The following is a 121,896-nucleotide window of genomic DNA, read 5'->3' on the forward strand; positions in this document are numbered from 1 at the left end:
TGGGAGTATCGGAATAAATTTGTTTTCTTAGATTATTTACAGTTTGTTTAAATTTATTTATTTATTATTTTTTTATCGTTAAAACTTTTTTTTTTAATGTCTGCTAAAAGCAAAAAACTTACAAAAATCAAATTTTGGATTTTGTATACTTTCCTGTTAAAGCTGTAGCGATTTTTTATTAGCGTTAGCCGGTAAAGTATTTCGTTTAAAAAAATGCATTTCCAGAGAAATTAAGTGTTTTAGTACATCTCAACTTATCAAATATTCACAATGAAATAAGCAGGAGGCATTTTTTTTTTATAATTTTTATGAAACATGTAAAATGTATTGAACGATTTATTCTAAAGGCTTACGAAAGGAACGTAATTTGTATTAAGTACTAGTTGACCCGACAATGCTTAATATACATTTAATCTATATATATATATACTCGTATATAAAAACACAAATGAAAGTCTGATAAAAGATTAAAAAACTGAACATTACGAACTTCACTAAATTTAACCTTTCCCTTTCCTTTTTCTCTCCTTCACATTTTTCCGTTTCCGTTTTTCACAAACTAATATATATTCTGAATACGAGCCAAACCGGACCATTAATACAATTTTTTCGAAATATCTTGACCCCAGCGCCACCTAGCGGGTCCTAACTAATTCAGAAACTTTGCGGGCGTGCGCCTACCGTTCACCAAAGTTTCATCGCAGCGGGATGGATGGTATAGGAACACGTATGAGACAAACAAACTTTCATTTTTATATGGATATATATCTATACACGATTGTTGATTTCATCGAAGAAATATTCTTTTTAAAGGTAATTCTATACATATATACAGTACAGGCAGCATCTGTTTTAAAATGGGCTATTTGGACTTTTTCTATACGATCGTTAATTTTTGCTTTAACGCCTAAGGAATAACAACCGAAGTATGCGCCGATTGAAAAAGGTGTCCTTAAAGTTGTTTCCGTAGATAACTCGATAACTGTTTATTTTAGAGAAAAGATCGCGAGAGAAAGAGTTTTTGTTATTAAATTTTACATAGGATTTCATCGTTTGCAAATCGAAAAATTCGTTATTATTGATGGAAAAATAGCAATAACTGTCAAAAAAATGAAAAAAAACGAGATTTTTTCGGGAATTTTTTTCTAGTAACTATACCGCATTCAGACTTTGCCTCGAGAACCTTTTGATATGATAAAACAACTCGCCAAATTTTGACATTTTTTTTGCGATCCAGATTTAAGGTAATATATAATAAATGAACAGAGTGTTTCTAAAACGGTGGGCTAGCTATACTTTTACGGATTCTGCTGGTAAAAAACTAAACAAAAAATATACTTAGGAAGAATGACTCCTTCGTTCACCCCTTGTCCGCTATTATTTTTTTATATAAAAATAATTATTTTTATTAATAATAAATAGTTTTATAAATAAAAATTTATATCTCGAGTTCGGAAAGAAGAATCGCATTTAATATTTAGTAAGCGTCTTTGTACTTACCCGTCGGGTCGGTCTAGCGGTGAACGCGTCTTCCTAAATCAGCCGATTTAGAAGTCGAGAGTTCTAGCGTTCAAGTCCTAGTAAACGCAGTACTTTTACACGGATTTGATTACTAGATCGTGGATACCGGTGTTCTTTGGCGGTCGGGTTTCAATTAATCGCACATCTCAGGAACGGTCGAACTGAGAATGTACAAGACTACACTTCATTTACACTCGTACATATCATCCTCATTCATCCTCTAAAGTATTATCTAAACGGTAGTTACCGGAGGCTAAATAGGAAAAAGAAAGAAAGCGTCTTGGTATAGCAAAAAATCAGCTCCTTAAATAACTTCGCAAATTACAAAATGGCGGCCGTGTTTATTGTTCAATCGTTATATCTCCATAAATATTAGTTTTATCAAACTTTATGTTATTCGCTAAATATTAAACGTTTTATTTTGAACAAAATGATAATCTATTCTTTAAAATCGGTTAAAAAATAGCCGAGTTCGGCTGAAAATTTATGTTGTAATTTTTTATCTGTTTTCATGTCCTTCTCTTTACGTTCGATTCAATAATAGACGTAATAATCGAGACGCAAAATTAAAACGTCAATTTTCTCCCGTAATTCGACTATTTATTAACAGATTTTAAAAAATAAAATGTCATTTAGTTCAAAATAAATGGCTTAACAAAAATAATAATAAAAAATCAAAATAAAATTAATATTTATGAAGATATAACGGATGGCCGCGATTTTTAATTTTGCGAAAGTATTAAGTTGTGATTTTTTGCTAATTTTAAAACTTTATTACCAAATATTAATGCGATCGCCTATCCGAATTTGTGATATTAATTTTTATATAAAAATAACATAAGGAGAAATTGCCATTTTTCCTAAGGATATTAGGATATTTTTTGTTAAGTATTATAAGTAGAGTCTGAAAAAGTGTAGCCAGCCCACTATTTTAGAAACATTCTGTATTTAAAATAATTGCCTTTTATAATAAAAACGTGTAAATATATATATAATTATTATTTAGAAATAAAGTTCATATACAAAAATCGCTAATGATAACACGCAAATGATAAAATAACAAGCTGGAAATAATAAACGAAAATTAATCTCATTCGACTAAATTTTTTAAATATATTACTAGAATAATTACGCGTAATTGCTGAAATTCACATGTTACATGTTACGTAAATACATTTTTAATTATATAACATTGTGTATTGTATTTTATATAACGTAAATAAATAACGAGTATTACAGGGATTCCCTGTCTCGTATAGGCAAACTTGTTTATTTGTTCGGCCCGCTGTACTCTAATCGTATCTTCATACGATTATCCCTATCGGTCTGAAACGTAAATAGCATTCTCCACTCGGTAATCGAGAAGTACTTATTTACTCCTGCGATCGCTCAAACGTCGAACAAATTTTTAACCTTAGTAAAAAATCCTTCGACTGTTTTCTCGATCTTGCGGTATTATTTTATTTGTTCTTATTTTCTTAAGCTCTTTTTGAAACCGATCCGACTGCGTTACGTAATTTTGGTCTTCCTAATATCGGTTCGTTTTAATCTCTTCTTCGGTGGAAAATCTTGAAGAGAAAATTTTCCGATTTTCTCAGTATATCTAAACCCGATGATCGATCGTCCGTTTTTAATTACCGCTAAACATTACAAATCTTCTTCGATAGACTGCTATATATCGAAGTATTTGATCCGGTAAGGTCTTCTATCCTCTTTTAAAAAATTTTAAAAGCTTATCCGAGATAAGAAGAAAAAGTAAAACAAAAACAACATATAGAATAGATAACGTATCGTAAGAAAAATAAATCTCTATACCGGTAAATTTAAGATGTTAAGACTGCGGAGTAAAACTTAATTAAAGTTTAAATATTCTTAGAAGTAACTTTGCGTATTATTTACTTTATATTGTATAAGTGTAGTTTTTATTACTCCGTAAATATCTAATAAATAATATTTCTGTTTTTCCGAATAAAAATGTTATTTTGTAGCCGTATACGGTTAATCATTTAAAAGATTCTGTAGACTTTTTTGTGTAGTTTGCGGTTTTACGCAGGTTGACGATCGGTTCGTTCACTCCGGCAAAAACTAACCCGGGTTTGCCTTCGGGACATATTTATTTCGGATACGCGATATAGTTTTAAATATTAGTCGCTTAATTATGTAACGTTCAGAGTGCACTTCTGAAAAAAATAAAAATTGAAGATGTCGGACCGCACCTATTTCTACTGATAAAGATGAAATGTTTTATTTTCTATTCGTCTATTATCTTAATTTATAGACTATAAATTACTAAATTTGCGATTTATTTAATTCAATGATAGATAGGTTAGAATTCGAGTTATGTGATGATCGTTATAACTGTATCTGAAAAAAAATTATTCCCGTTCAAGGAGCGTATCGAATAGAAGTGGCAATTATTATAAATTATCTTAAGTTTTTCTACGTACTTAAAATCTTAAGTATAATATGATACGTAAAAAAAAAACCGGTAGTGGGTTGTAAAACACTCCCGGCTCTATTTTTTCTTTAATTTTGCGTCATAATTATTAGGTTTATAATTATAAGAAAATTATTATTACTTAATTTGATACTAATTTACAATAGTAGAATTAACGATAAATATAAACAATATTTCATCGAATCGAAAGTAAAGCGGTGGAGGATATGAAAACAGACACGTAATTACAACTTCAATTTTCTGCCGTAACTCGGCTATTTGTTAATAGATTTTCAAAAATAAAATGTCATTTTGTTCAAAATAAAAGACTTAATATTTTATTAAAAACATAAATTTTGATAAAACTAATATTTATGAGATCGAAAAACAAACACGGTTTATAATTTGCCAAGTTATTTAAGTCGTGATTTTTTGCTAAATTTAAAACTTTATTACAAAGACGCTTACCAAATATTAATGCGATTCGTCTATCCGAACTCGACATATAAATTATTATATAAAAATAACAAAATGGCGGACAGTGGAAGAACGAAGGAGAAATCGCTATTTTTCCTAAGGATATTTTTCGTTTAGTTTTACAAGTAGAATCCGAAAAAGTATAGCCAGCCCACCATTTTAGAAACATTATGTATATCGGTTACGTGAAACGAAATATTTTTTTTAAAAATGGACCCGCTAGGTGGCGCTGGGATTGACATATTTCGGAAAACTTATTCTTTGGTCTGTTTTTGCTCGTATTCAGAGTATATATTAGTTACATAAAAAAAAATATTTTTGCAAAAAATAGGTGGCTCTGGGGTGGAGATATTTCGAAAAATTGTATTTGATCCGATTTGGCTAAGTTTCAGAACGTATATTAGTTACGTGAAAAGAATTATTTTTGCGAAAAGGAACGGTTAAATTTTGTGATTTTTTGTATCGTTCAGTTATTTAATGTTTTATCGATTTCCCATTTGCGTTCATTTAATCTATAGATATATATACTCGGATCTAGAAATAGCGGAGCATTGCCTGGTCAGCTAGTATAATATATTTATTACTTTGAAACGATTACCGTCGCCGTAGGGTGTGCGGTCTTAAGCACATAACGTTTTTTTTTTAGTGTACATTTTTTTATGAACTTAACATTAATAAAACCGACTTGAAAAATGTATTAAAAAAAAATTTTTCAACGGGCGAATACAAGAAGTGAACTGTGTCGGTAGGCCGTAAATTTAGGACATCAAAATTAATTCAATAATAGAAGGAAATGTAGAACGTAAAACTGCAGAGGAAGACAAAAATTTTAATACGTACAAAACAGATGACTGAGAATTTAGATGTAATAAATATGTTGGAAGTTAAAAGATTAATATAAAACTGAAAAAATGTCAACAACGAGTTAGAAAAAAATTATTGACTTTTATATCGCATATGATGGAAGGAATTAATCCATTAATACGTCATAAGTTTTATTTGTATTTTTTATACAAATATATTTTGTTTGTTTACTTGTTTGCGTCTTTTTATATGTTTTTAGTTTACGACTAAAATTATCATTTTTAATTGTTTAACATTTAAAAAGATAAATACATGTCATTAAAAAAAAATCATTTAATAAACGTTTAGGTAATGTCAAAATTTGAACTTTGTTGGAAAATCACAAACAAACAAAAAAAAATAATCGATATTAGGAAGTATTTATTGACGTAATTTGTTCCCGTATAAGATAAATTACATATTATTAAATACCTTCTTTTTTTTTGTTTTTAAATAAATATACACCAGCGTTCGCCTATTTAAATACCGAATTTACGGCTATTAAAAACAACCGCATTATCATTCGGCTATTCCAAATGTTTTGGGGAAGACGAAAAAGTACCGGAAAAAAAAGGTTTTTAGCAGTTAAAGCCCTATAATAATTATTTACATATGAATTAATATTAAATTTAATACATGAAAATATTAAATATTAAAAAAAAGCTATAAAATAATTCACAATACAGAAGGAGTTAATGAAAATTATTTTGAATAAAGCGGTTGTTATTTAAAGTTCATTGACAAAGAAGTATTGTTTTTGTAAAAGAAGAATCTTTTAATTGTATTTTAAGTAAAGTGATATGTATATATATATATATATATATATATATATATATATATTTTTTTTTTTTTTATTCCGGTACTTTATTAAAAATGACAGCTGAGGCATAATAAGGAAGACCCTTTCTCATAAACTGAAGTATTATCTGTTTAGTTAGGAAAATAGTTTCGTTGTCTGGTTCGATAAAGGCAGATGTTTTTTTTTTAAACAAACGTCCATGTTATTTTTTTTATAAATAACAGCGCAAATGTGTATGAAAACGTTTATTATTTATATATATTAGTAATTATATGTACAATATTATGTATACATCAATTATATTGATTTTATATCCGATAAAAATTGGATTTTACGATTTAGTTACTTATACGTGATGTAATATAATTATTATTTTTTAATTACGTAAGACTTGTTATTTATTTATTTATTTATCAATGGAAATTTTCTGTTCCTCTCAAGTTCTATATTTGTTTTCTATACAATCTACTACCGTTTTTGTTAATTGTTAATTAAGTTACAGCTATATTAATGAGATAAATCACTTCCGTAAATTATTTACTTACAAAAAATCACGTAGACAAAATTCATTTATTTTAATTTTAAACAGATTTCTTTTTTTATCTTGAGTAATCTTGAACGCGGAGATAATTTTGAATCGAAAAAATTATGTATGATATACAATAATTGAACATTTTATTTTTTTAGAACGTTTTCATATATATGAATTTTATACAAAATTGAAGTCGACCTATTGAAGTTTATCTCTCTATTGAAGTTTATCTCTCTATTGAAGTTTATCTCTCTATTTTATCGATTTTCCGGTCACGTAAATTACTCGTGAACGGTTAAACCCTATTTCAATAAAATTAGCAGACCTGCAGTTGACGTATAGCTAAATCGGATACTCTCGGCATACGTGATTTAGGGAAAGAATGAGATTTTTTTAGAGCGTGAGCTAATTTTCTGGCAGCTATTTATTATGAACCCACCGGGTTGGTCTAGCGGTTAACGCGTCTTCCCAAATAAGCTGATTTGGAAAGTCGAGAGTTACAGCGTTCAAGTCCTACTAAAGCCAGTTATTTTTACACGGATTTGAATACTAGATCGTGGATACGGGTGTTATTTGGCGGTTGGGTTTCAATTAACCAAACATCTCAGGAACGGTGGATCTGAGACTGTACAAGACTACACTTCATTTATACTCATACATATTATCCTCTGAAGTAGTACCTTACGGTGGTTCCGGAGGCTAAACAGAAAAAGAAAGGTTACTTATTATAAAGAAAAATCATTTTTTATTTACCGTATCCTTGAGTATTATATTGATTATTATCCGACCTTTATTATCGGTTACCTTTGCTCGGCCTTCTGGGACACTTCGCTCAAGTTCCTCAAGAACGGGGCGTTTTTGTTTATATCCATAACCGTAAGCATTTCATCGCAGGGAGAAGGGTAGATGACCGCGTCTCAAACCCTAAATCGGTCTGCCTGAAACCGCATGGGTCTTCCCGAGCGAAAGCTGCAGCCCGATATCCGGCAGATGCGTGACGATCCTACGTATCACCTCATTAGCGATCGATACTGCGAGAAAGCAACTGTTTGATTCCCATTTAATTCTGCCGACTAAATTCATTATTACGTCTTCGTTTATATTTTGTTTTCTATTATTTTGTATCTTGTCTATTTCAATAGAGAAAAGTTTTTTTTTTCTAGAAAGGTTTTAATTTAGAGACCATGTTTTTTGTACTGTGAAATTTTATAAAAATACTTATCGCTACACAGAAAATTAGCCACAAATATGAAATTACTTTTCCTTTTATCTTAAATCGACGCGATTAATTGTTCGTTTAAGTCCAAAAAAATAACAGAAAAGAGATAACGTTCTCATGGGCAATCCGTTTGCTTACCGACCATATATTTAGCGAATCCGATTTTAGTTTCTTATTCGGATCGGTCGATAGTATTATGTATACAAATGCAAAAATATTTGGAAGCCGAGCCAGACGTTGTTCAGAATGACCGCTGTTCTTATCCTGGATAATGATACCTTAAAGTTCGAGGAATTTCGGTCAAGATGGGTGCCGACTAAATGGAGGGAGCTTTAAAGAACTCCTTTGAACTGAGGTTTTTGTTTTGTCCGTGGATCCTCTGAGAGTAGAACGCCGGTTTCTCTCTTACATCTGATTCCTTCTGTTTAGTGTATCGCGTAGATACTAATAAGTAAGATATTAATACCGTACTGAACTGGACATCGTAAGAGTTATTACAGCTTTACAGTTTACTCGAGTAGAGAGGTGAATCCGGACTATAAGTTTTTACAGGTACGGCTGAAAAGCTCTACCTGAAATCGTTATCGTTTAAAGCCAAATTTCCTTCTAATCTTTTTAATTTAAATCTAGGCTACGTCATATGGGGACTTCCCTGACCGAACGAACAAATGTAAAATGTCATGTCCAGCTACAGGTTCACAAGCTCCAATCTTTATACAGTTACTGAGAAATTGTTTAGTACAAGACATATCTTTTGGATAAACAAATCGGTCACCCAAAAAATTAAACTTAAATTACCAACTGACTCGTGCGTGCGCGTGTGGGTGCTCGCGCGCGTTTTGCAAAGTAACTAAAAATCGACTCAAATGAACTTAGGTTTTTACAATTTTAATTTACATAGCCAGATAGTGAACCTATGCACAGTAACACAAGCAGATTAGCTACTTTTTCTTTTAATATAAATATTATTAAAATTAGAAAAAAACTAATGCGGACACCATATGACTTCCTTGTACGCCTATTAAATTACAGTACACATTTTTTTTAAAATGAAAAGTACATAATATTTTATTTCATAATAACTTCTGATATTTTTTTTCATTTTTGTGGTTTTTATTGTTATTATTGATATTATTTATTATAATATTTTTGTTACAATCAGAGGTTAATAATAATTACTAATAAATCGATATTTAAGTTAAAAAAAAGTTAAAAAAAGAATATACGTATGAAGTCAGATTCGAACCGATTCGCCTTCCCCTTGTAAGATCCAAATATTTCATTAATTAAAACTTTATTTGGCTGTAACTCTGGAACCGATGAAAATAAGTACCGTCTGTGATGTATCGTTAAAAAGCTCTCGATGACGATTTATTACTGCGGTTAAGAAAAAACCCACCATCCAAATGTTTTGGATTTGAGCTTTTTTTGGCTTTTATTGGAATCAAAAGAGAAGGCGAACAACTAGATGTTACAACAATCCTAAATCCAAAATTTCAACATCCTACTGCTAATCGTTTTTTAGTTATGCGAGAACCATACACACATACGTACGTACTTGCAGACGTCACGCCGAAACTAGTCAAAATGGATTCAGGGATGATCAAAATTGATATTTCCGATGAAATATGAAAACCGAAGTTTTTCGCGATCACAATACATCCTTTACTTCGTACAACGAAGTAAAAATTAAGACAATTATCGACCGTTATTTTAGTTTTTGCGATTATCCAGAACGATAAACTTTATTATGTTACAAAAATACATTTTTGGTCAAACGGTGTCATTTAAAAGATTGAAGCACAAATATTTAAAAAAAGTAATCACTTGATAGCTTCTTTTATGTGTGCATTGTATAATCGCTACATACGTAATGCAACTCATGAGTTATGCAACTCAGAATGTTGTTTTCGTCTTTTTATCTAAAAAGAAAAAATAATGAACACGTTTATGTAACATATGTAAACGTGATATTAGATATATATATATTTTTTTCTTTTTTTTATAATTACAGCGAGTCCCAGTTTCTAATAATGCGGTTTATAAAAGCATTTTTTATTCTCATATGCATTAATTCTGTAAATAAAAATTTTCTTTTTTTCTTTCGTGCGATACCTTATTTGGTGTGTTCCATCGGTTTTTATTTTTATCTAGAGGGAAGCACACCAATAAAAAGTATTTTCTATAGGAGTAATTAATCATATTTTTTTTATTTTTTATTTTTTGAGAATTGATGTAAATAAGGTCGATTAAAAAGTTTTATTCGTATTTTTCTGTTATCGATAATAAGATTTCTGTGTTTTCATTTACAGTATGTTGTTCAAACATTGAGAATTTTTTCTGTTTAAAATCGTATCGCACTACCCGTCCTGTTTGTATTTAGTTTTTTTAATAAAGTTTTACTTCTCAAATACGTGTTTTTAATGTACAAGACGTTATTTACATCAATCTTCTCAGAATTAAATTCTCTAAAAATTAACTAGAAATTTTTATTTGTTAATCGGTAAATTAAAAAGTTATTTTACTCCAAACCTAAAAAAGTGTTCCGACAAAATCTTTTTATGTTTTACTCCGTTTTTTCTTAAAACCTAATCGAGATAGACGTCTGGGACCAAGTTTATTAAATTTCATAAATTAAAATCCATAACGGAGCACCAAATTTACCCCTCGATTTGTATTCCAAGAATTTTAGTACGCAGTGGCGGCTCGCGTATAGGCGCTGTGGAACCGCACAACCCCTTATTACCGCTTGATATTATCGATAACATTTAATACAGCGAGTCCTTTTTTTCTTTATACTTGTACAATATATAATCCTTAAGCTTAATGTCGATAGCTATGCCCCGGTTTATGAAAAAGGCAAAAATCTTTGTACGGAACTGTGCGCTTCACAGTTCCAGCGGCGTGGGGTTCGGCTGTTGCGCGCATGCGCACGTAGGAAGCTGCACGTGAGTCTGCGAGGGAGAGAGAGAGAGAGAGAGCACTGTCGTTCCTGTAGGGCCGACCCTGGCGTGCTGGTGAAAATAGTTTTTTTTTTTTTACTCCGCGTACGTACGGAACGTTCCTTGTTCGTTTCTTTTCTAGTCGGTAGAAGGAATATGAAAGCGGTTTAGTTATTTTTTTCAGTAGCGATCAGAAGGTGGCGGAAAGCAAGGGCTCTTTGATCGCCAGATCTGTCTAAAATCATGCCGGAAGGTTGAAAGAGAAGGTTAATAAAAACCAACTATATATTTATTTCTGTGTAAGTAGAAATTAAAATTAAGCACCGTTGAACTATGGTGTTTTTAAGCGGATATTTTATTAAGTTATTATGTAATAATACTAAAAAATATTATCTGCATTGCATATTATTTATTCGGTTAAACCGAATACGGGTTTTAAGTACGATGTACCTAAAATCCGTGTATCGTATTCTTGAATATGATAAAGTGTAAAATTATATTATTATCCTGCTTCCAGCTATTCTATTTGACGATTCTTTTATTTTACAGAAAACTTTAACCGTGGCCTTGAAAAGGGCCAGAAAGAAATCTTCTGGAGCAGCATACTTCTTCTAGGTTTAATTTCACACAGGCAGCAGAAAAAAGGGTTAAATGTTTAGCGAACCGAAACTCGTATTTTCTTATTTTCATTTTCCGAGAGATTGCCTAATCAATTTCCGGCTCCCTAATTGTCTAGGCTCCCCGAAGGGCTAGCCTAAGCCGGTGGCTAGCCCTTCGGGGAGGGAAAGCCCCCAAGTATATTTTAATTGTTAAAGTCGACTGGGCCGGCTTCGGCGTTCCGGCAGTAATCTTTTCGTGAAGTAAATGAATTACATATTGAAGGACAAATTTAAACCGCAATTTCTGTAAATTTTTTTATCGATTCTATGCATTAGCAGCGAATGTAATCAAATTAATTAAAACTTACTTTATATACATGTTACTAGCGACACCGTGTGGATGTTGAATAATGTCGCTGGATAATAAAAATAAACTAAAATACAATACAGTAAAATCAAATAAAAATATATTACGATACATTAAAGTATAAAAAAATAAAAAGTTTATTATCTCACGGTTAATTACGTAGTTTGTAAACTAAGTTATTTGTCTGGCAATTCTCAGCTTGATTGAATATATTTCTCGGTGAACTAACTCTTGAGCACGCCACTTATAATTGTCCGTGACCAAAACAACTATTTTCGAACGGTAATCCAGCAGTGTTTAGGGATTGTCCTTGTGAATTTTTGAGGGTCATTGCTTATGATATTCTTAAAGGGAATTGAAAACGTTTAAATTGAAACGGAAGACCGGTTGAAATTACTGGAATCCTTGATATGAAAACATCTCCTATATTTTTTTCCGGTAAGAAATGTTTCTTCTACGATATTTCTTGATAAAGTTTTGATATGTAGTCGTGTGCCGCTGCAATGTTTCGGTGGCTTCATATTTCAATGGACCGATGTTGTTGCGCCGAGCGGTTGCGCATGAGTCCATTCGCTGCACACGGCTTCCGCTAGAAGCAGTCCGTTTTCAATTAATTTACAGATTATTTAATTTAATTTCTAAGCGTAATTATTTTTATTTTTTTATTTTTTGCCATGAATATAATAATCAAATTAATTAAAACTTATTCCACTTATATACATCTCGTAGCCCTGAATATTGACCCTTTAAAATTTCGATTTTAGAATTCAAGTAATGCGACCGCTAGACGATGACAATCATTTAATACATGTATATACACACGTGCATATATATATATATATATATATATATATATATATAAATCGATGTTGCCAAATGATAAAAAAGGGGCATTTTTTGATCTAGTTGTAACTTTCAAATTTTTGTTTTAAAACGATTCTAAAGGTGTGGATATGGGCCCTGTTAAATTTCGTATAATTAGTATTGCGGCCGCAAAACGGTTACAGACAGAATTGGTATAATTTTTACATACTTTTACGAAGTAAAGAACTATTTGAAATTTTTACTTCGTTGTACGAAGTAAAGGATGTATTGTGATCGCGAAAAATTTCGGTTTTCATATTTCATCGGAAATATCCACTTTGACCATCGCTGAATCCATTTTGAATAATTTCGGTGCGGCTTGCATAACGTATGTATCTCGCATAACTCAAAAACGATTAGTCGTAGGATGTTGAAATTTTGGATTTAGGACTGTTGCAACATCTAATTGTGCACCTCTCCTTTTGATTGCAATCGACTGAAACAAAGTGTCCAAAAAAGCCCAAATTCCAAAAAATGGGTTTTGAACTTATTGTTAACTGCAGTAATAAGCTTTCATTAAGAGATTTTCAACGATACATCATAAGCGGTACTTATTTTCATCGGTTCCAGAGTTATAGCCAAATAAAATTTTAAGTAATGAAATATTTTGATCTTACAAGGAGAAGGCACATAGGTTCAAATTATACGTCCTCTTCTTTTATTAACTTTTTATTTTTTAATTTAAATATATTGATTTATTAATTATTAACCTCTCATTGTAAAAAAAATTACGATAAATAATAATTCAATAATAACATCAAAAAAAGTGAAAAAATAACAGAAGTTATTAATGAAATAAATTTTAGGTACTTTTCATTTAAAAAAAAAAGTCTATATGAAATTTAATCGGCGTACAAGGATGTCGTATGGTGTCCTCATAAATTTATATATATAATAGCCATTATTGAATAAAAAATCGTCCTACATCAGGCTTACTAGGAAACGTCATGGGTGAAATGGTTTTGTTTTGCTTTTTTCCTGAGCTAAATACACGTTTCCATATCAGCATGCCGAATCCAATGAAATGCGGGTGTTATTTAGCCCTTTATACAACACAATTCTGTTCACACGGAGACTGGCTCTGTAGAGAAAATAATTACTCTTAAAGAAAGCAACGTTGTTTCTTATATCTCATGTACTTAGACAGATAGTCTAACAGTAAGTAGCAGTGGTGAAAATTGAATGTAGTTTATTAACTTATCCCTAATATTTTAAACAATACTCGTTATACATACTGCTTCAACTCGGTAGCGATTTAACAATTATAATATCCAACAGGTTCCATACTCGTTTTTGTCGGATATGTGAAGTAGTAACGAATTCAAAACTGCTCTAATATATTTTTTTTAATTTATCTAAAATTGCAGTTCTTTTAAAGAAGATAACCCTTAGCCTACCGTCCTCATGCTTTAATATATTTATTAATCAATTTAGAACAATTGATTGATATTTCTATGTAAAATTTGATACCCTTTAGTGTTATTTTCAACAAAAAAAAAATTTAATGTTTCTCTAAGCGTGATACCATTTCTTGAATTGCTTTTATGTGTAAATTACATATCTATAAATACAATTTTTCGATTCAAAAATTATTAAGGGAAAATATAGTTATAATTTATAAAATTTATAATTTTGCATGACCATTCTGATTTCGCTGATGCTTTTATTTTACAAATAGCCTCAGGCACATCCCGAATTAATATCCAATAGTAATCGGCTAGCATATTAATCCTATTTCGCTTTATAGCGGCTTTCCAACGCTGAAATGTCGTCGTGGTAACGTTACCGTGTCCGTCACTTAACGTCTCCGAGGTTGTCCGGGAAAAAATTCAGATGCGAGTGGAGGAAATGCATTTTCAAAGACACATTACATCCCATAGCTCTGTATGAAGTAAGAAGTCGATTAACAATATCGTGGTTATTGTCGGAGTTTTGTTTTCCGAGAAAATTTTTGCAAACTTCTTTAAATGAAGCCCGAGCTGCACTTTCTACATTATTTAACATCGAGTTAAATACATCATCTTTGACCAACTCTCTTATTTGAGGACCAGCAAATATTCCTTCTTTAATTTTTCCTTCATTTACATTCGGAAATTTCTGCCTGATTTACAAAAATCTGGGACTATCCTTCTTCATTGCTTTTACAAAATTTTTCATTAGTCCTTGCTCGATATGAAGCAGAAGAGGGGGTTAAAATATTTTTTTGGGTTCAACTAAGATCTCGTGAATAATATTTTTCCCGTTTGGAGTTAAGTTATCTCGTTTCTTTCACTCTTCGGTAACATAATGTTTATCCCTAGCTCGACTGTTCCATTCGCAAAGAAAGCACATGTACTTAGTATAGTTAACCGCATGCCTAACAAAATAGCTATAGCTTTCAAATCACCACGTATGTTCCCGCTATGTTTTTTATAATTTATTTTTTCCGGAACGTGTTTCGTCACATTGTATGTCTCTTTCAAATTAATTCCATAAGCGATTGGTATCGAAGGATATTTGTTACCGTTGTGCGGTAGACTTTTAATCTGTACTTGGACGAATGTATGAAAAGGCGCCGGTCCTCAGGTTTATGAACTTGTTCTAAGTGCAACATAAGCCCGTAAGTATTTGTGCATAAACAAAATTATTTTCATCAATAAAGTACTGAGAAAGCTATTTTTGTTGGCTTCGAAAGGCCGAAATTTTTGTATTTTTTTGGAGTAAATTCTAACCTTGCAGTCTTGATCCTAACAGTTCAGCTTGAGTTTTTGATAAATTTAAATCCCTAACCGAGTCATTTAATTCATCTTGTGATATAAGACGTGACTTATCGGAAGATAATTCAAAATCAAAATCACTGTTGTCTTCATCAGTACTACCTGATTCTTCACCGCCGCTTTCGAAACATACGTTGACAGGTGGCTCAGGAACCGGAATAATTTCACTGAGGTACAGGTCTGATTACAGATTGTAATGAAGATATTTTACAGTATGTTTAGATTTTTTAGAAATTCCACACACACTTGTTAAACAAAAGTAGCGATCGGTTAGATGATCCTTTGGTTCATGCCAAACCATAGGTACATCAAATGGCAATGCCTTCCGTGTACCTTTCACCCATCCTCTTAAATATACAGAACAATTAGTGCATACTGTGTGAGGAGTCGACATCTTATCTGATCACCAATTTTATGCTAAAACCACAAATGATATGCTTTTTTAATTAAAGGTGTCATGTTTTTCTATTTGATTTTACGGTAAACTCACCACATACACAACAAAAGGCATCCACATCATTTACAAAATTTCGAGGCATTATAAAACTGCACTGTTAACATACTTAAGACAGCGATAAGACTGAACAAAATTAATTCATTCCTAAATCAAGCGCTTAATACAAACAACACAGCTGTGTTTTACAGCTACATGTTTTGACCTGCACAGACACGATTAATCTTGTCCATGAAGACTCGCTCTTCAGTATTAGATTTGATGTCATAATATGTAACTATGATATGATTTAATTCTTTGTCTAGTATTGTTTATTTATAGCTTACGAATTACGTTAACAAAGTTAAACGACAAAAAATGAGCTAACAAAATACAATATAGGAGTTTAAAATGCTAACTATACATTGAAAAATGAAAAACTCCTTTAAAATTTAAACATTTTTCAAAAATGGTGGGTGATAGAAAGATTTTGAATTCATATTCGTTTTCATCATCAAAAAACAGATTAAAATCATGTATCGCATGTTAGGAAACAAAAATTATGTTTATCGGTTTTATCGGGCAGCAGCATTAGAATATTAATGCACCAGTTTTCATGAATTAATCCCATTATTAAGTAACACTGAGAACGGTCAATAGACTGATCTTTAATCGTACAGCATGAAGTTCACTTAGCGGATTTTTTAAATGTATTTTTATTTATAAAAGTCGGTAGCGACTGGAGTGTAAGTATAAATGTACCGGTAAATATGTAGTGTTGAAAAGACTAGGCCGACCATTCCTGACACCTGTGGTTAATTGTATCCCAACCGCCAAAGAACATCGGTAACTACAACCTAGTATTCAAATCCTTTCTTTCTTTTTTGTTTAGCCTCCGGAACCGCCGTAAGGCATTACTTTAGAGAATGACATGTACGAATGTAAATGAAGTTTACTCTTGTACAATCTCAGATCGACCGTTCCTGAGATGTGTGATTAATTAAAACCCGACCGCCAAAAAACACCGGTATCCACGATCTAGTATTCAAGTCCGTATAAAAGTAACCGCCTTGTAAGGCCCTAGCACCGAAAGGACTTCAGTCGACGGACTGAAGAGAAACTACGCCGGGAGTACGAGGCTCGTATGCGCCTAGTTTTCCACGATGAACTCCAGTAAATTATTTCTCAGCGGTCTAAAGGATCGAAACGAAGTAACAGCTCCGTCCATTAATAAAATACAAAACTCTATAACCCCCGCTAAATAAATAATGACCCGCCCGATAAACGAAAGACACAGCAGGAAGGGATATTCGTCCAGGCACTGCAATTAGTAGGGAGCTAATAAACTATCCCGCTATCCTTGTGTCCCTTTCCGTTCCGAAAAAGAAAGAAGCTACTATATGGAATGTACGTAACTATTTTACGCTAACGAATTTTCATAATACAGCAGGTATTACGCCAAAAATCAAACCTCACTTTAAAGGTCGATGTGAAATCGTTAAAGTTTCATCTAGAAGATTTATACATACATCTTTAAAGCGTATTCATTCACAATTTATAAAAATAAGATCGGTTCACTTTTTATAACTGCATTTCTTCGGCAAAACAGATGAGTAAGGAAAATTTTTTAATAAATTATTTAAATATGTCATACGTGGTCTGTAAATAAAGTAATGAGATCGGTTCAGAAAAACATTTTATTTACAATCCGATTATAAATGGACTCGTCTTCGAAGTAGTTCGCTTGGAAAGCCACGAAACGCTTCAAACGGTTTTCCCACTCTTCATAGCAGTATTGGAGCTAGAAACCGGATGGATTATCCTTCAGACGGTCGGTTAAATTTTTTAAAATGTTTTCTACTGTTCCAAAATGGTGTCCTTTGAAGTGTTTTTTTAAAGTCGGGAACAGGAAAAAGTCGCAGGGACTCAAGTCAAGTGAATAAGGTGATCGAGGAACTACAAGAATTTTTTTCTTTGTCAAAAACTCATTAATTGAGAGTGCAGTGTGATAAGGTGCAATGTCATGATGCAGCATCCTGTTGTCTTTGATGGCTGGTCTTACGCGAGCAACTCCTTTCCGCAGTCTTTAAAGAATTTCTCGGTAAACATATTGGTTTATAGTCTGTCCTGTAGCCAAAAACTCCTTATGGACAATGCCGTTACTATCGAAGAAACAAATTAGCACGGTTTTGATTTTTGATTTGTTCAGTTTTGCTTTTTTGGGACGCGGTGAGTTTGAAGTGTGCTACTCCATGCTCTGGCGTTTTGTTTCTTGGTCGTACTCAAATACTCGTATCCAAGATTTATGATCAGTAATAACAATTTTTTAGAAATCAGGATCGGTTTCAATTCGTCCTAAAATATCACGGCATACCCTGTTGTTTTTCTGTTCAATAGTGAGGTTTTTTGGGACCGATTTTACACAAACCTTTTTACGTCCAATTTGTTTGTCAAAATTTGATGGACTCTGGTACGGTTCAAATTCAACTGTTCTGCAATCATTCTGACAGTTAATCGCCGATCTTACCGTATCGAGTCTCTGATTTGCTCAACATTGTCGTCACTTTTTGACGTTAACGATCTTCCAGAGTGTGGAAAATGCTTTAAACCACGTAAAAACTTGGGCTCGTGACAGAGCGTCATCTCCATACACCCTTTTTAATTTTGAAAAAGTTTCAGTAGCATTCTCACCGAGTTTAACGCATAATTAGAATCACTCATTTTTGTAACGCACAACAAAAACTTGTTTCATGAAAAGTTCGTTAACGTCTCGCATGACAACAATAGACTAAAAATATTATACCTAATATAAATCAGCTGATCATATGTTTACTGGTAATTTTACAGTGTTGCCGCTTTGGCTGCCAAAAAAAAAAACTAGTCTCATTACTTTATTTATAGACCTCGTATATCAGTCAATTTAATCAAATATTTAATGAAATATGAACTTTTTTTATTGTGTTTTAATTATAACCGAAAGATGTTTTCTTTAAAGTGATAACAACATATTCGCGCTTTATCGTCCATTTACATTAACTCTTTAATTAATAGATAATTAATTAAATTTTCATAACCGAAAGTGTTCGTTAGAAACTTTATCTTAATATCATTTTCAAGTATAATCATAACTTTTATAATAATCTAAAATTTTTATGCCCAGAATAAATAAATATTAAGGTAGGGTAGGTAGGGCCCATCATCCACCTCGCTTAACCCGCCCCCCACATCGTTATGGTTCAACCACGTTTAACTATTTGTATTCTAAGTTATCTATACTGCCCAAAAAAGAGTGTAATGTATTTAGAATTTATGTATCTTTGTTACAATCTGTTCACCGGCTCAACGTCTGAACCGATTTAGATGTATAACGCCGCGTTGGAATCCTTACGTTACCGGGCATGTCATAGGTTTTATATATATATATATATATATATGTTTAAATGAATTTGGGAAAAAATTATACTGTGTACAACATTCAAAATTGTTACACGCACACTCTTTAATTATTCTATATTAGTAATTATCCTTTATTAAAGAGCATTGTTTGTCGTGTTTTTTAATATTTATCTCTTGTTCTTAAATTTTAATAAAATTCTCTTTTTGCCGAGAAGTTACTATTTTCTTCAAAAATGTGCGACTTTTTTACATTTTTTAATCTACAATCTTTCTACAGATTTTTCACTGAAAAATTTTACTTTTTTTCTTTATTTAGTTTCTTTAATATACTCTTTAAATCGATTTAAATAACGATTTTTTAACCAACGGATATTCAACAGGTGTATTTCTACCGATAAATCAAACAGAAACGAACTAAAAATTAAATAACAATTGCTTATTCGCTGACCAAACAATGCTACTTCTAAAGAATTAGTGATATAAATTAAAAATAATAAATAACCCTCTAAAACTGCTGTTTATAAACATTTTTCTTAAAACTTAATTTTCACTTCGATTGTAAAACCATCAGTAGACACTAAGGCAGAAAAAATATTTAAGAAAAAAATAACAGTAATAATAATAAACTTTATGCAAGTAATTATTATTTTTATTTTTATTATTATTATATATTAATACATAAATAAATATATATACACGAGGTCTGTCCAGAAAATAACCGAATATTTTTCATTACGCACCAACGGAGATATTTAGTGATGTGTGGTCGGCAGCACTGTGTTCCGCATAACCTCTTCTGTAACCACATATCCTTGGATTGTTGATATCTCGTTTGGTTTTCGTGTTATTGTTATTTGAGTGCAACGTATTTAAGTGTTAGTAGCGATTTTCTGATGATTGAATTTTTGTTTAGTTTCGTAGCCGTAAACTCGACTTTCGTCTTCCGTTATTATCCTTTACGTGAATGTTTCATCGTCATCGGCTTGTTCAAGTAGTTACCGACAAATGTCCATTCTATATTCTTTCTGTTGTTCGATTACTAAACGAGGAACAAATTTTGCCGCGACTCGATGCACGTTCATTTTTTCAGTCAAAATGTCATGCGATGATCCGATCGAGATGCTAACTTCTTCTGCAAGTTCGCTGCCAGTCAACTGGCGAATCGCAAGCACCGCATCGTTGATTTTCTGTACGCGCGTGTCATCGGTTGAAGTCAAAGGCCTTCCTGGTTGAGGGTCATCTTCAATCGACTGACGACCACTTTTAAATCGTGAAAACCATCCGAAACTTTGCGTACGACCCAGAACATCATCTCTGCAAGGTTGTTTCAAAAGTTGAAACGTTTCTGTGAAAGTTTTCCCCGGTTTCACGCAAAAATTTACGTTGTATCGTCGCTATCGAAAATCGTACATTATAAAAATCGCTACTAACACGGAACAGAATGCTGCCAACCGCAAGTCACTAAATATCTTTGTTGGCGTGTAATTAAAACTTGTTCGGTTATTTTCTGAACAGACAATGTATGTATATTTATTTATTTATTAAAATATATAATACTTTTTTTTAATGCGATAGCCGGAGCACCATCAGAAACGGGCTGCAAGCTGATGTTGATGATATAACACCGGGAACTCTGGCGGAGAAGATGCACACCAGCGAGTATAATCGGTAGAAGATCACGAGGTTTGTAGAATAGATCCTACGAAGGAAGAAAAAGAAACCGGATTGAAGAGGGAAAGCTGAACCAGGACGAAATAAGTAAAAGAAAGCAGGCGTATGAGAAAGTAAATCAAAGGTAACCACCCTGAAGTAAAGCGGTAAGCGGTTCCGGAGAGATTGTCCGTTCAGAGGTAGAAGTTTTAGCGGATGGCAGTTCCACACAACGGGGAACATCATCAGATGGTTCATAAAGCATTTCCCCCCTCTATAATAAAAAATTATGATGTTGACACCACATGACTTCATTGTACACCTATTAAATTACATATACACATTTTTTAAATGAAAATTACATAAAATTCTATTTCATTAATAACTTCTGATATTTTTTCTTTTTTTTTACCCACATATGTACGTACGTACAGATGTCACGCCGAAACTAGGCAAAATGGATATTTTCGTTGAAATCTGAAAACCGAACTCTTTCGAAATTACAATACTTCCTTGTACGGGGACAAGGAAGTAAAAATACTAATAAAAAAAGAAGTTTTTATTTAAATAATTTTGATAGCTTAAATAAATTCAGATTTAAAAACATTTTAACTATTGAAATTTGCACCTAAAATCACAGAACACGATATACGTGTTCGATCCTCTTATATAGAGTGGATAAAATAAAAATTTATTTAAAGAACGAAAAAAATCCCTTTCGGCACGCCGGAAGGCGGAGGTAGATTTCCACCTTAAAGTTAAGAAAAACTTCAAATTTACTCAATTCGACAACGGTTGCATGTGAAAAAAGTTTCATTGTTTAGCGTACGAGAAGCCCCATCTTCTTACAATTCCAGCAATATTTTGGTCATCCCTGGTCGTAAGGGTTGGGCATATCAAAAACTCTTTCAGACAAAGGTTTTAGGTAATGTTTAGGGAACTAACTACCACTTTAAACCGATTCGATACTGTACCTATTAAAGGAGGTATGATATTTTTTTCTTCAAAACCCCATTTTTTCCACCCCCTGGGGCAATGGTTGGTGATATCAAAAAAACTTTAGTTAAATAAGTTTTAGGCCCTTATCCAAAGAATAGTAGGAACTTTAAACGAATTCGATATTTTACGTAATAAGAAGTGATATATAGTGATATTTTTTTTGTTGAAAAAGTCCTCCGTTTCCACTCGCACGGTCCAATTTTGGCCGTTAACTAACTCGACGAGATTTTGGGACGAATGATTTTTAAGGAACAATTTGAAAGTAATTGGTGCAAAATTACGGCAGTTACCTTGTCCACAAGAAAGTGAAATATATTTGTATTGATATACGAGTATATATATAAATTTTTGAGTTTTTGGTTTTAGACCGCACGAGCTTGCTGGCCAGTTCTGATTTCAAAAACGAGAGGTTATACGACCTGGAAATTTGTTCTGCAATAATCGCATGGTTTCGAATATTGTGCTGCAGGTCACACCGTTCAGATGAAACCGTATATTTCCTATGTCCATTTCTTCCAATTCTGACAAAAAATGTTAAAAATTGGGTCTTTTAAACTCTCTTGTTCGGTAAGCCCCAAAATAGTCAAAAGTAATATTAACTTTAATGTAAAACACATTATTAAAGGCTTAACATTTTTTAAAAAAATGAGAAAACTTTGGGACCTTCCTTGACCGATTTAGTCCTGTAATTTACAGTATCGATATTAATTTTAGTGTAATGTGCATTTTTTTAAAAACGAAATTTTAAAAAATCGGGTCACGTGTTTTTACACGTTGAGATTCCGGAATTCTTAAAAATTTTACGCGTGCAAACGATCTTCCGTCGTATGATTTCCTACAAAGAAACTTTTTAATTTAATTTGGAGCTTTCGTATAAAATAAAATTAGAGGAAAATTATAATAAAATTTGTAATCGGATTCCACCTTAACCACTTGTTTGTAAGATCTAAAACTTAATACAATTAAGACCTCATCAACAGAATTATCAAGCAAAATCTAAAACACTTGCCGCCTCGGCGCCAAAATTTAAAGAAAATATAACTTATATAAACGAATATTTTTCCAAGATTTATGATTTATTTTGTAGATACATTAGTTAATCTGTTAAATATTATTGCAGGCAGAATATATAGTAAAAACTAAAATAATTAAGTCTGATCGATTCAAAATTTCAATCAGTAAACAATTCATATTTAGTATTGTTGCTGTACCGAATTTCAATTTCCTACGATTTCCCCTCAAAAAGGTGAAATATTTAAAATGCGGTAAAAGCTCTATTCCCTTTTCCGATTAAGTACACAAAATTTAATGATATCAGTGCCCCCACATGTAGAAATAGTTGATTAATGTTTAAGCAGTCCATAGATATCAATGCAGGCCAACATATGTACATCCTCCATCGAATTTTCCAAGGATTTTTTGAGTGTTTTTCGAATAGAAGGGACCATGAAACGTTGAAATTTTCAAAACAAACCCCCACAAAAAAAGGGGCCGATCATTCTTTTATCATTTACATTTTTCCGAGAAAAAAACTGTCACTGAGATTGTGCCTTTGCTGATTGTAAAAAGAACAATGTCAAATCAGCTAATAGCAGTGTTTCAGTTGATTACTCGTTTATTAAATTAGGCTGATGAAATGTCGTTTATGTACTATGTTATCATTTAACAAATAGGCTAATAAATTTTATGTGAGGTCAATCAATTTAATATAATTAAATTCAAAGAATTATCACCAATGTTCAAAGCACGATATATAATAATGGTACATTGTGATGTTATTTATACATTTTATTTTATTTCATTTAATTAATTAATGTAAAAATAAAATTTATATAACAATAACAATAATAATATGGAAATTATGACTAATAAAAATTTGTTTTTGCCACTGTTGTGTGTGTGTGTGTGTGTGTGTGTGTGTGTGTGTGTGTGTGTGTGTGTGTGTGTTCAAATCTAAACCGTTACGTTAACACAACCAAGAAATAGTTTTAGCATAATTATATTACCACACATACGTAAATCTGCTATTTTGTGTAATAATAAAGATGTGGTCATTCGTGTAAAAATTTTCATCATTTATTGTTTTTATGCGGACTGATTAAGAAAAATAAAACCCTTTTGTAGAATAAAATAAACGTTCTCGTTTAATAGTTACTTTTCTTACAATAGAAATTATTTTACCATTCTCAGAATAATAAATAAAACCTTTAAAATGTAAATATCCGCCTACGATTTTTTACAATGTGAGCAAATAAAAAAGTAAAATAAATAAATCAGATTATATTTTTACCATATAAAAAATATCTTTGAAGGTTATTCAATCGCTTTAAAATCATAGAATGAACAATTTACTGTATTCGATCTTTTAATAGGTAAAATAAGTGGATGTTTACGGGTAAATATTTTCTCTGTAACAAAAAAAAAAAAAGAAATCATTTACAACGCATAAAACGAAAGCAGATCGCACAAAAATACTCGGTAATAAACGTAGGCCTTAAATATATACTTTTTTTTTTACGGGGAGACAGTTAAAAGTATCATATGCTTAAATAACAGTTATGTTTTATAATTCGTAAAACAAAATTATAACCACCAAATGATCATGCAATCAAATGTGCTAATAACACAATTTTTTGAAAAGAAATATGTTTAATGAGCTTTCAGAAAGTAGATGAATGATTAACAAACTAATATAAGGTACACAGAATCAGTTTCAACTTATATAATTTTTTCATATCTCTATGTGAAGTATATAACTTTAAATCACTTGCAGTAATAACGGGAAGGTAAACAACGTTGTTTGAGGTTTGAGGTTATTATTATCTATGAACGAACATGTGACTGAACTGTGATAATATGTGTAGATTTTTATTTTGTTATCAACTGCATATTTGTTTTTCTACCATATTAGATTTGATAAACTGGAAAGGTAATAATATTTCTTCAAATGTTTTCTATTCAGTTTTTTTATAGAATTTAGTGTTTTGTTATAAGACTGGGTATTTGAATACTCTTTTGATATAAGTTACTACATATAATAGAAAATATCATCTGATATATTATACGTACATGAATATTAACAGGAGCACATGTCATGTCTCCATAGAATTAGTAAAAATTCTCTCCCACCCTGAAAAAATCAGATATATTTTTCAATCAAATAATATAAAGCGTGAAACAAATGGATTAATGTCAGTATATATTTTTGAACACTAAGAAATGGAAATATATTGTTTGGAATATACACCAAAGTTTTTTTATGAATATAATTTTTGTTAATTCCTAGGAACATCATTTTTATAAAATTGAAGAAGGCCTAGCAAGTAAAGAAGGGTCCACACAATTTCATTTTTACTGACATTTTTACTTGCTTTCAAAAGAAGTTTTAAAAAAACATTGTTAAAGGCTTAATGGCCGGGTCGGTAAGGAGATCCTGACTTCTTTGAGCTGTTGAGTTTTTATGCGGCATTCAAAGTAGAATGTATTTTTTTAAATTAATTTGACTGTCACAGAATTTTAACTTTGTTAGTGTTCTATAGCCCTCTGCTAGGGATCTTAGCGTACCTGAATGAACTATGACACTCAGTGTTTTAATGCGGTACAAAACTCTTTTACTAGCAGAGGTCATTTTCACACCATTCAGTTTGAGGTTACTCCACCATAAATTAGAGTGCAAAACTAACCCGTCATTGAGTTAGAGGTTTTATATCCCCTTAAAGATCGAATTCATTTTGAAAAGAATGATTCAACTAATGTAAGATTGAAATTTTTGTTAATTTAAGAGGCCAGGGAGGGAACATTATGAGCAGTGACTTAAAGAACATAGGAACGAGGCAGTAATATAATATGATAATATCAAATTTAACTTAAACCCCAGAATGGAAGACTTTTTTAAAAAGAATCATTAGAATATATCGATTTTCAATTTTTGTTAATTATGATGGCTAGGAGAGTAAAGTGTGAGGAGCAAGATTTCGGAGCTATTTAATATCTTAGTATTTTAACTTTTCTGTAAAAGTAGAATGCATTTTAAAAAACGGTAATTTGAGTAACTAAGATCTATGTTGTAAGAGGTCTGAGATACTTGGTGTCATGTTAATTACTGTTCAATTATTGTTGTTGCATGCCTCCCCAAATCCCCAGCTTCTAAAATGTTATTAAAAAAGATCCAGGATGAAGGGACCCAAACCTTTTGTTACCATTGAAATTTATTAGTTTCCCAGAGCAGAAAACATTTTTAGAAAGAACATTTTGTAACGTTCTATATATTGATTTTTATTATTTGAAAGGGATTGCAGGCCTGGACAGGCAAGACTTAGAATTTCTTTGGTACAGTTAAGTTTAATAATGTCCCTGAAGAAAGTGCAACTATTCTTTGTGAAAAAACAATTTGAATATTGCATTTTTCTTAATTTAAGGAAGTCATAGGCTCTAGGGGTTCAGGTTTATACAAAGATATTGTTTAGACAAACATATCGAACTAAAAGAGGGACAATGACTCTACAGAATCTGTTGATCGACCTATATTAAACAACATAATTAAACTGTTACAATGGAGAGGAGACTGTAAAACCTATTTAATTTTGTCACTCGTTAAAAAAAATTTTAATTGGAGTTATTACAGATCAGGTAAGGTCCACCTCAGGAAACTGCAGCAGATAAATATGAATTCATCATGTATGAGTATTATCTCAGTAGTTACTTCTTCTTTTTCTGTTTAACCTCCAGTTACCACCCTAAGATATTACTTCAGAGGATGAGTGAGGATGATACATATGAATATAAGTGAAACGTAGTCAGTTTGACCATTCCTGAGATGCGTAGTTAATTGAAACCCAACCGCCAAAGAACACCGGTATCCACGATCTACTATTCAAATCTGTATATAACTGCCTTTACTAACAATTGAACCTTAGAACTCTCGGCTTCGAAATCATCTGATTTGTAATAACGAGTTCACCACTAGACTGACCCGGTGGGTTATATTTCAGTAGTTTAGATGGAATCATTCTAACCCACCGGGTCGGTTGCATCTTCCAAAATCAGCTGATTTGGAAGTCGAGAGTTCCAGTGTTCAAGTCCTAGTAAAGTCAGTTATTTTTACATGAATTTTAATACTAGATCTTGGATACCGGTGTCCTTTGGCGGTTGGGTTTCGATTAACCACACATCTCAGGAACGGTCGAACTGAGACTGTACAAGACTACACTTCATTTACAGTCACACATATCATCCCCGTTCATCCTCTGAAGTATTATCTGAAAGGTTATTACGAGAGGCTAAAAATAGGAAAAAGAAAGATGGAATCATTCTGTCACTCCCACTTAAGTGCAATTATTGCTGTATGCGTTTAATAATGTACTGAAGCTATCACTTGTCTTGGCACTTTGACATGCCTATGATAAGCGATTAAAAATTTTGCCGATTATGTTTCTTATGCTTAATAAAGATAACGTCATTTGTTACGCTTCACAAAATTATTCACTTCAATGAAAGAATGTATTTAAGTCTATGCTATCCTATTACTCTGCAATACGGTGCAGTTTCATACTTCTTTTTTATGACTGTTTTTTTTATACGGTGTTATTTTCATTAATTTTAATTTATCCTGTATTTTTGTACCGATCAGGTTTTAACGATAACTGATTTTGTCGTAAAACATAATCCGGGAAAACACTTAATTATTTCCGAAAAAAAAAATCAGTAACGTATAACCTTAAAACAAGAAAAACCTGAAACTGCAGTCAGAGACATTGCTTGGATAGCAAGTAGTGCAACCGAAACCCTTTCGGTAACGGTCATTAGCGAAAGAATAATTTTTAATATAATAGACACGTAATTGATGGTAATCATGTTAGCCCTAAAAATATTCGAAAGCGTATGAAAACGATTGAAAAGTTGGACGATTTTATTAAAACCGTTATTTATACTATACCGTTATATTTTACTAACCCAAGAAAAGGTCATTCGTTTTATTTCAATAACGAGCTTCGTAACTTGAACAAAAAAATTGAATGCCGTAAATACCGATTCTGTACCGTCGAATTTTTCTAGAAGTTTGTTTGTTATATAGTTTGTTAATCAATGCGTTTCTTTCATGTCCCGAAGAAAAATTGTTTATTGATCGAACCGGAAAACATTATTTCATGAGGTAAGAATATTTAAGAGACATTATGAGATTTCTTGAAGAGAGTAACCAGTTTATTACCTAGATGAAATTTGGGTTAATGCGGGACTTGTACAGGAAAAGGTATGCGGGGATGAAGAAATAATGAGCGCGAAAGACGTTTTATGAAAGGCTTATTAACTGGGGTGAAAACCCCGGCTGGGAAAATTAAACGATTAATAGTAACGCATGGTGGAAGTGAAATTGGGGTTTTAAACGGTGGTTTACGAGTTTTATTTAAAATTATAAACGTTTGAAACGACTAGCTTAACCAATTTTATGTACCTTTTTAATAATTATTTTAAAACTTTGAAAATCCCTTTGTTGATGGTTACAAACTTGACTAAAGACATTTTGAAAACAAGTTGTTAAAAAAAATTGTTTCTATGAAGTTTTGCTTTCTTTCTTGTTTCAAAAGCCTGTTTTAGTTTTAAATAATTTTCAATTATCAACCGTCTTAGATAAAAATTACCTAAACTCCATAGATAACTAACTATAAATTTCTATCGGATGATGCTCACTTATCTACAGTAAGAATCATAGAATCCATTAAAAAAAAAATCTGATGTGGACACAACATGATTTCCTTGTACGCCTATTAAATTACATAGATAGATTTTTTGCTGCACTTCATGTAAACTTATTTCATTTGAAAGCGAGATATCATCCTCCAATTCTTTCAAGTGGACAGCTACACAATTGTATTGTGGTGGACAAAACATTGCATTACATTTTTTTGTGTTGTTCGTATCTGCATTTTATATTAATTTTGTTACATCGCTCAAGTTGATATGTGGTGTAAGTGAGAACGTGTCAGATCCGTAACCATGCACATATCGGTTCGAATCCGACTTCATATACATATATATTTTTTTAATTTAATTATATTGATTTATTATTAGCTTCTGTAAAAAATTTTGAATTAAAATGTAAAGTACATAAAATTTTATTTCACCAATAACTTCTAATTTTTTTCATATATTTTTATTGTTGAATTATTATTTATCGTACATTTTTTTTACAATCGGAAATTAATATTAATAAATCAATATGTTTAAATCAAAAAAAAAAAAGTTAAAAATAAATATATGTTTATGAAGTCGGATTCGAACTGATGTGCCTTTTAAGACCCAAATATTTCATTAATTAAAATTTTAATTGGCTATAACTGTGGAACCGATGAAAACAAGTACTGCTTACGATATATCGTTGAAAAGTTCTCGATGAGGGCTTATTACTGCAGTTAAGAAAAAGTCCAAAATCAAAATATTTTGGATTTTGGGATTTTCCGAACATTTTTGATCAAGTCAATTGCAATCAAAAGAGAAGGTGCACAAATAGATTTTACGAAAGTCCAAAATCCAAAATTTCAATATTCGATGGCTGATTGTTTTTGAGCTATGCGAGATACATATGTTTGTACGTACAGATGTCATGTATGTACTTATGTTCAGAAGTGAAAATGGATTCAGGGATGGTCAAAATAAATATTTCTGTTGAAATCTGAAAACCAAAATTTTTCGTGATTACAGTACTTACTTTACTTCATACAAGGAAGTAAAAAAACACTAGGTTTTACCTAACAGATTCTATGTTCTTTTTCTTTAGGTTACTACGCATTCCCACATCATACAAAGAAATGCTTATCAAAGATTTGACGATAAGTTTAAGATAACGATTATGCAAAACCTTAAACCCTGAGTTTTGGTGTTTAAGGTCTGCTTCTGAACCCCTGACAGTAGGGTGGGAGACCATTAAGTTTGGTTGAGATGTTAGACTTCATTCCAGTTAGAATGACATAACATTTTAGTGGTGGTGCATGAGTCATTGTTATAGATTTACCAATAATACTGCAGTTTGGCAAAATTCTGCCAGGGTGTTTAACACTGGTACTTTTAAAATATTTATATACATATACGTGTTTTGAAGTACTTTGTAATGATTATTATTATTTGTCATCGGCTCCTAAGCCATTTAATATTTAATAAAAATCGCTAATATATTCACCCAGTAAATTCATTATTAAAAATAATAATTTATCAAATGTGAAAATATATTTATATATTATGCATGGAAGCTTGTCAACAGATTGGCACCTCAGTAATGTGATTTTTGCTTTAAATAATTTAGTCTGTGCGTTGGATAATTAGTAAGCATAAAACTGATTTGGACACAAATACTAAAAATTTGTTTTTCAACTTTGAACTCCTACAAAAATTGGAAAAATTTTATATAACAAGTGTAGGTAGTAATTGTTTACATCATATCTTATGGTTGGAAACAGTGTGTAGACCTAAAATAAGTGACAGAGGAAGTAGTTAAAAATGATTATCACAAATTTATTGAAATATTAGCCAGTTTGGACGAGTGAAGAGATTCCTTACCATCTAGCCAGGGGGCGGCGCTCGTTGGATCCCCACTGTGTTTTTTCTCATGCTTGTGTGAATAATACTGATAAATATCAGTTAAAGATTGTTCAGTTTATAAAAACTGAAAGTGTACTGTAATTTTTTCAGAGTAACTGTTTGGACAGCATAGAACTTGTAACTTTCTGTTGTGTGCAGGTTTCAGAATAGTCTGCCCCTATCCTAAAAATAGTAATTAGAACTGGTTACCCAGCCTCATACAGGTAAAAAAGTATTTTGCACGGTTGTTAGTGATACCTGACAAATACACATGGAGGTGACTGTTTCCTTTTTCTTAGACCTTTTTTGTAAAATTTAATTTCGTATACTGTAAGTGGTTTCTGAATTCATGCAAAATTATAGCTCATTCAATTGAGTAGTTTTTACGTGAAAGAGTAACAGACTCACAGAAACCACTAGATATATATATATATATATATATAAACATATCCTCAATCAAATCTATTACCGGTTCAGAATTAGGCTCATCATAAAACAGTGGTGGAATTTAAAGCATGAATTACATAAAAACAAAACTACTTTACAGTTATATTTTTTATTTGTCAAATTCTCCATTTCAAATAGTTTTCTTACATATCAGCAATTTCAATATGCCGACCCTTCATTGCTGCACACATGCTTTTTGTTATAGTTGTAATCTCTTCTTTAATTTATTACCATTAGAAAAAAATCTGATGTGTGGACCCCACACAATTTCCTTGTACGCCTGTTAAATAACATACATATTTTTTTAAAATGAAAAGTACATAAAATTTTATTTGATTAATAACCTCTGGTATTTTTTTATTTTTTTTTTATTGTTATTGAATATTATATATTGTAAAAAAATATTTACAATCAGAGGTTAATAATTAATAATAAATCAATATATTTAAATTAAAAAAAAAGTAAAATAAAAAGAAGATGAAGTTGGATTTCAACCAATGTGCCTCCCCCTTGTAAGATCCAAATATTTCATTAATTAAAATTTTATTTGGTTATAACTCTGGAACCAATGAAAATAAACATTACTTATTATATATCGTTGAAAAGCTCTCAATGAGGGCTTATTACTGCACCTAAGAAAAAATCAAAAATCCTAATTTTTGGACTTTTGTGCACTAAATGTTACAGGAGTCCTAAATCCAAAATTTTAACATCCTATGACTAATTGTTTTTGAGTTATGCGGGATACATACGTATGTACGTACAGATATCACACTGAAACTAATCAAAATGGAATTAGGGATGGCCAAAATGGATATTTCCTTTGAAATCTGAAAACCAAAATTTTTCGCAATCACAATACTTCCTTTACTTTGTACAAGGAAGAAAAATCACAAGGAGTAAGATCTAGAGATTTCATAGAGGTCAGTGTAGAGAGCCTTCTCAGCCCTGTACACAAGAAAAAAATCACAAGGTGTGAGATCTATAGGTTTCATAGACGTCAGTGTAGAGGGTCTTCTCAATCTGTCCATCTAAAAGACATTTTCATTTGAAGTCTGAGCAATGAACATTAAAGTGTGGGGTTACACAATTTTGTTGGAAATTAATCTGACAGACGTTTTTTAGTTTATCCAGTTGAGGAAAGGAATTATCATTAAACATATCAAGAAGTAATCATTTCCATTAATAGTCTTTTCATCAAAGACAAACAATAATCAATCAGTCAGTCATCAATTACACAATTCCTCAAAGCACACTAAACATTAACTTAAGGTGTGTGCTTTCTCAAAAATTACATGTCAGTTTTCAGATCCCCCATATTAATGAATTTTGTTAGACATCGAATCATTATTTTATAATTAGACCCATATTCATGTGTCGATTAACATGTCCATTAAGATAAAAAGTAGCTTCGTCCATAAAAATTATCTTATTAAAAATGATTCATTATCATTCATTTTGTTTAAAATTTCAACAGCAAACAAACTGTAAACATTATTTTGTATCGGATAGCTTTATTCTTGCAGTAGCTGAATTTTATACAACAGAGCATAAAGTTTTGTTAATAAGTGTAACATTTTAGTTTAGAGCTTTATGAATTGTTGTTTTTGGAATTTGTAATGCAACACTTCATCGAGTGACAGATTTTTTATCGCCTAATTTGTTCATCCAAATGAAATTAAACAGTCTGATATTTTCTTCTTTAAACTTTCACTGATTGAATCAGTGTCATATGGTTGTCATAGCACGGTTCCTTCTCCTATGTATATAAAAATTCATGTTGAACTAAAATTATTGTCTTCAGTTTGGCATGCCACAAAACACACTGTGCTTTTTTTTGAACAGAAAACAAAGTAGTAAACAAAGAAACACACCTTAGCAACAAAACAGAGACTGATGCAGCGGTTAAAATGGCTGTTATACAAGCTTTTCAGGTGGAGACTTTTAGTGCTATCAACATAATAGCCTCAAAAATATCGTTAAAGTCATGAAATGAGCACTCAAATTCCATCATTGTTTTATGATGATATGAATTTTTAATTTATACTAATGAATTACAGTCAGTGATTTCAAAATATCAAGTAACACTTTATATAAATAGTACAAAAATACACTGTTAAAATTAAGTGCTTTGATAAAAAAAAATGATGGCAACAATGTTGCTGAACAATTTGCAGTACAGTTTAAAATTTTAATTCATTCCCCAATAATAAAATTTGAACTGATTATGACTGATTGTTGAACTAGTTATTAACCTGATGACCTTGTAATAACCTTTTTATTTATTTAATTATTTTCTTATCAGAAGAAAAGTAGTAAAAAAAAAGTATTATGAGTTCTTAAACAAGTAAACTGTTATACAAATTTTTTACTAATTCCACTATGCGTATGTACTTGGCTTAAGGTAATATAAAAAATTACTGGATGTTTTTTCATTAAGTTTTAAAATTGAATATATCTCTGTAATAAAGTTTTTAAAATAATTCTTCCTTCATAATAACTATAAAATTTTATATGTATAAAAAAAAATTGCATAAACATTTTCAAAATAGTAGTTGAAAACCTTTAAAAAATACGAAGGATCTCTATTAATGTGGGAGTTTCTTATTTTCAAATAAATTAAAAAAATACTTATATATTCAATTTGATTGGTTGGAACAGTAAAAAGTTAAAAAAAAGTTTGTATAAAACATATTTTTGTGTAGGGGAATGAAATTGAAAAGTTAAAATTTTGTATTATTAAAAATAAATTGTTAGGGTTAAATGGTTTTATACATTTTTTTTATGGAATTATTTTTTATGGGGTTTTCTTTGATAGTATTATTTCTTAAGACACAACAAGCAGACTTAGTAAAATTTTCGTAAAATCCAACCGTACTTGAAATCCCATTTCCATTTATTATTTTAACACCAAATTCCACGATAATAGATTGAATCATTCTTAGATCGATACAAGATCTACAGAGAAATATTAAAACTCAGGGCTTGTTTTTTTAATCAGTAGCAGTACCTTTTCTCTGTTTCATATTATAATAATCTTGAAAGTAAAATAAGTAATTATTAACTGAAGGTGTTATGTAGTTTGTAATCAGACAGAAGAATTAACTTTAGAAAATTCTGTCTCAAAAAATTTCTTTTTAGTATGAGACCACCACACCCAAAACATTCAGTGAGTCCTCATGAGGAGAGGGGTGCCTCAAAAATTTTAAATGGAAAGGGTAGGGTTGTGATAAATCATTCTCAAGGACATTGAAGAGAACTTTTGGGCTATGAAACCCCAACCAAAATGGTGACCATTTTATATTTTTTGAAGGTAGTTTAAAAAAAATGTAGCATTTTTTTTTTTGTTGATATTCTTACCTCAAAATCTATTTTTTGTTGTGAGACTATTAGTTGGGGTGTACTGTAAACCAATTTTTGAAACCAGGTGTGAAAAATAAATAGCAGCCATTTTGATTAGTGTTGTAATAGCTTGAAGGAGTTCATGTGAAAATGTTTTTCATTACCTTTTAAAATGTCATGTCATAATCCTACCCATTTCATTTAAAAACTTTGTGTTGCCCCCCCTCTCTGCAAATGAGTAATTGAGGTGTGGTGATATATTGAAAAATATATTGTTTCAAGGTAGGAGCACTGTTAAATTTAATTTTCAATGCTTTACTGTTGGAAAAGTTATTTATGCATTCCTTTACCACTTACTGCTGAATATATTACCACTATTTTTCCACTTATTGCTGAATTTCACACATATATCTACTTTATCAGAATCTATAAATTATAATTTAGATTAAAAGCATGGTTAGAGAAATCTTATTTTATTAAATTATTTTAATATCGCTGATTGAGATTGTAAACATAGGTTTGAATTTTACTTTCCTGGCTCGTGATATATGCTGCTATGGGAAAGTATGTAGATTGGTCAAAAAAATAATCTTTTTTTTTTTTAAAGTTTTGTAACTTTATTAAAAAAAATTATAACCAAGAAAACAATATATATCTAAATAAATAATTGTAAATATCTGCAAAAATAATTTTTATTTTATGTCCCAAGTTCAAAAAATTTATTTGTGTCAGATGAATGTTTATGTGTATATAGGGTATGTTGCCCTGAATTTGTCTTATAACTGTGGTGACGGATTTTCTTCAAACTTTGTTGACATATACTACCTTCTGAGGGAAAGAATGTATTAAATATTTGTAAAAATTGGAAAAAGGGTTGGAGGTGTTTTGGCTGAAATAAAATTTCAAATCTTTATTGGGGCACTTTAAGCGAAAACTCTTTCTTGTGAAAATTGAAGTTTTTCATCAAGATCACAAAATTTTTATTTAATATTCAACTCCTGTTCCAGGATTTAATGAAAATTTTTTACAACTGTATTTTCAACATCAATAAGCCTTAAAACCAATTCAAAATTTGTTTGCCATCCCACCCCCAATGGTCTGTGATGACAAAAAATATTTTTTCAATTTTTAAAAAAAATTTAAATCCATCTAGCAAGTTACCCATTACAATTAAAATAATAAAAAAATTGTATAGCTCTTACTCTAGAATTTCCTGAAAAAAATTATTCCAACATTTTTACCCCTTCCTAGAAAATTACAATTTTGTATATTTTGAATTATAGTTGAATATTCGTATTTTTAAAATAATTTTAAAAGATTCATTTTTAAATTTATTATTACTACTGCTTAGGGATTATTTTCTTAAAAATTAAATTAATTTTTTTTTATTTCCAATTTTAATTTATTTAAAATCAAGTGAGTAAATATTTTAATCATTAAAAAAAAGATCTCTGATGCATGAGACCCAAAATAGCTTGAAATGGTTGAATTGAAATGCGTAACTCGACCAGCATTGCCAGGAAAGTTATACAATTCATTGCCTGTTTTTTAAGTAAGTTTTTGATATAAATTTCCCATACAAATTCTGATCAAGCAGAGGTCTTTGCAAAAGTACCAAACAAAGAGGAAAAAATAAAACAGTAAATGTAAAAATTGTTATAAATAAATATGTTTTACCACTAGTACACTATGTATTAAAATTTTCATTATAATAATGATTACATCAACTATTTGTTTGTTGTTTTCTCCCACCAGTTTTCCAGCTATTGCCAGGTCTGAGTGTATGTGTGTATAGATTAGGAACTGCAATTACTGCTACTGACTTGCCAGGCCTAACGTATCTGCAGGTATAGAACAGTGTAAGTGTAAATATATTGGTAAACATGTAGTCTTAAACAGATTCAGGTCGACCATGCCTGAGATGTAGTCTACCACAGGCATCTGTAGTCTAGCCTTTAAACACATATAAAAACAACTGCCTTTACAAGGACTCGAACCTTAGAAAAAAATCACTTCAAAAATCAGCTAATTTTGTGATTATGAGTTTAAACACGAGATAATCCGGTAAATTGATTACATTCGCTAACTGTCAGTTTTAATTTAATGTTAGATTAATTAGAATAACTGTTAACAGTTATTGTGTAATTATTTATGAACAGCTTTGGTTTCATAACCTTGTTAAATACATTAAAATATTAGATAACATTTTTTTTTTTATTAATACTATTTTGTGGCAGGTTATTTAATATAAGTCTATGATAATAGTTTTTCTCACGCGTCTGTCACATCTTTCACTTTGTTTTCTTTACTTAAATTACCCTACTTAAACAAAACATGCATTAAACTATTTACTGTTACCGCTTTTATCTACAAATTAAGATAACACTTTTTTTATGTAGAGTTGAACTACATGAGGACATATAGCTCAGTGCTTTTTATCAAAGGGAATTTATCATCCTCATGGAAAAAAAAATTGAAATTACATTAGGTTTTTAATGAAAGGAATCGAGCTTAAAATTTAAGCTCTCTTTTTTATTTGATACACGGTTTGACAATTATATGTCATTTTATCATTATCACACAGGTTTAGATGAAGTGACACGAGAAGGTACAGGGCATTGATTCTCAAATTTTTTCGCCCACCACCCACATTGGGATCAAACATTTTTTAGCAATCCCAAAATTTTTAAACTTACCATCTGTTATTGGAAATGCTGTTTTAAGATGCACTCTTAAAAACAGCAATTGCAGTTATTGTTTTTAAGCATGGCATATCCTACTTCTGAGTTGAAACTTACATTTTAAATTAGAGCAATTAAAATATATTAATTGCATATTTAATCATATTTGGAAGTATTTTTATTACAATTGCTTTCAAAGAGATTACAGTTGTATTGTAGAAAGATATACAAAAAAAAAAAAATTAAAGCCAAATTCTTAAGGTTTTAAATGATTTTAATGCAGCTTACTGAAAAAAAATTTGTTTCCCCCATGTGCTCAATCAAACATGAAGAATAACTTCCAAATTTAAAAAATTTTTCTTCTCACTGGTTTTTAATTTTTTAATTTAATGATCTTTGAAATCAAAAAGTAGAATATTCAAGCTTTAATCTTTTTTTTATTCATCTCTAAACCTCTTGTTTGCAAAATTAAAATAGTTTGAATGCAATGATTTTTTTATCATAAAATATAGGTGTTTCTTTAATTTTTTTACTAATATAGTAGATATTTAATTTTAGCTTGAAATATCAGGAAAACATAATTTTTGCCTTTTTTTAATCAGACCACCTGAACACCTCCAAATGTCTGTGGGCCTTCTATCGCTCTACTGCCCTCCCTGAAGGCTTCCAGCATCCACAAGGAGGTGTTATCGCCCACTTTGAGAATGAATGGTATAGGATTACTGCCACAGCACATAGGTCGCAAATGTTTTACAAAAGTCTATTTAATTTACAAAAGTGATTGATGTTTGAGAAGGAGAGTATTCAAACTTGCCAGTTAATATATAATAGGGAAAGTTTCAATCAGAGGTGCACTGAGAGAGTTTGGGTCAGTTTCCTAATAGGTTTTTCATTTTATATTATATTTTCCCAACAAACCGTATGCATATTAAATTATGTTCATCATTCAACAGGTAGTAAAAGAATATATACATTTTACATTGCCCTTGAACTATCTCCAAGCTAATTACTTAATCATGAATAGGCAGAAATTAAAAAAGTTTGTTTCTTACTTTGTTCAGCTACATTCTTCCATTAAAGAATACTTAAATGAGGTTTTTGCCAACCCCTTTGTTCGTACCCCAGATCAGCTTTACCAGAGATTGTCTATTGAACTCGAACACTGATTACGTACCACACTCATCGGTTAGGATTCTGTCAGGATCCTACCAATGCGAATGCCTCGGTAATTCATAGCCTCAGTAAGTCATTTCCATCGGTAGTTTGTTTACATCTTCACCTTGGTAATTACAGTAAGACGCAGGGTTTCTCCTTCCACAGAATTGATTAACAGTTATGACGGTTACAAAGGAGAGAAAAGGGAACATATCTGAAGATCCCTAAGTGAACATGTGAAAAATAAGTAAATAAATTATCTAAAACTTTCTTAAATTTGTCAAAGTAAGAATTGATTAAATTAGAGAAATGAAAATAATATGTGTAGAAGACTTAATATATGATAATATCTGTGTTTGTAAAAATAAAAATATTAAATGACAACATGGTTCAAACTCAGAAACGTTGTAATTAAAAAAAAAGATGTTAGATACTTTTCTGCAAAGTAGGAAAATATTAAGGTTTCTGTTTTAGCTTTTGATACTTTCTCTTTTTATTTACCTCGCTTATAAAGGTTTATTCCACCATAAAAGTTAACAAGCAGTTGTATGATGTAGACCACCAAAGTGGCCTACAAAACACCACATTCTCATCACAGAGAATATGCAATAAAAGAGTAATGAAATTATGAAGCTTGCTTTTGTCTAAGTTTGCTTATTAAGTTTGAGCAGACCATTAGCAATCTAGGCTAGAGGAAAAGTATAGTAAGTTATGACTGCAGAGACATAACAGCCGTAACTTACTGTTCTTTTCCTCTCTAAATTTTAAATAAATTTTGAGATTTTTTGTTAGTATAATTAAAATTCTCATGTCATAATTATTATCACCAATCATTGTAATAAAATCAAATTAAGTTTATTATATTAAAAATTAAAAATAATTTTTTTTTTTTTTTTTAATTTTTTATGTAATATTTTATCAGTATGTCAATAGCATCAGCATTTTAAAAAAATTAGGGTTCAAATACAGAGATAGAAGAACAATTGCTAACATGTACAGGAACCAAACAGCAACAATAACAATTGAAGAACATAAGAAAGAAGCCCTAATAAGAAAGGGAGTCCGACAAGGATGTTCCCTATCTCCGTTACTTTTTAATCTTTACATGGAACTAGCAGTTAATGATATTAAAGAACAATTTAGATTCGGAGTAACAGTACAAGGTGAAAAGATAAAGATGCTACGATTTGCTGATGATATAGTAATTCTAGCCGAGAGTAAAAAGGATTTAGAAGAAACAATGAATGGCATAGATGAAGTCCTACGCAAGAACTATCGCATGAAAATAAACAAGAACAAAACAAAAGTAATGAAATGTAGTAGAAATAACAAAGATGGACCACTGAATGTGAAAATAGGAGGAGAAAAGATTATGGAGGTAGAAGAATTTTGTTATTTGGGAAGTAAAATTACTAAAGATGGACGAAGCAGGAGCGATATAAAATGCCGAATAGCACAAGCTAAACGAGCCTTCAGTAAGAAATATAATTTGTTTACATCAAAAATGAATTTAAATGTCAGGAAAAGATTTTTGAAAGTGTATGTTTGGAGTGTCGCTTTATATGGAAGTGAAACTTGGACAATCGGAGTATCTGAGAAGAAAAGATTAGAAGCTTTTGAAATGTGGTGCTATAGGAGAATGTTAAAAATCAGATGGGTGGATAAAGTGACAAATGAAGAGGTATTGCGGCAAATAGATGAAGAAAGAAGCATTTGGAAGAATATAGTTAAAAGAAGAGACAGACTTATAGGCCACATACTAAGGCATCCTGGAATAGTCGCTTTAATATTGGAAGGACAGGTAGAAGGGAAAAATTGTGTAGGCAGGCCACGTTTGGAGTATGTAAAACAAATTGTTGGGGATGTAGGATGTAGAGGGTATACTGAAATGAAACGACTAGCACTAGATAGGGAATCTTGGAGAGCTGCATCAAACCAGTCAAATGACTGAAGACAAAAAAAAAAAAAAAAAAAAAAAATGTCAATAGCTATAAAAAAATATTATAACTTTTAAAACTTTAAACTTTTATCAGTTATAATAATAATAATATTTCTTTATTCCATAATACATATACAAAAAAGAATGTTTTTACAAAACATTTATTTATACATTTATTTTTATTAACAATTATTCCTGAATTATTTATGAAATAATAATAAATAATTATTTATTCATTTTGAATTATTTATGATTAATAAAATATTTGTTTGTATGTTGTTTATTTTATAATTTATTTTTTAGATATTAGAAGAATGACGTTTTTTAATGACGACGCTTGTATGTTTCTATGGGATTATTAATAATGACGTGATTTATGTTTTAGTTGTAATTGTGATGATGTAATGAAGATTATTTTTGTGTTTTTTTATGATTTAATTGTTGTAATTGGATTGTTATCTAGAAAGCTGATAATTGCTTCATTTACTTCGTAAATATATATGACTCCCTGAATGTGTATATAATAAGCTGCGTTTCTTTCGAGCATCATTTTATATTGAACGTTCTTTAGAAATACATACACACAGACACATTTAGTTCGATTTGATAAATACAAGGTTGTACTGAATAAAAGATGTCTACTACTAAACTTTACAATAAAAATTTATTAAATGGAGAAAAAAGCAATGAAAATAATTATAATTCAGTTAGTAATGGTGTAAAATCATATGGACCATATCATACACCTTTACATTTAAAAAACGGTACAACTATCTCTGCTGATCTTGCTTCTGTTGCTAATCATGAAAATTTGTAAGTATAATTTATTTACATAAGTGTTATACAATTCTTTTGTAAATATTGTTTTTATTTATACTGTCAGATAAGAATGTCTTATTTTTACTGAACAATTTGTAATTATTTATCACCTAATTTTAAGTTGTTTATATATTTGTTGCATTTTTAGTTTTGTAAAATGTACATGTTAATGCTTTTTGGAATTATCATTACAGATTATTACCATTAATCCATGAAATTTCTTATTTATTTAAATCATGTTTTTAATTCTTTTTTATACAATACAAACTTACCTAAAGTCCACAGTGGTTTTTATGAATTTTCTACAAATAACAGTTTTGAAGAAAAAAATAAATGAAATTTGTTGCTAACCCAAAATTTTTACAAAAGTAATCATTTTGAAATAGAAAATTCATCAAAGCATCATCTTCTTTCTCAAACACTTTTTCTAATATAATTGTATTTCAAATGAATATGCCTGCACGAATGATGGAAATTTAGATTTTTATAATTATTCTTAAATAAACTAATTAAACTGTTTACACTATTTTATAATTAATTACTTTCACATAAATGTGTACTTCCATGTTTTGAAATCTTTTGAAACCTGCATTCATTTGCATGATACATGGACATATGTCCATGAAAATGGGTTTCTATCTTTCGTGTGATTTGTATTGGGATGGAAGTCACAAGAATAACACAAAAGATGGAAATCCAATAATGAATCGTCTATTAAAATAGAATCAGTAAGGACTTCCATCCCGCTCCATGGACATCTACCTTTTGGAAATAATATTTCAAAATAATGTAAAGAAGTTCAAAAGTTAATGTTAACAACCATTTTTCATAAATTATTTTTAACTGTTTCGATCAATACCCTAAAAATGGATATCTATTCAATATGAAAGCTTGCTATGTGAACATCCAACCACCTTTTTTCAAAAAATAAATAAACTAGTGCTTGGACTAATATATTTTGGTACCAGAAAATACAGAAAATAAAATTGAATTCAGTGATTTATTGTGTTCATATGAACAAAAAAAAACTATATTGTGCAAGTGTATGAGTATAAAGATATATTATGCAACATACATACATAATTACTGCACACCTATCTGTTTATTTATTTAAGTATTATAAATAAATTAAGAAGGGAAAATATACTTATTAACTTATATATTCAACTGGATAAAAAAAAATTTGTATGGCATTGTCAAAATTAGTTTTTTTTCATTTAATTTAATCAATGTACTGTATGTTTTATAGTAATGAATAAGTTTTACATTTGCTAAGCCCAACATATCATATTTAGTTAATGTTATTTTAGATTATTTCTACCCTTTAATGTCATAGGATCTAACATGTTTATGAAATTATATTTTATTCCCAATTTGGTTTACATTATAATAATAAGACAGCTTCAGATGGATTGTGTAAAATACTTTTTTTTTTATTAAAAAATTTTCAATGATTAATCCAAATAATGTTGAAAAATGAATGAACGGTTGTGATTTTGTTAACAGTATCCCAAAACAACTTTATATAGTGTTCAATTCAAATTAGATACGAAGATTTTATTACTAAACGTGTTACAGACCGGTCTAGTTTATTGTACGACAGCTGACAATTAGAATTACAAATGTAAAAATAAAATCCTTGTAAATTTTATTCCTAATTATGAAAACCCAATATTTTTTAGTAGTAACATCAAAAAGTGAATAATTCATTTTCTGAAAACTATGTGTTTACTGCACCGTACTCTACCATAAGGAATCTGATTCTAGATAACTTAAGTGAAAATAAATAAATTATAAGTTTTAGTTTAAACTCTATTAAATAATACAATTAAGACACTATTGATGTTAAAATGTTTTAGTATTACAGTTATAAGTAATAAAGCAGCAACAAATTGCATAACTTTCCCAGCTTTTTGAAGTAATTTCCCAATTCAATCAAAAAATTATTTTTAAATTGAAAACTTATAGGTATCAGTGCCTCATATTTATAGATCTCATTATAAAATTTTAAGTTTACATTTTAACAAAGTTCTTAAACATTAGCAATAACTTAAGTTTTTCACCTTCTCTACTTTTCTAAAAATTAGTCATAAATTAAAATTTTAGCACTCGTAAATCATTTTTTTTTTATAATTAAATTACTGTAGAATTTGTGAAAATTAATTCTATTTGAAATTCATGAATATGAAATATTTTAGAGAATATATATATATATATATATATATTTGTGGTCATTTTTGATTTGACTCTAATGCTTCCCTTAATTACATTCTATAATAGTCTGGAAAGTAAAACTGAGACTAAACGTTCTTTCTCATTAAACTTGACTTTTATAATCTCAATGATGATGTACCATTATATTGTCTGTCCAGATTACCCATTTTTAACTGTATTTAAAAAAATAATAATTTACAATACCATATTTGTTTTTATTTTAAAATTATGCTGCCTCACAACCAGTTCTGCAGCTCTCTTTCAATTTGCTATCATCCAGATGGCATTTTTTAATTTTAAACATCTTTTATTGTTTTAGTACGTACTGGGTATAAATTAATTAGGGATACTAATCTGTATCTGTTAATGTGCTGATGTAAAAATGAATAAATTTTAATTTTTAAATAAATTTCTATTAGTAAATACTTTAGAAATATATATATATATATATATATATATATATACACACACCCATATCAACCCAAATACAGAATTAATGTAATATAAGAGTTAAATGTATGTAAATTAATTAACAGAATTAAGGATTAATGTAATGTAGTACAAATTAATTCTGTACTTGGGTTGATCGGATTAATATAATTTGTGTAATGCAGAGGAATATGATTCCCAAAAGGATCGATTTTTAGAAAAATAATTATAAATTGTTACATATGAATGAAGTAATTGTTTAATAAAGTACTGATAAGAATGTTTGTTCTTTTCAATAAATCTTATAAATCTTGTTTTTATCACTTTATTAGTAGAAATTTTTTTGTTAGCTTTGTTTAAGTTAATGAATTCATTAATTTTATCTTATATTTAACTGCATTTATTATTTTGTTTATTATGTTTTCGTTATTTTGTTTTAATGTGGTATTTCTACCATTCATTGTCATGGTAGGAATTTTTTGTGCGGTGAGAGTTAAATGTAGGCAGAGAGATAAAAAAAATATTTTAATACTAGCAATAATAGAAGTTGTTTATGTAAGTTTGTAGAACAATATTTTAATGTAAACTATTTCATATGATTCCAAAGTTCATGGGAAAAATTATCTTATTCTTTTAAAGCTGATAATAAAAAACATTTTGAAGAAATTTGAATTTGCTTTTACTTGAAAACTTTTTCATTACAAAAAGTAAAAATCATCCCTCTTAATAATAAAAATATTTAGTATAGATTTAGGATGATTTATATTCAAAACAATCTCCAGTAACATATTTTTTTTTTTTTTTTGTCTTCAGTCATTTGACTGGTTTGATGCAGCTCTCCAAGATTCCCTATCTAGTGCTAGTCATTTCATTTCAGTATACCCTCTACATCCTACATCCCTAACAATTTGTTTTACATATTCCAAACGTGGCCTGCCTATACAATTTTTCCCTTCTACCTGTCCTTCCAATATTAAAGCGACTATTCCAGGATGTCTTAGTATGTGGCCTATAAGTCTGTCTCTTCTTTTAACTATATTTTTCCAAATGCTTCTTTCTTCATCTATTTGCTGCAATACCTCTTCATTTGTCACTTTATCCACCCATCTGATTTTTAACATTCTCCTATAGCACCGCATTTCAAAAGCTTCTAATCTTTTTTTCTCAGATACTCCGATCGTCCAAGTTTCACTTCCATATAAAGTGACACTCCAAACATACACTTTCAAAAATCTTTTCCTGACATTTAAATTAATTTTTAATGTAAACAAATTATATTTCTTACTGAAGGCTCGTTTAGCTTGTGCTATTCGGCATTTTATATCGCTCCTGCTTCATTCATCTTTAGTAATTCTACTTTCCAAATAACAAAATTCTTCTACCTCCATAATCTTTTCTCCTCCTATTTTCACATTCAGCGGTCCATCTTTGTTATTTCTACTACATTTCATTACTTTTGTTTTGTTCTTGTTTATTTTCATGCGATAGTTCTTGCGTAGGACTTCATCTATGCCGTTCATTGTTTCTTCTAAATCCTTTTTACTCTCGGCTAGAATTACTATATCATCAGCAAATCGTAGCATCTTTATCTTTTCACCTTGTACTGTTACTCCGAATCTAAATTGTTCTTTAACATCATTAACTGCTAGTTCCATGTAAAGATTAAAAAGTAATGGAGATAGGGAACATCCTTGTCGGACTCCCTTTCCTATTACGGCTTCTTTCTTATGTTCTTCAATTGTTACTGTTGCTGTGTAACATATATATACGCTATTTATAATTGATGATGAATCTATGGACTTAAAAAGCTATTGTGGTTTGCTCAAAGGTGATTTTTGTTGATAATTTTATATTTATATGCAAATGTAAGCTTTACATTATAAGCATTTCTTAATATTAAGCTTGCTATTTTGGTGTATTCATGGGTAATTTTTTTATAATAATTGTAAATGAAATGCTTAATATATTGTTATAAAAATATTCCTTTTTTATCATTTTATATAAATACAAGGTCATTGAAAAAGGTTGCAGCATTTAAAAAATTTGTATCACAGAAACTAGTAAAGATAATCAAACGAGTATTTTTTTTTTTTAAATCACCTACTCAAAAACTTTTTTATGTAACTTAGAATGTTTCTATATGACTCCGTTGGTTGCTCTGCAAACATCCAGTCGATAATCGACTTCTGCGAGGTCCACTGGACAACACAGGCGTAACTGTTGGAACAGGAATGATGATCCATTATCTTAAATGTTGTACATCCCTGACTTTTTCACTGTAGAGAATGTTTTTAACGTATCTCCATAGAAAAATGTCTGTAGGTGTCAAATGTGGACTTCTTGGAGGCCAAAGCACAGGACGGCCCTACCAATCCACCGATTAGGGAGTGTAGGGGTGCACTATCTTGTTGAAACATAGCAGCAATGTTACTTTCTTATTCAATTTGGTCAACTTATGGGAAAACGTACAATTGTAACGTGGTTAAATAAAAATCCCCTTCATGAAAAAAGAATGGGCTAATCATACAATCGGATATCAAACTGCACCACACATTTATTTTTGGGGAATCTGACGTACCCAATGATTTCATTGGGTTGCTGAGATCCTCGTATCGTACAATTATGCCAAAAAAAATTTAAGACAATGGGTCACTGCTGCTATTGCCACAGTTAGTGCCTGTAATGATCCAGCAGACCTGGGTGGAAGTCGATTACCGACTGGATGTTAGAACGACTGATGAAGCTCATACTGAAACATTCTAAGGTATGTAAAAAAAACTTTTTGAGTTGGTGAATTTAAAAAAAAATATTAATTATTTCTAGTAGTCAGTGAGATTATTTTTTAATTTGCTGCAACCTTTTTCAATGACTATAAATAACACATTTTTTGTTGCTTAAATGAGTTATTAAATAAATAATAAAAAAAACATGAAGTATTTATTTGGTAATTTAATTTTTTATACAATTGTAATCCTTCAGATTACAATTCTTGTTAAGTTTTTTATTATACAAATGAAAATATTTATACATAGTTAGCTGAGAATAATACAGTCTTAAAAAATGTTGGCTATAAATTAGATTATTGTATGACATCTTGTCTTATCCAATCTCAAAACAATTTTCCTCTGTTAATTAAGTTCTAACAATTAAAATAATTTGGTTACATTGAACCATAGATATAAACTCAAATTCGTACAAATACATTTAAATTATTGCATAAAATTGAATTATTTTATTGTGAAATTCACAGAATAAGATTTTTTGGGCCTATCTTGTGGATAATTAATATTAACCACTGCACTTTTTTTGCTCCGTCTATGTGTGTGTGTGTGTTTTTTTCTCAATGGTTTTGTTATCTTGGTTGATAATTATATTTTATGAGTGGATTTTAAATTTTATTGTATCATTTTATTTATGTTATGCAATACTGATAATGTAATGTTAGTGAGTAACAATTAACTTAAAAAATTTTTTTTATTAGTTTTGTTTTTAATAATCTGATTGAAGGTGATATCTTTAATTAATTTTGCATCATGAAATTATTTTAATTTCCAGAAAATATTTAAGCAAAAGAATGTAATCATTAAATTAATTTATATACATTTTAACATGCTTAATCATTAAAAATACGTATTACAGCTTTAAAAATAATATTAATTTAATATTTTATTTAAACTTAAGGACTCTTCAAGTGTTTTTACTGGTTTTGGAACTTTTCTATTTACTTCTTTTTTCTGCCTCGGTCTCTTAACATCAACATATTTGTTGCATTGTACATCTTCAATTACACTGCTTTATATATTTTATATTTTGTCTTCATTTACTGTTTTTACTTTGAACTCTTCTTCCTGTTATTAAATTAATTAATCCTAAATATGTGGCCTACTAATCTAGTTCTCTATTGTAAGAATTAAAGGCCAAAGGTCTTTTTTCCTTTAGTTTTCTTTAAAATCTTGTGTTTTGAACATTGTCAACCCGCTTGATTTTCTTCTAAAACAAAAAATTTTAAAAGCCTTTATTTTTAGTCTTTCTGACTTTCTTATTGCCCGTATTCCAATTCCATAAAATGTCCATTCCATACCAATAATTTCTTTTCTATTCCTATTGTTTGATGACATTAAATATTTTCTGCATTCAGACTGACCATCTTTCCACAGTGTACTTTTGATGTTTTTCTTATTTGTCCATCTTTATAATTTTACTTGTTAAATAAAAAAAAAAATGTATATTTTCCAATCAGAGTATTTACACCATTATTTTTTATATTTATGTTTCATTTTGTTTGTTACTGTATTTATTTTCAAATTAACTCTCTTACTAAAGAATATGATTTTATTTCACTAACTTATTTTTTTATGTAAAAACAGTATCATTTGTGAGTTATACTGTCTTGATTCTTCCTCTTTGAATTGCCACTCTGTTCAAAAACAATTCTTTAAGATTTAACAATTCTTAAATGCCTCTTCCATTTACTAACTGGAAAGAAAGAGGTATAGTCTATAACTTGTCTTATTCCTTTTCACAGTGGAAGGCTCTTCTTTTTTCATTTTCTTCAATCACAGCCACCTGATTTTTGTAAGAGTTATAAATAACACCTACTTTTCTATATTTCAAATATTATTTAATTCTCTTCAATGTTTATAATAAATAATCCTGCTTATAATTAATAGATTTGAGAGTTTTGGTTAATTGTGATGTACCTCCGTTAAAAAGTACAGGATAGGCAACTTAAAAAGAGGCCCTATCACTTATCAGTCTATAAATAATAGTTTATTGGCAAACACTTAGATAATAATTTACAGAAGCAGTTGAAAATTATGTCCATCCACTTCTGTGCATTTGTCAACACATTTGAATATGTTCCTAGCTAATCTGGTTAGCTGTACCTGTCTATTTCCTGGATGGCATTGGTATGTTTGTCTTCAGTTCCTGCAGAGTGTGTGTAGATTGGTCCTGTGAACAATTTCTTTTAAGTAACCCCACAGAAAGAAGTCTGGACCGGTCAGAACAGGGGATCTTGGTGACCAAAATCCTATAGAAATGTTTCTTCGACAAGAAAAATCCTACAGCATTTCTACAATTGAGCGAGCTATACGGCAAGTGGTGCTCTCCTGTTACAACCAGCGGTCATGTTCATTCTCTTTCAGTAAGGCCATAGCCTTACAAGTTCATCAAGTTCTCTTACAGTTCATAAACTGTTGGATAATTTCTTAGTAGATGGCAGCATCCATAATTTTTTCAAAAAACAAGTTTGTCATCTTGAAACCACACACCATATGACTATTTTTTGTGGGTATAGGGGAAATTCAAAGAAAATGTTTGGATTGTCCGTGCCCCATGTCCAGTAGTTCTGACTATTAACATATCCACCAAGTTGAAACCATGCTTCATCTTGAAAAACACTTTATCTAATATGCCAATGTTACTTCTAATGAGGTTCTTGAACCAATCACAGTCATTATAATAATCAGCATTCTCTTGGAAAACTTGCATTCAATGCAAATAACATTTTCCTGATTGCAGTTTGGGTTAAACCTACTGAAATGTTCTTTTCCCAGCTTAGTCTCTGCAAAGATTTATGAGATCTTATAACTGCCATTTTAATGTCCTGTACAACCTGCATTGTTAAAATGACATATGTCAGTCACGTTTCTGGTCTAAAACCTAACCTGTTTCACAAACATTTTTAACTTAAGAATAAGACTGTTCATGGTACTTCCTTTCAAATTTCTCCCTGAACTTTAACCAACACACAACAAAAGAGTTCGTCTCTAAGTAAGTCTCCATTAAGAATACACGTTCTTCAACAGTTAACTGCTTGATTCAGAGTTGGAATACTCAAATGTGCAGGCAATAAACAGACCTCCCTGCTCCAGCTCCAGTCGTACCAACATCTTCTACATTATTTTACCCACCTCACACCAATATATGCACTTTAACAAAAATATACATCTAATATAAACTACTTAGTGATGGTGCCTCTTTTTAGAAGAACACTCTGTATAACAAAATCGATAGTCTACTTTATAAAAATGATTGATTTCTATTTAAATGATTCAGTAATTTAACAATGTTTTTCTTTTCATCAGAGCATTAAATCTAATGCTTCAATTATGTTAGTAATAGCATAATTTTTAAATAGATAACAATCTAAAATTTGTGCTGTTATATCAAATGTAGCATTAGATCATAGAAATATGGAAAAACACTTCTGCCTGAATTTTTTAAGATTTATAAATTTTTTTTAATAATAAAAATTCCCATTTGAAATTAATCAAATTTATGTTAGTTTTAATGAAACTGTAACATGCCGGATTAGACTAGTGATTAAATTCATCATTGCAAAATTAGCTTATTTTTGAAGTCGAGAGTTCTAAGGTTCAATTCCTTGTAAAGGCAGTGGCTTTTATTTGGATTTGAACACTAGACTGTCTTCTTTGGTGGATGGGCTTTCAATTAACTACACATCTCAGGAGTGATCGACCTGAGTCTATTCCAGATTATATGTTTACAAATACATTTACACTTTCATCGCATCTAAATCAGGCCTGGCAAGCCAGTAGCAGTAGTTGCATTTGCCTACATCCTAACCTACATAGACACCCACCCACCATGTGACGTTACTGATTGCCACACCACCCCCTCCATTTCAAGCCCTGAGGGGCTATGTCGGAGGTCGTCTTTCGACTCTCTAACTGATTAATCTCACAGTCATCAGCCAGGCCATGGTCGGGATGCCACCAATGTAAATGCCTTGGCAGACATTTGCATCAGTAAAATACATATCAAATTTCGCCTTCACATGGACATCTTCACATCCAACCTAACATGATTCCCTCAAACCAACTGACCGAAACTGCGGAAGCGTGAACCTCGTGCCTAGTAAAGATTTGACAACACCGTTTGTAACTGTGAATGCCTCAGAAAATGAACGAGTTTAAAGTTAAATCAGTGCTACACTCATACCAATCAAAATTATGTTTTGTGCAATATAGAAATACAGACCTACACAAATAATTCGACCAATTGAGGTTACCTAACAAGGGGAATGCAACCTCATTCCAGTTCGCAGAAGCCAGAGACAAACTCTGCATCCCCATCCAGTCCCATCATGGTGTCTGGCATGGCATTACCAAGTCACGATCAGAACCGCCACTGGCGGAGGGAAGCCACGCCCCTGGTTGCACAGGCTACCATACCCCAGCAGCATGGCCACCCTCACCAGCAGGAGCCCCAAATCGAATCACAAACAATACCAATATGCATGGCACGATGCCAATCCGCCTACCTCCAACTAATCCAATGCCTAAGCTGAAACCCTAGCCCCCTGGGATCCTACCACGATCGAGTACCTTGATAAAATTCCCTTACAGACCTACACACCACAAGGGTGCAAAGAAAACCAGCCACTGTGGACCATTCCTCGCAGATCATCCAGTTAATATGGAGATCCAGAAAGGAATGCATTCTCTCAAGTTCCTTAACAGCTCGTGAACAATCGACCTCATACCAGGGATAGACGTAGAGGACATGGTCCACTGTATCATCAGCCCTGCATTGACTTGAATCCATCAAATGAGACCTAGCCAAACTCGACTGAAACTGTGTGATGTACCGATTGGGGGAGGCCCATCTATTCGGACCTGAATTAGACACTATAGGAAATATACCATGCATGTAGCACTACCTTTGGGTGATTTGTCCCTGCTGATCTGCCAAGATGCTAGGCCCCGGTCTTCAATCTCCTGCTTTTGTTCTTATGTCAATAGGTTATTTACCTTGGAAATGTAACATTCCTGATGCTCATTAGCCAAGATATGTATTGGTTTGACTCCGGCTATAACACAGATCACCTTGCCTCCTGCAAGACTGTTCTATAACCGTATAACAGCCAGCAAGAGGAGTTGCTGGGCCCGCAGCAAAATGTCTGCGCAATACCTAAAAGCCATGCAGTGAGCCCAGATAGGTGCAGCATACAGCTTCATTGACAATGTGCATTTGCCTACACACACATATACACACGTGCGCACACAGATACACACATTCAGTCCCAGAAGTAGTTGGAAGACTGGTTGGAGAAAATAAAAATGAATTTTGTGTTTGTTTTTCTTATTTATACTTGTATGTGTGTTTATAAATCAATTCTTTCTTTTTTCATTGTACTATTTCTTTCCTCTTCTTTTGTTATCTTTATTTAAGAATTTAAACATGAGTAAATAAGTTTTTTTAACGTTTTATTTGTGTATATAAAGGGGCTCTATTTGTAGAAGTACTTTAAAATAATTAGCCTTATCTCCACTAATTAGAGGGCTCTATTGAGATAACAAATATAATACATTCATATTTAAAAGTATTTATTCAACAGTGTGTATATAAATAAAATATACACTATATTTTTTTTCCTCATTCATTGATTTAATTTTATCTTTTTTTAATTGTGTATTTATTTAATTTTTCATTTTGTTTATAGTATTCTGATGTAATACACCAAAATATCACAGTTATTAAGTCTTATAGTACCAGTTTAGAATGCACCTGACTCCTTTTCTTTCCCTTCAGTACTCAGCATACTTACTACACACCTGAATTTGATTTCTTCCACCTACATCATTGGTTTCCTACCTGTGCTCAGCAGAGTTATGAGGGCTCCACATACTCTTCTCAGGGGCTCTTCAGCCGTTCCAGAAAAATAAAATAAATAAAAATTGAATGAAATTAAAGAATAATAAAAGTAGAAATTATATTCTGATTGGAAATTTGCCAAGTTGAATTTCATACTTTCTCTGACAGACAACATTTTTCATTCTCCTACCACTAGAACCAAAATTATTTAGCACAAGACATGAGAAATTTTGATAAATTTCAAAGTTTTTAAAATATAATTTCTTTGGAAGGTCGTAACAATTGTTTAGATATCTCTTTACATCTCCTTTGCATTTGTAAATGAAACATTCACTTATTTATCTTTTTTGCAGTTACACTTATGAATTATTACAAGGTATTGCAGACTGGTTATTGAAACGCGTCATTATAAGACCTACAATCGGTATTATATGTGGATCAGGAATGGGTAAGTTTTATTATTATATTTAATTAAATGATTTTTTAAAGAAATTGTTTGGTTATGGTCTAAAGCAACATTCATGTGCTCTATATTCATTATTATAACAAGAGATTTAATAGTGCTGATTGATAATCAAGACTGTTCTTTTATTCCTTAAAAATGTCAGATTAGTGTGTATACTATTATAAGTTACTATTTGGATTAACCAAATTCCTTTTAAGTTCTTTCTATTAACAAGGAGGGATCCTTAGTAAAAAACTTTAACAATTAGTATTTATCAAATAGTACTTTCATTGTAAAAATTTTAAATTAATTAAAGTTTTTTGGTTGATGTAACTTTTTTTTTATCAAGCTTCCCTGATCAATAAGCGGATGTTTATATTGTAGCGGATAACCAGATTTCATCGTGATATTATATTCATCTCCTAATTCAGTTAAAACTGATCCTGCCATTCTTGTTTACTGTGCAAACATAATGAGAGAAATATCAAATCATATATTAAATTTATCTTAATTGAGTATTATATTATTATTGAATGGTTTTCTGTATTTGTTAATTTCAGTTTTTTTTATTAATTACAATTTCAAATTTTATATTAAAAAATATAATTCTACTGAATCCAAACTCTGATAATATCTTTTAAGTGTTTATTGAACACATTTATTTATTGATTAACAATGTCATTTTTTAGATATATGCAATAATCTATTGTTTAGTTTAACTATTCGTATCTGTAGTAAAATATGTTTGGTAAATACAACTTATAACTTTTGAAATTGCTTCTTTATTTTTACTTGTAATGGGTTTTTATTACTACCATTAGCTTTCTTCTCATAGTCTATATTTTAGACAATCATGAATATTTTTTAATCTAACATACATGGCTTCATTTATTTCTTCCCACCGATTACACCTACAATGATCTCTAGTGTATCCTTCAACCTGGACCCATATTCAGATTCAATGTGGCCACCTTCATTCCCTAGGAGGTTCAAATGTGTAAATCAAACCGACTACTGCTGCTCATTGTATTTAGTATACTATATCTGTAACAGCTCCCATGCCTTGCCATATCATGTGATGATGGATTAGAATGCACATTAAATGTGCATTCAAGACTGTAATGTGCAAGACTGGATTAGAATGTGCATTTGATTGCTCTAAATTTAATTGCCCTAATATCTATTTCTTTATGATGGACTTATGTCACCTATTAATTCTCTAGTTACATCCATCGGTAGATTTTCAGTATACTTATCTCCAGCACATAAGTACTTGCTCTTTTTCATATTTATTTTCAGACGTGCTAGAGAGTACACTTTTTCTCATTTCCTTACAAAAGAACTGAGATTGTTAGCCAAAATCTTTCGCAAAGAATAAAGTAAAACATTGATCAACATTAGTTATCATTTCTGTATTTCCGCACTGCTTACACTACATCTTAAAACATCATTAAAATAAATTTTAACAGTGTAGGTGACAATCTGCACCCTCATCTCAGGCCTTTAGTCACAAAGAAATTTCTTGGGTAGAATATTTTTTACTTTTATTCTCGTAGTTTCTGTCAATTTCAATTAATTTATTTTATAAAAATAGCACAGATAGGCAGAAATATATTTGAAGAATGTATTTATATATGTTAAATTAAAATTATTTTCTGAATATCATTGAATACTTCTAATGTTGGAACATTTTGTTTTAGGTCCTTTAGCTGATATGTTAACTGATAGTTTAACTTTTCCGTATGAAAAAATACCACATTTTCCTCAGTCGACAGTTCCAGGGCATGCTGGAAGACTTGTATTTGGCAAATTGCAAGGTATTCCTATTATGTGCATGCAAGGTAGATTTCATTATTATGAAGGCTATCCATTATGGAAGGTAAATAAATTAAAAATATATTAAGCTCTTATTGCTTTAGTTTTATATAAAATTCTTAGCATTGCAGAGTAGATAGATGTCTAAAATTTCTGTAATTTTTACCTCACTTTGGTTAGAATAAGTGTGATTTAGTTTTAATACATATTTATATAGTTCAGTGTTTCTCAACCTGTGGGGACCACCTCTCTAAGGGGTGTGATAACACTAAATGGGGGTGCAAGCATATAAAAAAGAAAATATTATTAAAAGGATTTATTAATTTATTCAAAGGAAAGCAAAACAAAATACCTTCTGACATAATTAATAATAAAATCGCATTTACACTGATATAATACCACTTATAAATAGGGTTGTATCAGTACTGCACAATACGTTTAATTATTACCTTATAAATACTAAATTAAAAACAAGTTTAATAATTATTAGCGGCTCCCTTGGGCCTGTCTTGCAGAACAAGACAGGTAAAAGGTTTTAAAGGAAGGTTTAATATTAGAAGTAGACACTCCGAGTTCTCTTTTTCTATTTTTAGATGAGATCTGTATTTGATCTTCAAACCAGCCACCACAGAAAATCCAGTTTCACAAAGGTAGGATGTTGAAAATGGTAGAAGAATACAAAATGCTCTTGTTTTTAATGCAGAAAATTCATCATCCACCCTTGCCCAAAATTCAAAGAGTGATTTATTACTAAATTGTCTTTTGATATTGCCACTTGCCTTGAAGTCTATAAAGATTTCTTCTTCGGCAGTTGAGAGCCCTTCGGGAATATTTTGAAGTGGATCCTTAACCTGCTTATAACTTGCTACCAAGTTGTTGTCAGCAAGAAAATACTTTTTAAAATTCTTTGCCAGCATTGCTAAATGATTTTCAATGGCTAAAAAATCAACTTTCACATGTTGTTCTTCAGCCTTGTAAGTTTTAACACGTTCATCCACATTTGCAAACATTTCTAGGTTTTTTGCTTTAAATTTTTGCTGAACAATTCCAGTTTTCTACAGAAAGCATTAACTTTATCACTTGTATCCAACATATGTCTATTTGCTCCTTGGAGTCAAAGATTCAAGGTATTTAATTTCTCGAGTATGTCAATCAAGTAGCTCAATTCCATCACAAATAAACCATTTCAAAACTTCTCAGCTTTTGATTGGTTTTCCTTTTTTAAAAAAATAGTGATTTCATCTCTTAATTTATAAATATGTTGCAAAAATTTCCCATGTGATAACCATCTTGCCCCACAATAAAATAGTAATGCTGAATATACTGCATCCATGTCTTTACAAAGTGCAGAAAAGATTTAATTTTTGGGGTCTCATTTTTATATAATTTACTACAGTTACAACTGTCATTAGCATAATATTCAGATGAGGGCTCATATCTGTGGAAGCCAGAGCTTCTCTGTGGTTCATGCAATGTGTTCAGATACAATGTGGACATTTTTGTTTCACAAGTGCTTGCATTCTTTGGAATCTTCCAGACATTGAACGAGCACCATTGGTGGTCATTTCAGCGCAGTTTTTCCACTCTATGTTTGCCTCGTTGTTTTTAAATAATAAAATCATTTAAGATAGCAAATAATGCGAGTGCTGTTGCTTTGAGTTCTGTTGGTTTGCAGAAAAGTAGTTCTACTGTTGATCACAAGCATCACAAAATCGAACATAAGCAATGAAATGAGCCTCTTTATTGCTACCTATTGTTTCATCAAGCTGAATTGAAAACTGTTTGTCATGCAACTTCCCGAAAAACTGATGCTGTACATGACCAATTTCATGTACATCACTTCAGCTATATCACCAATTCAACGGGCAACAATATCATTTGATACAGGTATCAACTGCAATTATTTGGCAAAATTATCTCCAAACATAGTTTCTACAATTTCAATTGCAGCTGGCAAAATAAGCTCTTCACCAATGGTGTGAGGATTTTTACATCTGGCTATTTTATATGAAACTTTGTAAAAGGCAAGTAAAGCTTTTTTCATTCACAGACAAAGGTTTTTTATAAAATGATGTTTGCTTTTCTTATGATTTTAATTTTAATTTGAAGAATTCTCAGGGTTTGTTAACATACTCACTATGAAGTGTTTCCAAATGTTATTTATTTAAGTTTATTAGGTTTCATGTCGTCTGCTATCAAAGTTTTTGAGCCAGTGACACATAATGGCCTTTCTTCTTCATTTACTTCAGTACTGGTAAACCCAAAATTTAAGTATTCTTGAGAATATTTTCTTGATTTTATTTTTGGAACCACGCTCATCTGTGCACTTGTTGATGCTTCACTATCGTCTAATGCTCACTTACACCCGCTTAAAAATTTATCAATGATTATGTATAAATCTACTGCCATGAATATTTAATACTGTGAATTGCATTTAACATGCAGCAAATTAGAACATACACATTAATGATAGTTTGATAGCGATAGAAGGATCGACTTGACTGAGACTAGCTGGAATCAACATTTATACATGTTTACACAAACAGTCATGCAGACATTCCACAATTTTTGAGACAAATTGGAACTTCTTGCGAAGCCATGAGAATGTCCATATGGTGGATGAAAGCAATAGAGAGGCATCGATTCTGGTTTTGTTAATACAGCAGTTCGGTGTTGCCAAATATCAATAAATTTACCTATTCTTGGTAATTTGTAATTTCAGGTAATTAAGGTCATAGTTTAGCTTTAGCGTCAGAATACATTATTATTGTATGCATTGTTATTGTATAAGAGGGGGGGGGGCAATGAAAATTTTGATTGAAAATTGGGTCACAAATACTGAAAGGTTGAGAAACGCTAATATAGTTCTACTGTACATTAGAATGCTAACAAAATACCAGATCTGTTTTTAATTAAGTTATTATTATACATAAAATATTTTTAGCTATATCATAAAGTTTTAAGTAATTACTGCAGAAAACTGACAAAGCTTGTTAATACAATAAAATTACTAAAAACTAACCTCATAAAACAAATTAGCTTTCATTTAGTAAAAATAATAAGTATGATAATACTGATATGATTTAAATAAATATCTTTACTGTTTTACCATTAATTTCTTCTTGTTCAACACATAGATAAAGTCTATTTATAATGATACAGCTAACTCAAATCAAACAATAGACTAAACTTTGTGGGCTTGAAAAAATACACAATTTCAAGATTTACAGAAAATATTACTACAGATCCTCCTGAAACAAAACTTCTTTTTCAGTTTCTTATTACACTTCCTTATCATCAGCCCTGAACTAAAGATGAATATAACAATGAGTAAAGTCAACAGACAACTATTTGGTTACCCAGTAGGTTATGTTGAATTTTAATCACATCCCATTTGAGAACGTGCAAGGCATATTAGGAAACAAGAGCATCATAGGAAGCAGCGATCTTTGCAGTTTGTTATTTCACTGATCTGTTGTCAACATGACGAATTGGGCAATGGAGCATCAAATCTTTACTGTACATATTTTTTAATATATGAAAATTGTAATCCAAGTGTGAAGAACATTTTGATCACATTTTTGCATTGGTAGTCATGATTCTATGCCATAAAGGAATACCATATTGAAGTAGATTAAGACGTTTGATTTATTGCAGTAATTAAAATCAGTTTGTTGGCACTAAGAACATGATACATACTTCAGAAACATTAGAATGAATTACACAGGCAATGACAGTGAGTCTAACATACTCTGCATGGCAACAGTCTCTTACATTGAGTATCTCCTTGGAGAACTATTTTCTGTAAATTGTATATTTAACAATAATTGCATCTATATAAAATTTAGGTTATGCCATAATTAAAATAAAATCTTATCTCATTCATTTATAGTTTTGTAACAGAATTCTAGATATTTTATATCATGATCAAACTGTTTTGAAAAATTTATCATGTCTGTTGAAATTCATTTTGATGTTTCAGGACTGTCTGAACAGGTATTTGTGAAACCATGTGTAGTACTAAGATTTTGGTGTAGAGTGTCTGCTTTTGGCATCATTGGGCCCTGCTAGTTTTTTAGGAAAATAATAAAAACTGACATTTTTCTTTAGTCAAAAGTTTATTTACTATCAAAAAATGAAATGTCCAGCAGCTAAAGCAATGCATTATTGGTAAGGCAAGGGAAATAAATATACTGGGTCGTTTCGTGAATGGTGTTTTTTTTTTTTAAACAGATGAATGAATGAATGAATGTGCTCATCCCTTAAGTGACCATTTAACTGATGTAATTTTTAAAAAGTGTAACCTGTATACTAAATTGCAAATAAAATCTTTCTATTGTGATACTAACTTCTTTTTTGTGCGACCTATTGGTCAATAAATAAGTTTGAAACCAATCACATTCTATATGTTACCCAGTGCATGCTTAAAAATAAGCTTCGTTATAAAAATATCGAACGACAAACATTCTCAAGACTTAAAAAAGTGTTATACTGCATTTCTGTAAATAGATTTATAAGTACTTTTTCATACCATTTTATAGAGCTGTCAGAAATGTAGGTCTGCTATTCCATTTGTATGCTAACACAATATACCTATAAAACACCATTTATATACACTAAGGCGCAATAACATTTCCAAGCTATGCAATACATCTTTTTCTTTTTTTTCCTGTCTAGCTTCCGGTAATTACCTTTCAGGTAATACTTTAGAAGATGAATGAGGATGATATGTATGAGTGTAAATGAAGTGAAGTCTTGTACAGTCTCAGCTTGACCGTTCCTGAGATGTGTGGTTAATTGAAGCCCATCCACCAAAGAACATCAGTATCCACGTTCTAGTATCCAATTCTGTGTAAAAATAACTGACTTTACTAGGACTTGAATGCTGGAACCTTTGACTTCCAAACCAGCTGGTTTGGGAAGACGCGTTCACCGCTAGACCAACCCGGTGGGTTTATGCAACACATCTAATAACAACATACCATACTCACATGTAAACACTAATTTAAAGTTTTTACTTGTAACAGATAAAAAAAAATCACTTAGTCTAACAGTATTTTTACCAGCAATAGTTCAAATTCACTTTTTTTTTTGATTCCAAAGTAAGATTCACAAGATTTTAAATACTCCCTACTCTTTCATAATCATATTTAACATAACTAAATTACTGCTTTCTTCTTCCATTACAGTTATTTACACGAAAGAGTTGTACTGTCGTAGAATGCTGAAAATCAGAGTAAAATTCTAATTGAAAATTGTAATATTAAAATTAGAAGAAAATTATTTACAACAGTACATCGATTTAAATTAAGTTTGTAGTTCAAGTATATATTTAAACAGTATATAATGATATTTTTATTTCAGGGAGTGACTGCTCTTAGTTATTTACATATTAATCTAACTAAAAAAGTTAAAAAAATATATTTAAAAAAATTTCTTTGTTTTGTTTTAGTGTTCGATGCCAGTTAGAGTTATGAATTTGGTTGGTGTGACGCATTTAATTGTTACAAATGCAGCCGGTGGTCTAAATCCAGATTTTAAAGCAGGTGATATTATGATTATGAAGGATCATGTTAATCTTATGGGATTCGCTGGAAATAACCCTCTCCAAGGTGTCAATGAGGAAAGGTAATTTATATTTGTATAATTACGTTTTTTACAAAACGTATTAATTTATAAAAAGAACAATTTTTTAGTATAACTCTTTTTTTGATTAACTTATATCTTTGTATGATTTGACTGGCACTTGAATATGTTATTTCCTTCTTTTTGTAACTGTTGCGGACTCATATTAAAAAATTAATTTTGCATTTTGAAGTCACCAATTTGTTGAATATTGTTTTTATTACTAACAATATAACTGTTTATATAGCGTTAGTAAAAAAAAACAAAACTGATACATTTCTTTCTGGTGTAATTTTAGTAGTATTGGTTAGACTAATTTATAAAAAATTGGACATGAAAATATAAATACAGGAATTATTTATAGCCACATTTGTCAGTCACTGAGATGGATTAATAAGTATGACTCAATCCGTCACTTTTTTTTTTTTTTTAATAATATTAATTACAAAAACCCAAAGCAGAATTTAATACCGATATAGTGTTAAATTGATCTAAGCAATCAGACCTATTCTAGTTTGTTGGTTGCAACTGTTGATAAAACAGTCTTTAGAAGTAGATTGTTCATTTTCCTTTTAATTGATTTTTCAATAACTTGTTTTTAGAAAATCAAGTCTGACATATGTTAACGTTCAGCTGAGACTGTTTTGCCAATGTTTATTAAAACACCACTCTTATTTGTTTTTAGGAATCACTCAGTTCAATGTAAGAGCTTGTTCAGGGTTATGTATCATTTCCTCCTCATTATTTATAAACAGTAAAAACTGTCTACCTCTTAATCATGTAAAGTATATTAGTTGTTCTATTAACAGCTGATATTTTATATGACTAATGTAACAATGTATTTAATTCTAATATTATTCTTTCTAAATTTACATCTCATACTCTTAAGATCTATATACAGTAAATTACATATAATATTGAACAATGCATGATTTATGGAATCTTTAAAAACTATATTGTATATATTCATAGTAGAAGGAAGATTAAAGAAAAACAAACCAACATACTTGGCGTTTATAGACCTAGAAAAGGCTTTCGATAACGTAGATTGGAATAAAATGTTCAGCATTTTAAAAAAATTAGGGTTCAAATACAGAGATAGAAGAACAATTGCTAACATGTACAGGAACCAAACAGCAACAATAACAATTGAAGAACATAAGAAAGAAGCCCTAATAAGAAAGGGAGTCCGACAAGGATGTTCCCTATCTCCGTTACTTTTTAATCTTTACATGGAACTAGCAGTTAATGATATTAAAGAACAATTTAGATTCGGAGTAACAGTACAAGGTGAAAAGATAAAGATGCTACGATTTGCTGATGATATAGTAATTCTAGCCGAGAGTAAAAAGGATTTAGAAGAAACAATGAATGGCATAGATGAAGTCCTACGCAAGAACTATCGCATGAAAATAAACAAGAACAAAACAAAAGTAATGAAATGTAGTAGGAATAACAAAGATGGACCCCTGAATGTGAAAATAGGAGGAGAAAAGATTATGGAGGTAGAAGAATTTTGTTATTTGGGAAGTAAAATTACTAAAGATGGACGAAGCAGGAGCGATATAAAATGCCGAATAGCACAAGCTAAACGAGCCTTCAGTAAGAAATATAATTTGTTTACATCAAAAATGAATTTAAATGTCAGGAAAAGATTTTTGAAAGTGTATGTTTGGAGTGTCGCTTTATATGGAAGTGAAACTTGGACAATCGGAGTATCTGAGAAGAAAAGATTAGAAGCTTTTGAAATGTGGTGCTATAGGAGAATGTTAAAAATTAGATGGGTGGATAAAGTGACAAATGAAGAGGTATTGCGGCAAATAGATGAAGAAAGAAGCATTTGGAAAAATATAGTTAAAAGAAGAGACAGACTTATAGGCCACATACTAAGGCATCCTGGAATAGTCGCTTTAATATTGGAAGGACAGGTAGAAGGGAAAAATTGTGTAGGCAGGCCACGTTTGGAGTATGTAAAACAAATTGTTGGGGATGTAGGATGTAGAGGGTATACTGAAATGAAACGACTAGCACTAGATAGGGAATCTTGGAGAGCTGCATCAAACCAGTCAAATGACTGAAGACAAAAAAAAAAAAAAAAAAAATATATTCATTCATATAATAAAGTATCGTGTATAATTACAAAGTACTAAATATCTGTATTCATTTACTAATTGAATCAGCAGTAATTATATAGAATAATTACCCTAACCAAGGTGGACGTTATTCAATCTTAATCATATACAGAGCCCTTTATATTGGGTCAGATACAAAACTATTCCAACCTTGTTAATCCATTATTTATTGAATAATAATAAAACAAATTCAAGTTAATAGTTTGTAAGAGTCAGGAAATGTAAAAATAAAATGATTTAGGTCGCAGGGAAAACTTCCTCCCCTTTTTTTATAAAGATTTTTTAACATTATTCAATTATATTATTTCTCATTGCGTTAATGTTATTAGATTTTGATAAACTAAAAACCTTATCTATTAAGATTTTCATAAACTTCAGTCCTTTTAATATCTTATCACCCTTTAATGTATTTTTTTTTTTTTGAAAGTAAATGACATGCTATCAATAAAGATTTCATGGCAATAGGTTTAATCTTTCCAGAGATATGAAATCCTATATTGGCACACTTGCATACATGAAGAATTTTGAAACTAAGATTTTGTGTTTGTGGACTCAAGGGATGTCATACTGTTAAGAAATAAAATTATTTGGTAGAGAGGGAATCATATGTGATAAAAAAGTATGATTGTAAAGATATTTTTAATTTAGACGTTAAAATTCTTTATATATCTTTTTAATTATTAACTTGTTTATATTCCATTAATATAAATTTTATCATTCTTAATTGCAGATTTGGCCCACGATTTATTGCAATGAATAGAGCGTATGATGTTAAACTCAGAAATCACGCTAAACAAATCGCCAAAGATATTGGTATTGAAGATTGTGTTAAAGAAGGTGTATATGCAGTTGTTGGTGGTCCAAATTTTGAAACTATTGCTGAATTACGGTTGCTACGAACATGCGGTGTAGATGCAGTTGGTAAGTAATTAAATGTTTTACATTTGTATTGAAGCACAGTATATTCAAAAAAAAATTCTGTAACTGCATGATCTTCTTCCGCAAAGACCATAATGAAAAATTTCTATTTTATCTCACCATTTTGACTGGAACTCAGTCCCTCTCCAGATGCTCTAAAACAACGTCTGTTTTGCTTTGTACTCAGAAAATATACACGGTAAAATTATTTTTAATATTAATATTACGGGTGGATTAATAATAACCTAATTACTTAATTAATCCACTCTTTCAAAGCTGCACACGTATTACCTTCCCTTTGGCAACAGATGCATATGTGCAAATGAATAGCATAAATAGGTTTAGTGTGAGTTAGAACCTGGACTACGGGACAAAAACAAAACTTAATTGCACACAGTTCTAAAAAATCCCTACAAGTTCTAAGTCAAAGAAGTTAAAGCTGTTGAAAAACTGAATTTTAAAAAATGGCAGCCTAGATATTTCAAGAGGAATCATGTCTTCTGAGAGAAAACAAAGAAAAAGTGAGAAAAGAAAGTTAAGTTTCTGTCATTTTGTTTATACTTCTGCATCTCCTAAGAAACTTATTAAAATTTACATCTTCATCGTAGACTGGTTAAAATTATCTTCAGTAGGTGAAAAGGAACATGTTCTGATTTCAACTCAAACAGGCTTATTCCTTGTAGAAAGTTTCTATGAACCAAGCCAAAATTAATCGTGAGTAGAAATTGCAGCCCTTCATCACTGCAAATACCAGACTTATTACAAGTTGCTAATGAACTGGCCAACTACAAACAATAAAGGAGAAGAGAAGAGAATATTGAAAAACAAATTTTAAAAATGTCATCAAACAATAAGTCACTTAAATGATTTCATTTATTATTTCATTATATTATGAATTTTTACGTTTTTATCTTATATAATGACTAACAAGTTATGTATCTCAGTGAACAAGTTTATGTATTTCATTGTTCTATTAAGCATTAAATAAGTATTTGTTTCTTATATCGTAAATTGTTATTTTTGGTAATTTAAATGATGTTTGCTCTTCATTATTTTATTAAACCATTGATTCCAGCATTCCTATGTCTTACTGTGTCACACTCATAATTTCGTGCTAAGAGAGGTGTATTTCTAACAATTTCTTGAAATTTAAAAAAAAATTGTAGTTGACATTCAAGCACAATGCAATTTACTTATCCCATTATGTAGAGTGTTTAAAGCTAATATAGTTCCAAAATTAGTGGTGCTACACAGTTTTTTCCACTATCTCAATATTTTTGGAAGATAAATTTAATTACTCTTTTACATGAACCATTTCAAATGAGATAACCCATTTGCAATGTTTAATGAGTTATTGTTATTTTTCTTCCTATTTTAATTTTCTTTGTTAATTAAATCTTTAAGAAAAATATTTTCTTTTTTGATTGAGGAGCATCTTTCTAAATAAATTATCTTGTCAACAGAATAAGAACATTCTTTGTTTAAAAAAAAAATAATAATATTTAACTACTGAATATTTATTTACCTTGATTTGATGATTTCTTATTTTTTGAAGCATCAGAATCTTTTGTGCTGTTCTGATTTATGATAGGACATCATTGTTTGCATTTGTAAGCTAGTCATTTATTTCTCTGATACATAGCAATACTTTTATTTTTTATATGAAGACTATTCTTTTGCATCTCTCAGAGGTTTATTTGTATTTAAGTATATTAGTTCTTACTATATAGAGAAAAATATATTTTGTAAGCAAGATAATATTATCCTACCCTACTAAATGGCATTTGTATGTGTGTCCCCTTAGCTTAGCACTGGAATGTACTGATCACTAGCAGAAAATTCCAATCTGTTAGTACACGTCTCGTGATGGTCAGGTGTATACTTGTTATATTATTATATATCGTATATACATATATGCAAAATATATATCAATTTTTTGGGAAACTTTAGTACTTTTTAACCAGATCTGAATTTTCAGACGAAAATCACAAATATCACAAATGGTTGGTCCTAGCGCTCTGAAAAATTTTTTCAACCCTCCTAAAATATACCCTATTTGCTCCCAGTGGTACTCGATGGATGATAATATTTTCAAGTGCCCCTGGGGTGCTGTTCGGAAATTAGGGAGGAGGTGTGATGGGGTGCCACTGTAATATCTTGGCAACCGCTTGTCTGATTTTCATGATTCAAACGGTATATCTATCAGCAGGTCAAGTGCTAACTGTTTAATGGATCAGGTGCACTCTAGATTGACCGGATCTTGGTTATCCGGAAATTAAAAATCGTTTAGTCCTATTTGATTGCACTTACCCACCGTATAAAGTACCAATCTGATCTTTCGCTAAATACTCTCAAACCTGTGCGCTAGTGCAGCTGTAAAGTATAAACTTATGAAAACTGAAAAGTAGAAAATAGGTAAAAAAATTTTTAAAACACCGATCTTAATTTAAATGCAATAAATGTAAAAAATAATTGATGAATGGCCTAAAGAGTGGTGTGCAAACACATGTAAGAAAAAACTGGCAAAAACATCAAATTTTTAATTTGAGGCTATGACTTTCATATAATTTTACATATCACCGTCAATGATTGTTGTCAAATCCATTCTGAGGTACCATTTTAAAATTATTTTTTACGATTTAGTGTGTTTAAGAGTGCTGTTTTAAAGATTTTTTTACATAATGATTATTTATTTATATGATAGTTTTTCATTAAATAATGAACTGTAACCAAAAAGTAGGCATGGAATGTACCTGATCACTAGCAGAAAATACTGATTCGTTAGTATTAATTTCTAGAGTAAATTTCTAATTTAACTTTTGTTATATCAATTTTCATCATTCAAAAACAAATATTTTTACAAAAGAGGTAATCAGTTTTGGACACCTAATAATCCCATTCCAAGATGTCTACTTCAGGGCAACTTGCTCAGAGGGCCTAGCTGTGGAGGCGTGCCTAGGTACACCCTGCAGCTAGTTAAAACTAAAAATAATTAATGTTTTACTGGGATGTAATAGCTGTCTTTTACTGTTTTTTAGAAAGACTGTCACTTATCTCTTCCGTATATTCTTACATTTTATAATGTAAGAATATAAATTAATATGGCTTATGATTAATGATAATTATTTTACATCATTAATCATAAAGCATATATTACATGAATGAAATGTAAATTTTGTTATCCAATTATTATTAAAGTCATCTATTGAACAGCGCTTCCACTTATTTAGTTATGCAGTAGTTCTTTTTAAAAGTTTATTTATATTTCCTCATGCAAATAAAAAATATTTCTATACTCTGTTATTTCATAAAAGTTTGTTATTTTTGGTAAATATTTAGAATTTAAAAAATAATTTAGTAATTGTTTTGTAGTAAATAAAAAATTCATCTATAATTAATTAATTTTTTTTTTTAAATTCCATAAATTTTGAATATTTACCAAAAATAACTAACTTTTATGAAATAACATAGAATATGGAAATGTTCTTTATTTACAGGAAGAAATGTAAATAAACTTTTAAAACAAAACTCTTGTGTAACTAAGTAAGTGGAAGCACTGTTTAATCTATTAATGTCTTTTATAATAATTGGATAACAAAATTTACACTTCATTAAAGATTTTAATTAATTATAAATTAATTTTTTATTTACTATATCCAAATTTAACATTTACTAAATTCTTTTTTATTATGTTTTTCAATGGCAAAATAAGGTCTGTTCTTGTATAAATATTAATTCAATTATGTCTTTTATTTCATTTTTAGGTATGAGCACAGTACATGAAGTATTAATGGCATATCATGCAGGTATGACAATATTTGCTTTCAGTTTAATAACTAATAAATGTGTTATGGATTATGAAGATACTTATGAAGTGAACCATACAGAAGTAATTGATACCGGTAAAATGAGAGAACCTGTATTAAAAGATCTTGTCACACGTATGATACTGAAAATAAATGAGTTACAATTAGAAGAAAAAAATGCTTCAGAAAATGTTGAAAATTAATAATTACATGTGTATTATACATTACGTGTACATTTAAAAAAAGAAAATTTCTATTGTTTAAAGCTTAATTTAGCTTATAATAGTTTTAAACTTTTCTCTAATTTATTGTAAAATTTGTAATATTATTTATCAGGGTCATACTGGGGATAGGTCAAGTGATGTAAAATGGTCAAGTTTCTCTTCCCTACTCCAAAAAAAAGTTTAGGCGTCCCATCAGAAATAAATTTTCCATAATTATCTTCATTCTGGAATATGAAATTGAACTTGGTATGTCTTCATGATTACTTTATCAAAAAATTGTGTTGATAAACAAGTTTGGTATCTGCCTGCAGAGTATTCAGTAATAGATGCATATTACATACGGTATTATGATGAAATTTAATTACAATGCATTTGGTTTTGAATGGCTGTTAATATGAAACAGTAATGGTGATGTGATATATATTTATACATTTTGCGACTCTAATACCACAGCACCTCTTAATCATTAGTTGAATAACTCAAAAATTACAATTATACAAAAGATATTTTTTTTATTTTAAATTTTCTCTGTTAAGCAATTCTTGTAATTATATAATGATTATTTAGAAAATTGTGTAAAAGATAGGTGAAAATGGATATTTTTAAAATTTCTGATCGATGTTATCTGAATGTTATTTGAAGGTATCAGAATAATCACAGGGGGAAAAATAGCAATCTGCTGAATGCTATTTATATTGCATTCTACTTACTGCTCATAAATATAAGTTTATATGTGTCAATTTCAACAAAATGTTTTTTGGATGTACATTCATTATATGAAGTATAATTTATTGTAATATACTTATATTATATTATAGTAATATACTATAATATATTATACTGTAATATACTTACTATATATTATAGTAATTATTGTAATTATGTAATTATTAGTGCAATTATCTGATTTAGTATAATTGTTATCATAATTTAGGTTTATATCTGTAAGTCTTATAATCTAAAAATAAGATAATTTAGCATCATTTTATTTTATAGTTTTGTATTTATTTTTCATTGATTATTGATAATCTTCTTAAATATCTCATGTAGGAATCACCGTTAATCAGTTTTCATTTAGCTCTATTGTGGTAGTTTTTCCTGAAAATTATTCATTATTAATAATATTTGATTTAATTTGAACATTCATTAATTTGTTACATTAATCTTTACTACCTATTATATATCAATTTTACATACTAGCTAGTTGGCAGCCTATGTAACATTGTCCGTAACTTAAATTATGAAAGCCAATTTGCATGTTAACCTAAATTTTTAATCTAGAAAATTAAGCTTAGTAGAACGCTTAGAAGTGGTGCCAGATTTTTTCTCTTTTTAGTCTTTTTAAATTAAAGTTTCTTTACCAGAGTAGTAGCATCTCTTTTTCATCTGGTAAAATTTTGAGTTCAAAAATATATTATATTATGAAGATAAAATATGTTTTTTTATAGTAATATTATTAAAATATAATTTTTTTATAATAATAATATAAATGCTTTTTAACCACACAGTTGAGAAAAAATCTCCCTGATACAATTTCAGAATTTTTAAAACTCGCGCAAGTTTATTTAATATGATTGTATCATTAATTCATTAAAGATTCTTAATTTTTTAAATATTTGTTGATGCATGTGGCCATATTTTACTGTACTGGCAATTGCCCTTGCTTTTTTATACTATATTTAACTGTTAAAGATATATACTGAAATTTAAATTAATAAAAAAATTTAATTAATAAATCAATTTAAGTCTTTTAAATACCAATGTTAAATATCATTGCAAATACAAATTATTCATTAAGTAATTATTACTTAATGGATGGATCATTATTTATATCATGTATTGCATTGTTTGATAGAGCATGTTCAATAAAATCATTAGAAACTTCATTTCCCTAACTACTCCCATCATATTATCAATTTTTTAAATGAAACATAAACATTTTTTCCTTGTTAAATGCCATTTGCTGCTAATCTGTGATGATAGATTTTTTAAAAATGAACTGCATCGGTGACTGTATTGCATTGAAATAAGTCAATATAAGTAGACAGGGAATAAAAATAAGAGGCATAGTACTTCACCCAGTAGATACTAGTCTTTATTTTGGATTTCTATGCAACCCCTGTTTAAGAAACTAGAATCATTCGGCAGTTCTGCAGGCTGACCTTAGAAACTTGTTCAAGGAAGAAGGAATAGGAATTGCACAGAGGAACTGCCCTGCCTCTATCTGGGGTAGTTTACTGTCTAACCCTATGTCAAATATTATTGTAATACAAACTTTATTTCAGCTGTTAGTAAATATTTATTAAATTATTTGGAAAGTAATTTATTTTTTATTTTATGAATATTTTATTATCAGTAACCAGTCTGAATCAAATTAAGCAAAAATGTTTTTCTTTTTAATGATATAATAAACAAGGAAAATTTTTTAAATAAATTTTAAATTAACTGTATTAATACCTAAAAACTTTTCTCCCCAAAAGAAAAACACCTAAAAGAAAATATTGCCAAATAGAAACATATTATTAGTTAAAGATCGTAAAATTACAGCTAAAAATTTCCATTTGTAATCATTTATACCCTAATCATGTATCATATTGTTTCTGTTAAAATTTTTTTAAGTATATAACTAAAACAAAATAGTTTAATTTTCGTATTATATAAACTCGTTTTTGAATAGTTTTGTAAATGTTGCTTTGATATTCAAGAACTTAGTTATTGTTCTTATTTAATCTTACTTAGTATGAAATTTTTATCAGATGAATTATTAATTCATTCAATAGAACATTATAGATAGGTTCTGTATGTTTTGCATTATTCACTTAAGTATATTATTGTAATGAACAAAGTATTAACAATAATTTTAGATTATGCATTTTCTATAAATCTTGTTCAATGAAGTGTTTACGTTTAATTATTTAAAAGTTTGTATAATAATGATTAATTTTTTATTAATCATAAGTGTTAAGCATAATATATACAATCAATTTTTATTTTTATTATGATTATTAACATATATTAATGTTGTAAGATCAATTATATGTATTTATGTTATGATGTCTGGTATTGCCATTCATCCTGTTTGTAAAAAAAAGTAAACGATTAATATAGATTTATATTTTTTTTGTAAATAGTAGTAATACGTTTAAAAAATACAAATGTGTATTATCACAGTAATGAAGAAAACTGAATGAATGGGTTCATTGTTAATTTACAATTTTTTATTTATTTATTTATTTTTTTAAGAGAGATTTGGTGAGCGGTTATTAAAACAGTATTATATTTTATAATAATGTACTAATAATATTTTTTATATAATACAATAAAGATTTTTAATTTTTTATACTTAATTATGTATTTTTTTTAAATTTAATTATATGTTTAGTTTATTCGTTTTTTAAAATATCATAATAGAAATTTTAGATTTTTTTGTGTTGCCGCATTTAAATTTTGTTGTTATATTACATTAAATGTTAAAATTTTATTGACGTATATATAGTGTAGTGAATAAAAATCAATATTCACAAAAAATGTACTTGTTTCTTATTTTTAACCATTTTCATCTCTTTTTTTTTGTGTATGTTCAACATATGGAGGTACAAACTTTCCAATTTTTATCCAAAAACTTTGTTAAAGTTGTTTATAATTATTCAATAATATATTATGAGAGACAGCTGAAACATAATGTATACTGAAATGTAATCTTAGAACAAAATGCCACGCAAAGTGACAGGTACTGCCAACTTATAGTTTCATTCCTCCCCTACTATACTACTAATATTCCAAAACTCTATCTGTCCTACTCTCCCATTTTCTGTCACTTACCTTTGTTATGGTGTCAAGTAGCCTGGCTGCTATGTCACCCTGCTTCTAAAACAATGAGCAATAATTAAATATTTAACACTGGAAAAAGTGAACGCTATCTTTTAGGTGACATTTACTTTTAGTCACCTAAAGGTGTTTATGGTGATATAGTGTGGATTAATATATTGTGAATAGGTGGGCAATAAAATTTTATACATCAGACGCTATTAAAGTGAATATTGAAGATGAATCTTGCAGTGGTCGACTGGTTTCTGTGACTGATTAGAAGCATCAAAAGGATGAATCGATTCAAATGACTGTCACATCACACATCAGTACACTGCTAACTTTGTTTGTAGTGGGTGTCATGCATACTCATTGAAAGGAACAAACAACACAAAAGGAATGTTGTGAGCAGCTTCTGAACCATAGTGACAAGGATGATGACTTTCTTTTCAATATTGTGATCGGAGATGAAACTTGAGTGTATCATTAAGGCCCAGAAGAAAAATGGATAGCATGGAATACTAGCAGTATGGTTTGCCATAGTAAATAAAATTCAAAACAATGAACCCTTTAAAAAAAAATTTTCCTTGACAGTGTTTTGAGACTCCAAACACATGAACATGATTGATTACCTGGAAGCCAGGTCAGTTGTAAAATCTGTGCAATACATAGATATCAAAACTCCTTAGATATATGAGTCTGTAAATAAAGTAATGAGACTGGTTCACAATAACTTTTTTTTTACAATCCAATTATACATGGACTCTATCACCTTTGAAATAGTTCCCTTGGAAAGCCACACAACACTTAAAATGGTTTTTCCACTCTTTATAGCAGTGTTGGAACTCAGAAACCGGAATATCCTTCAGATGGTCGGTTACATTTTTTTTATGTATTCTGCTGTTCCAAAATGGTTTCCTTTGAGGAGTTTTTTAAAGTCAGGAACAGAAAAAGTCTCAGGGATTCAAGTCAGGTGAATAAGATGGTTGAGGAAATATAGGAATGTTTTTCTTTGCTAAAAATTCATTAATTGAGAGTGCAGTGTGATAAGGTACATTGTCATGATGCAGCATCCAATAGTCTTTGATGGCTGGTCTTACACAGGCAACTCTTTTCCACCAGTCTTTCAAGAATTTCTTGGTAAACATATTAATTTACAGTTTGTCCAGTTGGAAAAAACTTCTTATGGACAATGCCATTACTATCAAAGAAACAAATTAGCATGGTTCTGATCGCCCATTTTTACTTTTTTGGGACATGATGAGTTTCAAGTGTGCTACTCCTTGCTCTGGCTTTTGTTTCTGGGTCATGCTTAAATACTCGTATCCAAAATTCATCACCAGTAATAACATTTTTTAGAAAATCAGGATCAGTTTCAATTCGTCCTAGAAGATTGCAGCACACTTCCACCATGTTGCTTTTCTGTTCAACAGTGAGGTTTTTTGGGTCCAATTTTGCAAAATATTTTTTCATGTCCAATTCATTTGTCAAAATTTGATGGACTGTGATATGGTTCAAATTAAATTGTTCTGCAATCATTCTGACAGTTGATCACTGGTCATACCATATCAAGTCTCTGATTTGCTGAACATTGTCGTCACTTTTGATGTTAACAGTCTTCCAGAGCATGAATCGTCTGCAACTGATTCCTGGCCATCTTAGAACTTGAACTGTAACAGAGCATCACCTGCATATGCCCTTTTCAATTTTGAAAAAGTCCCAGCAGCATTCTCACCGAGTTTTACACAAAACTTGGTTGTACAGTGTTGCTCATAATTAGTATCACTCATTTTTGTAATGCACAACAAAAACTCGTTTCACAAAATGTTTGTTTGTGTCTCACATGGCAACAATAGACTAAAAATATTAATATCTAATATAAGTCAGCTGTTCATATAACCATATGTTTAATAGTAACTTTACAGTGTTGCCACTTTGGCTACCAAAAAAAACTAGTCTCATTATTTTATTTACAGACCTTTTATGTCGTGTTTGACAATCCACAGAATTGATAATGCTTGGTCATATACATTGTGTGCAACTGCAAAGGCTCTTGTGAATTGAAATTTGTACCTATTCTATAATCCATAGTCACCAGATTTGGCAACCTGCAATTTTCTGTTCTTTCCACAGTTAAAGAAAGATATGAAGGGAATTCATTTCACTAATTGAATTGAAAGATGCAGTCAGGACATGGATCAAGGAAAGATCAACAACATTCTTCACTGATGGGATGAGGAAACTTGTTTAGCGTTAGAAGAAATGTGTAGCTGTAAGTAGTGACTACATAAAAAAGTAAATGTAAGATTTTATAGCTAATAAAATTTACTTTTATGCCATAATTTTTTATTTGCAAATTATAAGCTTCTGAGCATTACATTTCAGCCACTCCTCATATAAACCTATTAATTTGGACTTCATTAGTCTTAGACAACATATGAAATTTTCTTACCGCAAATTACAGGAAAAAAATTAGCAGAATGTAAAAGTAACTCCCCTTGAGTGTTGTATGCCCAGTATAATTATTATTCAAAGTCAATTTTTTGTGTATGGTAATGCACAATTAAAAAGTCTAACGCATTTTGAGTAAACTAAGACTGCTTACTTTGTAAACTCTCCTGTAGGATCTAGTTGACAATTTATAGTTCAGCTGGATACATCCATATTCTCCACACAATTCTGATAATGGTTGAAATCTCTTTAGAAGCACTGAATGTGTTCTTGGTGGATATCTTTTAATTTCTGGAGGAAAAACAATTTTTGTTACTTTATATTTAGGTTGGTCAGTCTAAAATTTTTGATCAGTAACATACTGTTCAAATCCTGAGTAAAGATTCTCTGATTTCCCGAGGGATTATTAATGTCCACAGCAGGCCTAAGTTACCCTTTAAAAAGGAGTTTGTCTCCTACTCTATATGTAGTTTCTCAGCAAGTATTCCATTTTTCTTTATGTCTGTTCTCTTTCTCCCATTTTGAAATGCATTGGCATAGATCTTGGTATTTTCTGTCAAATGGCAGCATATTAAGTTTAAGAATAGAAATGTCTATCTTTCTTTCTTTTTCCTGTTTAGCCTTCGGTAACTACCGTTGAGATAATTCTTCAGAGGATGAATGAGGATGATATGTATGAGTGTAAATGAAGTGTAGTCTTGTACATTCTCAGTTCGACCATTCCTGAGATGTATGGTTAATTGAAACCCAACCACCAAAGAACACCGGTATCCACGATCTAGTATTCAAATCCATGTAAAAATATGTCTATCAGAAATGTCTATCTGATTAAGCTCTTCTGTTACAGATACAGTACTTGTTTGTAAACGTTCCATTGTTGTACTTTGAGGTTGATTAATCTATAGTGGGAATAAACAAATTACAAGTTTTACATTTAATTTAAATATTACAGAAATGTAAGGGATTTTGTTAATTTTTTTTTAATAGTAAAGTACTAGAAACATTAAGCTATGTTTATTTAATTTCACCAGTCAGTCAGAGTAGACAGACTTGGCAGTGTTTCTGATAAGTTTGGATTTTCATATTTCTCATTTAATAATAAATTCTCTTTAACAAAATGAAATTTATTAATTTCAACCTACATTAAATTTCAGTAGTACCTAAAATGATGATAATAATAAATTTGGTTTTTGACAACTTTTTGTAGCCTGTTTGAGGTGGAGTTTTGGATGTAATCTGAGTCTGGTCCAGAAAGAATGAACATCCAACAATTTTCTGAAAAGTTATAAGACTACATTTTTACTTCCTTGTACAAAGTAAAGCAAGTATTGTGATCATGAAAAATTTTGGTTTTCAGATTTCAACAAAATATACATTTTGATTATCCCTGAATCCATTTTGACTAATTTCGGCGTGATGTCTGTACTTATGTATATATGCATCTCGCACATCTTAAAAACAATTAGCCGTAGGGTGTTCAAATTTTGGATCAGGACTGCTGTAACATCTAGTTGTGCATCTCCCCTTTTGATTGCAATCAACTGGACCAAAAGTGTCCAAAAATGCTCAAAATCAAAAATAAGTGGTACTTATTTTCATTGGTTCCAGAGTTATAGCCAAATAAAATTTTAATTAATGAAATATTTGGATCTTACAAGGAAGGCTTCTTTCTTTTTTTCCGATTCTCCTTTTTTTTTAACTTTTCTCATTTTAATTTTTTTTTTAACTTTTTTAATTTAAATGTATTGATTTATTAATAATTATTAACCCGTGATTGTAAAAACTTTTACAATATATAATTATTCGATAATAACAATAAAAATAAAATATGAAAAAAAATCAGAAGTTATTAGTGAAATTAAAATTTTAAATACTTTTAAAAATGTATATATGTAATTTAATAGGCATTATTACATATGTGTATATATAATAGATTTGGTGAAACATCTGATTACTTAATATTACTTGAAAATTATAATTTAAAATTGTATTATTTTTTGATTTTCTAGTTTATTCTCTGTTTAATTTCATTTAGTTATTCTGGAATTTCTGTTTAATTTTATCTGCATTAAAGTTAACTACAGAGTGACTGAAAATAGACCCTCACTTAAACAACATATACACTGAGGCATACATGTTCGATCTTTAATAAATTGCAAAAATTCTTATCTTTTAGTTCATTACTCCTCTGATATTGTCGAACAATATACTCCCTAAGTCAGAGTTGATCATCATTTCGTTTATTTGTTTTTTGTTGCCAATTATTTAATCACTCTTTGGTTTGATATAATTCTTCTGATCTTAATTTGTGTACACGTTCTCTGCTTTTCAAGTTTTCTCTCTTTATATTCATCATCCTCTCTTAATCTTTTTATTCTTTCCTTGGTCTTAATGTTTTCTTCCTCTTTATATTTATCATCTTCTCATAATGTTTTTATTCCTTCGTTGTTTACAACATTTTCTTCCTCTTTATTATTTTTTTTTTTTTTGGTTTGCAGAATTTTCTTCCTGTTTATTCTTTCTTTTTATGCATAGTTTATTTACTAGTGGATTGAATCTGGATTATAAATTTCTTCCTTCATGTTATTTCAGCAAGTTATGCCACCTAACTAGTTCTTGAAAGTTCTTTGAAAGTGTACTACTAGATTTTTTTTAGGACTTCATTATCTTTCTTGAGTATCATAAAATTTAATTTTCTCTTTTATCCTAAAGTATTTTCATGAATACCCTCTCTCTTTTTTTCATTACCTGATCCTATGACAAAAGCAAATGCCAATGTAATCATAACATATTCATTTTTATTGCTATAAATTTTATAACATTTAACCATACTAGTAATTATTTTTATTATTATTATTATTATGCTTTTACGGCCAACATGGGACCACTTAAGTCAATTTTAGTTGGATCTTTTCTGAGAAAAGCGTGTTATTTTACTCTTCTGAGCTGCCCAGTATTTCTTCATCCGTTCAGATCTTGCTTTCTTTTCTTCATCTGTAAACACCCTCTTCGTTGTATTTTGTCGTTTGTCTGTCTTTTGTTTAAATCTAATGCTTTTGTCTTTTAGCTTTGTAATTTTTCCAGTTTTATTCTGTAGGTCAGTCAGGGAAATTCCCAATTCCTTCATATCTTCTCTAATTTCTTTGATCCATCCTACTTCTAGCTTTTGGAACCAGAGCTTTTCAATGATATTTCTTGACAGTCTTGTTTCCGGTGTCCTTATGAGATGCCCAAAGAAAGAGATTCTTTTTTTCCGCATAGTATCAGTAACAGGCTCTATTTCTCGATACACCACCTCATTTGGCACAATCCACCATCGGCCTTCTTTTTGGTGTTTTTTATTGATACATGTTCTGACAATTCTCCTCTCTATTTTCAGAATTTTTTCAATTCGGTTTTTCTGAGTGATTTTGAAAAGGGTCTCGCTTCCGTAGGTGACTTCTGGCTGTACTACAGTTTTATAATGTTTAAGTTTTGTTTTAGCAGAAAGGCATTTTTTGTTATATGTTGACCGAGTTAATTTTTGGGATTTAATCATTTTATTTGTCCTGTTTTGCCATGTCACTTTTTCATTTAAATTATAAGTTATTATTTCCCCTAGATATTTAAATTGTTTTACTATTTTAATTTTCTGATTCTTTACCGTAATGTGCTCTATTACCAGAGGATCTATGGCCATTAGTTCAGTTTTTTCGAAAGAGATATGAAGCCCTATCTTTTGTGCTAGGTTTTGAAGGCTCATGATTTGTGTTTTGGCTTCTTGAATATTATTTGCTAAAAGAGCGAGGTCATCAGCAAATCCTAGGCAATTTAGTGTGATGGAGTTTTTCTTAGTACCCATTTTTATATTTTTGGGATTTATTTCATACCATTTTCTCATGACAAATTCGAGGGCGCAGTTAAAAAGGAGTGGTGAGAGGCCGTCTCCTTGCCTCAATCCAGTTTTTATGTAGAAGGGTCGAGAGAGTTCACCTCTGAATTTCACTCTGGACTGGGTATTGGTTAAAGTTAATTTTATCATGTTTACGAGTTTAGGGTGAAGGCCCAGGTTTCTCAGAATATTCAGCATGGATGGTCGGTGTATACAATCATAGGCCCTTTTAAAGTCGACGAAGGTGATTATTAGTTGTTTTTTCCGTCTTTCATATAAGTCCATCATAAGTTTTAGGGATATTATTTGTTCCGGGCAACCTCTCCATGGCCTAAATCCCCCTTGGTATTCCCCAAGTTCCAGTTCAAGTTGGTCTTTGCATCGGTTGTATATGATTCTCGACAGGATTTTGTATGTGCAATCCAGGAGAGATATGCCTCTGTAGTTTTCTGGATTAGTTTTATCCCCTTTTTTATGTAATGAATGAATGAGGGCTGTGGTCCAGTGTTCTGGAAGTTTTTCTTCGTTCCATATTTTCACGAGGCATAGATGTAGGGTAGTTTTGAGTAATTATTTTATTGTATATTATTACGTTATCCTTAAAAAATTATTGAAATATATTGATTTTATTAAATGAAGTTTTTTTTAATGCAGAAAAGGTAAAGAGAAAGTATGGTGTATAATATTGCATGTCTGTATAAAAGTAACTCATTAATTTCTTTCAAGGTAACTAAAAAATATTGTCATTTAATTTTTTTCATCTTTTGTCTCAATTTTAATAATATATGATACACCAAATAAATCAATTTAGAGTACAATAAAATACAGCATATCTGTATTTATAATGGTGTGGTCATAATTTTGGAACAAAGTATGACAGATATATAATACATGACAAAATGAAGTGAAACTTTCCAAAAATCTTACCTATTCAGTAGAGTTTTTCCTTTAGTTGCCCTGCAATTGTCAGGATGATATTTAGCCTCTTGTTATACATGACAGAGACCCTTCTTAACTGACCCATCATGATAAAATATTATTTAAATAATCTCATATAAATGTGAGATTCTAGAGATCTTTAATGCAGTGGTTTCCTATTGCCTTTAATTTTTTTTTTTTTTTTTTTTGCTTTTCATTTAGGTGATTTCTCATCCCAAGGACAAAAGAGTGCCTTACTTCCACCCTCTGAAGAGGCTGTTGGGATTTGTGGAAGTGGTCTCTTTACACTGAGAGATATTCTGTCCCTACATTCGTTAGCCATTTATTTCTAAATGTTGCCCCCTTTCCACCAAAAGAAGGTGAATGCTTGGATTTTTCCTTCATTAAAACGAAGAATTTGACCACTAGGTTTTACCTAGTCTCTCCAGTACTTTTAGAGAGGACAATCAACATTATACAATTTTTTTTAAATTTACAAAATTTAGATATTAATAAACTGTCATAGTATTTGATGATGACTTAACATATAAACTAGATCTGAAGTAGGCAAAGTAAGATATACATATAGCTGTACTTTTTAATTTATTCTGCCTTTAATAGCAGTTGAGAAACGTTTTCTTCATTAACAAAGTTTTAACTAAATTTATATGATTTTATTAAGAAGGCTGAAGATGGTGTTATTTATATATATATATAAATAACCCATGAGTATATATATTACATATATACTCATGGATGTTTTATGACATTTCTGTTATACTTTATGTTTCTATTCCTTTCATCAAAATAATGAAAACAGTTGATATAAACAGTGGTCTATAAATGCTTTGTTTTTTGAGTTAAGGCTAGCAAAAAATCTCTCTCAGATTTCTATTTTACAGGTTAAATAATGTAACTAAAACTCTAAAAATTTGATGTATTTGTTAAATGGACAAAAAGGTAAGATCTTTTCTTTCCTTTTGTCCATTTGCGTAGTAGCTCTTATTCATAAGTAGAACAAATTGTACAAGTTGTACAATTAAAACAAGATGTTTTATCTTGGTCATCAAAGTTTTACCCCAAAATAGGCGTTATTCACTTTTTTAACAAAGTCTGTAATATTTCTTTGGTGTTTCTTCACCACAAATTCCCCGAAAATGTATAATAAGACCGAAATTTTTCGCTATCACAATACTTCCTTTACTTCGTACAAGGAACTAAAAATGGTCTTGTCATTTCAGTTGAGTAGTTTTAAGTAATATCTAAAATACAGGAAAAAAACATTATTTTGTGTCCTAATGTGAACGTTGCAATCTATTCACCTAGTGAACAGTACGCACCCCCTTCTCAAGACTCAATGAATGAGGATGACATTTGCGACACGTAATTGAAATCTAGTCCTGCACAGATTCACGCCTACCATTTCTGAGAAATGAAGTTAATTGAACCCCAATCGCCAAAGTACACCGGTTTTCAACATTTAGTAGTATTAAAAAAAAAAATCATAAAATTAAATATTTTCGTGAGAAATTGTTTTTCACGGATGTACATTTGATGTAACAAAACAATTTCACTTTGAAATTGAAATCTAAATACTATTCTATTTTGTTAAGTTTGTAGTATAATCAAAAAACATGTTTAATAGATTTTTTAAATCTATTTTTAAAACTAAAATTGCGTTTATAAGTACAACAATTTTTAGTAATAACAGGAGAAGGTATTTACATAAATTGATGTTGGTAATGAAGACATGCGTGTAAGTAGGTTTTTTGTTGAGGTTATAGCCTCGCTGATGCTGGAAAGTTGGTGGGTAATAGAGAAATTTTGAAATGCCACCAAAAGCTAAACAACCCGCTGCAAGTAAAAAAACCGAACAGAAGAAGAAAGAAAAAGTTATCGAGGTACTCATTCAAAATAATTTTCATCACTACATCTTTTAAAATTGATCAGGTAGTCGAACGTGATATTTACATCGATAGCAGTTGCAGAGAAGAGGTTACTTTAGATGAAACTGAACTGCTATTTTTTTAAAATTATTATTTTCGTTTTAGTTCTGTAATGATAAAAAAGTTTTCTCTTTTGTGAGGTTATGCTATTACTGTCCATAAAACCTTTAAGTAATATATTTATGTGATAATATGTTTACATTTTAAAACTTCTGATACGTGTTAGTTCTTGTATAAATACGATGAAAAAATCTTGTCAAGTAGCACAAGTAAATTTCCTTACCATTGCATATGCTAAGAATTATGTGACAAAGTTTTGTGTTAATATGAAATAAGAATGATGTTGTTATTTAGGTCAGTGTGGCTGTATTTGATTATTTTACATATTTGATAGTAAAGATGTCATTGGATACATATATATATATTTTTTTTTTTTAGTTTTATTGAAAGACAAATGTTCACTATATTATAGCTTAGGTTTAATAAAATCAAAATGTGTAAAATGTTAAGAAATAAAAAAATTGTAGTCGTTAGGATGTTTTAAGAATGATTAAAAGCTCAACTTATTAAATAAACTTTGCACAATTACAATGTAATAAAAACATTGATTTTATAAAAATAAAATCTTTTGATAAAAAAAGTAATTTTATTTCTGAAGACACTGAAAATGTTTGTACTTTTTAGATAAAAAAAAAAACCTTGTTATACAGTATTTTTTTTGTATTATAAATATGTATGAATTATTATTGTAATGCTTAATTCGTTTGCTGGAGGATATGCTGGCAATGATGAAAAAATTAATTGGTTTTTGTATTAAACTAGTGTTTATCCATTTACGTTAACTATTAGAAGGGTCCTAATAATACATGCTCCTCTTTTGTATATTATTATAAAATTATGGAAAAATTTAAAAAAAGGCTGTTGTATGATTTTAATTATCTTAGCTAATTTTAATTATTCATGTCAGATAGCTTATGGTATAAGCTATCTGATTAATGTCAGATAGCTTATACCATAAGCTATCTGACATGAATCAAGATTATGCATAAACTGAATTCTTCACTAATGGTCTTCCAGTGCTTTTACTCTTAATTGCTGAACTACTCGAAAAACTCTTCTATTTGTGATTTAATAATTTTCATATCTGAAGGATTTGTACAGTTGTTGACTCTAAACAATCTCTGAATAATAGTAGGAAACTTGGTTTTAGCTAATGACATATTTCATTGGTCTTCCTCTTGTACAGAAAAACCATCTTGATTAAAGAAACAATACAATATCCATAACGTACCTGCAAATGTAATTTATTTGTACAAATCTGAAACAAAACGCACAAATATAGGCAATAGAATTTAAAATATAATTAATGGGTCAAGAACAAACATAATAAATATTGATCAAAATTTGTTTATGGGAAGCCACATTTCACAAGTAGATAACCTGATTGCAATCTTTGTGCTTCCTTGTTTCTGAATCTAAATTGTTATTAAATAATTTTCCTCCAGGTGTTACTTAATTTTTAGTTCACAGTTTACAGAAGTTTCTTTGCTGAATGTAAAATTAAACTAATTTCCCATAGTAATTAGTGGAAAATTCTCTGACTGTATCTCACTCTTAGGGCTGTAGATAATAGAGATAATATAATTGTTTACAATTATATTATCTTTTGTAATATTAATTCATTAAAAAATTTAATCACTTCTATTAGCTCTTCTATCCACACAGTTTTTCCACCCTTTATTGTTTATATAATTTTTAAGTTTTAAGATGCTACTACATCATCTTTTCCATTTTATCCTGATTTTCTGGATGAATGCATGTGGATTTCAACTGAGCTGGTGTAATTAACTCCTTTAGGTATTTTTACTATCCTTTAAGAATTTTCTCTTATTATCTTTACCACGTTACTGTTTTTACATTTTTTTTTTTTTTTTTTAATATAAATCAGTTCATACTGTCCTTTTTCTTATCAAAATTTTTCATGAAAATTTGTGAAGCCTGTCTGTAAGCCTTTTTTCCTCTGCATTATATTTGACTTATTTTTAATCTACAGTATCTTTTTCTCATCATCGTGGTCTTATAATGTCATCTGGTTTTCATTTTCCAGTCATCATTCAGGTAACCATTGATCTTTATATTCTTTTTCCTTAATTAATCTAATTGTTTCTTTTTCAGTTGTTTTTATACAAAGGGTACTAGAAAAGTTTTGCAGTATGACTTCATTTGTTATACTCTTTCAAAATAATTTCCACCACACATTATACACTTCTCCGTTCTTTTAAACGGTCTTCAAAGAAACCCTGTCTTGTTTTGTCAGAGAACTGGATACACTCATTGTCCAAGCATGCAAGACATTGCAGTATTACATTGTACATTGTAGTATTACAGTAATCATTGCTCATAAAAATGCCCCCCTTTTAGTCTGTTCTTCACTTGAAGGAACAGTATAAAGTCAGGACTGTAGGAAAGTTGTTCTAACAGTTTATTCCAGTGCTTTTCAAATACTCAAGAGCAAAACATTAAAGTGGTGCGCTGGAGTGTTATCATGGTTAAGAAACCATGTGTCTATCCTTGAATTTGGACCACAGCTTCTTGAGAGCTTCAACAACTTTAGGCAGGCATTCCTTGGTATATTACTTCCCTGTAACTGTCTTTTGCGTTTCTAACGCAACTTACTCCAAAAGTATTATTTTAGAACAGTAGAACAATCTCTCAATAGAAGTGATAGAGCAGTTTTAGAGTCACTAAACTTACTAAGTTTCACCTAGTTTTAGTTCCCTAAAAATGAGGGAATAGTTTTAGAGTCTCTCACTATTCTCTTCTTCACTGTTCTGGATTTCTGAATAACCAGCAGGGGTCTCCTCATTTTCAAACACCCACACTTTGTTCTGGGCCTTGGTCAGAACATCATAATAGTACAGCCAAGTTTTGACACCTTTCACAATACTGTTCACTTAGGAGGTTTCCCATTGTCTAATTTTTTCAGCATTTCATATGTTACCATGAAACATGATGTGCCATCTGATCGTCAGTCAAGTCATGTTGCACCTAAAGAGTACAAAGCCTCTAACTTGAAGGTGATCTCACAGAATAGCACAAACTGCTGGTGCATTAATGCTCAAGAAACCTCTATTTGGTGGTAGTTAATACGCCTATCTGTCTCGAAGCATTTTTCAAACTACAGTCATTTTCTCTCAGTCATAGATAAACTTGAACTTGAAGCAACCTCAAGACCAAAATTTCCTCTTTTAAACCCGTTGGTACCGCCTAAATTTTATTGTTCAATGAAGACAATGCTATCCAAGCACAGTCATTCCTCTAAAAACTGATCAACACTTAACCAGAGTGCAAATTTTCTTGGTATTTAGTTTTCAACCACAGTGATATCATTTCCTCTTTTCTCTAACAGAGCTAAAAAGCAAATAACATTGAATTTGTGACTAGAGCGATTACAGTGCAGGTTGAGACCTGTCGCACACTAACTTGTTACTGCCTGTGTTAATCTGTTCCATCATATTGTAAAATTTACTAGTGCTCTTTGTATTACCTTTCATATTTATCCAATAGTCATTTGTACTAATACCATTTGTATCTATTCCCCCCTGTACTCGAGCTAATATTTATTCTTAAAATTCTTGTCAATATTAATTTTATTTCTTCTACAAGAAGAATATTAAAGCTATTAAACGTTTACTCCTGGCAATCCTTGTGTTTTTTTAATCACATTTCTGAATCTTTTCCGCGGTTATATTTTGTTGATTATTTTATCAAAGGGTGAAATATTTTTTTTAGTATAATTAGTTTTAAATAAATATTTTCTTCATGTATTTTTAAAGTGTTTGTTATTTTAATTTAGTTTCATCATTTGTATAATAATAAAAATACCAATCGCTCAACCAAAAACAAACATTTTGCGTTAAGAAAAAAGGGAAAAAAAATAATTTTCTAAATTGCTTTACTTATGTATTCCAGCCTATTGATAATATGATGTACTTGATATTTTAAAGATAAAATAAATAAACATGTCTTAATTATTGTTTAAGTAATAATCTTTTCTTTCTTTTAGGATAAGACTTTTGGATTGAAAAATAAGAAGGGTGCTAAGCAGCAGAGGTTTATTCAGCAGGTCGAAAAGCAAGTTAAATCGGGTGGTATACCTCAGAGAAAAGTACAAGATGAACCAAAAAAGGATAAGGACAACAAGATTAAAGAACAAAAAGAAATGGCCATGCTTTTTAGACCTGTACAGAAAGTTGAAAAAGGTACCTTGTGTACACTTGTGCACTTACGCAGTACTTTAATATAAGGTGTTTTACTTTTAGATGGGTCCATGATACTGTTAATTCCATAATGATTTCATATTTCTTGATAATTACTGTCAACTATTTCTCCACTTTTGATATCATTATTTTTTTTCACTGTTACTAATACTTGAGATTAGTGATGATGTCAATGTATGAATGGTCTTGTCTGTACTAGTAACAAATTATCCCCTCTAATTCTACAAACTATTATGGTACACTTTGTTCAGAATTATGTCGTATTATGAAATCTATGAATGCCTGAAGCTGAGAAGGAGAATCTTCATGAGAATTTGATTCATCATGAATCTTAATCAGATTGAGATAAAAATTGTTATAAACTTTTAAAATACAATTTACTTTTAAGAAATTACTGAGGTTGCACTAAGATGAAAATGCTAACCGTATGCTATGACATACGGTTTTTGGAACTCTGGTTGCAGAGGAAAAGTTTTTTTTTTAGAGAATTAGTAGTAGCCGTTTTATAAATATAGCTAAATGTATTTTATTATATATAAGCAATTGAAAATGTGCAATTTAAATTCTATTAATTTTTTATCCTAATCAGACTATTTATTTTGGTTTTAGAAGACGAATAAATTAAGAATCATTTTTGACATAAAAAATTGTAACTTTTTGTTTTAACTAAAAACATGCATTTACGATTTTAATCAGAAAATAACAATTATCAATGCAGATTAAAAATGAGTATAAGTTTGCTGTACTATTCATTTACGTTTGATAATTTTAATGAAGGACAAATGAAAGTGCATGGTGAGGCTTAGAAGTTGGAGACCTGTTGATAATAATTGAACTGTCTAACACAGATTATTACCATTCAATCGCTCTTCATTACAAATTCACCATAAACTTCACTAATTGCCGAGAATTTCAGCAGGTATCACATTTCTTGTGTTTAAAAGCTGAATAACAGACCATATTTCATACTGAGCAGTTGATATGCGTGGACATGGTATAAGCGAGCTTCTGGTTAATAGCAGTCATAGAGCATACAGTTCAAGTTAAATAATGAATAATTGCAAGTGTTTAAAGTCGGTTAATTACAATTTTAATGATAAAAGTTCAATGTGAAATCGGTGAACATTATTATCATTCAAAAAGTGTTTTGCTCTCTGATAAGGATGTAAAATTTGTATATCCGGAAGAAGGGCCTTGGTTTTGTAGCGAGTGCAAACATGATCTTAAGGCCAGTTATAGCCCCAACTGCTCCAAATCAGTATCTGAATCAGAAACTGCAGTTTGTGATGCTTACTCATCAAAAATGATAAGACTCTGAAACAATTAAACAATTCCTTAATGAACTTGAAGGAAGACTGTTTGGGTCTCAACAGAAAATGGAGCAGTATTTGGGTGCTTCTCTCCTAAGAAGTGTCATAATAAAATGGATGACAATAATAAAGTTTTGAACAATCGGTAAAAAATAATTAGCAGTAAAATGAAATTATCAAAAGTCTGTGTGCTAAAATTTAACCTTCAAGAAAGAAGTCGCATATCTGCAGGCGAAACTTGAAAATTGTGAACAGTACTCCAGGAAGAACACAATTTAGATATTTTGTGATTCTGATAAACTGGGTAAGAAGATCTTACAAATGGTAATAGAGGTGGGAAAAGGTTTGGATATGAACATCAAGGAAGATATAATAGATAGATATATGCTACCTGCTTAAAAAACAAAATAATCATCGACCCTTCATCAGTTATTATTGCTTGATTTGTTAGGAGGCTTGATAAAGAAAATCTGTTGCATAGAAGTTCTGTTCCAATATACATTAATTAATCTTTGTCGCAGGCTTGTTGAATTTTATTCACTAAGTTGTAGGCAGATTAAACAAGAAAAAGGATATAAATTTATGGATGGATAGATCAGGAAACTTTAATTTAGAAAAGATGAAAGAGAGAAGGCTCTGGTAATATCTAGTGAATAATTTATGAAAAATGTGCTGTTGATTTTTATTTTGTTAAGTGTATTAATGTTTCTGGAGATCACAAGTAACTTTGTTGTATCACAGTTATGTAGTTTTAGTGTAATCTTGTAACAGAAGTATCAATAATTTTAATCTTTCAATTTATTGTCAGGACATTCGTGGATTTCAAACTAAATTAGACTTATTTGTTGTTTCACTTTATTCTGTTAATTATGATGTAATCATTTTGACTGAGACCTGCTTGAATTCTAACTTTAATAATAATGAACTGTTTGATGATAGATATTGTGTTTATCGTTGTTGTAGAAACCAAACGGCCACGGGTATGTCACATGGAGACATAGTCTTGATTGCTTATCTATCTAAATTCAAGGCCTCATTAATTGGTTCACTGTTGACGATAAAGTTGAACGTGTTGGGAAATAAAAGTACGTTTGGAAATGAAAACAAACAATATTAACTTTGTAGCTATTTATATTCATCCATCTGCTCTACTAAGTCATAATTAAATTATAGATATATTAGAAAATGATTTTCGATTATTGAATGAAGGTAATGTTATATTTGGAGTTTTAATCTGACTGAAGTAATAGGTCATAACTATAATTTTTGTGCAGGTTCTAATAAAGGTAAACGACTCAGTAATTTTATGTTATTTTTTGGTTTGAAATCTTATAATTCAATTATGAATGTTCATGGAAATATTTTAGATCTACTTGAAAATTGAACGTGAATCTATCTACTCCATTGGTAATGGAGAATATTTTTCATCCAGCTATCACTTTCCATGTGAAGAGTCCCCAATTATCTATGCATAGACCAATTATTTTTGATTATTTTAATTTAAGAAAGGTAATTTTTATAAGTTTTATAAGGTATTATCTGGATTGGATTGACAGTCTTTGTACTATTACACAAATGTGGATGAGGCAGTTGATTGTTTCTATGATCTGATTTATTATTGGGCGTTTGCTTTCATTATAGCCACTGTAAAAAGAGTGACTAAATCCAAATATTCCTGTTGGTTTATTAGAGATATTATTCAGAAAATCACATTAAAGAATAAATTAGCACATAAGAAGAGAATATCAGTTTATTTATTTAAATAAGTTTCAGGAAGTAAGAGCTTGTGTTAAGTAAGAAATAATGGTCACGTACCATTTGTATTTAACTAATATACAGAGGTAAGAAATAGGAGTTAATATTAAACTATTTTGGAATTGTGTGAATAATAAAAGAATGAAGCAATGCTGACTAGTAAACTATGTATGTGATGATATCAAGATCGCTGACAATGATGTAACTCAAGCATATTAGCTCATTTTTTTTTTTGTTAATAATTGTGCAGATTGTTTAAAATGATTTTGTAACTCAAAAGAGACAATTTATTGTATAACAAAATGTAGCAAACGCCAAAGAAAAAAGTATAACAGTGCCACATAAAACAATGGAAAAAAAAAAGCTGTAACAAATGTTTGCAACCCATTTTTATAACTAACTGACATCTATCATTTCAGTTATACTAAAACATAATTTATATTTTTATTTTTTTTAAGGATATAACATTATTATAAACACAATAATATAATTAATATTCAATACTCTCTCTCTGTTTATACAAGTTATTTTAAACTTTCTCATTATAATATAAATAAATAAACATTTGTATTATTTTTAAAGAAAATAAACAGATTATTCTCTTGAATGTCACTTTAAAAATCTATCTTTTCACTGGTCTGGGTAAGGGACTTGGTCAGTATGTGAGCAAGCTGGTATTTTGAGTTGATATATTCTAACTTCAATATCTTTTCTATGTATTTCTCTCTGATATGATAAAACTTTATTTGTGTATTTATGATATCTGTTGCCTTTGATGATTACAGTTGCACTCATAATGTCTGTATAAAGTGTGATATTGAGATGTGTAAAATGCAGGTCTATTAGCAGTTGATGTATCTAAACACTTTTTTTGACAGTTTTAGTTGCTAAAATATATTCAGCATCTGATGTTGATAGAGCAACTGTAGATTAATGCTGAGAATGCCTAGTAAGCACATTTGATCGTAGCTTTAACAAATATCCAGATGTTGAGTTTCTAGTCAGCTTCACCAGCAAAATCAGCATTACTAAATAATGCTTTTAAGCTTGGATTGCTTCCCTTTTTGAATTTTAAACCGTAGTTCACAGTACCTTTAACATACTTGAGTATACTTTTTACAGCATTCCAATGAATTTTGGTGGGGTTTTCCTTATAGCAACTTGCTTTGTTGATGGCAAAAGATATGTCTAAACTTGTACCATTTGATAGGTAAAGCAAACAACCAGTTACTTCTCTATATGGCACGTTCTCCATTTTTTCTTGATTTAAATGTACATTGGCATTCATCTCATGATTTGGTTCTGCAGCTATATATAGTGAGTTGACATTATGCATATTAAATTTATCTAGAACTTTATTAGCATACATAGCTTGACGAAGCGAGTTAGTACCATTCCTTTTTTTTTGAATTTGTAATAAGTAATACGTACCTGAATGATCTTTAATACTTCAAATTCTTGGCGTATCTTTGGTTTTTAGCTAATAGTAGACTATCGTCGACATGTATTGCAACAATGATTCTATCTTTATCAAATGTGTAGTAAATATACATGGGTCAGCGTTTGTGAGTCTTGAACTGTTTTGGTAAATTTTTTATTACAATTTCGGGATGTTTGTTTGAGTCCATATAAATTACATAAAAACTTGCAGACTTGATCAGAATTATCTGAGAATCCCTTTGACTGAGCCATGTATATATTCTCTTCAATTTTCCCATTAAAAAATGCAGTTTTGATGTCAAATTGTCTAATCAAGAGATTTTCTTGAGCTGCTATGTTTAGTGCAACACGTATTAACTATCTGATAACTGTCTTTTGATCATAGCCATTTATGACTGGTCGTGCTTTGTATTGTAAAATATTGTTTTCACTATCTTTCCGATCTTATACACCCAACAGTCGCCTGATATATTAACTCCCTTGGGTGGCTGTATAAGTTTCCAAACTTTTTTTTCTGTATTGAATCCATTTCATCTTGCATGGCTTATCTTTCTCAGATATATTATTATCATTTGTGGCTTCTTGATAATTCATTGGTTTCCAACCTTCAGCTTCAAGAATGACATTTTGAAACCATTTCGGTGGCTTGATGAGATTCATTTGGCCTTCTTGGATTCATTTCTTGATTAATTACAGTTTCATTATTATTTTCCAATGCTGCTGCTGTTCTATTGTTTCGTTTTCATCATCTTTTTCTTTTTCATCAGGTAGATAGCCATCTCCATTTATAATTGCCGCGGATACAGCAGAATTACTGAGATATTTTCATTATTCTCATCCGGTAAATATAAAATTTAATAGTTTTATTACTTTCTTTGTCATTTTTCATCGGTCTAGTTCTCTTTTGTAAAAATCACATCTCATCTAACAAAAACTTTATCTGATTCTGGAAACCAGATTCTGTAACCCTTTTGATTTTTGTCATAACCTAATATCCATATTCTTATTTCAGATCCATTTTTCTTCTTCTGATTTTTGGAATGTAAATATAAATTTCTTCACCAAAAATATGTAGATTTATCGCTGCCCTTCGTCCATGACAGATTTCAAAAGGTGTGAAACCTTTTGACATCTTGAGCTATTGGCATTCAATATGTATACAACTCGGTTCACAGCTTCTGCCCAAAAACGCAGTTTGAATTTCCTTTCAAGTAGAATTGTATGAGCTTCTTCAATGATGGTTCTATTCTCTCATTCTGCAGATCCGTTTTGCTCTGGGCAGTGAGTCACTGTGCGTTGACATTGAAGAACATGTTTCTTCTTCAAGATCATTGAAACTTCATTATTTACTAATTTGAGGTTATTGTCAGTTCTGAAATACTTTATGCCTTCAGGGAAATGTTTTTCTGCCGTTTTAACAAATTCTATTTATTAACTTCATACTTATTAGCCAGAAAACACGCTTTTCTAAAGTGGGAATAATCATTCTTTAGTAGTAATATATATCTGGCACCTCACATGGATTTTTCTTGAATTGTATCACACAGGTCAGCATGAACAATCTCACCCATCCTACTGGCAGTAGATTCAATTTTTGGAAAAGTGAGTCTCTCCAGTGGTACATGCATCACAAAGTTTTTCTTCATCTGCAGTTTTTACATTAAAATAAACAAGAATTTAATTTACAGTAGTATAATTTTGATGAACAAATTTTTGATGCCAAGCAACATATCAGCGACATAAGCATTAGCACCAATGTGACATTAATTGTTGTTTACATTTGGACAATCGCTCGGTATCAGAACTTTAAACTGCATGATAAAAATTTGTTAATCTTACCCATAGCAATGATGCTTCCATTCTTTGTGAATTTGCTTACAAACTTATTTGACGATTCTATGAGACCTTGATCTGTTGCCACTCCAGTAGAAAACAGGTTATATTTTAAATCTGGTAGATATGATATGGTGTGCACACAAGATTATTAGTACACCACTTTTCACCATTATAAGCATGAATGTTGATGTCACTTTCTCTATAGTCTTTTATATATGTACCTTTGCCAACTTGAAGCTCAATAAATGGATCCAGTGGGCAATAGTTAATAAACCAGTCTTTTCTATTAGTCATGTAATCAGTGGCTCCTGAGTCTTGATACCAATTATTCGTATATTTACTAACATGTAAAACAATTGCTAAAGATTGGTATATCCTGTACCATGTACATTAATCTCATTACTGACACTACAGTGTTTACTACTAGAATTGTTATTATTATGCTTTTTATTATCTTTGATAAACCAGCATTCACGTGTCCAATGTCCTGGCTTTTTACAAACATGACAATTTCCAGGTTTTTTAGATTTTTTTTTTTATTTGGTCAGCCGTTCCTTTAAATGCTTTTGAGGTTATAGTTAATTTTATTGTTTATTATCATCATCAACTCTAGATTCTTCAGTTATTAACCTTGAAATTAGATTCGACACTGTACGATCAGAGCTACTGGTTGACTCCCATGCGCTATAGAAATGGTTATACTTTTTCGGCAGTGTCAGTAGAATTTTTGAAATAATCGACTTTTCATCTACATTATCTCCTGTAACCTTCAAATCATGAGCTATGTCTTGAATTATGAGATACAAGTATACATATATGTTGGATTTTTTTAACTAAACTGTGCCATTTCAAATGCAAAATATGTAAATTTGTTTCGGTTTTCTCTTCATATACAGATAATAATTTATCCCACATTTCTTTTGCGGTTTGACAATTCATTAATTGTATCTTAATTTTCTTCGAAATTGTAGTTGTTATCATTCTTTGTGCTCGACTATCAGCTAACTCAAAAACTTTTACCTTTTCAACATATTGTTCTCTTTGTTCATTTGTTGCCAAATCAGTAAGATCTTCAGACTCACGTAGTTGATTGGTACACGTGTTATGTGCTTTCAGCATAATCACCATCTGAAATTTCCATAAATTCCAATTTTCAGTATCTTGTAATTTGCTAATTCTCAAAAGCTCTCCTTTATCCATAACTGTTACTGGTAGCAAGATTAACCTTTAATATTTATTTGCACTAAGGCCCAATATATATGTAACCTATTCCCACTTAACAACTTTCACAAAGTTTCAAGTAAACAGACTTTACTCTTTTATTTTTCACAATAACAAAAAAATATTGTTATCAACATAATACTGAGCCCATAACCTGTTAATAATTGCACAGATTGTTTAAAAAGAGTTGATTAATTTAAAAGAGATAATTTATCGTATAACAAAACGTGGCAAACGCCATAGAAAAAAGATATAACAATATAATTAATATTCACTGTTAAACATTTTAGCTTCACCTTATTGTTTTGATAACTCTGAGAATGATGAAATTGATGTCTGTTCTTTAGATGGATGTTGCGTTATTGATACTCTTGAAGTGAAGTACATTACACTTGAAGAAAATAAGGCTATCATCTTAAACCCAAAAGATCTTGTGGATCCAATAATATTCCGCCTTACGTAATTAAAGGATGTGCAAGTATTCTTTGTCATTCTTTAGATTAAATTTTATCGGTCATTGAAGCAAAGCGAATTTCCAGCTAAATGGGAACTAACTAGAATTACTCCCGTATATAAATTAAGTGACATTAATATAAGACCAATATCTATAATTGTTCGGCGAAAATATTTCAGTCTTATCATTTATGAAAAATTATTTGACCGTGTAAAATATTGAATTTCAGTTTCTCAACACGGCTTCCACTCTCAACTAATCTTGTCACATTTTCATCTGATATATCTTATTATTTGGATTGTGGATCTTATGTGGATGCAATCTACCATAACTATAAAAAGGCATTCAACAGTGTCAATTACTCATTATTAAAAACAATGTATTATTTTTGGTTTCACATTAATCTTATAAAATCTTTTGGTACTTAACACTTAGAAATTTTGTATTATTTGGAGGCTGTAGTCAGATATGTTTTGTAATACTTAGGGAGTTCCCAAGGAAGTAACCTAGGGCCTCTTGTACTTTTTATTATCAATCAGCGACCTGCCCAACTGCCTCAGATATTCAAGATGTAGAATGTATGCAGATGATATTAAAATTTATCACTCGATCCTGTCTAATGATGATTGCATTCTGCTCCAGCAGGATCTTGATATGATTTTAAGATGGAGTCATAAAAATGGTCTTGAATTAAATATTAAGAAGTGTAAATAAATAATATTCACCGGGAAATTAAAATAGCAGATTTATAATTACTCTGTAAATGATACAAATTTGGTAAGGGTATTTGTGATGAAAGAACTTGGAATATTACTGGACTCTACATTGACTTATTCACAACAGATTGACTCCCTAATCAATACTGCCGATAAATTACTTGATTTTGTAATTTGGGGTACAAAACTATTTATGAATATCCCAATAGTAAAATTATTTTACACTTTTGTACAGAGCAGATCAGAATATGGAACTGTTATCTGGACTCCATTCAAACAGAAGTATGTGGATTCAACTGAGATTATGCAGAATACATTTCTAAGATTCTTATTTTACAAGAAATTCAATAAGTTTTGTCCTGCGGTATATCACACTCAGAATCTGAGAGAAATATTTAACATCAAATCCTTAGAAGTAAGGTGAGAAATCGCCTCATTGATAATTTTTTATAAATTTAAGAATCGCTCAGTGGAACTTCCGACTAGTAGAACATATTTGTTTCTTTGTGCCTCCAAATAGACCTAGACCCGATATGTTGTTCATTGTTCCAAGAACTAATATGGTCCATCATTCTCTGTTGTACCTCTTGTGGGTTTTGTCTCTTGCTAATAGATTAGATCTGACTGTTGATATGTTTAATGATAGTTTATCTCATGTTGTAAAATTGTGTCAACAATCGCTTACTAGCCGTCGCAAATGAATAATTAAAACCGGTCTGTATTCTTAGTTTTATATCTAGTTTAGTTTAATTTTATTTAGTTGTAATTTAATTAGGCTGAAAAATAACTGAATGTCAATAAGGTTATTTATTATATGGAGCAATCTGTTAGCCTTTTTATTGTTGTTAAATAAGTAATTCATGATCCTTCACTTGTTTTAAACATTTTAAATGCTCAAGGCAAATTTTAGACAGTCACTGCATTGTTTGTAATGGAATCGGTGAAGAGCTAATAATAAATGAGGAACAGCAGTGTACGTGCATAGAGCAATGATTACTTTGAAGGTTATTGGCACGGTAGTTACTGTTTGAACATGCCTCTTTTATTGACAGATTATTAATTTTAAGGAAAATGTATTAGTATCATTTTTGGCCTATAAAAGAAGTGATTTGTGTGTTCCTGAGCTTAAATAAAATTATAAACTTTATTTATTATTGAGTAGTTAATTAAATTTTAACTATATGTTCTTTATTGTCACGCTAAAAAAAAGAACACAAAAACTTTGTTATAAGAGTGGAAAAAAAATTTGGTTACTGGAATTGTCTGTGTTCATTCCCATTAGAGAGAACCAATCCTTGATTTGGTTGTGTTTTTTTTTTAGTGCAGTTTTCTTTAAAAATAACAAATTTTTTACCATATATTATGAAAAAATCCATCAGATAAGTTACTGTGTTTCTGGACATTTTGCATTAGAGTTTAAAGATAGATCTGTAACAAAAAAGTCTACTTCATGTATTACGGTTGTAAAATTGGAGATCAAGATAAAAACCGGGTTCCATATGTTTTTTATGTAAGTTGTAATGCGATTCTACTACAGTAGATGAAAGGCAACAGAAGCTCTTGCAATTGATTAGCTATCCCTATGGTCTGATGTAAGCGTACCAGTCATATTAATGACTGATGCTTTTGTTTTATGAAGCAGAGTTACACTCCCCAAATACCTAGTGAAATGCTTTGGTACATGACTGACTTATCAAAATATCAAGTTCATACCAAACTTCTTGGCTGAAAACTGCAAGAGTGAAATCTGTTAGAACAAGCATTCCTTCAAACAAAGAAATGTTGTTCTTAAAATGGAATAATATGAAGATTAGTCTTTTTGTATATATTTTGACGTTGATGGAGTAATGACTTAACTAGGAATAGATCGTAAACCTATAGAATGTCACTATTTTATTGATTCATCTAAATATAATGTATAAGTAGTTTTACTTCACAGTGGAAATGAGAAGCTATTTATACCAGTAGCTTATTCAGTTTCAGTGAAAGAAACATATGATAATGGAGTTGCCATTCTGAATGCAATTAAGTACAAACAATTTAATCGGCAAGTTTGTTAGAATTTGAAGGTCATAGCTGTAATAATGCGTCTTTAAATTGGATTCACAAAGTATTGTTGTTTTTGAAATAGCAGAGCAATATAGCATATTTTGTAAAAGAAAAATTGGCCAGAGACCTTTTTTTAAACTAGGTGATCAAAATTTCTTGTACATTCCTCTTGTTGATTCGAGAAGATTCCTCGAGTTTGAATTGATGAAAAATGTGAGGTGAAGACTTCAAATATTCAAAAGAGAAATTTTTCATAATTAAATGAAACCAAAGAAGGTATATATTTATGAAGTCCAAAATTGGAAAAGTTATTTGTGACCTCTCTTTTGAATAAAAACATCCACCTTAAAGTACCATATGGAAATAATTTTTAAAGGTGGTAAAAGATTTTTAGGCAACAAAAAAAAAAAACAAAACAAGAAAACTATGAAATCTTAGTAAAAAACTTCTAAATATTGCTAAGCTGTGGGATATCAACCCACCGGGTTGCTCTAGTGGTAAACTCATCATCGCAAATCAGCTGATTTTAAAGTTGAGAGTTCTAAGGTTCAAATCCTAGTAAAGGGAGTTACTTTTATATGGATTTAAATACTAGATCATGGATACCAGTGTTCTTTGGTGGATGGATTTCAATTAACCATACATCTCAGGAATGGTCTACCTGAGGCTGTACAAGATTACATTCGTACATATCATTCTCATTCATCCTCTAATACCTTACGGTGGTTCCGTAGACTAAACAGAAAAAGAAAGAAGCTGTGGGACATCAAATGTTGCTAAAAAAAGATTTTCTACATTTAACATTTATATTATGTTAATTTATTTCTGGGAAAGAAACCATGATGCAGTTAGCAATGAACAAAGATAGAAATTATACCGGGATATTGGAACCTTGGAGACCAGATAGCAATTGCTGCTGGACCTAGCAGTGATGGGTGACTACTGCTGTTTTATAAGCAAAAAGATCTGACTTCACATAGAAGGAAAAAATAAGAAAATGTTACCATATTTAGGATATGTTAACATTATCTTTTTTCATAGCATAACTAAGTTGATGTAGTTGAATAAAATATAATTTAATTAAAGTTAAAAAAATATTTAGTTTCTATCATTATTTTTTTGTCTTTATGGTATGTACAGTATCGTAACTATTAAACAGTACGTGTTAAAGAATTTTGCAATTTGTTTTTTACTTCTCTGCTGTAAAATCAGTTAAAAATAGATAATTTCTTTGGTTTATATAAAATTTTTTTATATACCATTGTACAAGGTCTGTTCAGAAAATAATTGAACTTAATTTTTTTTTTTTTTTTTATTATTAATTTTACAGATTATTGGTCTTGTCTCCTTCAAAGTACTTTCTCACCATCTGTTCACACACTATAAAAAATTATTATAAAATAATTCACAATTCAGATGTTATTGAAACTACGAGTATTTTGAACATATATTTTTGTAACTGTTGGATGGGTTGTAGATAAATCAGTTTTTTAAGATTTTTTAATTATTACAAAATTCATTGACATAGTAAATTTTACTGTTTGTGTAAAAGAAAATGTTTAATTGGATTTTAAATAAATTGGTGGGGAGATTGTTTAATTTCTTCAGTAATTTATTAAAAATGGCAACAGAGGCATAATAAGCCCTTTGTTATTATAAACCACAGTATTGCATTGAGTTAGTTGAAACAGTCCTGTTGTCCTATTTGGTAGGGATGAATATTATAATTTTTTTGTTTAAGAATGAATAAATATTCTTTTTAATAAAGATTGCACGTTCATAAACACAAGCATAAGGATACATCAGCATTTACTTTTCTAAGTATGGTTTACATAATTCATACTTATTGGTACCAAACAATGATTGGACCGCCAATTTTTTTACCTCAAAAATTTATGCTGACTTTGTGAGGAAGCTCCAAGAGATGACATTTAGACAGAAAATATATGTAAACATAATAAATATTTAATGATGATATGAAGCTTAATGATTTATTAAGATGCTTCAAACAGTTATAATAAAACCGTTTAAAAAGCAGAAAACTAAGAATGACCTCAGTGTACTATGAGCTTTATCTCTTGACTTTACTTTGTGAAATACCTACTCTATTAATAATATAGATTAATTTTTGATTTAAAAGATTTTTTTTTATTTATTTGTTTTCAGGTGCAGATCCAAAGTCAGTTATATGCGCGTTTTTCAAACAAGGTCAGTGCTCAAAAGGTTCAAAGTGTAAATTTTCACACGATCTTGCAGTAGAAAGGAAAGCAGAAAAGAGAAGTATGTATGTAGATATGCGTGATGATGGTGAAGAAGAAACTATGGAAAATTGGGATGAAAATAAATTAAAAGAGGTAGTTGAGAAAAAGCACGGTGAAAAGGAAAAGAAGATGCCTACTACTGATATTGTAAGTATAAGTGTTTGTTACCCGGTCGAGTTCCTTTTCCTAACACGTTTGTCATCTGTATGTTTAAATATACTGTATATTTATACTATTATACTATTGCTGTTTGTATATACTGTTGTTTGCTTGATCTCAAGAAGCGGTGATTTAGTGTGAACGATTCTTGGATTTTAAGATTTGAAATGTGAATAGTAGTCAAATGTGATTGACTAATAACCTGCAATAACTGCACGTAATTTCTTTTTTTGCCATTCCACTATTCATTCCTTTTTATTGAAATGTTCATTTTAATTTATATTTACTATTTTGTGTATTAATAACAGTCGATTTAAATTTGGAGATGACCGGATTTGAATTCAAGTGGACATAGCTTGTTTTTGAAACTAAGAATTATTTCCGTAGAACATATCTTTGCTGGAGATCACACCGTACTAAAAAAATGACTTTTTCAAGGTAACGGCCATTAAAAATCACATAAAATCTGTTCACTTTCATTTTGTTGAATGATATATTAATTACAGTGTAATCTATGTAGGTTATGTGTAATCTACTTGCTATTTATTTAACTTCAAATCTGTTTAATCGAATAAGATTATGATAGGCCTAAAATTATGTATCTTGTAATTTGCAAAATTTTTCAGTAGAAAGTGCATTTTGACAGTTTCTATAATAATTTTCTTTCTCAAAAGGATCAGTTTGATTGAAGTTGTATTGAAAATAATTAAAATTTTCTGATCGCTTCTGATCCTCACCACAGTTTATATAACAGTTTCCTAATTTTTTTTAATTTTCTCTTTATCGATATCTAAATTATTGATTTCTATTATGTCATGATAAACGTTTAGTTTGTTGACATTTTTTTTACAAAATTTTTGAAACACCACTTTTATAAAAATGTTTCTCTTAAATTGTCGATGTATATATATTTTTTGTCATAAAATAAATCTTGTGAAAGACTAATTGAGAATGCCAAGATGTTAATGGTTTCTACATCCTGATTATTTCTTCAAGACTTCTTCATACTTTTTGCAATTAATACTTTAATTTCCTTTTTGCAATCATAAATACAAGCATCTAATTATATCTAACTGCTGTGATTTACTGGATATAACATCTGAATATTTAACACGAATATTTTTCTCAATCGAATAAAAAATCCTGCCATTAGGTTGATGAATGCCCTCTAACCGGATAAACAACAGTAATATATTTTATATTTAGTGATCCATAGATTAATCATTTACTGTATTAAGTCAGAATGATTTTGATTTGTTCTGGCCTGTGTAAATATCACAAACACGTCAGATTTTATAGAAGGCCATATCTTTTTTTGTTTAATTTATTAAGATATATTATTTTGTAAAATATAAATATTTTATTATTAATATAAGTATTTAATATAATTAATGTAATAAATATATAATTAATATAAATTGTTATTTATAATTTTATAAAATATATTTATCTATTTAGATAAAATGTACTATCTCTGTACAAGTATTTTCCGTCTTGTTATGTTTGCATTTCCTACAAAAGCCCACTATCTAAATTTGTTTATATGTTATTGTGTTAACCCATTAATCTCTTTATTTGTATCTTTTGTCTGCTTATCCAGGTATCGCATATGAAAAATCTTAGTATGTTAATCTAACTTGCTGGATGAAAAAAATTGCTACGCAAAGAAATTATGGGTAATTTTCATACTATAAAATCCAGTAAAACCTATGAATAGCTTGCATTATTAGGGCCAGTGGGAAAAAAAATTACAGTTCTAGTTAATATCAAATTTTGATTTAAATCGCTTTTATCATCGCTGCTCTACATTTTCCAAACAAATGAGTGCGATGAATTAGTTAAAAGGCAAAATGATAGGTCTACAACTTACGTAAATATAATTTATGTATTAACTTATGTAACTTTTCATTTAATTAGATTATTCTCAACAGAAATTTAAACAAGATTAAAAATGTTACATTCATTTTACACTTTATTAAAAACAATTTAAAAAAGCTGCCAAAAAGTTGGATAACTATCAAAGAAGGAAAATTAAGTGAAACATTAACATATGTGAATTTGCAAGTGCAGAATTTCATAAAAATGTGGTTTGACCCTTGAGTAAAATACGATGTTCAGAACCCGCAGTGATTGTATCTTCCCAGCCCCCTTAATCGATTGTAACCAAAATTAATTGGCACTGATGACCCGTATTCAGAAGTCATCGTACAAGATTTCATTGAAATTGATTAATCCCATCTGTAGGTATTAAACAAAATAACAACTGACAAAAAAGCAAAATATTAGACTTATAATCTTCTATCTCTAATTGAAATTGCCAAGTTACACGACAAATTAGCATACTAATACGGTGAAATCTAATAATTAGTACAAGAATGTGACTTTGAGTCCAGAAACAACAAAAAAGATAAAAGGGAATTTTTGCCCTCATCCCCCTTTTAGGGGTTTGAATAAAAGTCAAATTCCTTCAGAAAGTGCTTTATTTAAATACAGGATATTACATTTTGTTGAGATATGCCACCCATTAAGCCGGTCCAAATCTCTGTGTCCCCTTGACCAATTTTAACCAAAATGAAATGGCAACATTGCTGGTCATTACCCGGTTTGCAACTCTTCATTATTATTTTCATAGTTGTGAAGGTCAGGCTATAAAATCTAAAATATTTTCAGTTTCATATACATATCTTACACATTTGCAAGTATGTGTCTTTCATACGCAGATCTTCGTGGCGTTAACATAATTGTTTGCTTTTATTTTGTATCTTAGGTACATAATTAATGTACTATTGCATTCATAAACTTGCTGTCGGTTATCGTGTTTACGATCATAGTTAATTTAAAAATTCCTGTACAGAAACATTTTAATGTTTATAGTTGTAAAAAATGTTGTGATTTGTTTTACACATGAAATTAACATTTATGGTGCATATACGGTCGAATAAGCAATTGTCAACTAATTCAGTATAAAAAAGAAACTGTGTACTAATGTCGACTTGTGTATTTTTATAACAAAAAATTCTCATTCTCTGGCTCCATAAATGGTATAAATTTTAATTTGTTTGATTGCATGAATGAAAAACTGTTATTTCATTTAATGAAATTGTAGTTACTTTATTAATGTCCAACATTTAAGGAACAATTCTGCAAATCTTTCCATTCAACTGTTAAAAAAAAATCACTCTCACAAGTAATATCAAAAGTGAAATTATATAATTATTTTCTGAATTATGTTTCCAAGGTCAATTATTGTGCAAAGTTTTACTATGAATAAAGTACAGTTTTATATATTTATTTTTTATATAGATTTGCAAATATTTCTTGGATGCTGTTGAGAAAAGCAAGTATGGATGGTTTTGGCAATGTCCCAACGGGGAATCTTGTATTTATAGACACGCTTTGCCTCCAGGGTTCGTTCTTAAAAAGGTTAGCATTTTGATTGTTAATAATATTTTTTTTTTAATTTTGTATCATTACTAATTTATTTTATTTGTTTACTATATTTAATGATAGATTTTTAATTTTATTTAGTGTTTATTGACTAAAAAATATTAGATAAACTATTTAAAAAGTGACCTATTCATATCACAGTAGTGATATATTATTGCTGGATATTATGTTAAGGATCTCAATTTTATAGTGTGGATAGAAGTTAAAACAAAGCATCTATCCAGAATAGTTCAAGGAATGCTTAACTTAAACTGTTTGGTTTATAATTTCTAGGTGTCCATGAAATGTTATATTTCTAGATTTTAGAAATTGATGCAGTAGTCATGTACCAAATAAGCCAAATAAAAAGACTAAAAATTACTTTCATCTTGGTTTTTAAAAAGAAAAAATAGTATATATTGGATGTCAACTAACCATTATAAATAAAAAAAAATAAAAACATGAATTACATTTGTCTGTTAACAGTAACAATAGTGGGTGAATGAAAAATCAATAAGTATTACAAAACTTAGTTATGGCAATGAAACTTTTTGTGAAGATTTTCATAAACTTTCTTTTGAGCTAAAGTGAGGATATTTAGCTTAGAATTTATAGTGTGTTTTTTGTTATCATCTGGAAACTTAATAGTACGTTTCCTTCAATTTTTGTGCCATTTAACATTGTAACATTTGTTAATTTTAAAAAAATCCATGTTTTAATAGAGTTCAAAAAAGAATGGGATTTTTTATTTGACCCTATTTATTTATTTTTTTGTATGATTTTTTTTAGATGTACCAATGTTGATGATCCATTCTTTAGTCTGTAGAGAAAGTTTCTTTGGCAGTCCCATAGTAAAGTTTTTTCCAAATGAACTGAAGATTTTTAAAATGAAAAATTACATATCAGAGGTCTTGCAACTTTTTTCATCCCCAGACCAATCAATATTTGATTGAAACCTTTAGTGACGCAGGGTCTACAATTCAGTACAAACAGTATTTTAATTGAATATATAAATGTTTATGTTGGTTTTGTAGGCCTATATTGCTATTCTATGCCAAAATTGTGTATCACAATATACACTACTTTTGAATTATGGAAACTTTTTACTATTTTTTTATGTCATCTTATTTCAGTCCCTTTTTGTGTAATGTTTATTAATTAACAATTTTACTAGTTATTTAAAAAGTTAGGTTATTGAAAGTTCTATTTGAGAATAAAACTAAAATACACCTGTTTGGCATAAAAATTCTTTAACTGTTACGTATTCACTAAATTCAGTTTTGTTTACTACTGCAGTTTATTACGAATTTTACAAATAACGAATAATAGATAAACGAGATTAGATAAGATTAATTTCCAGTTTTATATGTTAATTCTTTTGAAGCTATTTTATAAATACACAAGTACTTGATAAAATAAAATTAATTTTTGTAACCAATTTTTTTGAGTCGATGGGCCACAAAAATTTTTGATGTAGATCACATCCATCCTGTGGAAAAGTGCAAAAAAAAATTACTTTTCATTTCTTTAAATTCTTATCTTTTGAAATTAGTATCAAATAAAGGGTAAGTTTGTCACTTTTTTTATGAAGACATTTTTTATTTTATTTTTTAGTATATTGTCAAATAATTTTCTAGGGTAGTGTAAGCTGTTGTTTTAGCCCTGCATTTCTGAAAATAAAGCTATTGTGATTAAACGGAATTTCTTCCTTGTGTCCAGTTTGTTTGTATAATAATCCAAAGTTGCCTAAAACACTGGATCTGTAAACAATTTAAATTGTAGTTTCAAATTCGATACTAAACAAGAGATTCATTATTTTTATTTATTTTTTAGAAAAAGATTGATGCTTTCTTTAATATAAAAATTAATAGTAGATGTCAAAAAATAAAAAATTTGAAAATGTTTGGTCCCTTGTTAACCAACAAGTGGTGCAGCAGTTTGCAACAAAAAAATACATGTGGTGATGTGTAATTGACAAGTACTGGTGTAATAATGTTAATGTTTTTAATTTTTATGCAGGATAGAAAAAAGGATGAGAAAAAAGATGAAATATCATTAGAAGACCTTATTGAAAAAGAAAGAGCGCAACTCGGTTCTGCTAAATTTACTAAGGTTACTTTGGAAACTTTTATTGCATGGAAGAAAAGAAAATTGAAAGAAAAAAAAGAGGCTGCTTTGAAGGATGAAGAGAAAAAAAGATCGGATTTGAAAGCGGGACGACAAGTTGGAGTAAGTTATGTTTTTGTAATGTAGTTATTCTATATCCCATATCTGTTTGATGTTAAGTATTAAAAATAAGACAGTGTTCATGTATTGCTGTTAGTAACAGATTCTCTTTTCTTTTTTGTTATAATTCTATTTTCATTTGTTTAACTTTATAAGATTTTCTATTCTGGTATATTGAAAAAGGAGTCTGTAATAATCATTTTAACTCAAAATTTATAAATATTTATCAAAATATTTATGTGATAAATATTTTACAACCTGCTCTTTTGATTATGGCAGTCGGATAAAGTATATATGTTTTGCAATTGGGAATTTATTGTATACTTGCATCAATTATTAAAGTTTACGTATTAAGTTTGCATTTGAGAACCAACTATCTACTGTTATGTAACACTTAATAAAGTGCACTTCCTATGTTCTACTTTTGCTTAATATTACAGCCAGTTGTAACATCAGTACGGATCAGTGTAGCCTTCTAGTAATTAATACATATACCTTTGATGTAGGTTATGACTTAAAGTTTCAGGTAGGATTATGCTTAGCTGTTAAAACACAGTTGTTGGGCATCTTAACTTTAATAGGTTTCTGACTAACCCTTAAATTTGATTAATTATCCCTTGTTACCTACATAAAAACATATACTGATATTCTCAAATTCATGTTCTAAAGGCAATTCTCTAAAGAAATCAGTAAATTTCATTTTTGTTCCGTGCCATGCTTTTATTTAATTATTATTTTTTTGTAATAACAGGCTTAAAAAAAATTTAAGTTTTTTTTTTTAATGTGTGAAAAATAATCCAGACTGGGATTTGAACCACCAGAAGCATCTGGATGAAAGAACCTTCTCTTGCCTTAGTCAGCAAATTCTTTTTCCCTGGCATCATAGCTCTAGAGGTATGATGCAAGAAAGGAAAGTCATTAAGAAAGGAAATCATTAAAAAAATGGGGTATGGGGGGTTTTTTATGTTTCATCACCCACTGACTCCCCCCCAAAAAAAGTTGGGGGTTAATTTAAAACATTTTTGCTCCAAATTGTTCCACTTCCCAAAAAATTAAAAAAAGCTAAAATTATTTATTGCTTATTTTTTAACCAAAATTTGTTTGTCTTCTAGGCATAGTAAGTAGTAGTGCAAGTGACCCCAAAAAAATAATTTAGGTTTTAATATTGAGCTGGCAGCAATACGTGTCATCCATTGACAGAACCACTACTGCGTCAGATGTTTGGAGGAAAGTGAAGGCGATTTGTGGGTGTAAAAATTTTGCGCCCATAACTAGCCTTCAAGATGAAGATGGAATTAAGGACACTCCAAATGAAATCGCAGAGCTATTATCCAATCACTTTGAGAAAGCCAGCAAAACGGCCAATTACGAGGAAGGTTTTCGGACCAAAAAAGAACTCGAAGGTCTACTAAATTTTAGAACTGAGTATAATTACTCATATAATATACCATTTAAAATGGAAGAATTGATGAAAGCGTTGGAAAAAACAGGTAACACAGCTGCTGGTCCGGATGAAATCCATTATAATATGATCAGGCAGCTGAATACCACTGCAAAACGCAGATTATTAGAAGAACTTTATAATCAAATATGGCGGGATGGAATGTACCCGCAGCAGTGGAAAAAAGCTCATGTTGTTCCAGTACCAAAGAAAAAAAAAATTTAACACATCACAATAGCTACCGTCCTATTTCCTTGACGTGTGCTATGGGAAAAATACTGGAAAAAATGATTAATAATCGACTCGTCTGGGTTTTAGAAAAAGAAAACCTGATATCACCATATCAAGCAGGTTTTCGACAGTACCATTCCACCACCGATCAAATGATCAGCTTAGAGGACGTTATATATAACAGCTTTATTACAAGGAAACATTGTGTCGGAGTCTTCTTTGATCTTCAGAAGGCTTTCAATATGACCTGGCGTCATGGTATAATGCTCCACATACATGAATGGGGCATTCATGGCAATCTGCCAGTCTTACTTTATCAACTATATGAATGACCGTACTTTCTAAGTACGAGTCAATAGCGTATATTCATCTGTAAGAAATTTGGAAAATGGCATACCACAAGAGGTTCGCCGTTGAGCGGTACCTTGTTTACCATCGCCATTAATAAATTGATATTAGCCATTCCTGTAGAAATCAGCAAAAGCGTCTATGTTGATGATTTGGCAATTGTGTATGCCAGCAACAAGACTGCTATGGTGAGGTACAAATTGCAACGAGCGATCAATGATCTAAATGAAGTTGCAAGGAATAACGGATTCAAATTCTCTCACCAGAAAAAACGTGCTGTGTACACTTTTGTAGGAAGAGAATTCCTCATCAAAGTCCTGCGTTGACAATTGATGATAATCCAATACAATATAAAGACAACGTAAGATATTTAGTAATTGTATTGGATAAATCCCTTACATGGGGATTACATATACAGGACTTGAGTGATAGATGCAAAAGAGCCCTAAACATTATAAAATTTTTATTGAACTTAAATTGGGGCTCAGACAAAGATACATTATTGAGATTGTATAAAGCATTGGTTCAATCTAAACTAGACTACGGATGTATCGGTATATTCATCCGCTAGAAAGTCGCACTTAAGAAAGTTAGACGTAGTTCATAATAGCGGAATAAGATATGCAACAGGCGCTTTCCGCACAAGTCCGGCGGCTTTTCTGATGTCTGAAGCCGGAATAATGCCACTACATTAGAGAAGAGAGATCCTTTTACTAAGATACACAGCAAATATATGGGCTTATCCTGCCCATATAAATAATAAACTTTTCAACAACCATTCTATGGCTGCATTATATGAACGCCGTGCTACCTATTCCAGACCAGCCGGTACCACGAATTAAGAAGTAAATACGAAATTGCCATTCCTGATACATTGGCAATTTCTACTAGAGAAATACCGCCATGGCTCTTGCCAGCGGTAAATACAAGGTTGGATCTCTCTCAAGGAGAAATAAAAAAGAAACCAGCAGTGATCATCCAACAGGAATTTTAATATCGGGGCCCTTTACACCCCGTAAGTGTTGTGTGTTGTACTTGTCTTTTGTGTCTTAATGTTTTTGTGTAGTTTGTGCTTTTAAATAAAATGTAAGGTCCCTTTACACCCTTACATATGACGATCCAGATGGTGATACAAATTACTTTTAAAGAATGTGACGAGGGCCAATGACCTTAGCAGTCGATGCCCGTAAAAAATTCAGTTAAAAAAAAAAAATATTGAGCTGGGGGAGCTAATCAAAGTTTTAAAATATTGATTTTTGATATTTTTCAAACCTTTTTGGTTTATTTAAACTTTTAATATTAAAAGATTTTTAATGTTTTTACCTTTTATCGTAAATTACCCCATCTCATAAAAAAAAATCTTAAGTAACTTTTTTCATATATCATTATTTATCCACTTTCGTCAGCTTTTTTATTTAGTAATATTTACTTTTTTATTTTGATTTGCTGTCATTTGTGGGGTTACATTTTTATTTGAATTTTTTAACATTCCTTCATATTGTATTAATAATGAAATTAAAAATTGGCATACCCAAATCACACGGGAAGGTTGAAAATTGTGGGGTTTAATTTCAGAACTTGCTAATTACCATAAATATACCTCTTGAAAAATTTTTTTCACATTTACTTTATATGAAGAATAAAAGGCATATTTTGAAATAAACATGAAGTTTCAGATAAAAATATAGTATTAAAACTCATTTTACTTCCTTGAACAAAGTAAAGGAAGTATTGTGATTGCAAAAAATTTTGGTTTTCATATTTCAACGGAAATATCCATTTTGACCTTCCCTGAATCCATTTTGACTAGTTTCATCATGATGTCTGTACCTATGTATCTCGTATAACTCAAAAACGATTAGCCGTAGGATATTGAAATTTTGGATTTAGTATTATTGTATTATTTGTATTATTGTTTGAGCCTAATAGCTCTCCTTTTGATTGCAATTGACTGAACCAAAAGTGTCCAAAAAAGCCCAAAATCCAAAAAAAAATTGGTTTTTGGACTTTTTCTTACTGCAGTAATAAGCCTTCATTGAGAGCTTATCAACGATATATCATAAGTGGTACTTATTTTAATTGGTTCCAGAGTTATAGCCAAATAAAATTTTAATTAATGAAATTTGGATCTTACACGGCACATTTTTTTGAATCAGACTTCTTTCATCTCTTTTTTTTTTGTAACTTTTTTTAATTTAAATATATTGATTTATTAATAATTATTAACCTATGATTGTAAAAAAATATATATATATCAGAAGTTATAAATGAAATAAAATTTTATGTAAGTTTCATTTAAAAGAATGTGTATATGCAATTTAATAGGCATACAAGGAAGTCATGTGGCATCCACATCAGATTTTTAGTTTATGATAAAAGAACAGTATCTTTCTATTATCTTGATTCTGCTTGTTTGAATTAGTTTTTCTTTTCTGAAATTGTTCTTTTAGATCTTAATCGATTGAATATCTAATTAAAAGTCAGAAAGAAATAGGAATATACGACATTCCTTTTCACTCCTTTCTGTATTGGAGCTTGGGTTTTTGTATGCTTATCTTTCATTTAGTTTCATTCTTATATTCATTATAATTTTAAACATTTTACTCCACTTTACTGAATGCCTTCTCAAAATATACAAAATTTTTGCAGATATTGCAATTTTGTCTCCAGATGTTAAATCTGCAAAAATTCAAATTACTCTTTTAAAAATATTAGCTGAAAAAACAGGTTTACACATCTCTTTAAAAAAAAAACTGAATTTATGAAAAATATTAAAAATGCTGTGAGGACTGAAAACTAAATATGGATTTAATAAAGTGAATAAATTATCTAGGTAAAAGTGAATTATCTAGGTATAATAAAGTCTAGTATAATCTAGTATAATAAAGTCTATAATAAATCTAGGTATAATAAAGTGAATTATCTAGGTATAAAGTGAATAAAATATCTAGGTAAAATAATTAAACCTTTTTCATGTCATTATTTACTGGTCTTCAGGCATAAATACTAATTTCTAAGGCAGCTATAAAGTTATTTATAATGTTTTCATAAAAATGTTATATTACAGTATTATTTAAAGGAAATTGGTGTGATAATTTTTTTTTGTGAAATAGCCCAACAAATCACCGATTTAATTACTATGTAGAGACATTTCTTGAAATAGCCTGGTTTTATCCTGCTCCAAATGCAGTTATTCAGTGCATTGTTGTAGCTGCTAGATAAAATATATTTCATCACTGAATTAATCTCTTACCTAATAATTCAGTAACATATGCTTTCAAAGGGAAAAGAAGAAGGGTAATCCTATGCTAGATCTGACACATCTTGCTGGTTCAATAAATAAATTGTTATATAATCTGTTTTTCTGCTGAAAAATGTTTTATCAGTGTTCAGTGCAGTCCTTGTGAAGGTAACTTTTATATAAATATAACGGTTTACTGATTGATGTATGTCATTTAAGTTTGTTTTAATCCAAATGGCTTTAATGATTTTATTCTTGCATATTTTTAGTTGTCTGGTAGAGAAATGTTCTCGTTTAATCCAGAATTAGCTGCTGGTGATATGTGCGATGAGGGTGATGAAGCTTTTGATTCTTATAGAAGAGACGATGATGAAGAGAGTAGTGATGATGAAAACTATCAGGTAAGGTTCTGTTACATTTAAAAAAGATTAATAAGGTTCAACAAAAAGGTTAAAGGTAAAAGGTTTAAAATACTTTTTAGTTGGAACCATGATATCCACTGATTTATTAACTAAGAGTATTTTTTTATAATTCAACTTATAATCTTAAATTATTTAGTTTATTATTTACTAATTGATATGAGTTAAGATTTAAAATTAGTTCTATTTAATTTTGTATAAAGTTTCATGATTGCGAATTTTATTAAATACATTATGTTCAAAAAGTGATGCAACCTTATGGGAATGAGCAAGTTACAATAGTTGTTGAAAGTGACCTTCATTATGCGATTCACCATCTATATGTAATGCTTACTGTTCACTGTGCCATAGAAGAATGTCATGAACACTTGCCTATGTGGCATTGCACACCAAACCCACTTTTGTCCATGCAGAGGAGACTTGTGTGTGATGTTGATTTTCCATTCACCAAATGTGGGCATTCATGTATCCATCAAGGTGGAACCGTGCCTCGTCAGATCAAAACCAATCATCGAGTTTTCCATATGTTGTTACAGATGACAGGAATGATAGAAAGCTACACTTTTCCAGTGTCTGCAGGTAACAGCTCGTGAACAACAAAAATATTCTGTATGGATGCATCTTTAAACACTTGCGCAATGCCGTATGAGCACTCCGGACTAGCTCAATGGACTGTGTGACAATGGTGTTACACACCATTGAGTAACAGAATAGGTAGCTTGCATATCAGTTAACTTTTCTGGTGTTAGCACTTTCAGTCGACCACTTTTAGCTGCATATGCCACATTCCCTGTCTCTTGGATCTTGTTGTACAGCCGCTTGAGGGCTTGTTTGGTGCATCCACACCATACTTTTCTGTAAAGGCATTCTGGGTGTGGGCGTAACCGGCATATCTAATTTATCGGGGGATAATGAATCTACTGGATTGTGTAACCCATTTTTCCTCAATTATAAACCTGCAACAAAAGAAGGAAACATTCTGTAAAGTTGCATCACTTTTTTAACACTGTGGAATAGTAATGTAAACTAACTAATCATTTGAAAAAAAAATTTCCAAATATTTTTCTTAGTCGCATTAAATTTTTTTTATATTGGGGTTGGGAAAAACTTTTCTTTGTATTCCCAATAGATGTCTTTAGGATCATATAACTGGTAATATTAATCACATCTGCATGCTTTTGAAAAGGTGACATATCACCGAGTGTTTTTTAAAAAGTTTATGATTATATTGGTTTTTTATGTAAAAATTATTGTGCCTTGAATTAAAAATAGAGATCAAATTTAATATAATTTGTAACTTTATTACAAAAAAGGAAATATGACTTAAGCTGCTAAAATACGTAACAAATTTTTAGTTATGAATGTGGTGCATTATCAAAATATGTGGCACAAAGTTGGTTCAAGCCTTTTCAATCTGGAAATTTTTTTATGTCGGTGATGCACCTTCGTCTGGTCAGCAAGTGACTGAAAAAGTCAATGAAATTGTGAAAAAAATTGAGCAAAACCGGTCATAGTAACAGAATAATAATAAGAATTGGTCATACTAACAGTTGATTAATTGGGAACACTAAGAGTCATGATTAACTAACTAAACATTAACCACAACATAATTTAAAATATTTTAAGAATTTAAATTATTTGGCGCAAATGATAGAGTCTCTGTCTTTCATATGGAGGTCCCAGGTTTGAATCCCAGTCAGGCATGACATTTTCACACATGCTACGAATCACTCATCTCATCCTCTGAAGCAATACCTAATGGTGGTTCCAGATGGTAAAAAAAATACAAAATGTTTGGGTACCACATGATTAAACAACAAAAGTTTAACAGTTAGAATTTTCATCTGTGAATTGTTGCTAAAACTGAAAAAAACTGGACCATTTTTGAACTTAAAGGTTATGAAAAATGGATCATGTATAGCAATAATGTAGAGAAAATATTGTGGTTGAAGCAAGGTGAAGCTCCACAAATGGTGGCAAAGCCAGGATTGATGTCAAGAAAGTGATGGTGTGTATTTGGTGGGATTAGAAAGCAGTTGTTTATTTTAAGGTGCTGCCGCCCGGTAAATGATTGATTCTGATTTCTATTATCAACAACTGTAAGTGCCAAGAATAGATTGATATTTTAAAACTGTTGAGTTCCATCAACAAATCTTTGTCGACTTGACAAAAATTGAAAGGCCTTAGGCAGTAAGTTTTGATGCATCCACTGTACAGTTCAGATCATTTAGCATCAGACTACCATTTGTTTCAGTCTACAGAACTTTCTTAACTTTATAAAGTACGTTTCAAAAGAAGTGTGTGACAATTATCACAGTTTTTTGCCCAGAAAGTTGAAGTTCTCAGTGGAGAGGATTATGATCTTACCTCAAAAATAGAAACTTTTGCATTAAAATAAAAAGAAACGTTTTCCCCAACCTTTAATTTTGTATTTTTTAATTTATTGTCACTCCTCTGTGAATCATGAGACCTTGGCGATGGTGAGGAGGCTTGAGTGCTCAGTGATACAGAGTAGCTGGACCAAAGGTGCAACTGTATCGAAGAGGTATCTGTTGAGAGCCAGACTAAGGAATGATTCCTGAAAGAGGGCAGCAGCTCTTTCAGTAGTTTTTAAGGGTATAGGTCAGGAGGACTTAAACAGCCAAATCAGCATCACTCAATCTGAGTACTGTGCAGCTGAAAGCAATGGAGAACTACAGCTGCTTTTTTTCCAAGAAAATGTAAATCTGCATTTTCATGTACAAAAATGGAGGCGGCTTCCTTGGTAAAATATTCCGGAGGTAAACTAGTCCTCTGTTTGGATCTCCGAGTGGGGACTACTATGGAAGGGGTCACCAGAAAATTAAAAAATAACATTCCACGAGTCAGAGCATGGAACGGTAGAAGTCTAAAAAAGGTTGGTAGGTTAGAAAATTTAAAGAGTGAAATAGATAGATTAAATGTAGATGTAGTAGTAATTAGCAAGGTTCGGTGGGAAGAGGAAAATAATTTTGGTCAGGTGATATGAGAATTATTAATTCAGCTTCAAATAAACACCCAGTTTAAAAATCATAATAGAAGAATATACACATGGAAAAAGCCAAGTGATACTGCAAGGTATCAAATAGATTATATCATGGTTAAGCAAACCAGAAAAAAGTTGATTAAGTTGATTTAGAAATCAACTCGTCGACTGTAAAGCTTACCCTGGAACAGATGTTGATAGTGACCATAATTTAGTGATAATGAAATGTAAATTGGGGCTTAAAAACCTGAAGAAAAGGTTTCAGATTAATCGGTGGAATTTAGAGAAGCTTGAGAAAGAGGAGGTAAAAAAAAATTTTTGAGGAGGACATCGCAAGAGGTCTGAGTAAAAAAGATAAAGTAGAAAATGTAGAAGAAGAGTGGGAGAATATTGAAAAGGAAATTCCTAATTCAGCAGAAGTGAACTTAGAAATCAGCAGAAAGAGAACTGGTAAAAAAACTTTGGATGTATTGCAGCTGATGGTGGATGAACATAGAAAATATAAGAATGCTAGTACGAAGAAAGTAAAAGGAACTATCAACAATTAAGAAATACTATAAACAGGAAGTGCAAATTAACAAAAAAAGAGTGGATTAAAGAAAAATGTTCAGAAGTGGAAAGAGAAATGATCATTGGTGAAATAGACTGAGCATATGGGAAAATTAAGGAAAATTTTGTGGTACATAAATTAAAATCTAATAATGTGTTAAACAAATATGGTACACTGATTTATAATACGAAAGAAAAGCGATAGGTGGATGGAATGTATTGAAGAGTTATATGGAGGAAATGAATTTGAAAATGGTGTTATAGAGGAAGAAAATCCCCGTTGCGTTTTAATCTTTACTTAGAACTAGCAATTAATGATGTAAAAGAATAATTTAGATCCGGAGTAACAGTAAAAGGTGAAAAGATAAAGATGCTACGATTTACTGATAATTAATTCTAGCTAGTAAAAAAGATTAGAAGAAACAATGAATGGCATGGATGAAGTCCTACGTAAGAACATACATAAAAATAAACAAGAACAAAATGAAAGTAATGAAATGTAGTAGAGATAATGTAGATGGACCGCTGAATTTAAGAATAGGAAGTGAAAAGATTACAGAGATAGAAGAATTTTGTTATTTAGGAAGTAGAATTACTAAAGATGGATGAAGCAGGAGCGAATAAAATGCCAAATAGCAGAGGCAAAACAAGCCTTCAGTCAGAAATATAATTTGTTTACATCAAAAATTAATTTAAACGTTAGGAAAACATTTTTGAAAGAATATGTTTGGAGCTTTATACGGTGTGAAACTTGGTCGATCAGAGTACCCGAGAAGAAAAGATTAGAAGCCTCTGAAATGCAGTGCTATAGGAGAATGTTAAAAATCAGATGGGTAGATAAAGTGACAAATGAAGTGTTGCGGAAAATTGATAAAGAAAGAAGTATTTGAAAAAAATGCATTTTGTTGTATATTTTATGTGCTGCATTTTGGTGTACATTACATCTATAGATCTCATATTTACATGTATTTGATGGTTATATAAGATTTTCTTTGTTTTTAGTATCGTGAAATACAGCTAGATCTGCTTGCAATGGAAGCACAAGAAGCAGATGACAGTGGAACTTTGGCTGCTGAAGATAGACTGAAACAGCTTACCATTAATGGTGTGACATCAAATCCAGGTAACTGTAATGATTCATTACTGCTATTCATATACTCCAATATTTTGAGCGCATTTGTGCTAACACTCTGTATGTATAAATAAAAAAATATTGGGATCTCAATTTGGTATTTTCATTCCTTGATGTAAAATTACATTAAAACTCTCTCTGGGATTCTGGTATCTTTTAAGCGCTTAAAATGTCTAGTTATTTGTCTAAAGCATTTTACGAAATAAAATTTACCCTGTCCGGTTTTTGTCAAATTTCATTAGTGAAGTTTAAAAAAAGAAGAAATTAATTTTAATTTGTTAAATAAGTACAGACTAATCTAGTACTATTTTTCAATAAGTAATATTAATTTTGAGGTTTGTAAAAAGTAATTTCCATGAATAACAAAGACTATTATGTAACAACAGGGATAGTTGTGGGCTTTAACTCTGATTCATTTTTTGAAATCTAGCCAAAAAGCTGTTGATTTAAAAAAAAAAACAAATATATAGCATCCAAATTGCTTTCTGTTTTCCTGACTGAAATAAAAAGAACTAAAATTAATTTAAAAGGAGCTTAAGTTAAATCAGATTTAATTGTGTGAAGGAGTTAGGGATAGTGATTCTTTCTTTGCACAGTTGAATAACCGGTTCTAGTAATGTTATTGGAAATATCATTTGCTTGTTTGTTTCTGTAAAACTCGTTTGAAATAGTTGCTGTCATAGAAAGTCCCATTGATTGTGAAGTACATGCTATCATCAGTTTCCTTTGTACAAAAAACTTGTCCACTACTGGAATTCATTGTGAACTTTGTTTAGTATATGGAAGGAATATCACGAGTGATCGTATGATAAGACAATGTTGCTGTATGTTTTGGGAAGGTTAACAAATTTGTTTGCAGATATGACAAATGGAATGACAGATGTGGAAGGAAATTATCTAGAAGTGTACCCCAATAACTCTCCTATTAACTTTTTTGATATTTTATTACGTTAATTAAATTCTTGCTTATAAAATAAACAGAAAATGAAAGGATGTACCCTTTTTGATTATTTTATACTTTACTTTTGTGTATAACAAGAAAAAAATTTGTCCTATTATCTTTTCTCATTGTTCTTGCCAAATTTACTGTTGAACCGATTGTTTACAATATCAGGCTTGTAGTGTCATAATATTCAGGCTTTCAAATAATGGTCATCAACTCTAGGATAAAAGTTGAATAAAGAGAGGCTGTCTGCATTATTTGCAAATGACAATAGGAGTCACAAATTTAAGACGGTTGTAGCTAGAAAGTCATTCAACAAGTGCTGTAAAAAGGACGATATAAAAATTCCCCCGTAAACCATTATAACATATTTAACATTTATAACATATTTAACATATAAGGCAAGGTTCATCCGAGATATTTTTAAAAACATTTCCTTTTCTTGAAAAAAGTGTGTAAATTTCAGGATAAGCTTTAAATATTCCGCATGATGAAATTATTTACCGTATTCATCATTTAAATGATAATAAAAATAATCCATCTGTTTGATTCTCACTGGCAAAGATATGTAAAGTAAATAAATTTTGTGTCTCCTGGATTAAATATAAATGTATACTATTTATCTTTTTTTATGTGTTTACTATTAGCTATTATATATTTATGTGTGTATTTTCTGTTAGTTTTAATGTATATTTTTTATATTTTATCGACTTGCAACAGTTTAAAGGTTAATTTAACACCATTAGAACTTTTGTTATCGATTATCTTACCTTATCGCTTATCTTTTCTCGCTAGTCAAATATAAACCAGACTTTTGTTTCTAATATTTTATCGTACAAAAAATAAAAAATATAGTTATTGTATTTCATATGTGTGGGAGAGCTTCATAGAATGAAGCTCCCCCCACACATATGTAAATGTTTGAGGATTTCATGAGCAAATTGCACGTTAACTCTATTTCATTGTCGCTCTGAATTGATGTCCTCCCAGTGCCCAAACAAATCATTGGAGTATAAATCTGGACTGTAAAGTGGATGTTCTAAGATTTTCCAGAAAATTTTGTTCAGTTTATTCAGACTCCTAATGGCTATGTAAGGCCTGATGTTGCAAAGGATAGATCACTCAAATTTTGAGAGTTGCTGGTTCAAATCCAGTAGTCTGTTAATTTTTAACCTAGAATTAAGATGACTGCAGTTCCCCCTTCATCAGTGATGGAGAAAGTTAAAATTAACCAAGCTTGATGCTGGTTATATCATTGCCTTGTGTACGATTGTAAAATGAAATACAGGTAGGCAGTATTGTTGGTGATAGTTATCACTCAACTACTGCGTTGGAGTGTGGGATCTCAGTCTTTGATCTGGATAGGTTTTGGGTTCAAATCCTAGTCGGGCATTCTTTTTTTACACCGCAAAATTCTCCTGTGAAATGTAAGCTTCACCTTTATGCGGTCAATTAATAATTTTAAAAAACTTATATAAAAAATGTCAATTGCTTTTTCCTGTGACGCTTTTAATTTAAAAGTTTTATTATAACTTTTATAGTTATTTTATTTATTATCTGTGCAGATTCTCCTACTGAAGGATCATTAGCTGCAGGTGGTGGTAAGTTAGGTGAAATCAGTGATGGAGGTGGTGGTGGTGCCATGGGTAGAGAGGCTGATAATTTATCAATAAATGAAAATCTGTTTACCGAAGAAGATTTGGATGTGCTTATGGAAGAACTAGATTCAGACAACGACCCTAGCAGCGATGAAAGCAATGAACAGTGACATAAATAATTGTATTAAACAATTTATGTATAGATTTTCTCTGTCAATGTTATGTTCACAGTTAATGTGTGAAATCTATTTTTGTTAAATTGTAATTTTTTCATTAATTCTCTTTATTGTATCAAGTAATAAGATTTATCACAATAAATTAAATTTTAATATTGTAAATTTTTTTTAAAAGCAAATGTATTAAGTATCAATTTTTTCAATTTCATTTTGAAGTGTTTTCTTTATACTGTTCTCTCTAAAATTGGCTACTCTTTTTTGTCTGTTTTAAATTTTAATTAAATATTAGTATTTATTTAAGAAAATAAAATATTTTTTTGATGACCTATTTGTTTTAATCCACTTGTGTAATATTTAAGTTGTTATTAAAAAAAAACCACAAGTACAGTTTTATACCATGGTATTTCAATATTGTCTTTCAAGTTATACTGGGCGAATTACAAATGAAATGGACACTTTCAGCAGTTTGAAAGTGTTTTATACTTACACTACTTTATATGAAATTTCTTCAAGTTTGTGTATTTAAAAGTGTTCTGTGTATGCATCTTGATATTTATTGTATATATAATAAATAAATATCAACATGATAGTCCAATTCATCTCAAACACATAAAAGTATATATCCTGCTCAATATTATGTTGTTTTAATTCAGCTACATGAAAAGGAAGGGAAGAGTCAAAAAATTATAAACCCCACCCCTCAAAATGTAGTTAGAAGAGGTTAAATTTGAACTTTAGTGGATGCTCATGTTTTCTTCAGTTGCAATATGCCCATTCAGTCTTCAATGACTGGACAAGAGATTTCCTTGACGTAGATAGAAAAAGACATTGATGAAGATATTATTTTACAATTGTAACTAGTTATAATGTTGATGATAATTATATGAAAATACATTTCTAAAATAAATGCTTTTTCTAACATTTTTAGGAAGTTGTTACAGTCATTATTTTTGTACTACTAACCTAGAAAAATTAGAATGTTTTATGGCTGTGGGCGGAAGACATTTTCAAAAAAAAAGTTCATGCAAAAACTATTTAAATTATCTTAAAACATGCTTTCATGCATAAAAACAACACATACCTTGTGTTTTTGCTGATTCTGCCACTAATCTGGTTAAGGAACACTGTTTAATTATCTTGTGAGAAAAAGCTTACGTGAAAACGAGTCTCACCGAGTGCAGTAGAATTTGCAAACTATAGGTGATGATTTTGGTTATGTTGTACATTGGGTTCTTTTCACGTAAAAGACAGTGAATAATAATAGTAATAACAGTAGTAACACTGATGGTAATATAATAACAATAGCAATTTTGAAGTAGTACACCTAGCAGGGAATAGTATAATATGGTTATATTATAATAATATAAATATTTTTATTCATTTCCTTCTGAATTTTTGTCTCGAAAATTTTGTTCAGCTTGTAAGAAGCTTTCTTTTGGAATGTGTCTCAAATAGCATCGACTACTATGGTCATTAGGCCTTTTCCACAACAAAAAGAAAAAGGAGAAAGAGTATCTTTTCCTTCCTGATAAGAACAGTAACAACCTAGAAGAGTAGTCTTGTCAAACAGACCATCTAAAAAAGTACTTGTCAAAGGATATTAAAACCCTAAATGAAACTCAGATGACTTAGATTGGATGTAGGCTATACTTAAAAGCTTGTTGTACTTGGTTGTCTGAAACCAGCTTTATAAAAACAATGGAATAAGTTTCATCACTAATATCATAGGTCGATACTGTTGATAATTCAGAAATGCACCTCTCAGATCAACAATATTAACGGGGATAGCCTTGTTGTTCTCTACAGTGGTTACAATTATTTTCAGGATTCTTTATCAGTAGAGCAATTTAAAGTTTTTATTTACTCCCTGATCCATTGGTTGTATAATTGCCATTAAGTTTGGTGGTTTTGAGGATGTGCAATATGATCACTCTGGTCAACAAAATTTAATTTTTTGTTTGTTAAATGAGACTGAACGGCTGTTTCTTTTAGTATTTTTTATGCTGATTTCATATATGTAATAGGTTTTTTCTATAAGGCTCAGTTTTTTGTAATTTAAATTTCTTTTGAAACAAAAAATATATGGTGAACATAATATGACAATACATTATACGCGTTTTGTACCTGCCTAAAATCTATTTCTTTTGGATATTCTGCTGTAAATAGATCCATTGTTAGATTCCAACAGTAGTCGGCTAACATTTTTTGGTTTCATTTCCCCTTGTATCGTGTTTCCATTGTAGATACCTTCTGGTGAAAGTGTTCTCCATGTTCACTGATAGCGCCGAGGTTAGGAAAAAAATCCAAATGGTGAATGTAAGAAATGGATTTTGAGTGACATGTTACACCCAAGTTTTTTAGTTTTGAAGGAGTTCACTCACAAGTTCTCTGTACTTAATGGCCTTGTGGTTTCCAAGGAAGTTGTTTAACCGCATTTTGAAATGATTTCCATGCAACAACCTCCAAGTCATTCAAATGCCAGATCACTATTAGTTTTCTTATTTGTGGTCCAATAAATATACCTTCCTTTATTTTAGCATCGCTTATATTAGGGAATTTGTTTTTTATAAACTGAAACTCTACACTATTATGATCCATTGCTTTAACAAAAATTTTGAATAAACCTAGCTTAATGTATAGTGGTAGAAGATAAACTTTTTCTGGTTTGCTACAATGTGAGTATTTAACTTCACAATGTATTCCAATGTGAAGTAGAATAACTTTCAAAAACTAAACTTTGACGAGTCAATAACTGTTTTCTGACTGTCACAGAAAACAGTTATTTTAGTGTTTGATTGTAAAAGATGCCATCCTTTCAATCTTTATGCCAATATTTCTGCTTGATTCTTTGATAAATGTAGATCACGAACCAGATCACTTAATTCTGACTGATTAATTAAATGGGGTTCAGTATGTCTATTTTCTAAAAAGTTTGGATCTTTTTCTTCATCGCCTGATAAGTCAGCACAAGATTCGACATTTTCATCTTCATCTAAGTTCCACGTTTCTGGTGGTACTGGAATTGAAAGTTCTTGGCTATCTGGCAGTAGCCACATGGCAGAGGGAGTATCAGGTTATTTAACAGTAAGTTTAGTTTTAGCTGTTATCCCAGACATCTTTATTGCACAAAAATAACATTCTGTGGTGTGATCCTCGGTTCTTTCCAAACCGTTGGAATTGCAAATGGCATGTGACAAGATCCATTTAGCCAACCAATCAACATTACACAAGAAGCACAGCAATTATGAGGAGCCCAAGATTTGTACTGATAATCTAATTTACATCCAAAATACAGTTCATATGACTTTTTATCAGTAAATTTATATTTCTTTTCTGAGACTTCAACATTACCTAGCCACAGATGCAGCAGAAATTGTTTGGATGATTAATGCAACTGCAAGGCATTGTTAATACATTACAGTAACTAATATTGTTTAAAAAGAAACTATTACAAAACACATTCACTAATAAAAAACATAAACATATTCACTTTACTGAAGAATACATACCTGCAAATAAGAAAGCCAGCTACAAAACTGAATGTTATACACATGAGAACTTGCACATGAATGAGAATTAAAAATAATTCTCTAGTCTGTACAACTGTTTATAAGTAAATATAATGACAGAAATAACTAATGAGTGGATGATATGTTTATAGCAAGATGAAAATAGGAAGAATGAGTCACATTCTTGTTCATTTTAATTACTGTGTATGAGTAATGTGTAACAAATCAGTGTGACAACAATTAAGGGAGTGTAATAAACAAAAGCTATTTGGTTAATAGATAATATAATAAAATATGTTCACAAAATGCTATGCTTATGGAGTTCATTCATGATATTACCTGGAAATAAAAAAAAAGCCTGATAAAAGAAATCTGATATCATATTTAAAATCAGCATGAAAAATACTATAAAAATCAGTTATTCACTCTCATTTAACAAAATCATTGTTGATTAGTGTTATCAGTAAATAGAACAATTTTTTTTTGGTCTGATTATCTGTTTGTCCAGCTTTTTACCCAATCTGTAAAAAAGTCTGTAGTCATCCGTACCTTTTTGTTAAATGTGTAGTCTATTTCTAGAAATTTAACTGCTCAAAAAACAGTGTGGAGTTTTACTTTTGCTGATTACCAACATTTTGTCTTTCAGTCCCTAGCATGTTTGCAGCCACTAATTCTTAGTTTATCACCAAAGCATGGATCATTTTGGGTAAACATTTGAAAAATAGACCTGTTGAAAGTCTTTTCATGGATATTCTTCTAAAATCGGTTTCAATATCGTCTGCTTCCAAGTTTCACATTCAATTACGCTGGCACTTGCACTTCCCCCAGAAATTGCATTATGAATAACACAATGTATGTTTTAAACTTCTCTAACCACCCATTGCTGGCCTGCAAATCTTTGTGTCCTAATGTGCTCTAAATTCCAGGGCGTTTTCTTTAATTAATGTCTTAGGTAATGAAACATTTTTTGTGCATCATTGTCATACATTCTAAAATAGCATCGTTGATATCATCATACGTACTACACTAATTTTTTCTCACTAGATTTTCTTTAGGTTGGTCTGATTCTTATAGTATCACATCCCATGTGATTCATGTATAACGCTAATTTCTTTCCAAAACACTGAGACACTTCTGTTTTGACACTATATGGCACACTAAAGAAACAGTGCAGTACTGTATAATGATTACTGTAACATAATTCAAAGGCGGAGATCAACTGAATTAATTCCAGGAAAAATTATTGCTGAAATGTATGCACTGAACAAAAGAGTAAAATGGGGGTAAAATGTTGGGTAAAATTAACAAAAATAAAATGACACATAGCTTGTTTTTGCCAAAAAGAATTCGACTTTAATTTATCACACAAATAAACTGCATATAGGCTAATAATATGAAAATATGCAATGTAACAAAGCCTGAAAACAAAAGAACTTAAATCACCTTTTTTTACAATCATATACTTATAAACATAACATCAATAAGCATAGTGTAACTGGAAAACTGTTGCATTACTGACATATTCTGTAATAATAAAAATTGGCAATGAACAAATGCATTAACTTAGAAAAATAAACTACAATAATTCTTATCATTGGCACTGGCCTTTTCAGATTTATGAACATCTTCATACTTATTATTAAATAATCAAAACTTGCATTTCTAGTTTATTATAGAAAAAAGGCCACGATAATATTCCAGTACAAAAAAAGTTAATTACAATATAATCAATTACATCCAAATTTCATGCAGTTAATATTATTCTGCATGTTTTATTCTTATAAACTATGCATAAAGCTAAACAAAAAAATGTATAAGATCAACTGACTTTTAATGAACAACCAGAATATTATTAAAAATAGTTATTCAATGACCTTAATCACACATTATTTTTTGTACAAAGATGAACCGTGAATTAAAGTACACATATATACATACAGTTTATCCTTGGCGTAATCTACAGTGGTGTATCAGAAAATACAGAGGTAACACTTTGTTACTAGAAATTGGATAATACGGAGCATCACAAATTTGTAATAACCAGTTTTGAAAGATCCTGCTTCGATAAATTTGGCTGGTTTGTAGTAACTGAACCAACGTTTATGAATGCACAAAGGCGACGAATACGAATGCACATAGGCGACGAGTATAACCACACTAT

General features: G+C 30.3%; 2 protein-coding genes across 2 annotated transcripts; both read left to right on the plus strand.

Moving 5' to 3' along the window:
* The first annotated feature begins 40,488 nt into the window (after positions 1-40,488).
* On the plus strand, positions 40,489-70,365 carry LOC142326465 (purine nucleoside phosphorylase). The gene is made up of 6 exons (XM_075369027.1): positions 40,489-40,782; positions 52,407-52,501; positions 54,199-54,377; positions 59,766-59,941; positions 62,801-62,991; positions 66,753-70,365. Exons 1-6 carry the CDS (start codon positions 40,604-40,606, stop codon positions 66,995-66,997), a joined length of 1,065 nt encoding a protein of 354 aa, XP_075225142.1. The 5' UTR covers positions 40,489-40,603; the 3' UTR covers positions 66,998-70,365.
* Positions 70,366-79,809: 9,444 nt separating this feature from the next.
* LOC142326466 (zinc finger CCCH domain-containing protein 15 homolog) lies at positions 79,810-117,153 on the plus strand. Its single transcript, XM_075369028.1, has 8 exons — positions 79,810-79,966; positions 84,078-84,273; positions 97,239-97,480; positions 100,796-100,915; positions 102,938-103,147; positions 108,675-108,806; positions 113,380-113,500; positions 116,018-117,153. Exons 1-8 carry the CDS (start codon positions 79,895-79,897, stop codon positions 116,218-116,220), a joined length of 1,296 nt encoding a protein of 431 aa, XP_075225143.1. The 5' UTR covers positions 79,810-79,894; the 3' UTR covers positions 116,221-117,153.
* Positions 117,154-121,896: the final 4,743 nt, after the last annotated feature.

Source organism: Lycorma delicatula, chromosome 6, assembly GCF_047948215.1.
Source record: "Lycorma delicatula isolate Av1 chromosome 6, ASM4794821v1, whole genome shotgun sequence".
NCBI lineage: Eukaryota > Metazoa > Arthropoda > Insecta > Hemiptera > Fulgoridae > Lycorma > Lycorma delicatula.

Coding starts and splice junctions, on each gene's coding strand:
- LOC142326465 (XM_075369027.1), top strand. CDS start 40,604: ATGTCTACTACTAAACTTTACAATAAAAATTTATTAAATGGAGAAAAA. Junction 52,502..54,198: donor TATATGTGGATCAGGAATGG/GTAAGTTTTATT, acceptor ATTTTGTTTTAG/GTCCTTTAGCTGATATGTTA. Junction 59,942..62,800: donor CAAGGTGTCAATGAGGAAAG/GTAATTTATATT, acceptor TCTTAATTGCAG/ATTTGGCCCACGATTTATTG.
- LOC142326466 (XM_075369028.1), top strand. CDS start 79,895: ATGCCACCAAAAGCTAAACAACCCGCTGCAAGTAAAAAAACCGAACAG. Junction 79,967..84,077: donor AGAAAGAAAAAGTTATCGAG/GTACTCATTCAA, acceptor TCTTTCTTTTAG/GATAAGACTTTTGGATTGAA. Junction 97,481..100,795: donor AGATGCCTACTACTGATATT/GTAAGTATAAGT, acceptor TTTTTTATATAG/ATTTGCAAATATTTCTTGGA.